This window comes from Phocoena sinus, chromosome 1 (assembly GCF_008692025.1).
Source record: "Phocoena sinus isolate mPhoSin1 chromosome 1, mPhoSin1.pri, whole genome shotgun sequence".
In the NCBI taxonomy this organism is placed as follows: Eukaryota; Metazoa; Chordata; class Mammalia; order Artiodactyla; family Phocoenidae; genus Phocoena; species Phocoena sinus.
The window spans coordinates 150,301,025-150,445,203 of NC_045763.1; the positions used below are offsets into that span (position 1 = coordinate 150,301,025).

General features: G+C 37.3%; 3 protein-coding genes across 6 annotated transcripts; 1 reads left to right on the forward strand and 2 right to left on the reverse strand.

Annotated features, from left to right (window-relative positions):
- Positions 1–1,042: 1,042 nt before the first annotated feature.
- Positions 1,043–68,859, reverse strand: LOC116760667 (complement receptor type 1-like). The gene is made up of 16 exons (XM_032645876.1): positions 68,686–68,859; positions 49,442–49,621; positions 48,728–48,827; positions 37,262–37,347; positions 19,549–19,947; positions 16,690–16,866; positions 16,497–16,599; positions 15,204–15,289; positions 13,174–13,392; positions 10,972–11,151; positions 10,280–10,379; positions 7,006–7,091; positions 4,480–4,878; positions 2,826–3,002; positions 2,637–2,739; positions 1,043–1,295 (listed from the first exon to the last, which is right to left on the reverse strand). The coding sequence occupies exons 1-16, from the start codon at positions 68,801–68,803 to the stop codon at positions 1,202–1,204; spliced, it is 2,607 nt and encodes an 868-aa protein (XP_032501767.1). The 5' UTR covers positions 68,804–68,859; the 3' UTR covers positions 1,043–1,201.
- LOC116760211 (uncharacterized protein C9orf40-like) lies at positions 49,662–50,357 on the forward strand (the record flags this gene model as incomplete). The annotated part of the gene is given in 2 exon segments (XM_032644727.1): positions 49,662–50,059; positions 50,061–50,357. Coding segments are annotated over 2 exon segments (624 nt in total), but the record flags the coding sequence as incomplete, so codon positions are not given.
- Positions 68,860–75,669: 6,810 nt separating the features above from the next.
- On the reverse strand, positions 75,670–109,830 carry CR2 (complement C3d receptor 2). Of its 4 annotated transcripts, XM_032645845.1 has the most exons (27): positions 109,689–109,830; positions 103,487–103,666; positions 102,040–102,139; positions 101,524–101,609; positions 100,556–100,954; positions 98,469–98,645; positions 98,284–98,386; positions 97,561–97,646; positions 96,004–96,393; positions 94,413–94,601; positions 94,228–94,327; positions 93,918–94,000; positions 92,990–93,397; positions 92,212–92,388; positions 92,042–92,132; positions 91,673–91,749; positions 90,366–90,770; positions 89,806–89,982; positions 89,644–89,731; positions 89,206–89,288; positions 87,951–88,343; positions 86,731–86,916; positions 85,440–85,628; positions 84,099–84,122; positions 83,325–83,400; positions 79,177–79,282; positions 75,670–76,371 (listed from the first exon to the last, which is right to left on the reverse strand). In XM_032645845.1, the coding sequence occupies exons 1-26, from the start codon at positions 109,744–109,746 to the stop codon at positions 79,192–79,194; spliced, it is 4,416 nt and encodes a 1,471-aa protein (XP_032501736.1). In that variant the 5' UTR covers positions 109,747–109,830; the 3' UTR covers positions 75,670–76,371; positions 79,177–79,191. The 4 variants fall into 4 exon arrangements, with proteins under 4 accessions (XP_032501736.1, XP_032501743.1, XP_032501749.1 ...); XM_032645852.1 differs by lacking the exon at positions 89,806–89,982; XM_032645858.1 differs by lacking the exons at positions 97,561–97,646; positions 98,284–98,386; positions 98,469–98,645; ... (2 more) ...; positions 102,040–102,139; positions 103,487–103,666.
- Between the last annotated feature and the right edge of the window lie 34,349 nt (positions 109,831–144,179).

Genomic DNA, 144,179 nt, shown 5'->3' on the forward strand with positions numbered 1-144,179 from the left:
GGTGGCGCAGTGGTTGAGGGTCCGTCTGCCGATGCAGGGGACATGGGTTCGTGCCCCGGTCCGGGAAGATCCCACATGCCGCGGAGCAGCTGGGCCCGTGAGCCATGGCCGCTGAGTCTGTGCGTCTGGAGCCTGTGCTCTGCAACGGGAGAGGCCACAACAGTGAGAGGCCCGTGTACCACAAAAAAAAAAAAAAGTTAGATCATGTTACTTTTCTACTCATAATACTCCAATGGCTTTTCATCTTGCTTAGAGTGAAAACCTAAATTCTTACAGAGTATAGAGTTATTCTCTTTTATTGCTCCTGTATACTTCTGTATTTGCTCACTGAACATCAGCCATGTTGACTTCTGAGAAATGTCAGGAGCAGGCTTTTCAAAGAAAATGCCAGGAACACTTCTGCCTTGGACCTTTGTAGTTTCTGCTCCATCTGCATGGAAAGTTCTTCCTCTATCTTTGCACATTGGTAATCAATCAATTTTCATCAATGCTCAAATGTTATTTTCTCTTTTTCTTCCTTAATCATTTTATTTTAAATGGAAGCAATTTTTTTCTGGAATTCCTTTTTCCCATTTACACAACTATTTTTTGCATTACCCTGTTCTTTTCTTAATAACACTTAGTATTATTTGAAATTGTCTATTTATGTGTTTGCTTGTTTACTTCTTATATATATATATATTTTTTTTTTTTTTTTTGCCTTTCTCCCTGCACAAGAATATAAACAACATTGGAGCAGGGACCTAGTCTGTCTTGTTTACAGGCATATTCCTAGTATCTAGAAGACTGGTTGGCACATAGTAGTTACTCAAAAAAAAATCTGTTGAAAGAATGTGTATATGATGGATTGATGATTGAAGAAAGGATAAAAAAAAGCTGAAGTGTGACTATCATTTTTGAGAAGGAAAAAGGGAACATTTGACAAAGCTTCAGGCCATAAATTTCTCCCCATCTGTGAAGCATTTCTTCCCATTTATAGCACATAGTACGTTTATAAATATTTATAGAATGACACACAAAGCCCATGATGTTCAGGTTTATTGCCCCAAAAAAACATTCTTTGTAACTATTTCAACAATAAATATTTGTATCAAAAACAAAATAAACAGAGGGACAGACATTAGATAATTTCATGTGGTAAAATGCAATAAGAAAATGAAAAAAACAAGGAGAAAGATGCAGACCTGAACAGATATTCTTTCTACTTACGTTCACACACAGGAACACTGTTATTCCAAAGGCTTTTCGTTCCAACCAAGATACAGTAACTGGCCGAGCTTCCCTTTAACTGGAACCTAAGGAACAAAAAGCAGTAGTGACTGGATGAGCACACCATTTCTCTCTTCCATCCATTGACAGATCTCAGCTACTTCTCTTCTGCTAAAACACAATTTAATGCCTAGGTTAAATCCCAAATGAAAGAAAAAGCTCAGTCCATTTTGTGTCTCAGCTGATAGAGGCTCAGAAACCAAAACATTTTAAAAAATTGATGCTTCCAATGAGGACAAAGCAATGACACCTGTCAAAGCTCAGTAATCAGACTCGCCTGAACTGAAGAAGGTACAAAAAACATAGGCATTTCCTTAGTATGGTCCTGGACCTTCAGGAGACCATCTTACCCTGACTGCTCTCTGACAAGCCCCCTTTTGTCATTAGGAGAAACTTTGTCCTCTAATGCAAAGCGTGGCATTTTCCTCTTTTAGTAGACCAGGAGGAAAACAACTCCTGATTTAAGCAAATCAGAGAACATGAGGAAAGATATCAGAGACTGTTCCTTTTGCCAATACATTTGGAATGTTCCTGAATGAGACTTCTGACATATCTGGATTACTGAAGAGTAAAGCCAAATTATCTAGGAAAAATAAGAAACGGTGAGGAGACAGGATTCCTTGGAGTACAATCATCCTGAAACATCTGGTTTATTGTCAGACCAGTGGCTCCTGAATTGCCTCTGGGTCTTTATTGGGTGACTGGTAATTGATGCTTGTCAAGAGTCCTTGGAATATACTAAGAACAACTGCTCTATTGTCCATGCTTTTTATCTGCCAATGGTGTTGGAACATAATATCAAGATCATTTAGATTCACACGAAGAGTTAATGATGTTACTTGAAATATGAACAGCAGTCTTCATGCTCTTTCAACACAGCCTAATACTAATTAGATGATATGTAATTATTACAGATTAAAAATACTTCTGCTTACTCTTTTGTTCCTATTCCAAATGCCACTAATGATTGGTTTAAAAATTTCCTGACACAATCCTTGCATGTCATCTGTCTTATAAATAACTTTCATTCGTATATATCGAACTTAACCTCTGGAATATTTCTCTCTTCATGCCTACAAATTACTATTTATCCATTTTATCCAAACACTTAATGTTCCACCTAAATATTCAAGTTCTGTTGTTATGTTTCTGCTGTTCAGTATATTTACCACTTTTCCTTTTTAAGCATCTGTTCATGGTCCATCTGGTTCTTACCATACTTCCCAATCACTGTTTGAGATATTAGTCTCTTTTAGTACTTTTTCTCCATTAGTCAGCCTCCTTTTTGGATAAAACCCATTGCCCAGGACATCAGCATATCAGCATCTGGCAGTGTGGCCCTGGTCTCTTTTCCAGTTCACACTCACCCCTCATCACAAATGAAGGACACTTTTGCCCCAAGGTGGAAATTAAGTGGAAAGAGCACATGTCCATTAGGAAGTTGGTCCAGGAAGGCAGCACATGATTTCACTAGGGAAAAAAAAACAAAACAAGAGTAAGACTGCCATGTAAGGGACAAAGAGATTGATCTGCAAACCAGAAGAGAGTATAGGCACCTGCACATCTGGGAGCTTCTGGGCTCCAGTCTCCCTGGGGCGTACAGTGCAGAGAAGCAGCCCCTCTGAGATCATAGCCGGGCTCACAGCTGTAGAACACTTCCTGCCCAGAGGAAAAGTTGTTCCTGTGGCTTGGAGTGTGTTTACCATGCAGGACTTCTGGAGGTGGCTGACATACTGGGTAAAGAACAGTAAAGTACCTGTCAGTTACAGTTAGAGAATCATAATTAAGGGAGTACAGGTATAACAAAGGAAGTCAAATGATACTCCAATCCCCTTGTTTTACTAATGTGGAAGTTAAGGATAGGGAAGAGATGTAGCCCAAAACCTCACAGCTAGTACGAGGTAGAGAATTAGAACCCAGTCCTTCCCAGCACAAGTTCTAAAATACATTCATTAGTCCACCAGGCATGCTGTCTCTTCTTCCACTGCTGGCTCTCTAGAATAGAGTCACTAGTACTGGTGGGCTACCCAACTCACATATTTGCTAGAAAGGCAATACAATTTACAGCCTCATCTTTCAGGTAATGAGAAGGTCACCTGAGCCTAAACCTGTAACAGATTTCCCCTTATCTCTTTTTTTCACACTTCTATGATCAAAGTGTAGTAATTACCCATACTGTATCTGTTTGTCCTCCCAGCTGCCCTCTCATTGGTTGTACAAGGCTGATATGGGTTGGCGGAAAAACTGTAAGCTCCCTCTCTGTCCCTAGTATCAACCACAATATTTACCAATCCACTTCTACAGTCCTTCTTATGCCAGCTATTGGCATAAGACAAGACCATCCATTGAGAACAAAATCCCCTAAATAAGCCAGTCCTTGTAATGACAGGACACATTTCTTAGAGAATATTCAACTCAAGGTGTGGCTGCCTCTATTCACAGTCCTTTTGGTATGTGCTAGGGGCATTAGAACTCATTTGAACTTTAACTTAACCTGTATCTAATTAAAGATGAATGAAAAATCTGTTTGGCTTTGAGCAAGTTACTTGCACTTTCAATTTCAGATTTCTAATGATAAAATGTAGGAGGTGGACGAAAACAAACCCTAAAGTCTTTGTCACTATTCTGAGGCTATGATATCTTTCTTCATAAGCCAGTTTCTTTCTGTGATAGATGCTGATAAAAGTAGAATTCTGTAAAGCAAAGTTCTGTCAAGAACCAGAGCATTCAACTTTAGGGGCTGACACACTGCATTCTATTCCTAGATATGCCACTTAAGTAGCACATAATTTCGACAACTTATTTAACCTCTGAAAGACCAAGCTAACTTCACTGTCCTATGGATATAAGGATAGCACTATTTCAAAGGAGTGTTGCAAAGAGTAAACAAGATTATTATACAGCTGGCCAGAAAGTCCACATCATTCTTGAATACAACTGAGAGATATTGGAGCTGGTACTTTGCCTTCAGAATTCCTCAATACGAGAGTCCCAAATGTCTCCTTCCTTGAATAATTAAACTCTTGCTTCTCAAAATGAAGGCACTTACACACAAGAGCAAACACACATTTTCCTAATTTTGTGCTTCCTTGCCCCAAATTTACTCACACTGCTCACCACACATCCTCCCCCGAGAACTGACACTAACCTCCTGATCCTCCTAAAACTCACATCATTTGTAGACCCCTTCAAAGCCTCAGTCAGACTCACCCCTGGAGCAGCTGGGCAACTCTGGCCCCCACTTGTTTTGGGCCTGGCATTCAACAGTGGAGGGTCCTTTCATGGCAAAGCCGGGCTGACACCTAAACCTCACGCTTTCACGTAAAGAAAATAAGCTTTTGTTCTCAGACATCCTTATTCCATTTTCAATGACTGGAGGCGTGCATTTATTAGGTGCAATGCACTGAGGGGGAGGGCCACTCCAGATGCCAACTCGATTGTCTTCACTGGTGCAATATATTGACGGCTCACCCACGAGGTCAAACAGCTTCTGCCTTCTCTCTCCAAGACTGCAGCGATAGGTCACCACTGTTCCGTATTGAAAGTATTCTCTGTTGGTGCTAATGAAATCTCCATTGGCGATGGCTGGGGGTGGCCCACAACGAATGCCTGGGAAAAGGGACAGCAAGATAAAACCTCAGTTTCTTAAAGTTGTATTCAATTATGAATTTTGGTAACCAAATTAAAAAATGATCAAAATGTCACTATTCAGAACACTTCTGCTCTTGTCTAATATTTGTTAATGTACAGACATGTTTTTACACAATCGCAGATTAGATAGCCACAATATTATGACCTCTGCTCTTCTCAATTAATGCTATTTCAATAAATGTATCCATGTATTATTATAGTCCACATACTTCTCCTTTTAAGTGAGAATTTATATGTTATTTAACTATTTTTAATTCAATTCTTTCTCTGTAGAGGGCATTTGGATTAATTCTATTGGTTATTAATGTGGTATAGCATACAATATAGTCTATCAAATAAATAAAAACCAAAAGCTCTGGTACAACTAATAAAAAATAAACAAACACACAATATTACACATGACAAACAACAATCACAGATTCAGAAGTAATAAAAATAACTGAATATCTATCTACTCTATGCTAATAATCTTGAAAATGAGTATGTTAGAAATAAAAATATATTTTGCCAATATTGACTCAAGAAAAGGTAGCATATAGAAGAAGTGGAAAAAAATATCAAAAACACTACTGCTATAAAGGTATAAAGCACAGATAATTTTATTGACAAATTTAATCTAATATTCAAGTAACACATAATTTCTAGGCAGTTTAAATCATTCCAGAGCATATAAAATATCAAAGTAGATATCAAAGTAGATACTTTTATTTATTCATTTATTTTTAAATAAATCAAAGAAGATACTTTGATATCTAAGTAGATACTTTTATTTATTTATTTATTTTTGCTTAAGAAAATATTTAAGAAGTGGCATCTTTATTGTAGAAAATTTATAAAATATAAATAAAAATCACCTTTAAGCCCATTACCCAGAAGGAATCACTATTAACTATTTAATGTACAATCTTTAATATATACACACACACATATTTTTCTTCTAAAATATCTTTGTTGCCTAAGTAATATTTCAGAGTACAAACATACTAACTGATTCCATTTGAAAGTGTTCTCTCTCTTGTCAAATGCATTCCAGCATATTTTAAACTTTTTTTATTAGAACACATTCCGTGTACCTTTATAAGATTATTATTTTGTAGATTATTTCCAGAACATTGTTTGGAAATATGCACAATATTTAGATTCTTTTGACTTTTTCACTATCATAAAATAATAATATAGGTAACATCTGTACATCAATCCTCGCAAAAACCCACGGTGATTTTTTAAAGTCATGAACTGTAGAATTTCTGGATTAAAGGCTTGTGTACAGTTAAGGTTTTTGATACATACTGTGTACTGGCCTGTTAGAAAATTCATTACCACTTATCCTACTATCAGCTGAGTTGGAGAGTGTTGATTTCTTTTTTTTTTTAACATCTTTTTTGGAGTATAATTGCTTTACATTGTTGTGTTAGTTGCTGCTGTATAACAAAGTGAATCAGCTATACGTATACACATATCCCCATATCCCCTCCCTATTGCGTCTCCCTCCAACCCTCCCTGTCCCACCCCTCTAGCTGGTCACAAAGCACCGAGCTCATTTTTTTACATTATCACCAAACCCAGGGTTATATCTTTATGTTCTTTGTTCATTTGCAACTGCTCCTTTCTCTATGTGCCCTGAAGTGTAGAAAGTTCATATTCCAAACAACTCATGGGAAAGATGGCATATCACTGTCCAGACAAAGAATAAGAGAGCAGGGAGGGCCCACGGCTTGAACAGATGACCTGGGATTAAGACTTGACAGACAGGAAGGAAGGCACTTTCACTAACCTTGTATTCATTTACTTCACTAAAGAGAACAATCTTCAACCTGGAAGGTGTTCAACCGACAAAAGAAGAATTTGGGTGCTCTTCTAAATGAGTTCCAAACTATTGTTTAAAATAAATTATACCCTAGGATAAGGAAAAATCAGGAGGAACTAGAAGCTTGGAACATTGTGAGCACCTTTAAGGGTAGGAGTGTTTTCTTCAAATATCAGAAGGATACTATTGCCAAAAGGGATGAAATTTATCCTTTGTAATTCTAGGGGCCAACTGTAGGATTGAGCATGGAATAAATGGGGCTAGAGATTTCAACTCACGTTCACAAATTGGTGGCTCTGAATCCCAAAAGACAGTACTGCCTGAGATGATACATTCAGCAGTTGAGTGACCAATGAGTTGATACCTGAAACCAAAAATGAAAAATAGGCATGCTGTATACACATCCCATCAATTTCCTCAGCATGCATACATGCATGGCAAATCTGAAAGGCTACAATCTGAAAGAAGTTCAAGGACTAGCCTAAACTCCACCTATTTTATCTGACTTTTCTTATTTCTCTTTTTCTATCCTCTCACTGTTGAAAGGAATATTTCCTCTCTAACTCCTCATGGCTCGCTCTGCTTCTTCATTTCTTGGTTTCATTTTGGATTGTACCCAGTACCTAAATAAAACAATACTTTTGTAGACCTGCCTGATAATTTTCTTCTTAAAATCTGTTTTTTCTTATATTATTATTGTTACTTAATTTTCTTTTTGCATTTTCCTGATATACATAAATATACATATTGTATATTAACACTGCTACGTCATTTTAGTTTAGGCATGTTTCTTGTACATACAACAAGATTTGTGATGCTTTTGATCCTATTTGGAAACTTTTGTTTTTCAACAGGGATATTAAACCATTCAAATTTACTGAACTACATGGTATGGTTGATCTTGATTTTGTCATCAGTTCATAATGTTCCTTCATAATGTTCAGTGGTAAGCACATAGCAGTGAATACAGCCGATCTGCCCCTAATATAAGGGGGCTTATTTCTGGTGAATGAGATGGATATAGTCCATGCTATTCCTTTTTCTTCCCTCTCATTTGCTACATGAAACAGATAGGTGAACCTCTTTTAGTTGCTCTAATAATTTGGAAGCTAAATAACTGATTTTTGTTCCTTCGAAATTTCATTTCATGCGTTATGTATTGGGTTGGCCAAAGAGTTCGTTCAGGTTTTTCCGCTACATCCTCTGGAAAAACCTAAGCGAACTTTTTGGCCAACCCAATACATACATAACACAGGTATTCAACCCTATTTTCTCAATTTTGGTGTCAAAATATATAAAGTCTACCCATCTCCTATGTACTAAATGTCTAGACTATGTTTTTCTTTTTGCTTTCTTCTCTTTTCTAGTTTTACGGATATATTTTATGACTTCAGAAATTGTTATTAGATTATGATTACATTCTCAAGTTTCACTTTTTAACAATTAGTTCTGTCATTGTATTAAGTTTTATAAGTTTGTTGAAAATATTTGAACTTTTTAAAAAATTTGTTTTTCTTTTGTTTGATTTTTGGCAATTTTCTACCTCACCAGTATTTATCATTATCCTTTAAGAAAATACTTATGGATTGCCTGAGTTTATCTTTTTCCTTCTCCCGGGAAGTATACTTCCTGTAAAGTACACAGGTGTGATTTTTAGGTCCTTGCTTATCCTTTACTGTACATCTGTAGCCTCTAGATGTGAATACTAGCTTAGCTCATTAGAAACTCCATCTTCTGCAATTTAGTGATGTGAAGGATCAATGTGATATCAATACAAATTAATTTCCTGCACAGCTATTATAGTTTATTAATTTCCTTTCTGCATTCTTGAGGTTTTTTTCATGATCCCTGAAATACAGATGATTCCCTAGTGATGGCTAAATATGGGCTTATTGTTTTCCCTTCTGGAATTTTTGTTACATGTAATTTGAATCCCAGTACTCTTTTAGACATATTTTCTCTTCTTCTTCATCCTTTTCCACTTAATTCTGGGAGAATTTAATTTATCTTCTTACCCTCTGCTTTAATTTTCTACAATATTCAGTGTGTTTATCACAGAATTTTTCTTTAGTTTGACAATTGTGTTTTTCATTCATATGCAAACATTCTCTATTTCCTAACTAGGTTCACAGAAACAGCGTGCAACTGGATCTTGTTAAAAACGTAAACAGCGTGCAACTGGATCTTGTTAAAAACGTAAAAACGTTTTAGATTTCTCTAAAAGTTTCTCTTATTTCTTGGAAGTAACTCTATTTTGTAAGAGGACATTTCTTCCAATTTTTCAGATTGCTCTTTTTACATTAATTTCCTGTAACATATCATAAGCTCAACGGTTTTCTATTTTATGCCATTGAGAGGTTCACTCTTATTCCGTAATATAATATAAAGAGGGTATAGACAGAGAATTTATAGATTGTACTTAAAAATGCTCGGAGAAAGACAGAGTGTTTAGATTTACTCTAATTTCACTTTGTCAGATTATAAGGCCTTGCTTAGCAAATATGCTGTAAGGCCTTGCTTAGCAAATATGCTGAAGGCTACAAGTTCCTTTTCAGTGTTTATCATGGCAGTGCAAATTTAGCCCATATTCTCTAACTGGTTCAGCTGCTCCCACTGGGAGTGAGGTTGAGACTGAGCAAGGGTAAGCACCCTTGTGGGTGGGACTGCCGCCCAGTAAACACTTTATGTCTGACATTTTCACAGGGGACTCTGTTATGGGTTGAACAGTGTACCCCAAAAAGTATGTCGAAGCCCTAGCCCCCAATCCCCATGAATGCGACCTTATTTGGAAATAGGGCCTTTGCAGATATAATCATGTTAAGATGAGGTCATTAGGGTGGGCCCTAATCCAATATGACTGGAGTCCTCAAAAAAGAGAGAACTTTGGACATAGACCCACACAGACAGGACAGTGCCATGTGAAGACACAGACACAGAATGAAGATGGCTATGGAAAGACAGAGGCAGAAACGGGAGTGATGCGCCACACGCCAAGGAAGCCCTGAGGTTACCATAATCTGGAAGAGGCAAGGAGGGATCGTCCCTCAGAGGTTTTGGAGGGAACATGTCCTGCTGGCACCTTGATTTTGGACCTGTAACCTCCAGAACCTTGAGAGAATCAATTTTTGTTGCTGTTCTGAGATACCCACTTTGTCCTACTTCTTATGGCAGCCCTAGCAAATGAATAGTGCAGTTACCTTATAAGATCTGCTTTCTACACAGTGGCTCCGTGGCCTTCCCCTTCTTTCAGCAATGTCTGCTCTGGGCAAGCGCTGTTTGTACGGTTTGACTATGCCCTCCCCCCATTTTCTTCCTTTCTACCTGGTGAATACCTCACTTTTCTTGTACGTACTGCCCTGGCTTCCAGCAAGGAGACAGATTTCCCCTCAAATCTTAGCATACCTTTGTCCATTTCAATTAGCAGTTAAACACCTACGTTCAAGCTTCTTGAGAACAGATGGTAATAGCCTAGTCCTCTTTTCCAAGATATGACCAGAAGGTAGTATCGCTGGCCTGGAACTCTTGAACCAAGAGATGTTCCTGCCCACTCACCCTCTATTACAAGAAAAATTGATTCTGGATCCGAACTGGGTGTCTGTATCTATGTGCACCACACCATTCACAGGATCTGGAGGAGTATTACATGATTTACCTTGGGAAAGAAAGAGAATTTTGGAGCCAGGAAGAGTAATTTAAACTTTTGTTAGTGTATAACAAGTCAGTCCCCACCTGACTGTAGCTTTCTGAAGAGCATATGCAATTCTGATGGGTCTACAGATTTTGCCACCTTGAGGAACCTCACCAGACTGCCTCAGGATCAGCCACCCACTAAGCACCACTTTCAAAGAGACCTCCCCTCTAAATCTCACCTGTCTTTGCCTCAAATCTCTTATCTAAATAGAAAGGTCATTTGTGGCCTTATATCCCACCAGTATAAAAGTTTGTATTACCTGGTTATTCAAACAGTTTATGTCTCCTTACACATTTTTTTCCTGATCTGGAGTAATTCATTATTCACTACCCCATTAAAAAAATGGAGTTCTCCTGCAAATATTCCTTGAAACATTCTCAGGAGACAAGCATTTCAACCAATAATTAGGGGTGACCTACAAGACCAACTATTACCTCCACCTATGTGAACATGTTTGACAAAGTTTTCTTATCTTTAAAATTTGGAGAAATTAAATAAGATCCTATAGATACTTTGACAAACATAGGAACGCTCCAATGCAGGGCTTACTCACGTTTACAGACATCTTTGGCACTTGACCACGTGAGGTTTTGTAGACACGTGATAGAGAATGACTTCCTGTGGTACTCAGGGCGGCATTCATACTTTAAAGATGTCCCAATGGGAAACTCAGATTCATTGGTCTGGATTTTCAACTTGGCAAATTGAAAATGATCTGGGGTGTTACAGTGACCTAGAGACCAAAAAATCAAGAACATCAGAGTTAACAAAAAGATATCCAATGCCATTCTTCCTTTTCTCTTTCTTGTTAGATTTGATATCAGAACAAAAGAAACTTTTCGTTGTGGAAAGATAATTTCCTTGTAATCTTTGAAGGGAAATTTCCATTAGCATGTGCCCATTAGAAAATATACTATCGGAAGGCTATTTTGCTATCTGGGCATTTTACTCATATCATTTACTGTAAAAGACAGCTCCAATTCATTTTTCACATTTTTAGGGAGACAGAGGAGTGTTTCTGCCCAGGTCACACCTGGTCTGGTTTCTTTGTACTTCAGTGTATCAAAACCCACGCTTACAAGCAAGAATGGAGAACTCAAGGTGTTTTTTGAAACTAGGAAGCAGCCACCAAATTTCTAGGTCTGATTCCTAAGCTGGCCAATTCAACACAACAAGGAAATAAACAGCATCTCTTCAAAATAAAAACAACAACAACAAAACAAAAACAGAAACATTGTGTAAAGTATATGTTGAGTCCAATTCTAGCTTTAGCTCCAAGCCCCTACACCTAAAGCTCTAGGTTTGAGAAGTGAAAACTCACTTTGGATTCAAGTAGTATGAAATTAAAAAAGTGTATATGTTTGGAAAAATAGAAATCGTTTCCACTTGGTTTTGACAATAACTTCTCTTTTAGTTTCTATTCCAGCTGTCCTCCACCTCCCTTTCAATTATTTTTTCAGATAGTAAAAGCTATGCTAGAGCCAATTCTGCACCCAGATAATTCTCTGTATGAAGACTTGCAAACCAATTTCTCATTTCTTTAACATATAATTAAGTGATTTTTCTCAATATGAAAATTTGGCTGATTTTCAAGGTGGCTTCACAGGAAGTACAACCATCTATATTGCCTGTTTCTTTTTATTTTAGAGCTTGAATATTAGCTATACTAGCTTCTAGTTCAAGGAGTCCCCCTTATGACTAAAGTCTACTACCTAAGGCCAAATCACACATGAAGATGGTCTGGCAGGTCTCCAGTCTAAAAAATCTAGCTGATAAAACTAGGACTGCCATCTCAGCATAGGGTACTGTTGAAAAAAGTCATAGAACTTAGGGGAAGATTGCCTTTCACTGCCGATTCACTGAATCTGAACTAGGTGTCTGTGTTTGTAAACAGGCTCATAGGGACACCCCAAGCTGAAGCCATGGTGTTACAGAAGGAGAGTGAGGGCAAAAATGACTTCTGAATATCCGTTCTTGGTCCCTTTCCTTTCAGAACTGCTCTTTTATTTCACAGTTCCTCAGCAGTCCGTATGTTATGCCGGGACTAGGGTCGCTTCGACAATTTACTTTCCCCTTCCGTCTTCAACTTCCTGAGTGTGGGTGTCATAGTGGTATTGGTTACCTTAGGATACCTCCTCCAGACCTTAGAAATAAACACTCTATTTTGCATTTTTCCCTTGAGTTCACATTGCTTTGCTTTTTCTTTCCACCAAAGAGGGAAAACTGCAACAGCTGAAATTAGTGCGGGGCTGAGGAGCAAGGAAGCCTTATCTTAACTTAGAACTTAGCCCATACTGGCTAAAAGAATCTTTGTGTTTTGTTTACAATGCAGCCCAGTTTTCAGAGAGAACACACAGTGGTCTCTGGACAAATAGGTAATTAAAAGCGATTTTGTCAGGCTTTGTTCTCTGCTGGTCTGTGCTTCTCTCCAAAACCTGTGAAGATGGTACAACTTATGCTAGTTAAGGTTCATAGGTATTTGCTTTCAGTTCCTATGCTTTGAAAACATTTTCCTTCTAATTCTAATTAGAACTAGAACCGCCACCCACTTCCTCCATCTCTTTTCACCAGCCCTCTAGAAGCAAAGATCATCAGAATCTTACATGTTGATGTATCTTAAAACCATTTATTATTGATTTGGCATTTAATTGTATCGAGTGCACAAATAAACACCACATTGTAATTACGGAAACTTGGAGAGTCTGGTTTAGATATTCTGAATCCATTTGAAATGTAGGGTAGCGTGCGCACTAACCCGGAAGTCCACAGCGAGGGGCAGGGCTGCTCCAAATTCCGTTCCCTTGACTGTCACTGGTACAGCGGATGGTGCTCTCCCCAGTGAGGCTGAAGTTCATCCCTCTCTCTGGGTGCGGGTCACATGTGTAAGTGACTTCTTTTCCAAAAGGAAAGACTTCCAGAGGTTTTCCTGTGTGTCTCCCATTAAGGATATCAGGAGGATTTGGACACAAGATTTCTGGAAAGAAGGCAAAAGCTCTAAGTTTCATTCATGAGTTTTCACCAGAGGTAATCTATAGTCATTGGGTGTTATGGTTGGTACTACCTAAAAACACCGAATGGACTAAGTGAAGTGAGATTTCAATCCCATTTTTTTAAATTGAAAAAGTACAAAAGAATTTGCCTATCCTGAATCTTCCAGACTTTTAAGTTTTCTGGATGATAGAAACTTTACACCTTTAATTACGTACCAAAACTTTTAAAGAAGGAAAAGTATCTATTGGAGAGTAACTCATTCATTTAATCAACACATTGGGCACTTATTCTGTGTCAGCCACTCTTCAGGGCCAGCTGGATGAAATGGTGAAGAGCACAGATAAAGTCTCTGTTCTCCAAGGAACTTACATTCTCAGGAAATATTTCTACAATGTATTCCATATGTACTAATCACCTAATCATATGAAACCTTTCCTTAATAACTTACCCATAGTGACCATCAATCGATTATGATAGTAGTGCTGTCACAATGAATTGAAACATACGTGGTTCATTGTAAAAATTCTAAATGATCCATACTGTTTTGTTATTGTTTTTTTTTGATGCATGGGATTGTTTATTATTATTTTTATTTCTCTACTTTCCGTCAGGCTTCAAATTGTTACTTCTTTCTGGTATCTGCTTGTCTGTTTAAACAGTCCTTTCCTTACTTCTATTTAGTGTTTCTTATTAGTCTTGGGATTTGGAAGAAGCTACTTAAATTAGAAAGAGTCATGAAAAATAAGAGAAATAGTACAATCGATAACTGAGCTCTAACCCAGGCCAGTGGACAGCCATTTGTCACGTTGCTTCAATGAAAGTTGGGTTTCTTGGATGACAGGATCTATACAGAAGTTTTTTTTTTTTATAAAGTTTTACCATAAAATGCATCACAGGATAACTGAGCAGGTTTCTTGCAACATAAACATTTTAGTAAAATTGGATTATTTTATAATTTATATATTTTCCAATCTTTAGGATCAAGTGATGAGGCAAAGTCCTATCTTCTATTGGGGAAAATACCAATGGGTAGACTAGGAGAAATCAGTGGTGACATTGCGTATAGGAGACTCATTTCTTAATCAGCCTATTATTTCTGAATCTTTCAGCATAATTTATTTAGATATAAGTTTTGAGAGTTTAAGGAGTCTTAAACTGCTCACCCTGTGTAATGCTGTTCCCCACTTTCCCCTCATTTCTGCATTGCTCTGACCTATCATCTCCATAAGATTTAATTAATTTTCTTTCTTGTACATCTCCCCACTTGAGTATAAATAACATGCAACAGGGAATTTGCTCATCTTGTTCACTGCTGTAACACCGGTGCCTGGAAGAACATCAAGCACATAGTATGTGCTCAATAAATAATTGGATGTATGAATGAGTGAATGTTTCATATTTCTATATTAGCAAATAGACAGGAATATTGTAGAGTGACTTCACCTTGATGGCATAAAAAAGAAAAAGAAAGAAGGGAGGAAGGAAAGAAGAAATTTGTGAAAGCTTCACATTAGCTAATCTCTCCTGATTCAGAGACAAATTACAGCAGGATTTATCACGTAATACAAAGAATTCTAAATGACAGAGACTGATCAGATGGTTCTCGAGACACATGATGCAAAAGAAAGTGCATCACAACAAACTGATCCACAATAAAATACTATTAAAATAAGCAACTATTTATCAATAATTTAGATTAGAAAATAGTAGAACCACGGCTGGGGAGGCCATGGGTCAAATTACCAAATAGATTAAAGGGAGAGATTGGCCTGAAGTGTTATCCCTTCTACTCACGTTCACACACAGGAACGCTGCTGTTCCAAAGGATTTCCATTCCAACCAAGACACAGTAACTAGCAGAACGGCCTTTTAAGTGGAATCTAAGGAAGAAAATAGTGCTGAATATGTGAGCTGCTTAAGCCAAAATGCCATTCCATTTGCAAAAATCTCAGCATTTTGAGGATCTGAAACCAGCAGGTGGCAGAGTTTCAGAGGCCACATCAATCTGGAAAAGTCACAGCTTCCAGTGAGGGAGAACAGCAAAGCACAGTCACTTGGTCACATAATATAGTCCCAGCCTAAGTTGAAGAAGGCAGGTGTAGCATAGCTGCCATCTCCGTGATCCTGGACCTAGGCTCAGAGAAATCTGTCTCTCACTGAGCATCCCACGGTAAAGCTGATAAATCTACTCATAGTCATTATTGGAATAAAACATCCTCCAAGTGATGACACTGCACTGGAACAGCTAGTAAAACAGCTCCCAGTTTGCACTGGACAAGCAGAGAATAACTGGAAAGGGAACAAAGATTGTTCTTTTGTCTCTATATTTGTGATGGTTATGCAGAAGGCTCACAACAGCACGCTGGGCTACGGAAGAGTAAGCGTGAATATTCTGGGGGGAAAAACCAAAGGCGATTGGAAATGACTCTTGTACAAAATTCTCCTAAATATTATATGGTGCCTGTCAAGGATTCTTTGGAACATTTTGAGGTCAGGTACTTTGTTGCCCATGCTTGATACGTCCCATGTAGAGATGTGCATGCTGTGTAAGGTCCAGTGAATGACCTTACTTGAAACTTTAATATCAGCCACCATAATACCATTTCAGAGCCCTTGGCCTGTTATCAACAAGGTGATATATGATTGGATTAAAAATGCTTATTCTTATACTTTCTCTCTTATTACAAAATTCACTTTTGATGGTTAAAATTTTTTCTGAAACAATTCTTAAATGATCTTATTTTTTAATAAGATTTTTGTCACATATCAAACTTTTTCTGGAGCTCTCCAAATAACTCTTTTTCTTCTTTGCTTGGAAAATATGATTTTTTCACTTAATGTGTCACCTATGTATACTCTTAAACAGTAGTTGTATTTGTGTTTAAGCATGCCATTTAATATCCGTTTCAGTTTTTCCTTCATATCTTATGTTATTAGTTCCACCTGTTCCTTACTCTTAACTTCCCATATACACTCCTCAAATTTAACATCCCTGAGTATTTCCTATTTTAAAAATCACACTAAACCTTCCCTTTTTGAATTAACCTCAGTTTCAGTGTTCAGTGGGCCAGGCAAACTCACACTCACCCCTCATCACAAACGAAGGATACTTTTGCTCCAAGCTGGAAATTAAGTGGAAAGAGGACATGTCCATTAGGTAACTGGTCCAGGAAGTCAGCACATGATTTCACTAGGAAAAAAAAACACACACACACAGGAGTGAGATGTTCCTGTGAGGGACAAAGAGACTGATCCACATACAAGATGACAGCATAGGCACCTGCACATTTGGGGGCTGACGGGCTCCAGTCTCCCTGGGGCGTACAATGCAGAGAAGCAGCCCCTCTGAGATCATAGCCAGGCTCACAGCTGTAGAACACTTCCTGTCCAGAAGAAAAGTTGTTCTTGTGGCTTGGGGTGTGTTTACCATGCGGGACTTTTGGAGGTGGCTGACATACTAGGGAAAGAGAACCAAAGTGCTGTTAATTGTGTGAAAATAACTTTTCCTCAGTGGTAAACTGGCTAAGACAATCAACAGCATAAATCTATTTGTTTTTAAAAATCTGGTAGACTAACACCCTCTCCTTTTATTGATGGCAAAATTGAACAGAAACAGAGACCGAGAGAGAGAGAGAGAGAGAGAGAGAGAGAGAGAGAGAGAGTCTTGTGAAAAGTCATAGAACTGATACACTGCAAGACAGTGACTAGAACTGAGACATCTTCAGTTCATGGTTTTCCATCTGAAGTACACACCTAAGATGACACAACAAACAGTTCCCCTCCACAATTCTTCCTTTTATTGTTCACTTAGTACACAGTTGTTAGATTGATGGATTTTTTTTTTTTTTTTTTTGGCGGTACACGGGCCTCTCACTGTTATGGCCTCTCCCGTTGCGAAGCACAGGCTCCAGATGCGCAGGCTCAGCGGCCATGGCTCACGGGCCCAGCCGCTCCACGGCATGTGTGATCTTACCACACTGGGCATGAACCCGCATCCCCTGCATCGGCAGGCGGACTCTCAACCACTGCGCCAGCAGGGAAGTCCCTATTGATGGATTTTTAATTTTATATTTTTATTTTAATTTTTATTGGCACCACCAATTTATATCCACCTTTTTGGCAATAAGGAAAGCTTGAGCCCAAATCTCATCCAACAGATTTCCCAATCACCTATCACACTCTGCTGTGACAAACAAGATTCATATATCTCTTCTCATCTCTTTCCAGCTCCTCTCCAGTGGTCACGCCACCTGACGTGGGTTGGTGGAGAAGATAAGTCTCCTTTCTGCACTCTACAGGGCCAGGTCCTGCTTAACCATTCACTTCATTCCAATGAGAAGATGGGCAACCATTGAATGAAATCTTCTAAAAAACCTACAGCCCTCACAATGAGAGTGCATATTCCATACCATATGTTGTAACTGAGCCTCTGTCTCTTTACAGTTGGTTTGAATTTAGAATCAGAATGCACTTGAATCTCCTAAATTATATAAAACTGTAGTAACATGAAAGGTCATTTCATTTTGGCTTAGATCAGGTCAGTTTCTCTCTCTGGACTTCAGCTTTCTCAAGTATAGAATGGGACATTTGACTAGAATAAATGACCTCCTTAAGGACTTTGTAAATACTCTGATGCTGTGACACCCAATTTTAGAGCTCATCACCCCCCTCTTTGCCTTGATTAATAAGTGCAGTGTGATGTGATCATTTAAGCGCTGTGCTGGTTAAATCTCTGTTGACTCCCAGCCTTACACTTCTGCATTCTCCTTTGACTGCTGGGGCCAGAAGCCTGAAAGTACAACTGCTAATCTTCCTTGCCAGCTGGGTCCTGGTTAAGCTCTGACAATTGGAGGCATATATACTAAATTAAAAGGTAGGAAGATGATAGAAGTCATTCTTCTTGTAAAGGAGGCTCAGGAAGTGGCAACTGATGGCTCTTCCTTAGCAGCAGCAACATTAATTCTATCAATGCCAATGACTGCAGGCTCCAGCAACCTCAGCTACGTTCTGGCAGCAGCAGCAGCTTCTGCAGCATGAGCAGCTGGAGGAAATACATGCTCAGTGAGTGCAGGTGCCTTTGCTCTAGTCCAGGAGGAATGGCAGCCCCCTGAGCTCTGGTAACACTGCCTGCCTCCTTTTGCTCTTCCCGCCCTTTTAACACCTTTATAATCTCGTACCTGCACTAAATCCCTCACTCCTTGAAATAGCTAGAGTAGCTTTCGATTTCCCTGGCTCTGGAGTCAGGTAGGCTTGGGTTCTTGTCTTCACAGAGTTAGTATCTATTTAATCTTGGACAGTTATCTAACCTCTCTAAGACTCACTTTCTCTGTAAAACATGGAAAGAATAGTAACTACTTCATGTCTTTAAGAATTAAGTGGGGCTTCCCTGGTGGCACAGTGGTTAAGAATCTGCCTGCCAATGCAGGGGACACAGGTTCAAGCCCTGGTTCATGAAGATCCCAAATGCCGCGGAGCAACTAAGCCCATGCGCCTCAACTACTGAGCCTGCGATCTATAGCCTGCGAGCCACTACTACTGAACCCGCGTGCCACAACTAGTGAAGTCCACATGCCTAGAGCCTGTGCTCCACAACAAGAGAAACCACCGCAATGAGAAGCTTGCCACGCACCGCAACAAAGAGTAGCCTCTGCTCACTGCAACTAGAGAAAGCCTGCGTGCAGCAATGAAGACCCAATGCAGCCAAAAAATAAACAAATAAATAAATAAATTTAATTTAATAAAAATTAAATGAATCCATAGACTATATAGCGGTGCCTAACAAGAAGAATCAGTCATTATGTCATAGCAGTTACAGTACTCAAGAGTAATTAATAAATTTTTTAAAAAAATATTATTTTAACTGAAAAAAAGAAAGAACTGAAAGATGATGATGTCAGTAGTGACATCCCAAGGAAATTTTACATTCTTTGCCCAGATTTATCTTTGCTTCTGAGTTTGAGCACATACACATGCACACACACATACATACACACCTGCTTTATTTAGTGTTTCCTCCCAAGAAAATTTACCCATCCACACTGCTCACCTCACATCCTCCCCGCAGAACCGACACTAACCTCCTGATCCTCCTACAACTCACGTCATTTGTAAGCTCCTTCAAAGCCTCAGTCAGACTCACCCCTGGAGCAGCTGGGCAACTTCGGCCCCCACTTGTTTTGGGCCTGGCATTCAACAGTGGAGGGTCCTTTCATGGCAAAGCCAGGCTGACACCTAAACCTCACGCTTTCACGTAAAGAAAATAAGCTTTTGTTCTCAGACATCCTTATTCCATTTTCAATGACTGGAGGCGTGCATTTATTAGGTGCAATGCACTGAGGGGGAGGGCCACTCCAGATGCCAACTCGATTGTCTTCACTGGTGCAATATATTGACGGCTCCCCCACGAGGTCAAACAGCTTCTGCCTTCTCTCCCCAAGATTGCAGCGATAGGTCACCACTGTTCCGTATTGAAAGTATTCTCTGTTGGTGTTAATGAAATCTCCATTGGCGATGGCTGGGGGTGGCCCACAAGGAATGCCTGGGAAAAGGGAAAGCAGTGAATTAAAATAACTAGTGAGAGAAATCAAATGAGTCACTAAATTGTAACTATTTTTACCTTCATTATTTGCTTTTAATCTTTGCTAATGTAGACAAGTTTTTATGAAGTTGTAATTTAGGTGGACATACCTAAGTAGAATTTGAGTATATCTGGGTAAACATGAGAATATTTATGAAACTGTAGACTACTGGATGTTAAACATTTTGGAAATCTAAATGATAAATGGATATATAAATTACTAATATTCATTAAAGCAGATATAGAAAGCTAGAATAGACCAAGAAACTTGTAAAAATAGAAGAAAAAATTTCACATATAATTCTATCACAGTTTCAAGTAATATATACTTCTAAATGTAATTTCAGGTGTTTCACAAGAGGTAAAGGAGAGAACCTAGCAACCCATTTTATCAAGGCTAAGTTTGATATCATAATATTATACCCATGTAAAAGTGATCATATAGTAGTCCACCAAAAAAAAAGCTAAATACATTTAAAAATTAGAAGTAAGACTAGTACATAGTAGGACATAGTTAGAAAAAATTGTATTGTTCTAACACTATATAACTGGAACTAAGTAACATCAACCAAAATTCCAAAACACTTAAAATTAAAAATGAAAATTCTTTAGGAAGCTTCTGCTTCTGGTAATGGTAATCTCAGTAGTTCAAATCAAACATCACTCCACCCATCTCACCCACAGAGAAAAAATGCTGGGTAAAATATAAAACATACAGAATGCATCAGGGTGCTAACAAACTGGTTTCATAGAAGGTTCAAATTCAGGTGAGAGCCAAGCATTTGGGCTACTTTTCCCCCCTGGGAAGGTTAGTTGAACCAGGAGGGGGCATTTGATACTGAAATTAAGAATTTGGATAAGATTAGTTGCAGTTTAGACACAGTTGAAGAAAAATCAATGAACTGGAAACTAGGACAGAAAAAAATATCCAGGACATAACACAGATTGACAAAAGGATCGTAAATAGACAAAAGAGTAACAGAGGAACCATACGTAGAAAGATGTTTAAAGCATTTATTGCCAGAAGACCTGTAATACAAAAATGCTTAGAAAGAATTCTTTAGGCTGAAGGAAAATAGTGTCACATAGAACTGATAGAACTGCAATAGAGAGGAAGTGTAACAGAAAGAGTTAATGTGTAGATAAATATAAATAAATACCACTTTTATAAAAGCAGCAACTATACTGTCTTGTGAGATATATAATATATGTAAAAAAAACAGTAGAAAATGGCAGGAGAGCATCAATGGAGTTAAACTGCTATGGTTCTTGCATTGTTTGGGAGGTGGTAAAAAGCATTATTTATAATAAATTAGATTATATAATAGTATGTTATAATTAATTAGATTATAATAAATCAAGGATCTATATTGGAGTCTCTAGGATAGCATTAATAAGAAAATAAAGTACAACTAAAATGTTCTTGAGGAGAAAAAAATAGAATAATAAAAATACTTGATTAATTTTAAAATGTGAGAAAACTATAACTAACTAACCTATAACTGTAGTTAGTTTAAACCTAACTATATCAGTAACTATATTAATCTGAAATGTCCTAAACATTCTAACTAAAAGCAAAGATTTTCAGACTGAATGAAACAACAAAATCTGAGTATATGATGTTTACAAGAGATCAATTTTATTTTATTTTACTTTATTTTTATTTATTTTTTGGATGTGCTGGGCAGCTTGTGGAATTTTAGTTCTCTGACCAGGGAACCCAGTCTCTCAGCAGTGAAAGCACAGAGTCCTAACCACTGAACTGCCAGGGAATTCCCAGGTAAATTTTAAATATAGAACAAAGAATGGATGAAAGTAAAAGATCTGAAACATATGTAATACAAAAACAGGAAACAAAAAAAGAAGGCTGTTGTATCTATATTGATATCATACAAAATAGATTTTAAGGCAAGAAATATTATGAAAGGTAAAGAGGGACATTTCATTATGATAAAAGTGTCAATTAAGCAGGAAAATATAATAATTCAAAATTTTCATGTATGTAATAACATAGCTTTTAAATTACATAAAGAAAAATCCCTATAGCTGATAGGAGAGACAGACAAATCCAGTCATATTTGGTGATTGTAGTGGTTTAAATGGTGATTCCCTAAAAAGATATTCCATGTCCTAACGCATGGTACCTGTGAATGTGAACGTATTTGGAAAAAGAGTCTTTGAAGATATAATTAAGTTAAGGATCTTGAGATGAGATCATCTTGGATTAACAGAGTAGATCTTCAATCTAAAGACCAGAGTGTTTGTAAGAGACAGAAGGGAAGGGGACACACACACAGAGGAGAAGGCAATGTGCAATAGTGGCAGATATTTGAGTGATGCATCTATAAGCCAAGGAATGCCAAGGATTGCAGCAGCCACCAGGGGTAGAAGAGAGGCATAGGACAGATTTTTTCTCCCAGGAAAAGGAAACAGGCTTGCTGACACCTTGATTTTGGGACTGCTGACCTCTGAACTATGAGAGAATAAATTTCTATCGTTTAAAGCTACTAAATTTGTGGTAATTTGTTATGGCAGCCCTAGGAAAGTAACACAGGTATTTTACACATTCCCATCAATAACTGAGAGAACAAGTGGAGGAAAAAAAACACAGTAAATCATACTTTCCTAAGAGACATTTATAGAAAATGACATAAAACAACTACACCTTCTTTTCAAAGGCATATATAACATTTTACCAAAACTGTCCATATTCTGGGCTATAAAACATGTTTCAAAAAGTTTCAAAGGATTAAAACAAAAGAATGATAACTAAAAAATCTCCAAGTGTTTGAAAATTAAGTAACACACTTTAAAATAAACTATGGATAGAAGAAGATATCAAAAGGAAAATTAGACAATTTTTCTGTATAATGGTAATGAAAATATGAAGATTGTGGGAAGCAAGTACAGCAATTTTGGAGAAAAATTTACAGGTTTAAATATATCTGTTAGAAAAAATAAAAGCCAAAACAAAATTATCTAAGCTTCCATATCAAGAATTAATGAACAGAGAACACCAAATTAAGCTCGAAGAAAGTATCAGAAAGGAAATAATAAATCAGAAATCAATAAAATAGAAACTAGTTATACACTACAGAAGATTAAGTTAAAAGTTGTTTTTCAAAAAAATCTTAGAAAAAATTTTAAATGCCTAGTAAAAGTAATCAAGAGAAAGAAATTTTAAAATGTTACCATTATCAAGAATTAAAATAGAGATATCAGTACAGACCCCATACACGTTAAAATATAATAAGAGGATATAATGAACAACATTATACCAATAACTTAGCAAATGTAAATGAAATACATTCCTTAAAAAGCACAACATACTAAAACTTATTAAATAAGATATTAAAAATCTTTAAAAAATTTAGAGTTATTGAAGAAATTAAATCAGTAATTAAAAACCTAACAACAAAAACTCACATCCAGATTGCTTTACTGCTGAATTATTGCAAAGATATAAAGAAAAATAATATTAATGTTACATAAATAATTCCAGAGAATAGAAAAGAATGAATACTTTCCAAAACATTTTATAAGACTAGCATAATCTTGATGCCCAAACCTGACAAGGGCATTAAAAGAAAAAAATAAATTAGAGTTCAACATCTCTTGAGAACATAAATGCAAATTTTCTAAACAAAATATTAAGAAACTGAACACAGCAGTACTTACAGAGGATGGTATAATGGTCAAAATAGGAATTTCATTGACTAATTTAAAAATATTAAACCAGTCGTACAATACTTGAATAAAAAAATATTAGCAATCACACACACACAAACACATACACCACACACAAGATAATCATATATAACACATCATGACCAAGATGGATTTATTCTAGTAATTCAAAGCTGGTTAGCTTTCCAAAGATCAATCAATGTAATACAAAACATCAACAAAGTAAAGGAAAAATAGATATGACTATCTTAATAGATGCAGAGTGATAAATTAGAACACACATTCATGATAAATCTTTCAGCAAATTAGATAGCAAAAGGAATTTCCTTAATCTGATAAAGGATATCTGCCATAAATTTACAGGAAATATCATGCTTTATAATGAGTATGTAAAACCAATATTATCTCTTCCATTCGACATTGTACTGGAGTTTCTAGCCAATGCAATAAAATAAAAGAAATAAATAAAAGATACAGGAAAGGAAAGAATTTAAAAATATGATAATTATTCACAAATGACATGATTGTTTATGCAGCATATCAAAAAGAATAGGCAGATAAACTATTGAATTTAAAAGAAAATTTAGCAAAATTGCTGGATTCAAGGTCAAATGATTGCATGTTTAAGAAATAAACAATTAGAAAATAAAATTTTGAAAAAGATATCTAGGAATAAATCTAATAAATGATGTTCAAGACTTCTATAATGTAAACTGGAATATATTAAGAGAAATTAAAGAAGACTTCAAAAATGGAGGGATATATCATGTTCATGAATTTAAAACTCAAAAACGTAAATATGTTAATGGTCCACAAATTGATCTACTGAGTCAACAGAAGCTCAATACAAATTCAAGCAGGATTTTTTGTGTGTGTGTGTGTAAACTGACAAGCTGATTCTAAATTTTATATGGAAATGCAAAGGGCCAAGAGTTACCATGTAAATCTTGAAAGTAAACGGTTAGAGGATATGAGCCACCAGATATGTCTTAATATAATTCTATAGAAATGAAAACAGTGTAGTAAATAAACCAAAGGAAGAGAACCTCTCTGGAATGAGATTCACAAATCACATCACCTGACTCATGGGCATTGTGGTATATAAGGAATGGTCCTTTTAAATAAATTTTATTAGATTAATTGTCTATCCAACAGGGAAAAAAAACCACAAAAAATGAATACTTTGACCATACTCCACACCATACAAAAAATAAATTTGAGATGAATCACAGACTTAAACATGAAAAATAAAATGATAGGCAAAGATTTTTTTTTAAGTAGAACAGAGAAAGCAGTAACTAGAAAGGAAAAGACTCATGAATTAGACATTATTAAAATGTATTTCTATTACCAAGGACATCATTAAGAAAGCAGCAAGACAAGTTATAGCCTGGAAGAAAATTTTTGTGTTACATTTATTGGAAAATCTGAGAATATGTAAAGAACTTCTACAGAACAATAAAGAGATACACAAACAGGTAAACATTGGGGAAAAGTTTTAAACAGGCATTAATAAGTGTATGAAAAGGTACTCAGCATCAGTCATTAGGAAACTGCAAATTAAAAACCACAGTGAGCCACCAGAATAGCTAATATTTAAACAATTGATAAATAACAAGTTTCAAAGGATGTGGAGCAGCTGGACCTTTCATATGCTTCTGGTGGAAGTGTAAATTTGTACAACCATTTTATAAAATCTTTTGGCAGTATCTACTAAAACTGAATATATTTATACCCAGAAATTCCACTTATAGAAATATAAAGAATTTATATAGGTTTGCATGCATATAAATATGTATAGATTTGCATATATATAAAGATTCACAAACTTATATAGATTTGCATATGTACCTGTAAGAAATACTGCTGATATTTAAACAGCTGAATTTACAAATTAATTAAATACAATATAGCAATAGAAAAGATCCAATTAATCCTACATGCAACAACATAGATGAGTCTCCTAAGTATAACACTGAGCAGAAGCTGGACACAGGAATACACATCTTTTTGTTCCATTAATATAAAATTTAAGAAGAGGCAGAGTTAATCTTTGGTGATAGAGGGCAGAATAATAGTTACTTTGGGAAGATAATAACTGAGAAAGGGCAAGATGGGGAGTTTGAGGTGCTGATAATGTTCTATGTCTTATCTGAGTGCTATTTACATGGGTGCGTTCACTTTGTAAAAATTCAATGAACTGAATTAATAAGATTGTGCACTTTAATATATGTTAAACTTCAATAAAAAGTATACACAGTGTGAAAAAATTGTTGGGAGAAAAAGACCATCTAACAAAGTAAATTCCAGGCCACAAGGCTTTATTGATGAATTATTTCAAATATCTAAAAAAGAATTAATGCCAATCTCACCTAAACCCTTACAGGAAAACAGATATATGGAACACTACCAGCTGGCTTTATGAGACTATCATAAATTTGACACTAAAATCAGATAAAAACATTACAAGAAAGAAAATTACAGTCTAATCTCTAAAAAATATTAAGAATGGAGTAATAAAAGTATTCTAAAATTAGTGGTGCTGGTTACACAAGTATGAATATACCAAAAATCATTGAACTGTATACTTTAAAAGGGTAATTTTATGGTATGTGAATTGTGTCTCCAACAAAAGCATATTAAACAGCTAATAAAAATTATAAAATATTATGACCAAGCTGATTTATTTCAAGAATGTAAAATTGGAATTTGAATCAGTTTGTCTTTCAAAATTTCTTAGCAATGAAGAGCATAAGGGAACTTCCTTAATCTGAAAATGGGTAGCTACAAAAAAACCTACAACACATACCAGATTAATAGTGAAATATTTGATTGAATCTTTCCCTTTGAGATGGGGAACAAAACAAGGATGCCTTCTAGCCCCCAGTGTGAAATGTTACACTGGTGGTCTACCTAGTGAAAGAAAGAAAGGAAGAAAGAAAGAGGGGAAGGAAGGAAGGAAGGAAGGGAGGGAGGGAGGAAGGGAGGGAAGGAGGGAGGAAGGAATGAAGAGAGAGTTCCCTGGTGGTCCAGTGGTTAGGACTCAGTGCTTTCACTGCCATGGGCCCAGGTTCAATCCCTGGTTGGGGAATTAAGATCCCAGAAATCATGTAGCATGGAAAAAACAAACAAAAAAAAAAAACAGAAAGAAAGATAGAACAAGGAAGGAAGGGATAGAGAAAGAAAAGAAAGAAGCAGGAGGAAGAGGAGGAAGAGGGAGGGAGACAGAAAGTTTGTAGTTATCTACTGTTTTTGTACAATGTCATCAAGGCTAAATTGGAGCTAGTTTTCCCAGACTTACTTTGTTTGTATGGTTCTAGGTTGGGGTTAGAGTTTGAGAAATTGGCATGAAATGCAAGGTAGAAATGAAGCAACAGCTGTTCCACTCTGAAGGTCATCCTTGGTCAGAGGTGGCAAGGGGACAAATGCACCAAACAAATGGACAGGTTCCCATTTGTTCTTGCTCTCCTTATTTCTGCATCCAGCTCTCCTTAACTGCTGGTCCTGCTTACCTACAGTGATTCCAACCCAGTCTCATATGCTTCACTGTGAGGTACAGAAGCAGTAGTCATGAAGAGCAAAAAACTTTTATAGATTTCTAACACCAGCCCTCTTCCCAGTTCTACCCCAGCAGTCAGATGTGCTTAGCTTCCTGAAAGCCCCAACTCCAAGACAGCTGGTTAGTGATTTTTCTGATCTTTTTAGAGCAGCTTCTCATGCAACTGGATAAAGTTTAATTCCATAATAAATCTCTTATTTCATAATACCAATAGTAGTTCTGCCTCCATATTTGGACCAAAATTTATCCCAGAGTAACAGAAGAGTCTGGGATTGGTTCTTTGATATGATTGGATTTAAAGGAATTAACATTGCCCATGTAAAAGGGCACACAAGTAGTTTATGGAGTGTAGAGAAAGAAGATCACCTCAGCTAACACCCACAGACATCTACAATCAATCGAAGCAAGGTTTTGGGTGACCAAGTGGTTGCTGTCCTAGAACACTTTAAGGAAGGCAAATAATGGAGTTGGTTGTGTACTCCTAAGTGCACCAGAGAACTTAAGAGAAAGAAAATTGTAAGTACAAAGCTTTAAATTCCTGCTCAAGGTCTGGATTTGGAAGCTTCTACATCTGCCCTAAAAGAAACACTTGTATCCTGTAGCCGGCCAAGATTCCTGAAAAACAAACACACCACCTAATCCTGTGGCTGAACTGCAACGCAAATTGAATTCACAGTTTCAGAATCTCTTACGCTAAAGTTTGGGCATTGATTAGAAAAAGAAAGACTCTGAAAATTGAGATGGAGATATATGGAAAAATTCTAATGAAACAGAATACCTTGAACCTGGAAATTCTGCCTAGAGAGGACCTTCAAGATGGCAGAGAAGTAAGACATGGAGAACACCTTCCTCTGCACAAATACATAAAAAATACATCTACATGTGGAACCACTCCTATAGAACACCTACTGAATGCTGGCAGAAGACCTTAGACTTCCCAAAAGGCAAGAAAATCCCCACGCACCTGGGTAGGGCAAAAGAAAAAAGAAAAAACAGAGACAAAACAATAGGGACGAGACCTGTACTTCTGGGAGGGAGCTGTGAAGAAGGAAAAGTTTCCACACACTAGGAAGCCCCTTCACTGGTGGAGATGGGAGGTGGGCATGGGGAAAGCTTCAGAACCATGGAAGACAGTGCAGAAACAGGGGTGTAGAGGGCAAAGTGGAGAGATTCCCGCACAGAGGATCAGTGCTGACCAGCACTCACCAGCCTGAGAGGCTTGTCTGCTCACCTGCCAGGGTGGGTGGGGTCTGGGAGCTGAGGCTCGGGCTTCGGAGGTCAGATCCCAGGGAGAGGACTGGGGTTGGCTGCGTGAACACAGCCTGAAGTGGGCCAGTGTGCCACAGCTAGCCAGGAGGGAGTGCGGAAAAAAGTCTAGACCTGCCTAAGGGGCAAGAGACCACACAAGGAGAGGGGATTCCTTCCCTGTCTGCCCACAGAAGGCAGAGCACCGTCTAAACAAGCTCCAGAGACAGGCGTGAGCCATGGCTATCAGCTCAGACCCCAGAGATGGGCATGAAATGCTAACACTGTGGCTGCAGCCACCAAGAATCCTGTATGCAAGCACAGGTCACTATCCACACCCCACTGGGAGCCTGTGCAACACACCACTGCCAGGGTCCTGTGATCCAGAGACAACTTCCCCAGGAGAACACACAGTGCGCCTCAGGCTGTTGCAACACTACGCTGGCCTCTGCCTCCACAGGCTCACTACGCATTCCAATTATAACTACCGTACCCCTCCCTCCTGCCTCCAGCCTCAGTGAGCCACTGCCCCCTAATCGGTTTCTGCTTAAACCCTGTCTGGTCTGGGTGGGAACAGATGCCTGAGGGCAAGCTACACGTAGAGGTAGGGCCGAAACCAAAGCTGAACCTCAGGAGCTGTGCGAACAAAGAAGAGAAAGGGAAATTGCTTTGTGCAGCCTCAGGAGCAGTGGATTAAATCCCCACAATCAACTTGAGGTACCCTGCATCTGTGGAATACCTGAATGGACAATGAATCATCCCAAAATTGAGGCGGTAGACTTTGGGAGCAACTGTAGACTTGGGGTTTGCTGTCTGTGACTGATTTGTTTCTGATTTTTATGTTTATCTTAGTATAGTTTTTAGCACTTGTTATAATTGGTGGATTTGTTTATTGGATTCATTGCTCTCTTCTTTCTATTATTATTATTTTTTTAATTGCAATAATTTTTTTTCTTAAATTGTTTTTTCTTTCTTTTTTTCTCCCTTTTCTTCTGAGCCGTGTGGCTGACAGGGTCTTGGTGCTCGGGCCTGGCATCAGGCCTGAGCCTCTGAGGTCGAAGAGCCAAGTTCAGGACATTGGAAAACCAGAGATGTCCCACCCCACATAATATCAATCAGCGAGAGCTCTCACACAGATCTCCAACTCAACAATAAGACACAACACTACCAAACAGCCAGCAAGCTCCAGTGCTAGATGCCCCATGCCAATCAACTAGCAAGACAGGAATACAACCCCACCCATTAGCAGAGAGGCTGCCTAAAATCATACTAAGTTCACAGACACCCCAAAACGCACCACAGGACGTGGTACTGCCCATGAGAAAGACAAGATGCAGCCCCCTCACCAGAACACAGGCACCAGTCCCCTCCACCAAAAAGCCTACACAAGCAACTGAACCAACCTCACCCACTGGGGGCAGACACCAAAAACAATGGGGACTACAAACCTGCAGCCTGCAAAAAGGAGACCCCAAACACAGTAACTTAAACAAAATGAGAAGACAGAGAAATATGCAGCAGATGAAGGCACAAGGTAAAAACTCACCAGACTAAACAAATGAAGAGGAAATAGGCAGTCTGCCTGAAAAAGAATTCAGAGTAACGATAGTAAAGATGATCCAAAACCTTGGAAACAGAATGGAGAAAATAGAAGAAACATCTAACAAGGACCGAGAAGAACTAAAGAGCAAACAAAAAAATGATGAACAACACAGTAAATGAAATTAAAAATTCTCAAGAAGGAATCAGTAGCAGAATAACTGAGGCAGAAGAATGGATAATTGACCTGGAAGATAAAATAGTAGAAATAACTACCACAGAGCAGAATAAAGAAAACAAAATGAAAAGAATAGAGGACAGTCTCAGAGACCTCTGGGACAACATTAAACACACCAACATTCGAATTAGGGGTCCCAGAAGAAAAGAAAAAGAAACAGACTGAGAATATACTTGAAGATATTAGAGTTGAAAACTTCCCTAACATGGGAAAGGTAATAGTCAATCAAGTCTAGGAAGCACAGAAAGCCCCATACAGGATATATCCAACGTGAAACACGCCAAGACACATATTAATCAAACTATAAAAAATTAAATGCAAAGAAAAAAATATTAAAATCAGCAAAGGAAAAGCAACATAAAACATAGAAGGAAATCTCCATAAGGTAAACAGCTAATCTTTCAGCAGAAACTCTGCAAGCCAGAAGGGAGTGGCAGGACATATTTAAAGTGATGAAAGGGAAAAACCTACAACCAACATTACTCTACCTAGCAAGGATCTCATTCAGATTCGAGGAGAAATTGAAACCTTTACAGACAAGCAAAAGCTAACAGAATTCAGCACAACCAAACCAGCTTTACAAAAAATGCTAACAGAATTTCTCTAGGCAGGAAACACAAGAGAAGGAAAAGACCTACAATAACAAACCCAAAACAATTAAGAAAATGGTAATAGGAACATACATATCGATAATCACCTTAAAGTAAATGGATTAAATGCTCCAACCAAAAGACATACACTGGCTGATGGATACAAAAACAAGAGCCATATGTATGCTGCTACAAGAGACCCACTTCAGACCTAGGGACACACACAGATTGAAAGTGAGGGGATGGAAAAAGATATTCTATGCAAATGGAAATCAAAAGAAAGCTGGAGTAGCAATTCTCATATCAGACAAAATACACTTTAAATTAAGACACTTACAAGAGACAAAGAAGGACACTACATAATGATCCAGGGATCAATCCAAGAGGAAGATATAACAATTGTAAATATTTATGCACCCAACAGAGGAGCACCTCAATACATAAGGCAAATGCTAACAGCCATAAAAGTGGAAATCGACAGTAACACAATCATAGTAGGGACTTTAACACCCCACTTTCACTAATGGGCAGGTCATCCAAAATGAAAATAAATAAGGAAACACAAGCTTTAAGTGATACATTAAACAAGATGGACTTAATTGACATTTATAGGACATTCCATCCAAAAACAACAGAATACACTTTCTTCTCAAGTGCTCATGGAACATTCTCCAGCATAGATTATATCTCGGGTCACAAATCAAGCCTTGGTAAATTTAAGAATATTGAAATCATATCAAGTATCTTTTCTAAGCACAACACTATGAGACTAGATATCAACTACAGGAACAAAATATGTAAAAAATACAAACACATGGAGGCTGACTAAACAATACACTACTTAATAACCAAGAGATCACTGAAGAAATCAAAGAGGAAATCAAAATACCTAGAAACAATGACCCAAAAGCTATGTGATACAGCAAAAGCAATTCTAAGAGGGAAGTTTTTAGTAATACAACCTTACCTCAAGAAACAAGAAACACCTCAAATAAACAACCTAACCTTACACCTAAAGCAATTAGAGAAACAAGAACAAAAAACCCCCACAATTAGCAGAAGGAAAGAAATCATAAAGATCAGCTCAGAAATAAATGAAAAAGAAATAAAGGAAACAACAGCAACGATCAATAAAACTAAAAGCTGGTTGCTTGAGAAGATAAACAAAATAAACCATTAGCCAGACTCATCAAGAACAAAAGGGAGAAGACTCAAATCAATAGAATTAGAAATGAAAAAGGAGAAGTAACAACTGACACTGCAGAAATGCAAAGGATCATTAGAGATTACTTCAAGCAACTCTATGCCAATAAAATGGAAAACCTGGAAGAAATTGACAAATTCTTAGAAAAGCACAACTTTCTGAGACTGAACCAGGAAGAAATAGAAGACATAAGCAGGCCAATCACAAGTACTGAAATTGAGACTGTGATTAAAAATCTTCCAACAAACAAAAGCCCAGGACCAGATGCCTTCACAGGCAAATTCATCAAACATTTAGAGAAGAGTTAACACCTATCCTTCTCAAACTCTTCCAAAACAGAGCAGAGGGAGGAACAATCCCAAACTCATTCTACGAGGCCACCATCACCCTGATACCAAAACCAGACAAAGTTGTCACAAAGAAAGAAATCTACAGGCCAATATCACTGATGAGCATAGATGCAAAAATCCTCAACAACATACAGGCAAACAGAATCCAACAGCACATTAAAAGGATCCTACACCATGATCAACTGGGGTTTATCCCAGGAATGCAAGGATTCTTCAATATACACAAATCAATCAATGTGATACATCATATTAACAAACTGAAGGATAAAAACCATATGATCATCTCAATAGATGCAGAAAAAGCATTCAACAAAATTCAACACCCATTTATCATAAAAACCCTCCAGAAAGTAGGCATAGAGGGAAGTTACCTCAACATAATAAAGGCCATATATGACAAACCAATAGCCAGCATCATTCTCAACTGTGAAAAACTTAAACCATTTCCTCTAAGATCAGGAACAAGACAATGTTGCCCACTCTCACCACTATTATTCAACATACTTTTGGAAGTTTTAGCCACAGCAGTCAGAGAAGAAAAATAAATAAAAGGAATCCAAATCGGAAAAGAAGTAAAATGGTCACTGTTTGCAGATGACATGATACTATACATACAGAATCCTAAAGATGCTACCAGAAAACTACTAGAGCTAATCAATGAATTTGGTAAAGTAGCAGGATGCAAAATTAATGCACAGAAATCTCTGGCATTCCTATACACTAATGATGAAAAATCTGAAAGAGAAATTAAGGAAACACTCCCATTTACCACTGCAACAAAAGGAATAAAATACCTAGGAATAAACCTACCTAAGGAAACAAAAGACCTGCATGCAGAAAACTATAAGACACTGATGAAAGTAATTAAAGCTGATACAAACAGATGGAGAGATATACCATGTTCTTGGACTGGAAGAATCAACATTGTGAAAATGACTCTACTATCCAAAGGAATCTACAGATTCAAGGCAATCCCTATCAAACTACCAATGGCATTTTCACAGAAGTAGAACAAAAGATTACACAATTTGTATGGAAACACAAAAGACTGCAAATAGCCAAAGCAATCTTGAGAAAAAAAAAAAAACGGAGGTGGAGGAATCAGACTCCCTGATTTCAGACTATACTACAAAGCTCCAGTAATCAAGACAGTATGGTACTGGCACAAAAACAGAAACATAGATCAATGGAACAGGACAGAAAGCCCCGACATAAACCCACACACATATGGTCACCTTATTTTTTATAAAGGAGGCAAGAATATACAATGGAGAAAGGACAGCATCTTCAATAAATGGTGCTGGGAAAACTGGACAGCTACATGTAAAAGAATGAAATTAGAACACTCCCTAACACCATACACAAAAATAAACTCAAAATGGATTAAATACCTAAATGTAAGGCCAGACAGTATAAAACTCCTAGCTGAAAACATAGGCAGAACACTCTATGACATAAATCACAGCAATATCCTTTTTGACTCACCTGCTAGAGAAATGGAAATAAAAAGAAAAGTAAACAAATGGGACCTAATGAAACTTAAAAGCTTTTTCACAGCAAAGGAAACCATAAGCAAGACAAAAAGACAACCTCAGAATGGGAGAAAATATTTTCAAATGAAGCAACTGACAAAGGATTCATCTCCAAAATTTACAAGCAGCTCATGCAGCTCAGTATCAGAAAAACAAACAACCCAATCGAAAAATGGGCAGAAGACCTAAATAGACAGTTCTCCAAAGAAGCTATACAGTTTGCCAACAAACACATGAAAGGATGCTCAACATCACTAATCATTAGAGAAATGCAAATCAAATCTACAATGAGGTATCACCTCACACCGGTCAGAATGGCCATCATCAAGAAATCTACAAACAATAAATGTTGGAGAGGGTGTGGAGAAAAGGGAACCCTCTTGCACTGTTGGTGGGATGTAAATTGACACAGCCACTCTGGAGAACAGTATGGAAGTTCCTTAAAAAACTAAAAATAGAACTACCATACCACCCAGCAATCCCACTGCTGGGCATATACCCTGAGAACACCATAATTCAAAAAGAGTCATGTACCACAATGTTCATTTCAGCTCTATTTACAATAGCTGGGACATGGAAACAACCTAAGTGTCCATTGACAGATGAATGAATAAAGGAGATGTGGCACATATATACAATGGAATATTACTCAGCCATAAAAAGAAACAAAATTGAGTTATTTGTAGTGAGGTAGATGGACCTAGAGTCTGTCATACAGAGTGATGTGAGTCAGAAAGAGAAAAACAAATACTGTATGCCAACACATATATATGGAATCTAAAAAGAAAAGGTTCTGATGAACCTAGGGGCAGGACAGGAATAAAGACAGAGACATAGAGAATGCACTTGAGTACACGGTAAGTGGGAAGGGTAAGCTGGGATGAAGTGAGAGAGTAGCATTGACATATATACACTACCAAATATAAAATAGATAGCTAGTGGGAAACAGCTGCATAGCACAGGGAGGTCAGCTCGGTGCTTTGTGACCACCTAGAGGGGTGGCATAGGGAGGGTGGGAGGGAGATGCAAGAGGGAGGCGATGTGGGGATATATGTATGCATACAGCTGTTTCGCTTTTTTATACAGCAGAAACTAACACAACATTATAAAGCAATTATACTCCAATAAAGATGTTAAAAATATTGTAACCACACAGAAAAGTAAATAATTGTAAATACAAAAAAAAATTTAAAAAGATGATACACAGATGGCAAAAAAGAAAACAAGAAATTCTGCCAAGCCTCCTTCGCCAGAAGGAGAGCCTTCCTCCCTGATCTGAGGAGAAAAGCCTCCTCTTGCCTGAAGAAACTAACAGCCTCTCCTGAGGTAGCTGTCCTGATAGGACTGCCGTGGAAAATACAGAATGCTCTATTAAATTTGAATTTCAGAAAAACAAGAAAATTTCTAAGTATATCCCAAATATTGCATGGCACATATTTATACTACAGAAATATTTGTTGCTTCTCTGAATTCAAATTTAATTGGGCATCTTGCATTTTTATTTATTAAGTCTGGCAACCCAAATTGCAAGGACTGATGATTTTCCTCAGGACCTATCCCTACCACCTTGCATTGTTTCTAGTCCTCTAACCAGATTCAAGCCCTGACAGGACCAGGGAGATTTGGGGAAATAAAACTTATGACCTGTGAGAAAGTATAAAATACAGCAAAAGAATTGAGATTCTGAATTCAGTGTGTTAGTTTGAGTGTGGCCTAACAGAATGAAGTTGAAAAGCAGAACATTATTAGTGTACTGCAGAGGAAAACATCCTGTGGCCTAGGGACTTAGGAATGCTAGAGTGGATTTATTATGTAAGACCTGTTCATCTACTCCCTAATTATCTCCATGGTGCACATAGGTTGAAAGTGAGACCTTTTACCCAAGGCTTTGAGAAATACATTTATACAAAAGTTTCAGCATCCTTGAAGAACTCTGTGATGGCTATTCTCCATAGGCCAGGAATGACAGTGGGAATGGTAGCTATTAAATGGGGTTACCTGAATCCAATGGGGATGAAAGGACCTCAGGGTTGCAGAGGCCAAGTGGTAACACTTAACCGTCAGAGACAACTGAAGCAGAAATCAGAATGATTTTCCTGCAAAGATCTTTATCATTGGCTCATTGATCATGGAATCTCTAAAACTGAAGTAGATGGATGCTGGTCTAAAGTTTTAGTTGATTTGTATTAGCAGAGAAGATCTAGGTCTAGTGAACAGAAGCCTGACTTGAATCACTACAAAACAGAGTGGTGGTTATTTATCAACCAATTCTAAGACTTAAGAACCAGTTTAGAGACCCAGAGCAGCTTCAATAAAACAGGAGACTGGCTCTTCTTGAGGAAGAGGAAGCAACTGCTGCACAGCCAAAATGTATACTGTAAGTTTCCTCCCTACCCTTCACCAAGGAGGCTTAAAGCCACTTGTCAGGGTTGGATATAGAAAAGGTTACAGAATTATAGATAGAGACAAAAAAATGGAAATATGTCAAGGTGTATTATTTTTAATATAATGAGATCTTCTATAGTCTTGTATAAATTGTGTATAAAACATACTATTTTGTCATCTGATTTTCTTCACAGAAATATATATAATAATCATCTTTACAAATATTAAGTGCTTTTCCATAATATCTTTTTATGGCTGAATAAATTTTCAATGTATGGATGTATTTCTTCTAATTCTGCATGGCTATTTTATGCTTCTTAGGGAATTCTCTGTAGTCACTTTTGACATGTCTTTTTACTTCCAATAGGTTATTTCCAAACCATATTAGGGACCATGCAGTGCATTTAGGTTAGTTTAACATGTTTGCCATTATGAAGTATGCTGCAATAAAAAGTTTACAATCTGTTTATTTCCTAAGTATAAATTCTAAGAAGCGGATCAAAATATAAGCCCATTTTTGAGGCTTATATTACATTATGACTTTCAAGAGAGTGTGTTGAACCATTGGCACATGAAAGTGTGAATTCCTCCACAGCTTCATCAAACCTCAAAGAGTATCACTTTAAAAATCTTTACTAATTTTCTAAGCAGGATGGTTATTATACTGGGGATGGCAGAACCAACATAATTCCAAATTAATTGAAGTAAAAATAAAGTTTGAAGACTTTTATGCATTTAAGTCCCGAGGTTCAGAAAAGGCACAACCCAGGATAAAGATGAACTTAAGAAAGCAGTTGCCAGGACCCCACATGTATTTTTGAGACCATTACAGCTGTCTGCAGCCATCTGAATGACAGAATGCAAAAATCAATTAAGATTTTTATAACTCCAGGGGGAAAGGGAGAATTTATTGGTAAAGGTGATAGAAAAGAATATTTCAACTCACTCTCACAAATAGGTGGGTCATTATCCCAGGTGACAGAGTTGCCAGAGATGATGCATTCAGCAGAGGATTTACCAATGAGTCGGTATCTAGAGGCAAAGAATAATGAATGTTATATTCTAAATAAACACTTAATCCTGTTTAAATTGCTGCTTACAAGAGATTACAATCTTGGAGAATTTAGAAGGACAATTTCCATTTGTCAAAGTACTATTGCTTTCCCAACTTTTGTGTCTTTATTTGAACATTAAAATTATCTTCTTCATGCCTTCTAAATTAGATGACATCTCTCTTCTTTATTAGGTTAAGGCACAATTTTATATACATCTAAGATAAATATGATTCATCAAACTATAACCAAAGGAAATCCAAGCAAGACAAAAATAGTTGAACACTTATTTCATATTATAAACGTTAAAGGCAGAAATTCTCAATTAGTACACCACAAGCTGTTCAAAGTTTGCCATACAATTTGGAAAAACTGATGACATTTATTTTTACTTCAACTGAAATTTTCTATAGTCATGGTGTGTTGGGCTGAACCATTCATGAAAATTGGTGGAGAGTAAGGCTGTACTTGATACAGGTTAAGACAAATAGTGTCAAATAACAGTCAAGTGTTATTTGGTATAGCTGAGAACACTGCCTTATGAATATGTAAGAAACTATGGCAGCACAAACTTTATTCAAACATCAAAATGGGTCAAATGGAGATCAAATGAAAAGAGCTGTGGATGTTCTTGAAGAAACCTGAAGAACTGTTACATTGAAGCAGTGGTTATGTTGTATTTATTAATGCCTTCAGTATTGTTTTCAGGTTTTTAATGCCTTCCAGTACATCATCAAAAATGAAGATATTCTAAATTGCACTGCAAACACACATACACACAAGTAGATAACAAATGGAGTAAAGGAAAGCTGCAGTCTTTCCACTACGTGTGCACCTCTTCCTTCCTGTTTGCCATAGGAGCGGAGAATCATGGAGACCCCTCTGGTTTTCGACTTCATAAAGGTTATTTCTTAAAGTGCTCTTTTTGATTTTCTAATCAAGAGGATTGGGATAAAAATGGTGAAGCAAGTTCTAACTTGAGTAGGCAATTCTTCTAAAACGTTTTGTTTTATTTTTTTGCATGTTGCCACATGATAGAAGAATGATTTATTAGAACAAATTCCATAACAAATCATATAAAATAACCATTTTCTGAAAGACATCCATAAGACCACTTGAGGACAAATGCACAGAGGTGCCTCCAAGAAGCCAGACAAATAAGTTACCAATCCCATGTCTGATGTGAGTGGAGGAGCCCACGTGCTGCTATCTTGAAGTCTAGGTCTCACCAACCAGGCTCTGCTGATGCTGCCATTGCAGGCAGAATAAGGCTCACATGCGGGGGCAAGAGAGATGTCAGCGCACCCAGGTTCCGCTATTGACACAGCTGCTGGTGGACTGGGACCTGCTGCTTCCCATGTGTGTGTGACATGGGAAGGATAGACTTCCCCCATCCCCAATTTCTCCTTATGCTGCTAATTTAGGCAGATTGGGCCACCAGTATCACGAAGTATGTGTCTACTTACTACATCCCTGCTGAGCTTTCCCTTCCCCAGTCCTTTAACAGGGGAGTAGGCTTCTCTCTCTCTCTGCTTGTTGACTGTTCTGGCTTACAGTCTTCTATATAGCACCCATCCTGAGAGATAAAAAGAAAATGCAGGGAACCCACTGCAGGGTCATTCTTTAAGTTCTGGGGTCCCTAGCCAGTCCACTTTCTTTCTACCTTTTGTGGTCCTTTTATGGTTGTATGTTGAACAATTTCTAGGGTATTTAGTTATGTGTAGAGAGAGAAGCAGAGAAAAGTGAATCTGGAACTGGAAGTTCAGTAACAGCTCTTTAAAAGCCAATTACAAAAGTTAATACTCAGTCATTGTAGAAAAAATGTGAAAGATACAGAAAATTCCAGTAATGGAAAAAAATTACCTAAACTGTATCTTACAACATAATTAATGGTTTAGAGAAGTGCTTCTCCAAAGTTTTATTTGCATAGAAATCACCAGGGGATCTTGTGAAAATATGATTCTGATTCAGTGGGTATGAAAATTCTGCATTTCTAACAAGCTCCCAGGAGATGCTGACCTTGCTGGTCTGTGCACCATACTCTGGGTCAAGAACTTACAGAAAATTCTTTCGGTTTCTTACATGAAGAGATATACATGTAAGATGGATGTCAGCTGTCAAGTAGGTGTAGGTTAAACTGGGCCAGGACCTGTATTTCACAGCTGTGTGAGAGTCCTCTTCCACACACATGATTACTGTGTGTCTTAGGGCTAATTTCCCCATACTCCTCTCTGCTTCCACTTTCCTGTGTCCCTCCCTACTGGCTTTGGGTTCTGCACTACATTTCATCTAGCAGCCATGCCCAGGATTTTTGTGGGTTTCTCCCACAAATCCACTTGCTCAAAGCATTTGTTGTTGCATTTGGGGGAAGTTTTAGGGAGTGTTACACTGGGAAGGGAATGCCATTAGGCATTTTATTCCAATCCTCACTTGTCTTTCTCCTCCTTCTTCTCTGGGAAAACAAGCAATTTCCTCTCCTTTCCTTGCACAGAACAGTCCCTTTGGGGTCTTACCTTCTTTAAATATAACATCTATCCTAAAACTGTTTTCATTATATACAATATTGTTGGGTAGGACACCTACATTTGCTTTTCAGATTTCCTCCTGGGGCCTTATTGAGATCGACAGTACTGGGTTCTCTGTTTACCCCTACCTACCCATCATGAGTTCTCAGACTGGTGAGTTTGGGAGAAGTATAGGGCAATTCACCTCAAACTTCTGCATCATGTGCCTCATTCCCACTCTTCATGCCTGCAGAGAGGATGTATATTCTCTGCCATGTGCTAAGGGGCCTCTCCTACCCCCTGTGGTTAGTGGTGGTGGGGATAGGATGGATGTGGGAAGCTTACAGTTGTCCAGCTGTGTCTGAGAACAGGTAATTACATTTAATTATGGGATTTAAAAAATTAGGTCATTTAGCCCTGACCTAAAGTTATATTCTCTACTAATCTCTTTCAGCAATAAAGATATAATTTGATCTTCATCTGTCTGATTCCTCAGCTGGTCCAGAAATTTCGTGGTGAAGATATATGTATTGTTTATTGGAATCCCTCAAACCCCAGCAAATATAATCAATCCCCAATATTTTTATTGGCAGAATAATATTCCATCACATGAATGGACCATAATTTACTCAAATAATCCCCTGTTGTTGAACATTAAGATGTTTTCCATTCCAACCTTTCCAAGCTTTTAGAGTCTAAAAGACTTCAAAAAGGAAGACTGTTAAGTTTGACTTCTTGGCAAAAGTGTATTGCCTAAATTGTGTTAAATGGTATAAATTTGTATCAATTTATAGTGCTACTAGGAGTTTATGTCAATGCCCATTACCCTGAACTTCAAAACTAACAGCTACACAGAGGGATTTTTGTGTATTTTGTTTATTGCTATATCTCCAGCTTCCAGAATAGTACCTGTTCTTAGTATTTGTGAGCTCTGAATAAATACTTTTGGATTGAATAAGTGGTTAAAGTAGCATATTATTGTTATTTTCATTTGTATTAATTTTATTAATAGCAAGGCCAGACTCTTCCACATGTATTTACAATTTGTACCTTTTTCTTTTGTTAATTGCCACATTGTATCTTTTAATCATTTCTCTATTTAGGTGTTCATATTTTGTTTCTAAGGGCTTTTTATATATTTTTGTGGTTTTTCATTTGTATTTTGTTTTTAGTATTTGTATATGTGTCAATTCTATTAACCTCTCTGTGGATTCTGCCTTTGCTTGAAATGAACCCACTGACTTGAAATGTTCCTAAATCTGATACATATTTATTATTTTTTTATTTCATTTTATTTAGGTGTCACATATAACATGTAATTCTTTGATCAATATGAAATTTTTTGTGGTGCATAAAATGTGCTAATTATTTAACATAAATAAAAAATACTAGTTTGCTTACTGCTTTGCAATGCTGCATGATACCTTCATATAATTCCCTCTTTTACAAATTTGAGTCTATTTCTGGACTTCCCATTCTACTCTTGAGCTCTGTATTTTATAATATACCATTATAATATACTTAAAATTACTTTAACTTAATAATATGCTTTGAAGTAAAGATGTTGAAGATTTGAATAATATAAACCAAAGCCCTTTTAGTAGATTGGTTTTCAACTTTGTACTCTACGGTGAGAGAATGTACTTTTAAATTCTATAGGTTATTCAAGAAAGGTAATAGATATACTAGGTAGAAAATCTTCATGTAGAAAAACAACAAATTTGCTTTACATCCTGATTACAATGAACATGATCTCATTTTTATAAAACAAATTTCTAAAAGGAAAAAACAAAAATACCCTAATTGTGCCCCCAACTTATATGAAGAAAGTGTAACATTTTCTTCCCTCTATTTTGCTACATGGATTAATTTGTTTACTTTTGTTCAGTTGGAAATTATTTTTTACCCTACCAGGGTAACATCCATTAAAAATACACATGAATTTGTTTTCTCCATTTTTTGAGGTCAAGAATGAGACACTGACTATAAGTCTAGCACTTTAAAATTTTCTTAATTTCAAGATTTCTTGTTATACTCTGTGATTTTAGATATAACTATGTTCTTAAATCCCTCTCTAAAAATAATCTTCCTTTACATCAATGAAACACACATGTTAAAAATAAATCATCTGATAACTTGTATCCTGAAATCTTGATGAACTATTTATTAGCTATAACATGTTTGTGTGTGTGTGTGCATTCCTTAGCATTTTCTATACCAGATATGTCATTTGCAAACAGAGGTTTTCTTTTTTCTTTTCTTTTTTCTTTTCTTTTTCTTTTCTTTTTTTGATTGAACTAGAGTTGGCATACAATATTGTTTGTTGGCATACAATACAATATTTTTTCTTTTCTTTTTCTTTTCTTTTTTTGATTGAACTAGAGTTGGAATACAATATTGTATTAATTTCAGATGTACAACATGGTGATTTGACATATTATATATATACATATACATGTGTATATATGTATATATTGAATTGATCACCACAATAAGCCTAGTAACCATCTGTCATGATGCAAAGTTATTACAATATTACTGCCTATATTCTCTATGCTGTACATTACATCCTGTGATTTATTTATTTTATAACTGGAAGTTTATACCTCTTGATCTCCTTTACCTGTTTCACCCAACCCCCTATCCCCCTTCCCTTTGATGACCACCAGTTTGTTCTCTGTATCTGTGAGTCCATTTCTGCTTTGCTTTGTTTTGTTTGTTCATTTGTTTTGTTTTTTGGATTCCACATATAAGTGAAATCATATTTGTCTTTCTTTGTCTAACTTATTTCACTTAACATAATGCCCTCTAGGTCCATTCATGTTGTTACAAATGACAAGATTTCATTCTTTTTTATGGCTGAGTGATATTATTTTGTATATATACTCCATCTTCTTTATCCATTTACCTATCAATGACACTTAGGTTGCTTCCATATCTTGACTATTGTCATAGATATGTTTATGTTATGTCCTCTTCTTGGGTTTACCCCTTTATCATTATGTAATGTCCTTCTGTGTCTTCTGTTACAGTCTTTGTTTTAAAGTGTATTTTGTCTAATATAAGTCTTGCTGTTCCAGCTTTCTTTTTGTTTATATTTGTGTGGGATATCTTTTTCTATCCTTTCACTTTCAGTCTGTGTGTGCCTTTAGATTTGAAGTGAGTCTCTTGTAGACAGCATATATATGGGTCTTGTTTTCTTAATCCATTCAGCCACCCTGTATCTTTTTTTTTTTAATTGGGGTATAGTTGCTTTACAATGTTGCATTGGTTTCTGCTGCACAACAAGGTGAATCAGCTATATGTATATACATATCCCCTCCGTCTCTGACCTCCCTCCCAACCCCCTCTATCCCACCCACCTAGGTCACCACAGAGCACCGAGCTGAGCTCCCTGTGCTATACTGCAGTTTCCCACTAGCTAGCTATTTTACACATGGTAGTGTATATATGTCAGGCCCAATCTCCCAATTCATCCCAACTCCCTTTCCCCCCACATGTCAACACATCCGTTCTCTATGTCTACGTCTCTATTCCTGTTCTGCAAATATGTACCTGTACCATTTTTCTAGATTCCACATATATGCCTTAATATACAATATTTGTTTTTCTCTTTCTGACTTACTTCATTCTGTATGAGAGACTCTAGGTCTATGCACATCTCTACAAATGACCCAATTTCATTCCTTTTTATGGCTGAGTAATATTCCATTGTATATATGTGCCACATCTTCTTTATCCATTCATCTGTTGATGGACATTTATATTGTTTCCATGCCCTGGTATTGTAGATAGTGTTGCAATGAATATTGGGGTGCATGTGTTGTTTTGAATTATGGTTTTCTCAGGGTATATGCCCCTTAGTGGTATTGCTGGATCATATGGTAGTTCTATTTTTAGTTTTTTTAAGTAACCATACTGTTCTCCATAGTGGCTGTATCAATTTACACTCCACCAACAGTGCAAGAGGTTCTATTTTCTCCACACCCTCTCCAGCATTTATTGTTTGTAGATTTTTTGATGATGGCCATTCTGACTGGTGTGAGGTGATACCTCATTGTAGTTTTGATTTGCATTTCTCTAATAATTAGTGATGTTGAGCAGCTTTTCATGTGCCTCTTGGCCATCTGTGTGTCTTCTTTGGAGAAATGTCTGTTTAGGTCTCCTGCCTATTTTTGGATTGGGTTGTTTGTTTTTTGGATATTGAGCTGCATGAGCGGCTTGTACATTTTGGAGATTAATCCTTTGTCAGTTGCTTCATTTGCAAATATTTTCTCCTATTCTGAGGGTTGTCTTTTCATCTTGTTTATGGTTTCCTTTGCTGTGCAAAAGCTTTGAAGTTTCATTAGGTCCCATTTGTTTATTTTTGTATTTATCTTCATTTCTCTAGGAGGTGGGTCAAAAAAGATCCTGCTGTGATTTATGTCAAAGAGTGTTCTGCCTGTTTTCCTCTAAGAGTTTTATAGTTTCTGGCCTTATATTTGGTCTTTAATCCATTTTGAGATTATTTTTGCATATGGTGTTAGGGAGTGTTCTAATTTCATTCTTTTCCCAGTACCACTTATTGAAGAGACTGTCTTTTCTCCATTGTATATTCTTGCCTCCTTTGTCATAGATTAGGTGAACATAGCTGTGTGAGTTTACCTCTGGGCTTTCTATCCTGTACCATTGATCTATATTTCTGTTTTGGTGCCAGTACCATACTGTCTTGATTACTATAGCTTTGTAGTATAGTCTGAAATCAGGAAGCCTGATTCCTCCAGCTCTGTTTTTCTTTCTCAAGATTGCTTTGGCTATTTGGGGTCTATTGTGTTTCCATACAAATTGTTAATTTTTTTGTTCTACTTCTGTGAAAAATGCCATTGGTAATTTGATAGGGATTGCATTGAATCTGTAGATTGCTTTGGGTAGTATAGTAATTTTCACAATATTGATTCTTCCAATCCAAGAACATTGTATCTTTTGATTAGAGTATTTCATTCATTTAAATTTAAAGTAATTACTGATAGATAAGTACTTTTTGCCATATTGTTAATTGTTTTATGGTTGTTTTTGTAGTTCTTCTCTGTTCCTTTCTTCTTCTCTTGTTCTCTTCCCATGTGATTGGATGATTCTCTCTAGCTTTATGTCTGTATTCTTTTCTCTTTATATTTTGTGTTATAGGTTTTTGGTTTGTAGTTACCATGAGATTTACATATAGCAACCTATGTATACAGCAGCCTATTTTAATTTGATGGTTGCTTAAGTTGGAGCACATTCTAAAAGCACTGTATTTTTACTCCTTCCCCCATTTTATGTTTTTGACATCATATTTTACATCCTTTCATTCTGTGTATTGCTTAACTATTTATTTTAGATTTAGATGGATTTTACTAACTTTGTCTTTTAAACTTCATACTAGCATTATAAGTGGTAGATCCACTACCTTAACTCTGTGTTTGCCTTTACTAGTGAGATATTTTTCCCTTCATAATTTTTTTTTGTTTCTAGTTATGGCCTTTTCTTTTCCATTCAAAGAAGTTCCTTTAACATTTCTTGTAAAGCTTTTACAAGTTTAGTTTAGTGGTGATGAACTTTTAGCTTTTGCTTGTCTGGGAGGCTCCATCTCTCCTTCAATTCTGAATGATAAATTTGTTGGGTAAATATTCTTATAAGTCTTTTCCTTTCAGCACATTGAAAATATTGTGCCAGTCCCTTCTGGCCTGTAAAGTTTCTGCCTAAAAATCAGTTGATAGTCTTATGGGGGTTTCCTTGTACATAACTTGTTTATTTCTTGTTCCTTTTAAGATTCTCTCTTTAACTTTTGACGTTTTAATTGCAGTGTATCTTCGTGTGGGTCTCTTTGGCTTCATCTTGTTTGGGACTCTGTGCTTCCTGGATTTTAACGTATGTTTCCTTTGCCAGGTTAGGGAAGTTTCCAGCCATTATTTTTTCAAATAGGCTTTCTGTCCCTTTCTTTCTCTTTTCTCCTTCTGGGCCCCCTCTAATGAAAACGTTAGTATGCTTGATGTAGTCTCAGAGGTTCCTAAGGCTATCTTCATTTTTTAATTCCTTTTTTTCTTTTCGCTGTTCCAATTGGGTGATTTCCACTACTCTGTCTTCCAGACCACTGATCTGTTCTTCTGCATCCTCTATTCTGTAATTGATTCCCTCTAATGTATTTTTCATTTCAGTTATTGTATTCTTCAGTTCTGATTGGCTCTTGTTTGTATTTTCTATCTCTTTGTTGAAGTTCTCACTTTGTTCATCCATTCTTCTCCTGAGTTTGATGAGCATCTTTATGACTATTACTTTGAACTCTTTATCTTGTAAATTGCTTATCTCCATCTTGTATATTTCTTTTTCTGGGGTTTTATCTTGTTCTTTCACTTGGAAGGTATTCCTTTGTCTCCTATTTTGCCTAACTCTAGGTGTTTGCTTTTATCCATTAGGTACATCAGCTACATCTCCCAACCTTAAAAGAGTGGCCTTATGTAGACAGTGTTATGTAGAGCCCAGTGGCATAATCCCCCCTGGTCACCCGAGCCAGGTGCTCAAGGCTATCCCCTGCATGGGCTGCCTGCATCCTCCTGTTGTATTTAGGCCATGACTTCTACAGACACACTGGTAGGCAGGGCTGATCCCCAGCCCAGCTGCCTGTGAGGCCTGGTTGCAACTTCTGTGGGCTCGCTAGTGAGAAGGGCTAGGTCCCCAGAATGTGAGCCACTTTGGAGGAGCACTGGTCCTGGGCAGACCCATGTACCAGGTAGGATGGGGTAGGAGCTTCTTTAGAGGGACTGGTTGAGGCAGGTGGGTTGGGCTGGGCAGGTACTTAGGGGAACGTTGGGGTGGGGCACACAGTGTTACCTATGTTAATGGAGAGTAATAGAAAGACACCTACCAGCACTGGGCCGCTAGGTGTAAGGAGAGAAAAAAAATGGCACCTACCAGCACTTCCATCCCCTGGTACCTGCCCCAGAATTAATCAATAAATCTCCTCCTCATAAAGCCAAGGCATTTTTTAAGTTGCTGCTCTGTCTGTGCTGGGACCCAGAGCAAGTGAGCCCTTCAAGAGCAGTCTCCCGCTGCCCTCTGGCTCCCCTGAAACATAAGCCTGCTGGTTTTCAAAGCCAGACACTATGGTGGTTTGTCTTCCCGGTGCAGGTGCCCCAGGTTGGGGACCCCAGTGTGGGTCTTGGACCCCTCACTCCTCAGGGGGGATCCCCATGGTTGTGATTTTCTTCTGGCTTGTGGGTCACTGCATTGGAGGGGGGTGTGTTCTGACTAGACCACATCTCTTCCCCTCCTCTTCATCTCAATGTGGCCTTTTCTTTATATCCGTAGTTGTAGAAAATCTGTTCTGCTAGTCTTCAGGTCACTTTCAGAGATAGATATTCTATATGTAGTTGTAGTTTTCATATGTCTGTGGTAGAAGGCGAGGATTTTTCTACTCCACCATCTTGATCTGGCCTCCAAATAGAGACTGTTTTAATTCCAAACAGAGGTTGTTTTAATTCTCCTTTCCAATCTGGATGCCTTTTATTTCTTTTTCTTGACTAATTTCCTGGCTAGAACTTCCAGTATAATGTTAGATATTTGTGTGACAATTTTAATTTATATAAATGTGTATGTGATGTGGTATACATGTGTATCTGTTTATGTGTGTGTATGTGCTGTAGAAATATATTTCTTAGCTGTTGATTATGGTAAAATAAGTTTGAAAACCACGGTCCTAGAGAAACTTTTGCCCATGTGTACTAGGAGACATGTATGAGTATCTTTATATCAGGGATGCTTATAATAGCCAAAACAAAACAAAGCAAAACTAACTAGAAATAATCTAAATATCTAACAACAACAAAAAAAGAAATAAATTCTTCTGTATCCAGACAAGAGAACACTATCCTAAATGAAAATGAATTAACCACAACAACATGAATGAATGTCAGAAACAAACTATTAAATCAAAATCAGTTTGCAAAGATGTTCATTAAAATCATGTCATTTATATAATGTTCAAAATATGTATAACTAAAAATATAATGATTAGTACTATGTATGGGAAAAAATGGAAAAGAAATGCAAGGGATAAACAAAATTCAGGATGGTGGTTACTTCTAGAGAAGTTTTGGAGGTGAAGGAATGGAAATTGGGAAAAGCACATAGTCAGCATCAAAGGTACTAGTGATGGTTTTTAAGGTGGGTGGCATATGCATTGAAATTCATTTTATTGTTATTACTATTTTTATGTTTCACTTATGTTATTTTGCATGTATTTTAAGTAATAATAAGTAATAAAAACAGAAGAAAATTTAAGATATAAGGTGTCCCTATTTCTTTCCTAAATTGGTTGTCTCTCCTACAGATAAGCCAAGAGTATGTCCACAGCAAGATTCCTGTATTGTGTACACTTCAGGAAAGGTGCTATAACATTTAAGATTTGCCCATCCACCACATCTACTCCATCATCCCAAATAAACAACTCTTTCCTACTTTTTCCTGAGTCCAACATTTCTAGCTCTTATTGCTTTGAGTTAAGAATATATGTGTGTTTGTTCCACTTACTTCTTTAGAATGCTGGTCCTTCTCATCTAGTAAATGCTTCACTTGGCTTTAGGTGCATTAATTTGGTGTGCAAACACTACCCTTACCCCTCCAATTTCTAGCATGGTTACAGGTTTTTTCCTATTTTTTCAAATATATGTTTAGTCATTGCAAGGGTAGTTAAATGCCTGGATTCAAGGCACAACTTCTACTTAGAAATCTTACTGCTATGCTTTAAATGGATAGTTTGAATTTCCTTTCTGAGACTACTGTTAAGAGACTAGTGTTACAATTCTAGAGCTGTCATCCCAAACAAGGCTACTGCCAACTCACCCTTCATTACAAAAATAATTAACAGTTGATCCAAACTGGGTGTCTTTGTTGATGTCCATTTTGCCATTTATGAGATCTGGAAGAGATCCACATGATTTACCTACGGGAAAGAAGCAGAATGTGGGTATTGGGTGTATAATACTCTGAACGTCTGTTAATACATAAGGTCCCAAACTGACCATAGCTCTTGTAGTTCCATAGATTTGCCACCTTGAGGAAACTGACAAGACTGCCTCAGGATCAGCCACCTACTAAGCACCACTTTCAAAAAGACCTCCCTTCCAGATCTCATCCCCATATTTTTTGCCTCTTAGAAAGATGTAAACTCTGCTTATTACTAAAATGCTTACTCTGTAATTCAACCAGTGTACATCAAAAGTCTTGAAGTTTGGGATTCTCTTCCCACCTACACTTTTCTTTCCTTTCCTGAGTCATTCATTACTTAGTTTCAGTTGTAAAAATGGGACACCCCTAGTGAATGGATATTTTCCCTCAGTCATGCCTCGTGATGGTCATTTCTCATGAAATGAACTTGTAATGAAGGTGCTAGGAACTCAAAGCAGTAGGAAGATATGACCTACAAGAATAACTCTCACATCTTTTTATACCTTAGGCAAAGTTACCAAGACACGTGTCTTTGTTTCAAACTTTGAACGACTGATCAGATCTTAAGGATTATTGACACAGAGGAGTCCTCAGTCTAGAGTTACTTACGCCTACAGTTGTTTTCAGGGCTTGACCAGACAGAGTTTTGCAGGCAGGTGATAGAGAACACTCTTCTGTAGTAACCAAGGCGGCATTTATACTTCAAAGATGTCCCAACAGGAAACTCATCTTTGTCAATCAGTTCTGTAGGCATGGCGAATGTAAGGTGCACCGGGGATTGGCATTGACCTGGATAGCAAGACCACAGGGACTTCAAAGTTAGTGGAGAGGCCCTCCGCTCCCACAGCTACGGGAGTCCCGCACCCGGCGGGCTCCGCCCGATCCTTCGGGGCCCACGGGCAAGCCGCGTGCTGCCGAGCCCGTGACGTTCCACGTGCCCTGGAAGGGGCTCCTGCTCCGCGACTTTCCTGAGGAGCCGGCGCGGCCACGGCTTTGGACCCCGCCGCCGGGGGTCTCGCATCCCGGGCAGCCCCTCGGCGTCCCAGAGCTGCCCCGAAAGCGTAAAATCGACGCGGGGGCTATGACTGAGCCTTCGGTTTCGCCCAGCAAGCGCCGCGACGGCGGGGACACTGGTGCCCCGGACGGCGCGGAGCGTGAGGGCCGCGGCCGGGGGACCAGCGAGCCGCCTCTGCTGCAGCCGCCCATGAGGCCCCGCGGGACGGGGGAGGGGCGGTGGCGACGGCGGGGCGGGGCGCGCAGACTCCCTGCGGGGAGACTGGTGGGCCAAGCCGCGCCAGCTCAATGAAGAATTTTGTCAGTATAACAACTTCCAGTGCTGGAGGAATCGTTTACCACCTATTGATATGTCAGACATTGAAGGTGCAAGTGAAGACAACCCGACAAAAACACTTCCGGGCAAGAATGAAGTGGTTGAGATTAATATGGAGTCCTGACAGAAGGAGATGAAGAAATGGGTTTTTCTGAATTTGAGGAGACACCTCTAAGTGAATTTATGTCTTCTTAAGGAAAAAAGTTATTTTCCATACTTGATGTGGTATCATTCCCAAACCTGAAAAATGAGGAAAAGTTGTTTTAAAGATAAATGCCTGCAGTCACTACTGTACCTCCCAATAGGAATTTGTCAAAGATATAGTGCATTTACAGGAGAAGTATTCTATGTATGCATTCTTAAGAAAAATTTATGTTTAGGTTCTAAATTTGAAGATATCAATCTTATACAAAGGAATTCTGACAGTTTTAGAAATAGATGGGAAACATTCAGATATTCCTCTTCTTGCACCAAAAAGTTAATTGTGCTACATGAAATGAATATTGTTTTATAATAACTTATTAATAAAATGCTTTCTAATATATTTCATCTACTCTTCTTCGTTGAACAAATAGCTGACTTAAACATCTATGCAAACTTAAAATGTGGAGGATTCTTTCTGAAACCTGGTATTGTTTTTGTTTTGTTTTATTTATTTATTTTGGCTGCACGCAGGTTTTCTCTAGTTGCGGTGAGCGGGGGCTACTCTTCTTTGCGGTGCACAGGCTTCTCACTGTGGTGGCTTCTCTTGTTGCGGAGCACAGGCTCTAGGCGCAAGGGCTTCAGTAGGGCTGACACGCGGGCTCAGTAGTTGTGGCTCACGGGCTCTAAAGCGCAGGCTCAGTAATTGTGGCTCACGGGCTCAGTTGCTCTGCGACATGTGGGATCTTCCCAGGCCATAGGTCGAGCCCATGTCCCCTGCATTGGCAGAGGGATTCTTAACCTGCGGCACCAGGGAACTCCCCCCAGTATTGTTTTTTTTTCTCCCCTTAGTTTATTTACTTATTTATTTTTTAAATTGTTATTGGTATAGTTGATTTACAATGTTGTGTTAGTTTCTGCTGTACAGCAAAGTGAATCAGTTATACATATACATATATCCACTCTTTTCTAGATTCTTTGCCCATATAGGTCATTACAGAGTATTAAGTAGAGTTCCCTGTGCTATACAGTAGGTCCTTATCCATGATCCATTTTATTTTATTTTGTTAATTTAGTGTAATTTTTTTATTTTTTAAATTTTTATTTTATTTATATTTTTTAATATCTTTATTGGAGTATAATTGCTTTAAGATGGTGTGTTAGTTTCTGCTTTATAAGAAAGTAAATCAGCTATACATATACATATTTCCAAGTATCTCTTCCCTCTTATGTCTGCCTGACTCCTACCCTCTCTATCCCACCCCTCTAGGTGGTCACAAAGCACCGAGCTAATCTCCCTGTGCTATGCGGCTGCTTCCTACTAGCTATCTATTTTACATTTGGTAGTGTATATATGTCCATGCCACTCTCTCACTTTGTCCCAGCTTACCCTTCCCCCTCCCCGAATCCTCAAGTCCATTCTCTAGTAGGTCTGTATCTTTATTCCCATCTTACCCCTAGGTTCTTCATGACCTTTTTTTTTTTTTCTAGATTCCATATATATGTGTTAACATACGGTATTTGTTTTTCTCTTTCTGACTTACTTCACTCTGTATGACAGACTCTAGGTCCATCCACCTCACTACAAATAACTCAATTTCGTTTCTTTTTATGGCTGAGTAATATTCCATTGTATATATGTGCCACATCTTCTTTATCCATTCATCCAATGATGGACACTTAGGTTGCTTCCATCTCCTGGCTATTGTAAATAGAGCTGCAATGAACATTTTGGTGCATGACTCTTTTTGAATTATGGTTTTCTCAGGGTATATGCCCAGTAGTGGGATTGCTGGGTCGTATGGTAGTTCTATTTGTAGTTTTTTAAGGAACCTCCATACTGTTCTCCATAGTGGCTGTATCAATTTATATTCCCACCAGCAGTGCAAGAGTATTCCCTTTTCTCCACACCCTCTCCAGCATTTATTGTTTGTAGATTTCTTTTTTTTTTTTTTTTTGGATTGCCCTAAAGTAGTAAATGTAGATTTCTTGATGATGGCAATTCTGACTGGGGTGAGATGATATCTCATTGTAGTTTTGATTTGCATTTCTCTAATGATTAATGACGTTGACCATTCTTTCATGTCTTTGTTTGCAATCTGTATATCTTCTTTGGAGAAATGTCTGTTTAGGTCTTCTGCCCACTTTTGGATTGGGTTGTTTGTTTTTTTGATATTGAGTTGCATGAGCTGCTTATAAATTTTGGAGATTAACCCTTTGTCAGTTGCTTCATTTGCAAATATTTTCTCCCATTCTGAGGGTTGTCTTTTCGTCTTGTTCATGGTTTCCTTTGCTGTGCAAAAGCTTTTAGGTTTCATTGGGTCCCACTTGTTTATTTTTCTTTTTATTTCCATTTCTCTAGGAGGTGGATCAGAAAGGATCTTGCTGTGATTTATGTCATAGAGTGTTCTGCCTATGTTTTCCTCTAAGAGTTTTATAGTGTCTGGTTTTACATTTAGGTCTTTAATCCATTTTGAGTTTATTTTGGTATATGGTGTTAGGGAGTGTTCTAATTTCATTCTTTTACATGTAGCATGCCAGTTTTCCCAGCACCACTTATAGAAAAGGCTGTCTTTTCTCCATTGTATATTCTTGCCTCCTTTATCAAAGATAAGGTGACCATATGTGTGTGGCCTTATCTCTGGGCTTTCTATCCTTGTCCATTGATCTACACTTCAGTTTTTGTGCCAGTACCATACTGTCTTGATTACTGTAGCTTTGTAGTATAGTCTGAAGTCAGGGAGCCTGATTCCTCCACCTCCATTTTTCTTTCTCAAGATTGCTTTGGCTATTCGGGGTCTTTTGTGTTTCCATACAAACTGTGAAATTTCTTGTTCTAGTTCTGTGAAAAATGCCTGTGGTAGTTTGATAGGGATTGCATTGAATCTGTAGATTGCTTTGGATAGTAGAGTCATTTTCACAATGTTGATTCTTCCAGTCCAAGAACATGGTATATCTCTCCATCTGTTTGTATCAGCTTTAATTATTTTCATCAGTGTCTTATAGTTTTCCACATGCAGGTCTTTTGCTTCCTTAGGTAGGTTTATTCCTAAATATTTTATTCTTTTTGTTGCAATGGTAAATGGGAGTGTTTCCTTAATTTCTCTTTCAGATTTTTCATCATTAGTGTATAGGAATGCCAGAGATTTCTGTGCATTAATTTTATATCCTGCTACTTTACCAAATTCATTGATTAGCTCTAGTAGTTTTCTGGTAGCATCTTTAGGATTCTGTATGTATAGTATCATGTCATCTGCAAACAGTGACCATTTTACTTCTTTTCCGATTTGGATTCCTTTTATTTATTTTTCTTCTCTGACTGCTGTGGCTAAAACTTCCAAAAGTATGTTGAATAATAGTGGTGAGAGTGGGCAACATTGTCTTGTTCCTGATCTTAGAGGAAATGGTTTAAGTTTTTCACAATTGAGAACGATGCTGGCTATTGGTTTGTCATATATGGCCTTTATTATGTTGAGGTAACTTCCCTCTATGCCTACTTTCTGGAGGGTTTTTATGATAAATGGGTGTTGAATTTTGTTGAATGCTTTTTCTGCATCTATTGAGATGATCATATGGTTTTTATCCTTCAGTTTGTTAATATGATGTATCACATTGATTGATTTGTGTATATTGAAGAATCCTTGCATTCCTGGGATAAACCCCAGTTGATCGTGGTGTAGGATCCTCTTAATGTGCTGTTGGATTCTGTTTGCCTGTATGTTGTTGAGGATTTTTGCATCTATGCTCATCAGTGATATTGGCCTGTAGATTTCTTTCTTTGTGACAACTTTGTCTGGTTTTGGTATCAGGGTGATGGTGGCCTCGTAGAATGAGTTTGGGATTATTCCTCCCTCTGCTCTGTTTTGGAAGAGTTTGAGAAGGATAGGTGTTAACTCTTCTCTAAATGTTTGATGAATTTGCCTGTGAAGGCATCTGGTCCTGGGCTTTTGTTTGTTGGAAGATTTTTAATCACAGTCTCAATTTCAGTACTTGTGATTAGCCTGCTTATGTCTTCTATTTCTTCCTGGTTCAGTCTCAGAAAGTTGTGCTTTTCTAAGAATTTGTCCATTTCTTCCAGGTTTTCCATTTTATTGGCATATAGTTGCTTGTAGTAGTCTCTCATGATCCTTTGTATTTCTGCTGTGTCAGTTGTTACTTCTCCTTTTTCATTTCTAATTCTATTGATTTGAGTTTTCTCCCTTTTGTTCTTGATGAGTCTGGCTAATGGTTTATCAATTTTGTTTATCTTCTCAAAGAACCAGCTTTTAGTTTTATTGATCTTTGCTATTGTTTCCTTCATTGCTTTTTCATGTATTTCTGATCTGATCTTTATCATTTCTTTCCTTCTGCTAACTTTGTGGTTTTCTTGTTCTTCTTTCTCTAATTGCTTTAGGTGTAAGGTTAGGTTGTTTATTTGAGAAGTTTCTTGTTTCTTAAGGTAGGATTGTATTGCTATAAACTTCCCTCTTAGAACTGCTTTTGCTGAATCCCGTAGGTTTTGCGTCTTTGTGTTTTCATTGTCATTTGCTTCTAGGTATTTTTTGAATTCCTCTTTGATTTCTTCAGTGATCTCTTGGTTATTAAGTAGTGTATTGTTTAGCCTCCATGTCTTAGTGTTTTTTAACAGATTTTTTCCTGTAATTGATATCTAGTCTCATAGTGTTGTGGTCGGGAAATATACTTGATACAATTTCAATTTTCTTAAATTTATGAAGGTTTGATTTGCGACCCATGATATGATCTATCCTGGAGAATGTTCCATGAGCACTTGAGAAGACAGTGTATTCTGTTGTTTTTGGATGGAATATCCTATAAATATCAATTAAGTCCATCTTGTTTAATGCATCATTTAAAGCTTGTGTTTCCTTATTTATTTTCATTTTTGATGATCTGCCCATTGGTGAAAGTGGGGTGTTAAAATCCCCTACTATGATTGTGTTACCGTCAATTTCCCCTTTTATGGCTGTTAGTATTTGCCTTATGTATTGAGGTGCTCCTATGTTGGGTGCATAAATATTTACAATTGTTATATCGTCTTCTTGGATTGATCCTTTGATCATTATACAGTGTCCTTCTTTGTTTCTTGTAATAATCTTTGTTTTAAAGTCTATTTTGTCAGATATGAGAATTGCTACTCCAGCTTTCTTTTGATTTCCGTTTGCATGGAATATCTTTTCCATTCCCTCACTTTCAGTCTGTATGTGTTCCTAGGTCTGAAGTAGGTCTCTTGTAGACAGCATATATATGGGTCTTGTTTTGTATCCATTCAGCCAGTCTATGTCTTTTGTTTGGAGCATTTAATCCATTTACCTTTAAGGTAATTATTGATATGTATATTCCTATTACCATTTTCTTAATTGTTTTTGGTTTGTTATTGTAGGTCTTTTCCTTCTCTTGTGTTTGCTGCCTAGAGAAGTTCCTTTAGCATTTGTTGTAAAGATGGTTTGGTGGTGCTTAGCTTTTGTTTCTCTGTAAATATTTTAATTTCTCTTCTCATTTAATTTGAATGAGATCCTTGCTGGGTATAGTAATGTTGGTTGTCGGTTTTTCCCTTTCATCACTTTAAATATGTCCTGCCACTCTCTTCTGGCTTTCAGAGTTTCTGCTGAAAGATCAGCTCTTAACTTTATAGGGATTCCCTTGTATGTTATTTGTTGTTTTTCCCTTGCTGCTTTTAATATTTTTTCTTTGTATTTAATATTTGATAGTTTGATTAATACGTGTCTTGGCATGTTTCTCCTTGGATTTATCCTGTATGGGACTCTCTGTGCTTCCTGGACTTGGTTAACAATTTTCTTTCCCATATTAGGGAAGTTTTCAACTCTAATCTCTTCACATATTTTCTCAGTCCCTTTCTTTTTCTCTTCTTCTTATGGGACCCCTATTATTCGAATGTTCATGTGTTTAATATTGTCCCAGATGTCTCTGAGACTGTCCTCATTTCTTTTCATTCTTTTTTTTTTATTCTGCTCTGCAGTAGTTATTTCCACTCTTTTATCTTCCAGGTCACCTATCAATTCTTCTGCCTCAGTTATTCTGCTACTGATTCCTTCTAGAGAATTTTTAATTTCATTTATTGTGCTGTTCATTATTGTTTGTTTGCTCGTTAGTTCTTCCATGTCCTTGTTAAATGTTTCTTGTATTTTCTCCATTCTATTTCCAAGATTTTGGATCATCTTTACTATCATTATTCTGAATTCTTTTTCAGATAGACTGCCTATTTTTTCTATTTGTTAGGTCTGGTGGGTTTTTACCTTGCTCCTTCATCTGCTGTGTGTTTCTCTGTCTTCTTATTTTGCTTAACTTACTGTGTTTGGGGTCTCCTTTTTGCAGGCTGCAGGTTCGTAATTCCTGTTGTTTTTGGTGTCTGTCCCCAGTGGCTAAGGTTGGTTCAGTGGGTTGTGTAGGCTTTCTGGTGGAGGGGACTAGTGCCTGTGTTCTGGTAGATGAGGGTGGATCTTGTCTTTCTGGTGGGCAGGTCCACATCTGCTGTGTGTTTTGGGGTGTCTGTGAACTTAGTATGATTTTAGGCAGCTTCTCTGCTAATGGGTGGGGTCGTGTTCCTGTTTTGCTAGTTGTTTGGCATAGGGTGCCCAGCACCGTAGCTTGCTGGTCGTTTAGTGGAGTTGGTGTTGAGATGGAGATCTCTGGGAGTTTTTCATCGTTTGATATTATGTGGAGCTGGGAGGTCTGGTGGACCAATGTCCTGAACTTGGCTCTCCCACTTCAGAGGCACTTCCCTGACACCCGGTCAGAGCACTGAGACCCTTTTGGGATGTCTGAGGTCTTCTGCCAGTGTTCAGTAGGTGTTCTGTAGGAGTTGTTCCACATGTAGATATACTTCTGATGTATTTGTGGGGGGGAAGGTCTCTCCACGTCTTACTCTTCTGCCATCTTGAAGCTCCTTCCCCCTTGTATTGTTTTAAAAGAGCTTTCTAAATGTAAAGTAGTGAAAATTTTAATTGGGTAGGATATTTGCATAAGTTCCAATATTTAACATTTGTTAAACTTGACTTTGGGCAATCAAAAATGGATAAAAAACAAGGAGAAATGAGTAGGTGCTTCCTTCCCCCTTTTCCCAGGATAAGAGGAAAGAAATTTATCACATTTCTTTTTCTTTTCTTTTTTTTAAAAATCCCTTGGTTTTGGATTGTTTTGAGGGTATGGTGTTTAATGCTTATTACGTTAGACTTGTAGTTGTAAACACTGACAACACTTCAAAAAGTTTTGAATGGGCCCCACTCCTGAGAGATTCTCATGTAATTGTTCTGAGGTGGGCTTTGGATGTAGCTATTTCTTTTAAGAACCAGTTCTCCTTCCTCCCATTCCTAAAATGAGCAGACCTGTTTGAGAACCACTAGACTAATGATAGTTTTTCCTGTTTAAAGGAGATGAGTAACTTGAGCTGAAGCTCTGCCTCCTTAATTAGCTTTGTTTTTATTTTGCTCTGTTGAGTGCTTTGTTACAACTAAATTATTGTGTCATTATTACTGTTTTATTGTTAAAGAAATAAAGTAAACAATTTGTGTTTGAGTTAAAAAAATAGTTATTGTAGAAATTTCTATGCTTTCTCTTTTTTTCTCCAATATGTTTCATGATGTAGCAGTAACCTATGTTGGAAGTCTGTTGCCAAGTCAGCACAAAGAAATTTCAGCACATGATTTGTAGACAAAGCTCAACAACTATGAAAGCATATTTTTAAATGCATATTTTAAATATTAGACTCAGCTACTACCCCTTAAGACCTCATAGGTTTAAGTTAAAGTAATAAAAATACCATTTAGAGTCAATCAATATGTAATCAAGAAGAAATATATGCTGGAAAAATACCATTTTACTTTAGTTTTTAAAATCTCTTTTTTCTTTTTTAATCTCTTGTTCCTCCCCACACTCCCTACTAATTAATTCAAATAATGGAGGATAGATTGAAACCAATCAATTAACTGGTCAATTTTTTCAGTCTTCAAAGAACCAACTTTTGGCTTTGTTGATTTATGTTTATCTTCTTTTTATTTTTACTAAATTTTTCTTGAGTTTATTTGGTGTTCTTTTTTAAAAAATGAATTTCTTGAGATAATTACTTAGAATTTTTTATTTTCAGCTTTTCATAGTCTTAAAAAAAGCTTCAGACTATTATTTTTATTCTAAGCATTGATTTAGATGTATTCCGCAAGTTTTAATGTGTCATATTTTCTTTTTTTTCAGTTTAAAATATTTGATAATGACCATTGTAGTTTCTTCAATGACCCATGGTTTACTTAGAAATGTTTTGCAGAATTTACAACCATTTGAGGAATGTTTTTAGCTGTATATTTATTATCAAGTTTTGAGATTGACTGAGTTTGTTTTATGGCTCAGCATATGATCAACTGAGATAACTGTAGGTGTATGTAAAAAATATGTGTCTGTGGTAGAGGGTGCAGTGCCCTGGGTATATCAGTGAGGCACAATCGGTTAATATTTGTTTAAATCTTCTACACAGTTACTGATTTGTTGGGAGTCTGCTTATTCTACCAGATAATGTTCCATCTATTGTACATGTGTCTTATTTCTTTTTCTAACTCTGTCCATTTTTTTATTTTTATATATTAATATATACATAGTTTTAACATTTTTATTTAGGTACAGTAATGTACCTTTATATATTTTAAAATTATATTTTCTAGTAGATAGACTCTTTTATTATTAGAACATATCTCTCTTTAGTAATGAATCTTGACACAAATTCTATTTTGTCTACTTTAGTTATAAGGCAATTAAGAAACAAATAACAAGTTTGTAGATTTAATCCTCAATATATCTATAACTATTTTAAATATAAACACACAATGATAATTTAAAGACAAAGATCGTCATAATGCCACATTTGTCAAATCAGCTTTCTTTTGGTTCATTTTTGCATAATGTGTTTTCCATCTTTTTATATTCATTCATTCTGTCTCTGAACATGTATATTACTTGCTTTGTATGGAACACATAGTTTTTATTTTTACTTTTATTTATTCTTTTATTTATATATTTATTTATTTAGGCTGCACAGCACAGCTTGCAGGATCTTAGTTCCCTGACCAGGGATTGAACCTGGGCCCTGGCAGTGAAAGCACGGAGTGCTAACCACTGGACCACCAGGGAATTCCCTGTAGTTTTTATTTTTAATTAATTATGATAGATGTTCCCAAACTTAGTTCACAGCACTCTTGGGGTCTTAGTAATTTGTTCACGTCATTCCTAGCCAAAAAAGAAATACTTAACAGTTTTATTTATTAAATAACTGTACCCAAACCACTTAATAAGTCTTTTGCCCACCATAATTCTTAGTAATAGAATGTTAGACACTGCTCAACTTCTCATACCTTGGAATCAGATTATAAACTGCCACCTAATTTCCTATACCATTAATTTTCATTTGGTACTTTTTCTTTAACACAGCCACTGCTGAAAACCCAGCTTTGCAAAGATTTGATGTCACCAAGCAGAACTTTCTGCAACCTAATGTAACTGGGAGCTACTCTGAGCTAGCAGTTTGCAAAATACGTGAGAGATATGAAATATTGTTTTGTTTCCACTGAAAATTTAAAATATTCCTTAGGTCTCCTGTGAATTTATGAAGGCCGCCAGGGCACCTCAGCCCACAGTTTGGGAAATGTAGTAGTATGACAGTCTTTGTATTTAAAGTGGAATTGTCTGTTTATATTTAATATAATTATTGATGTCTTTGGGACTCAATCAATCATCTTACTATTTGTTTTTTATTTATCCTATATTTTCTATGTGCTTTATCCTCTTCTATTTCGCCTTCTTATTGATTATCAATTATACTTATTATTTTACTTATTTCTTTTTATTAGATTATTATCAACATAATAATAATCTACTTTTATTGTTCCTTTAAAGATAATGTGCATCCCTCCAACATAGGAGCACCTCAATCCATAAGGCAAATACTAACAGCCATAAAAGGGGAAATCGACAGTAACACATTCATAATAAGGGACTTTAACACCCCACTTTCACCAATGGACAGATCATCCAAAATGAAAATAAATAAGGAAACACAAGCTTTAAATGATACATTAAACAAGATGGACTTAATTGATATTTACAGGACATTCCATCCAAAAACAACAGAATACAAATCTAGAAACAATAAATGCTGGAGAGGGTGTGGAGAAAAGGGAATACTCTTGCACTGCTGGTGGGAATGTAAATTGATACAGCCACTATGGAGAACAGTATGGAGGTTCCTTAAAAAACTACAAATAGAACTACCATACGACCCAGCAATCCTACTACTGGGCATATACCCTGAGAAAACCATAATTCAAAAAGAGTCATGTACCAAAATATTCATTGCAGCTCTATTTACAATAGCCAGGAGATGGAAGCAACCTAAGTGTCCATCAACAGATGAATGGATAAAGAAGATGTGGCACATATATACAATGGAATATTACTCAGCCATAAAAAGAAACGAAATTGAGTTATTTGTAGTGAGGTGGATGGACCTAGAGTCTGTCATACAGAGTGAAGTAAGTCAGAAAGAGAAAAGCAAATACCGTATGCTAACACATATATATGGGATCTAAGGAAAAAAAAAAAGGTCATGAAGAACCTAGGGGTAAGATGGGAATAAAGACACAGACCTACTAGAGAATGGACTTGAGGATATGGGGAGGGGGAAGGGTAAGCTGTGACAAAGTGAGAGAGTGGCATGGACATATATACACTACCAAACGTAAAATAGATAGCTAGTGGGAGGCAGCCGCATAGCACAGGGAGATCAGCTTGGTGCTTTGTGACCACCTAGAGGGGTGGGATAGGTGGGATGGGAGGGAGGGAGACACAAGAGGGAAAAGGTATGGGAACATATGTATAAGTATAACTGATTCACTTTGTTATAAAGCAGAAACTAACACACCATTGTAAAGCAATTATACTCCAATAAAGATGTTAAAAAAAAAAGATAATGTGCATCCTTAACATAGTAGCAGGTAATTAACAATTATAACTTCCCCAACAATGCAAGAACCATAGAAATGCTAACTCTGTTTACTTCCCTCCTGTCTTTTGTTCTATCATTATCATGTACTTAAATTCTACATACATTTTAAACTAACACTAGTCATAATCAATGTACACACTGCAGGCTGTTTGCTGGGCTGTAACCATTTGCTGCTAACCTGGACCCTAATGGCAATGGATTCCCTCAGCAGGCTCAGCTAAAGTTTTGAAAATCTGTGTGGAAATATGTGGTAGGCTAGATAATGAGCTCCCAAAACATCCATGCCCTAATCCTTGGAAACTGTGAATGTTACATAAGATGGCAACAGCGCTTTGCAGATGTGATTCATTTAAAACCCTTGAAATGGGAAGATCATCCTGGATTATTTGGATGGACCCTAAAGTTAATCACAAAGGTCCTTATAGGAAAGAAGCAAAGGATCAAAGGAGACCGAAGAAGATTTGAAAATAGTGCACTGCTGACTTTGAAAGTAGAGAAAGGGGGCCATGAGCCAAAGGCTGTACGCTGCCTCTGGAAGGTAGAAAGAGCAAGGAAACCTATACTCCACTTGAGCATCCAGAAAGAACACAACTCTATGGACCCACTGTAGATTTTGACCTCCAGTACTTTAAGAGAATAAATTTCTGTTGTTTTAAGCTACTGAGTTTGTGACAATTTGTTATAGCAGCAATCAGAAACTAACACAAAAGATAATGGCACATGGTGTTAAAAAGTTTGAATTTGTAGAGACCTGGCTTTGAATCCAATGTCTTCTACTTACTAGCTGTGGGGCTTAGATGAGCTGCTTAAATTTCTCTGAGCCTCAGTTTCACCTTCCTAAAAGTGATAATAATATTTACCTAGTACTTTCGCTGAGAGGGTCAAAGATGCAAAGTATTTAGTAGCATCTTATACATAGAAAGCACTTAATAAATTGTCATTATAGTAGTTATGAGCCATAGAGAAAGGTAGATGCTAACAGGTAGATTCGAATATTCTGCAGAAGTGGGCATGCTCACTTTGCTTCCAAGAGCTTATTTTCTACCTAGGTGTTCAGAGCTAGTTTAGAATAAACTTGTCTAGTTGGAAAAGCCCTGAAGGACCTCAGTGACCAGTGATCTCAGAAGTTCTCCTGAATGAGTGTGCCCCAGATTCAGGCTGGGATTTAATCTCTGCAACCCATGAGTTCTATCATGGTTCCCACCGGACCACTGACAGACAGGAGAATTCCTGAAGAAACTGGATCCAGCTAGCCATTAGGTCTACAGAGTTGCTAAGTTCCTTTTTCCTGTTTAAGGGCTTTAATCAGAATGAGGGGACTTAATCTGTGTACCCTACTTAAGCAAAAGATGGTGATCCAAGGAAGTTCATATTACTTAATTATTTTTTCCTAATATTAGACAGTCTTATATCTATCACTACACATTCTCTTTATTAAACCAGCAACTGTTAAGCACGAGTGCCCTTGCCTATGTTTCTTTCCTCATCTTGTACCACTGTCTCCTCTGACTGGGCTGTAGTCCTTCCCCGCCACAACCCATTCTCCCCCTTCTTTAAGATGTATATTCTTTCTTCTTTCTGTGATATTCGCTCCATATGATTACTTTTATCTTCATTCTGACTTTCACTCTTCTTCCAGGTCTCTGCTAAAATGCTGCTTCCAAATGAAATTGAGCTATTTGTAATGAGATGGATAGACCTAGAGTCTGTCATACAGAGTGAAGTAAGTCAGAAAGAAAAAGACAAATACCGTATGCTAACACATATATATGGAATTTAAGGGAAAAAAATGTCATGAAGAACCTAGGGGTAAGATAGGAATAAAGACGCAGACCTACTGGAGAACGGACTTGAGGGTATGGGGAGGGGGAGGGGTGAGTTTTGACAGGGCGCGAGAGAGTCATGGACATATACACACTAACAAACGTAGTAAGGTAGATAGCTGGGGGGAAGCAGCCGCAAGGCACAGGGATATTAGCTCGGTGCTTTGTGACAGCCTGGAAGGGTGGGATGGGGAGAGTGGGAGGGAGGGAGACGCAAGAGGGAAGACATATGGGAACATATGTATATGTATAGCTGATTCACTTTGTTATAAAGCAGAAACTAACACACCATTGTAAAGCAATTATACCCCAATAAAGATGTTTAAAAAAAATAAATAAATAAAATAAAATAAAATAAAATGCTGCTTCCTTTTTGAAGCCTTCCCTGACCCTCCCAGGGATTTTAAATCTGGACTACTTCCCTCTGCCCACCCCCATAATAATTTCTAATTGGACGCTTTACTTTTCCTTTTATATCACTTACTATAAGTTGTGTTTTTTATATTTGTGTGCTTCTAAAAATAGCTATTTCTTTCAATGAGTATTAGACGTGCATATTAGACATGCATAATATGAAGGCAAGAAGCCCCATGATTTTTGCTCCTCTAAACTGATACCTAGTCCAGGTGCCTAGCACTCAATTATAAGCAGTCTGTGCATATTTGTTGCAATGAATAGATGAATGATGAATTACCTACAAAACTTAAAAAAATCAAGAGTCCGGGCTATATCCCTAAAAAGCTCTAATTCAGTGGTTGTGGGTTACAGCCCACAAAATTATCTTTTTAAAAAGCTTCACAGGTGATTTTGATAGATAACAGCACTTTGAGAACCACCATGACAAACAGGAAAAAGCTACCAAGTATAAAACAACTCCTGTGATTTCAAATGTTATGCCTTCACCTTTTCTTTAGTTGATATGTGGGATGAGATATTCATCTCGTCCATTGATGCTGGACAAGGGAAGAGATTCCAAATGGACCTTCTGGTGTCAAAAGTTTTACTAGGAGAGGCTGAATGTCACAGCAAACCTCACAAGGAGAAGACAGAGATCTAAAACAAAAAAGCAAATGGAATGGATAGTTCTTGGAATGACATTACTTTCCTTTAATTACCTAAAATTCTTACCTGAGTTCTGGGTATAGTATATGGAATAATTAAAAATTCAAATTTGGATAATATCCCAAATGAAAAAGAGTATATGAAACTTCACCTGAGAAAGCTTGATCTAGTTTCTTTTTCCTCCTTCATTGCCAATCCCTCAAATTATGGCTGGTTCCTATGATAACTATATTAATATGAACTCTGTAAACTCAAGATCTACAAGAGTTTACAAAAAAACTTTTTGTATAGCTTTATTAAGATATATTAAATACAGTAATTGTACAATTTGATGACTCTTGACATATGTATGCACCATGAAATGATCACCATAATCAAGACAACAAACATTTCCATCACACTCCCTACAGTTTCCTAATGTTGCTTTGTAATCCATCCATCTCTCTATCTCCTTCTCTAGGCAACCTCCAACCTGCTTCCTCTTACACAGATTGATCTGACTTCTAGAATTTTATATAAACTGAATCACTCAGTTTGTACTTTTTATTTTTGTCTAGCTTTCACATAGCATAATTATTTTGAGAATAATCCAGGTGTTGCATATAAAAATTTGCGTGGTTTTGTTTTGTTTGCTGAATAACGTTCAGTTGCAAAAATACACCTTAATTTAGTTTACCCTTTCAGCTGTTGAAGGACTTTTGAATTGTTTCCAGTTGTTGGCTGTTACAAATAAAACCGCTATAAAAATTTATGAACAAGTCTTTATGAGGACATATGCTTTCATTTCTCTTGAGTAAATACCTAGGAGTGAAATGCTTAGATACATGTGTGTTTAACTTTCTAAGAAACTGCCAAAACTCTGTTTCCAAAGGGGTTGTATCATTTTACCAATAAGCAATGTATGATAATTCTAGTTACTTCACCTTATAGCCAATTCTTGGCATGGTAAGCTTTTAAAATTTTAGCCATTCTGGTGGGTGTATAGTGTCATCTCATTGTGATTTTTGTCTTGGATGACACAGTCCACTTTGAAATACACCTGACTCAAAACTTCTACTCAAGGCAGGTTGATTTATTCTATACTATAAGTACAAACTACCCTTTATTTCTTCCATGTCTGTTCAAACATGAGCTGACAACCTGGAGTATGCTCTGCTCCCCATACTGCATACTCTCCTTTATTGAAGGGACCTGAAAATGTTTTGCTTAAGTAACTCTTTAAGTTAAAGAAAAAAAGAGCATTCACTTTAAAATTTTTTATATATTTTATATTTAAATATTTAAATATATTTTATGATATATATTAAATGTTATATAATTGGTGTATTATATAATATATAGTATGTACTACATACTTTGTTATAATGTATAATATACATTAGATTTTCTATATGGCATAATATAATATATACTTTGGTATTAAATAATATATGATATTTAATATGCACGTTATGTATTATATAGATTAATATTATATATAATCTATACAAACTATAAGAAGTTAATATTAGATATTACATTATAATATATATTATATAACTAATAAAGCTGTTATATATAATTATATGTTTGCAATATACAATGTAATCATACATGCTATATAACAGCATAAATATAGCATAATATGATTTATAATATAAATATAACAATTTATATATATAAAACAGTGTGTTATATTACAGAATATAACATAATTATATTAATTTATATGTAATATGTTATATTATGTATATTTAAATGTTAAATATATTTAAACATGTATGTTTACCAAGTGAGGGCGCCAGAGTCTGCTCCAGGTCCAAAGTGGTCCTAGCAAAGCTTCACTAGTGTGCTAATTTTTATGTAAAATAAATATCCCTGTGAAACATGCTTTACAATCTTTTTTTTGGATTTACTCCTCTAGTGCTGTTAAAGCCATGCTCCTTCCACCCAGGTTAAGATCACTGGATCTCCCTTTTCAATCACCCCATGGCCTTCAAGCTCTTGTGTGACTTCCTAGTAATGATTTTGTAGATCCCCATGGGGATTTTTCAGGTTATAAAACCCTGTCACACACACTACCTCATCTGATTTTTACAATAACCCTCTCAGATAGCAGAATGCCAATTATGTTTATTTTATATGTGTGGACTCTCAAGATCAGGAATGTTAATTGACTTGCTGGGTTCAAGGCTCCCAGTTAGTAAGTAGCAGAGGCTGGACAAACCAGAACACTGGCCGCCTAATTAAGGAGATTTCATAAAACCCCACCACCCTACCACCCTGTATGCATACACCTTGGAGGCATAACTCTCTCTTACATTTCTTTCAAACTCCAAAGGGCTGTGCACACTGTCAGCATTCCATCAGCATTTTCTTTAGCTAAATTACTTGGGCAAGTAAATTACTAGATAGTTTAGTTTAGGCTGTTTCACATTTTGAAGTTATTATGATGACCTTAGGAAATTTTGTTTTGTAATTAATAGTGTCTGGCAGGGAGGGGGAAGGGTAAGCTGGGACAAAGTGAGAGAGTAGCACTGACATATATACACTACCAAATGTAAAATAGATAGCTAGTGGGAAGAAGCTGCATAGCACAGGGAGATCAGCTCGGTGCTTTGTGGCCACCTAGAAGGGTGGGATAGGGAGGGTGGGAGGGAGACACAAGAGGAAGGGGATTTGAGGTTATAAGTATACATATAGCTGATTCACTTTGTTATGCAGCAGAAACTAACACAACATTGTAAAGCAATTATACTCCAATAAAGATGTTAAAAAAATTAGTTCTATAAATTGAACAAATGTTACATTAAAAATAAAGAGATAAATTGACATTGAAAAAAATAGTGTCTGTGATTGTACTATAATAGTAATTTAATAAACACGGACAGGCTACAACAACATTTCAGTAAGAAGGGAGACAGATAGCCACAAAGTCCACAAAAATTATAAGCACAGGGCTTCCCTGGTGGCGCAGTGGTTGAGAGTCCGCCTGCCAATGCAGAGGACACGGGTTCGTGCCCCGGTCCAGGAAGATCCCACATGCTGGGCCCGTGAGCCATGGCCGCTGAGCCTGCGCGTCCGGAGCCTGTGCTCCGCAACAGGAGAGGCCACAACAGTGAGAGGCCCGCATACCGAAAAAAAAAAAAATTATAAGCACAGATTGCTTAACTTACTTGGCATGCTTCTCTTCTGAAAATAAAGCTTTAGGTTTTATCCCATTTCTTCAGTGAACAGGTTCTTTTATGACGTCTAAGGAGATAAGATATTAATAGCAATTTCTTTGGAAACTTGGTTTTCCTTCTCCTCTTAGAAGAGAAGGCACAATCAAATAATGAATGGGGCTTCCCTGGTGGCGCAGTGGTTGACATTCCGCCTGCCGATGCAGGGGACACGGTTCGTGCCCCGGTCCGGGAGGATCCCGCGTGCCGCGGAGAGGCTGGGCCCGTGAGCCATGGCCGCTGAGCCTGCGCGTCCGGAGCCTGGAGCCTGTGCTCCGCAGCGGGAGAGGCCGCAGCGGTGAGAGGCCCGCGTACCGCAAAATAAATAAATAAATAATAATGAATGCAAAACGTCTAGTGACGGCGAAGAGCAAACGGAGTTGTCAAGAAGAGGCTGGACAAAAAAAGACTGTCTCTTCAACCAAGATGTTGACATGAGTCTAAGCAACTAAGAAGACTTCTAGGAAAGCCAAAAATAAGAAGAGAAGGGTTCTAATCTCGGTTTACCTGTTTGAAGCTAACGGAAGGAAGGGAGGATGCCACATCAAAATTTTCATGATAGTTTTGTTCTAAACAATTGACTAAAATGGGACAATATGTAAACATCTCTACACTCTCCTTCTACTGGTAACCGTTACACTGAGGGTTCTGCAGCTTAGCTAGCTCTTCTAATCCCAAGCACCTGGGATCTGTAATGATGGCAGTGGTTGTTTGGGGTGTGGGTGGGGTGAATATAGCCGGATGCAGGGCACTTTTCAGGTGATAATTGCACCCCCTGGACTGCTTGTCCAAACACTCTCGTGAACAAAGAGCTGAAGTAATGACGATAAAAATCAAGTGGCAGGCCCTGTGTTAGACCTTTGACAGGCTTTATGCCATTTAGGTACCAACCCCATGAGGTACAGAGATCAGTATTCGCATTGACAGATGACGAAACACATGTAGCAACTTTCCTCACAATTAATATGTTTCTAGGATTAGAACCCAAGTTTGTCGAATTTCCAACCCCCCTTTCTTTCCCTGTGATCAGCGCCGCACTGCTATAAGCCAGTCTCTGTATTAACACAAAGGCAAGCAATTCCGTGCAGCACCTGTTCATCGTCTGCGCTGAGCACAACATAAGCCCCCCGAAGAGAGGAATTCGACCAGTGCCAGCAGTGTCCCGGGACACAGAGGGGAATCCCGGAGCCGACTTGCCTTCTCGCGCGCCTAGCGCATGGAAAGAGACACTTTGGGCGCGAGGTCCAGCGAGGTAGTGCCCGCCGCGCCCGCTCCCACGCCCGCCCGCATCTCACCCCAGGCCGGCGGCAGCGCGAGCAGCACCAGAACCGCCAGGAGGGCTCCTCCGGGGCAGAAGGTAGGGAACGCTGGCGGCAGGAGAGGCTCCCGGCTCCTCGGAGAAGTGGCTCCCATCGTCCCCAAGGGCCTCTAGTAACCAGATGCGATCTCGGAGAAAATCGAAGTCAGTCAGGGGAAAGTGCAGCCGAGAGAAGTACCACACACCCGGTTCCGCTCCCAGTGTCTGAGAAGCGTGGCGGAGGTTCCGGGACAAAAAGCTTTTGACCACAACTTCCCCTTGGTGAGCAAGGTCTTGTTTACTCCCAGTTTGCATTGTTTCTAACAAGTATCACTCCCAAAGACCACCTTAGAGATCCAGGTACAGGAGGAAAATCTGGCAGCGCTTTCAGCTCCTTGATGTATTCCGCGTGTGAGGATGGGCAGTTCCAGACAAAGGCGGTGGATTCTCACAACTTCGCTTTTTACACCCCTGCGCGACTTTTCCCCTTCTCAAGAATCCACGTGGGTAGGTCACCTAAAGAAATGCCTGCTTTCTCTGTTGAAGCAACTGTTGCAGGCAGCATGCTCAGTGTACAAGGAATATGAAGAACCAATTTCTTTATGTTGAATTGAGATACACCAAGCCACCGAAAGATTTTTTTAAACGAGAGTGACTTAATCAAATTTGCATTTTTAAAAGTATTATTCTGTCTATAGTATAGAGACTGGATAGGAATAGGGCAATAGCGGAGACCAGCAAGGAGGCTTTTGCCATCATCTGGGTGGGGTTTGGTGGTGACTGTGACTGGGGATAAAGTAGACAATTAAGAAAGATATTGCAGATGAACAAAATTTGCTCAAGCATTGGATTTTGGTTAATTTCTTTCTTAAAGTTAGTGGTGAGAAAAAGAAGGAAATCTATAGTTAGCCCGAGGATTCAAAGTGAATGGTAGTGCTATTTATTGAAATAAGAAGTATGGGGGAGGGAAAGGTAAGAATTCAAAGATGAGAGAAATGGGAGTGTGTGGTAGGCAGAATAATGGTCCCCAAGATGTCCCCGTCCTATTCCCCACAACGTGTGATATGTCACCTTATGTGGCAAGAGGGATTTTGCAGGTGTGATTAAATTAAGGAGTTTGAAATGGGGAGATTATCCTGTATTATCTGGGTGGGCAACATAATCAAAGGGGTTCTTATAAGAGGAACGCAGCAGAACAAAGTGGGAAAAGGCAATGTCTGAAGCAGAGATTGGAGTGATGCTGCCACAAGCCAAGGAATGCCAGCTACCTCTAGAAGCTGGAAGAGGCAAGGAACAGATTCTTTTCTGGAGTTTTCAGAAAGAGTCAGTCCCACCAACACCTTGGTCCAGCCCTGTAATACTCATTTTAGACTTCTGACCTCCAGAATTGTTAAAACAAAAATCTGTGTTGTTTTAAGATTCAAGGTAATTTGTTATAGCAGTAACAGGAAATTAATATGGAGGAGGGAGGGTAACCTGATCAAGGGAGAATGTCAAAAGCTCTTTGGATTTTTAACTGAGAAAGTTATGGTCATTGGGCAAATGGAGTTTCGTGACAGCCAGGAGGTGTGGGAATGTTCTAGGAAAAGTTTGGGAATATAGGTAGTTTGTTGATTATGAAGCTGGACTTCTAGTAAGGCCCATAATGAGGACTTCTGAAAAGGAAATGGATGGAAGAGGGTTAAAAATCTCAGGAATTGTTGGGTCTGTTAAGGGAGAACATGTACAATAAACAATAGAAAGATCAGGATTCATCTAGAGGTTTTTAAAAAATTTTGTTGAAGTATAATTGATGTACAATATTAGTTTCAGGTGTACAACATAGTGATTCAAAATTTTTATTGCTTATATTCCATTTAAAGTTATTATTGGCTATATTCCCTGTGCTGTATGATATACCCTTGTACCTTATTTATTAATACATAGTAGTTTGTACCTCTTAGTTCCCTACCCCTATCTTGTCCCTCTCCCCCTCCCTCTCCCTACTGGTAACCACTAGTTTGTTCCTTATATCTGTGAGTCTGTTTCTGTTCTGTTATATTCATTCTTTTTTTTTTAATTAATTAATTTATTTGTTTTTATTTTTGGCTGTGTTGGGTCTTCATTGCTGCACGTGGGCTTCCTCTAGTTGCAGCAAGTGGGGGCTACTCTCCATTGTGGTACGTGGGCTTCTCATTGCGGTGGTTTCTCTTGTTGCAGAGCATGGGCTCTAGGCACGCAGGCTTCAGTAGTTGTGGCTCAAAGGCTCTAGAGTGCAGGCTCAGTAATTGTGGCACATGGGCTTAGTTGCTCTGAGGCATGTGGGATCTTCTGGGACCAGGGCTCAAACACGTGTCCCCTGCATTGGCAGGTGAGTTCTTAACCACTGCGCCACCAGGGAAGCCCTATATTCATCCTTTTGTTTTATTTTTTAGATTCCACATACAAATGATAACATACAGCATTTGTCTTTTTCTGTATGACTTATCAACCAGAGGTTTTTAACATTTTTGTGTATCATGGACCACTTTGCCTGTTTAATCAAGCAGGACCCCTTCTCAGAATTATTTTTTAAATGCAAAAAATAAAGTACATGGGATTACAAAGAACACTGGTTAAACAGAAATACAGTTCTAGCCACGAATTTTTGGAGGTCTGTGGTTCCTAAGACAAGAACTCCAGATTTAAAAATTAGTAGAAACAAGAGCCACTCATTTCTGAAGCAAGAGTCGAAACAAGTCGTATGGAGAGTGGAGTAATTCCAAATATCAAATGCTGTAGAGAGGAGAGGGGGATGAGGGTTGAAAAGATATTGTAGCAGATATTTCAGTAAATATGCTAGCTCTTTTCTCCTCCATGCATAGATATGATTCATGGTGGAGTAAAGACACTCAAGGTTGAAAACTATTCTCTACTCAGTGTACTTTCACCGTTGGAGACCCATGTACACACAGTCCAGCAAACCTATATCATTCAGCATGTACAGCCTTAGCTCACAAAAACAATCCAGAATACTGTCTTACTTCATTTATCCCTTTTATTCAAGTCTCACTTTCTACCCTCACTAGTTGAGAAAGGGCAGTGTCCCAAAGGCCAGATATATTCTTAATTTTCCATTGCTTTCCATTAGACTCTCTCCCAAGACTTTACTGCAAGAAACGTCTACTTTGATCACATCATTTACCACACTTCCTTTTTAATACTTTAATACCACTCTATCAAGGATTTGATATTATCCTTTCAAGATATTCTCTACAGAGCAACGGAAAAAGAAGCCAGATCATGGTAGACCATGGAAAAGGGAATAGAAGATTCAATTCCCCAGGCTTACCTCATATGCTATCAGAATATGCCACTCATTACCACTTCTTTTTACACTAATCTTCTAGCATCTGCTTCCTTCCCTCATATCTTGAAGGTTTTAGCTCCTAGCTCATGGCAAACTCCTCTACTGTTACTCCTGTCATAGTCCTCAGTGAATTGATATTCACAGTGATGGTATTTTCCAAATACCTGGCCTTTCGGCACCTTGACCTCTTCTCTGCCAATGATCTTGTTCTTCCTTCTACTCTGCCACTTATGCCCATGGCCATACCTTAGACCCTGTCGTCATTAATTACTATAATCCCTTCATAATTTTGGCCATCCCACTGTCCAACCACCAGTCCTATCCTTCTATTTCACCTCTAGTACCCTGATCCCAACAATCTTTGTATCTCTCAGTTCCTACAGTCCATTGATCTTACTGCCATCTTTCAATCTCAAACCCCCTTAGTGTCCTCACTTTCATCCTTACCAGGTTAAATTCCATGATCGATCATTATAATCACTATCTTGCATACAACCTCGGCTTCTTTGCCCTTCTCCCACTTTATCATATTTATTAAACGAACAATCTTGGATAGATTCATTTCTCCATAATTTTGCCCCTGTACCCATGAAATTGAACATGGTTGGAGAAAAACACATATCCATGGGAGCTAGTCTGTTTAATGACAACTCATTTCAAATGGACCTTTGTAATGCTGCCTGGTGTTCTTACTATACTTACCTAGTCCATTTACTCTCTCATTCTTCCAAGAGACTATTTCAAATTTTTTATTTTGACATTGAACTCTGACTTCTCCTCCATCATTATTAGTCTCTGTTTATAGCTTTGCTTCTTTTATTTTCTAGAAAAAAAATCAAAGAAAACTTCCACAAACTTCTTTCATTACTTAACACCAATACCTCTATCTGGTTTATATAGTTTCCTTATCTCCTCTTAGTATGGTTATACTGTTCACACCCTTATCGAAGGCTAACTTCTCCACTAGTGCACTAGATTCAATTTGTTCTTACTTGCTCAAAGACATCACTCCAGGAATTCCCCTCTTTCTCCAGAATCATTATTTTCCCCCTTTCTACTGGATTTTACCATAAGCATGCAAAAACATTTCTCCAAATGCAGCAGACATAGTCCCTCTTTGATTTTTTTTGGTTTGTTTTTGTTTGTTCTATTGTGTTTTGTTTTGGTTTTTTTTCACCTAATGTTTCTTTTGCTTGGAACACTTTCTGACCAGATATCTATCTGCATGGCTACCTCCGTCATCTCCTTGAGTTTTTTTGCTCAAATGTGATGTTCTCAGTGAAACCTTCTCTGGCCACTATTTACAATTGCACATCCATTCAGAACTTCCTTTCCTCTTTCTCTGCTTCATATAATTTTTAAAATTTTACTTATTTTTTCATTTTACTTCCATCTGACAATCTTCTTGTTGTCTGCCTCTCTTCACTAGAATAAAAGCTACATGAGAGAACATGTCCATTTATCACTGCTATATCCCACAACCTAAAACACTACGTAGCACACAAGAATGATTTCTACAATTGTTTGTTAAGTGAATAAATGAAATTAGTAAATCAGCTAAGGTCAACCCCTTTTTCAGAAAATTTGGTGGTAAAGAGAAGGGAGATAGTTTAAGAGAGAAAGCATGGATGGTTTGGGGAGGATTTGTTTTCAGGCTTGGGGGTGGATATTTGTTGCTTTAACTGGGCCCCTTCTTCTGGAATTGGGCCCCTGATTTTTCCTCTTTTCCACAGTTCCATGTGGTTCAGGTGGACCAAGGTTTCTCAAATACAACACTATTGACACGTTGAGCAGGCAATTCTTTGTTTTGGGGGCTGTCCTGTGCACTGTAAGATGTTTAGCAGCATCTCTGACTTCTACCCACTAGATGCCAGTAGCACTCCCCTCCTCCAGCTGTAACAATCACAAATGTCTATAGACATTGCCAAATGTCCTCTGCAGAGAGGAGGTGTGAATGCCCCACTTGAGAACAACTGAGGTAGATCAATCCTATCCCTAGCTCTAAGCCTGGACAAGCAGCCTAGGCCTTGTCATCTGCTTATTTCACTGCTCTCATCCTAGTAAATGGTTGAAATGGGGACATGTGATCCTAGTTGGACATATCAGAGGTAATGAAGGCACTTTTGCAGGAGTTATTGGACAAGAGAAGTTCATTGTGCTGGAATGCTAAGCTGACGAGATGTGCACTTGGCATCATGAACAAACATTTTGCCAGTTTTTAGGGAGTGTCTATCAGAGTATGAGTCCAGCAAGAAAAAAACAGAACCAGGGAATGGAACAGAGTCCTGAGGATATGATTTGAATAGTTAATTCACATTTTGACTTAAGCCAGCTGCATGCTTGACCTTTTCTGTCATGTGGCATAATAAAATTCCTTTTTGGTTTAAGCCAGTGTGAGATGGATTTCTGTCATGCAAGTGGGTACTGGCTTGAAAATATTTGTAGGTGGAAAAAAGAAGCCAGTGATGAGAGATGGTATTACTGAGGGAGCAGTATCCTGGAAGAAACAGAAAGGGATGAGAAGAGAACTGTATAGTCTGTAAAAAGTGGTGGGTGGAAATGAGAATAAGATGAGTGGGTATAGATAAGCTTGGAGGTGAAGGGAGAGGAAATAGAGTTATCCTGTGATGTTTTCATCCTCTGCTATGATAAAGAAGGAGAATAGAGTAGAGACGAAGGTATAATAGAGCAGATGGCTTGAGGTGCAAGAACAGATGAGTTGTAGAAAGGAAAATGGTACTGACTGTGAATGAATAAGATACCAAACAGCATACTACTTCTGGGTATATATCCAAAAGAACTGAAAGCAATGTCTTGAAGAGATATCTACACACCCATGTTCATAGCAGCATTACAAGCTAAATGTCCACTGATGGGTGAATGGAATAAAAAATATTGTATATACATACAGTGAAATATTGTTCAGTCTGAAAAAAAATTCTGACACATGCTACAACATAGATGGACCTTGAGGACACTATACTAAGTGAAATAAACCTGTCACAAAAAGACAAACACTGTATGGTTGCATTTATATGAGGTATCTAAAGTAGTCAAATTCATAGAAATGGAAAGTAGAATGGTGGTTGGCAGGGGCTGAAGGATGAAGGGAATGTGGAGTTACTGTTTAATGGATATAGAGCTTCAGTTTTGTAAGATGAAAAAGTTCTGGAGATCTGTTGCATAGCAATGTGAATATACTGAACGCTTCTATACTTCTGAACCGTACACTAAAAATGGTTAAGATCGTAAATTTTATGTTACATGTTTTTTTAACCACAATGTTTTAAAAAAAGATGTCAAACAGCATACACAGTCTAAGAGAAAATGGGGAGAGTAAATCTGTGGTAGCCAATGAGCAAGATCTTATTTTCTCAATAATTGAAATGTTGGAACAGAGCAAACTGACAGCTGGATTTAGAGTGTGGAAGGAGAGAATGAGTGCCCTGGGGGAAAGTATTGGCTTGCTAAGCCTTGAGGATGAGGGAACTGAGTTTGGGGGTTGAGAGTTTGGCTAACATGACGAAGTGGTGGGATCCAGAATGCATCAACGTTAAATCAGGAACTCTAAAAACCCTAAGACTATGCCGTTATTCAAGAGTTCATTGACTCCAGAAAAAAAAAAAAATCACATAAGGCAAGTGTTTTTCTTTAAAGACAACATTTATTTGACTGATGAATGTACACATTATCAAATGACATTTTACAAGCAACTACAGTTACTTCAGAATTAAACTTCAGAATTAAAACTTGACTCCCATAATTTACAAAAATTGTGCAAATTGGAATTACTGAGCGATTATGCAAAGGCAAAGTATATACGATGAGAAAAACTCAAACCAAGAGGAAATAAAAGTGAAATGTTTAACTATATCAGAGAAAGATACTCCTATTAAAATAAAATCAGACTTCCCCCAAAATGTATGCCCATCATAACCGCAGGATATGCTTCATACTTTGCTTAAATAATTTAAACCACACTACAACCAAAAGTATATGGTAACAGTGAGTATGCTGATTATAAAAAGAAGAGTCTAGACACAAGGACAGCTCTTTTTAGTGCCTTCCTGGAAAAGGTGACAATTTTCAGAGCTATTTAACTGTTTATATCCATAGCCTGGCTCCAAATATGTCACAGGTGAGGCTTCAAGAAGTCCTTGAAGAGCACGTAGCAGTAAAACTGGGCTTCCATCTTTATCATCAAGCAAATTTTCTTTGTTCTGCTTGAGGCTAAGTGCATATAGGAGCTAAAACTTATGAAATAATCTCACTGATGTTGAGACCATGCCAACAGACTTGCTGATATTAGGTTTCTCTCCAACCAATGTTCAGTTGGGTTCCAAGCAACAAGGCATACTGAAATAGATGAATTTCTATTTAGGAGACAGCATGAAAGGCAGTGGTATAACTCAAAGTTTAAATATGAGCTTTAACATTCTCTCTATATATACCAATTAAAAGTGCTATAAATAATGGAGCATCAAGCCTATGAGAAGGTATCATTCAATTAAGTGGTCCTTCTTCATATAACATGAAGTAAAGCAAATAATAATTAAATTTTATACTGATAAATATGAATAAAAATAAATGAGGGAGAAATTGAAGCAATGGCTTCATTCTCACTCATTCAAATATTCATTCAACAAACATTTAGGTAATAACTTTACTTTGGGTTCCCACGGCTTTGGATTTAGAGATCACTCTGGTAGTCTCTCCTGTTCTCTTCTTCTCTTTGGCTACGACTCACTAGCAACAAGGAAGCTTTTCTTCCTCAACTGCCACAGCAGTTTTTCTGTATCTTGTTTTTAGCACTTAATCTTACACTATGATATGTATATGTCTTATTTTTGTTACTAAAATAAGTTCCAAGAGGGCAGAGGTGGTATCTTTATTTTATATCTTATAGATTATGTAGGAGAAAGCAGTTTGAAGTCAGATTGGAGCTTGAATTCTACCTTTGCTAATTACTGACCCCCAAGTCTTTGGCCAAGAGAGCCTTTTCGCCTTGGTTTTCTCGGCTGGGATATTATATGCTCACCTAGGTATTATCTTGGAATAATACACACCTTTTAAAGCTATAGTGAGGGCTAAATGAGATAAGGCATGAAAAAGCCTCAGCGTACGGCCTGGGCTTAGCAAACTGTCAAATGTTCACACCCTTTTTCTCCTGGGAACCTCAGGGGGACTCTTCATGTTGCCTGTCAACCTTTCTATACTCCCTATCATTCAGGTTTCAACTCTCATGGTGACTATTTAATACCTTCTCATTTCTCCTTAAATCTCTAACATCTCCTTTCCTAATCTCCCTCTCAGCTGATCATTTTTCTTTTTATTCACCGAGAAAACAGAAGCAACAGAAGAGAACTTCCACATGTGCTTTCATCATCACATCTCCCCACCTACCTTCATCTGCACCCATATATTCTACCTACCCTCCTGTTACTAAGGCCATGCTCCTATCTAAGGTCTACTCCTCTGCTTAAGTCCTAGATCCCACTCCTTCTAGCTTACCCAGATGTTGCTCCAGCAATTCGTCCTTTTATTTCCTGCCATCATTTTCCCCCTTCCTGCTAAATATTCTCTTCAGCTTACAGGAATAACAGCTATTCCTCCACTCTTAAAAATACTTCCCTTTACTTCTTATTCTTGCCATTACTCTACTTATCTGCTCTTCTTTATAGAAAAACTCCTTGAAAGAGTTAATATCTCCTATTTCTCTCCTTTCATTCTCTCTTAAGGTCACTTCAATCAGCTCTAATTTGCCTCTTTCCTCTACACCAAAACTGTACTTGTCAAGTTCACCAGCAAATCTTGTGCTGCTAAACACAATGGTCAGTTTTCACGACTAATCTTTCCCGATCTCTCAGCAGCATTTGACAGGGTCTATCAGTCCCTCCTCATTAAAGTTCTCTCTTTGCATGACTCTAGAGCACCACACTCTGGGGTTCTGTCCTGTATCAGAGCTGCTTCTTCACCCCTGTTTTGGCTCCTCCCCACTCCATGACTCCTAATGTTGGAGGATCCAGGGCTTAGCACTTGGACCTTTCCTCTTTGCTAACCTCTTTCACCCCCTTGCTGATCTTACTCAGTTTCATTATTCTGTACATCCATATACTGACAAGGCCCAAATTTGTATGCCAAGCCTGGTCCTATTCCCGAAGTGCTGACCTGTACATCCAGCTACCTTTTTGGCACTTGTACGTGGATGTCTATTAGATATGTCACACTTAACATCTCCAAAGTGTAACTTTTGCTTTTCATTCTCAGTTGCTTTTCATTCTCAGTTGTCATAATTAATGGAAATTCTGTCCTTCCAGTTACTCAGGCCAAAGAACCCAGGCATCATAGACTCCTCCCTTTCTCTTATATCCTGATACAAACTGTCAGCAAACTCTACTGTCACTATCTCAGGAATGCATGCAGAATCTGAACTCTTCTTACCAGCTTGTTGGTAGCCACTCACAATTTATTGGAGTTCTGTGATAGGGTCCACAGGGATTCCCCATCTTCCACCCGTGGCTACCTACACTCTCTTCTTAACACAGCAGTTAAAGTGATCATTTGCTTCTCTGCTTAAAACCCTCCAGTGGTTCCCATCTCAGAATAAACACTAAGCTCATTACAATGACCTAGCATACTCTGTAGGGTCGACCATCCTCACCCTCCTCCTGTACCTCTCTGGTTTCGTCTCTGCCGCTCTCTCCCTTGGTCAGTCCACGCAAGGCCACACTGCAGCAGGAACACACCACCTTATTATGATCTTTGCACTTACTGTTCTTTCTTCCTGGAATGCTCTTTCCTTTACAAGGCTAGTTCCTTACTTCACATTAGTCTTTGCTCAAATGTCATTTTCTTAGTGAGGACTTCTCTTCCAACTACCCTGCCCTATCTATCCCCTTTCCTGCTTTCTTTTTCTCCACAATACTTATCATGTTCTTATTTATCTTATTCTTAATTATTTTTCTATTTATTTAAATATTTGTTGAATAGATTAATAAATTTTAACAAAAACAGGGACACAGTTGGCAATGTGAAATAGATAAGTTAACAATTTTTGTGCATGATTAGTAAAGACGTGCAACAGAACCATATATATTTAGTACTATGCTTAGTGATACATTTAAATTGAAGGAAAATTTGACATATGAATTAATAAGATACCAGTTTGTCTTTTGATTAGTTTGCTAGGTTGTATGGATCAACAGAATATACTTCCAGTGTTTCTAAATGAACGTCTTCTTTACGGCTTGCATTTGTATAGTAATTGCTAAGTGGAAGAAAAAAGAAAAAAGAAATTATTTACTCATTGGCTATGATTACTATAAAGGTGTAAAAGTTGTTTCCTTTCCATAATTCCCAACACCAGGTAAGTACTTTTCACGGATGATTTCATTTTATTGTCTTAAATATCCTGTGAGGTAACCCCCATTTTTTGGAAAGACCCATGAAAATAACTTGCTAAGCTGCTAAGTATCCAAGACAGAAGTTGATATTAGGCAGGACTCTTAATGACTAATAACTATGACTCCCAGACTGAAAAAAAGTCATAAGCTTTCATTTTATAATATGATCATAAATTTACCTTTGGGGAACCAATCTTCCAATGTAACTTAAAAATAAATTTTTTAGATTTGATGTTTAATTCAAAATCCTTACATAGTCATGCAGCACTAAAAGCTTTAAATTATTTTGAAGACAGTTTTACTTTTATTCTTTGAAAGCACATGTACTTTGCTGTGCTTCTAAAACTCTTTGCCAAAATTAGCAAAGGACAATAAAATGTGATTGTACCATCATGTAGAACTCTGAGATAAAGTAATACAAAATTATTGGGTAAGAAAGATTACTGTTGAGGGTACTTACAGCCTGTCACTCACTATCATATTTAAGAGGTCAACTTACATATTTAAGGGGAATATACATTAAAATTATTACAAAATGGTAACTTTTAGGTTAATGTGAGATTTAGGTTTTATTAAAATATCTTAGAAGACAAGAAAAATAATAACATAGTCTCTTCTTCACGTGTTAGGATGACTTTTAAAAATATTTAATTTTGTTACTAGACATCAATTTTCAAATGATTCATTACTCATCTTACTTACAAAAAGTATTGAAGGCAACTCAAATGTCTACATCAAGTATCAGAAACTAAATTGAAGTCAGTTAGAAAATGGAAATAAAACAAGTGAGTGATGCTTAAGAATTTAGTTTAACATATATGTTTGGTTCATATCAACTGAGGCACTTACATATAGTATTTGATAAAAACATGTTAATAACCTTAATAATCAAACTGGAACATTATGAATTATTTGAGCTTGTAGGCATTCCTGAACTTTGCAATGCTCTGATAGCAAACTTAGTAGCAGGAAGGAAGGAGATAGAGACCACATTTTCTACTTAAATTTCTATTTAAATTACCCTTGGCTAAAATTATCTTCTAACTTCCTGTGAGGAAAGCCATGCAAATGACATGCCTAGTTTTGTTTTCTTGAGACCTTTTTCTATCTTGAATTCTGTGAAACTATTTTCCCCTTTCATCTTACTTCTGACTGTTCCTTCCCCTCCTGTCTCTTAAGCATTATTGTCCTGAGATCTGTTCTCATCCCTATTTTAATCATCTATGTTCTGTTCAGTACCAAGGCTTCAATTGTGATTTAAATGTCATCTACCTGAGTCCAGTCCTCTCTCTTGAGTCCTACGTCATGGGTGCCTGGAAGTAGTAGGTCAGAACTGAACTCATCATCTTTCCCCACAAACATGTCCCTCTCTTCTTTTGATGAACCATTGGGTCCACCCAGTGACATCTGCTTGACTCATTCTTTGTGTCCCCTTGTCCCCACATTCTTCAATTCACTAAATCCTGGAAAGCCTATCTTCTTCATAGTGAAAGTATTTCTTACATCTATTCCATCCTCTTGAGCCCCACACTGCTGCTTTGGTTGACAGCCCAGTACCGCCCCTTCCTTTGAAAATGCAAATCTGAACGTATTATTTCTTTGCTTAAGATTCTACAGGATAAACACCAATTCCTTGTCATCACATGCAAGGCTTTTGATGATCTAGCTCTTGACCATCTTTCCAGATTTCCCCAAGACTGTTAAATTAAACATTAGTTCAATGGGATGTTAAAAGCATTCATTATATGAGAAAAAAAAAAAGTTCTGCAGTCCAACTAGTTTGAGAGATTAGTTTTTAAAAAATTAAACAAGCGTCTTTATTGTAGGACTTTAAATATTCTCCTGGTCATTGTGAATCACCATGAGAAAAATGTAGTATGAAGTATTTCCCAATCTTTTTTGATCAGAGAGCACTGTTTCTCCTGAAATCATTCACAAAACCAGGGTTATGTGATACATACTCTGATAAACACTACTGCCAAAAGTACATCTCAAATGTAAACCCTTGCAAGACCAACAGTACTCAGACCCTCCCAGGCTTAGAGCAAACTATTCAGGTTCAAAGATGCCACTATTACATAGTTTCAATGTAACCCCTTCATGTCTGATGCCTGCCCTAGGCATTATAGAACTGTGAACAGTGTAATCAGATCATTTAGATAGATCCTAGTGACTTGGCATGTTAAAGTAATTTTGCTGGAGTTTGTGGGTGACATGTTTAGGGTGACATGACTTGGTCATCCCCCACTGGAAGTTACCTGAGATTTGGTAAGACTTTACATAATTATCCGCCCTAACACTAGCATGTATGGAGACTTAAGAACCTGAGCACATGGAACATTTCCAGGCTGATACCTGATGATATCATTTGCTAAAGATGTATCCTTTGCACCTATCAGAATATTCTGTAATTTCCACAAGGTTTATGTGGTCAGAGGGGTCTTTTATGCCACTCCTCCACATAAACCTATGCCACCTTCACCTTCAATCACCATCACACATACTATTTTCCTAGTCATGTCAACTGCTTATGTAGTTCTCATAATATATGATGGAATGACAAGCCTCTGGGTCTTTGCTCAAACTGCTCCTTCTACCTGGAATACCTTTCTCCCCTTGTTTACACTCTCTTGAGATGCATCTGAAATATCTCCTCCACTATGGAAACTTTTCTGATTAAAATTCCCAAGCACTGTCCATTTGATTGTGTCCTCACCAAATATCACATGACCCACTATGGCAACATTACTTTATGGATACAAATGTTTTCTAAAAAGAATAAGTTAAAATGTAAAAGTATGTCTAATTTCTGGTTAATAAAACATAGCAAAATATAGAAACCTAGTAGTATATTTAAGGAGTCATGAAAACAACCAAGTGAGAGAAAAGATTACTTGAACAAATAGAAAGGCCTAGTAAATTTCTGAATGGGAAAGCATTACAGAAAATGTGCCAGTTTTCAACGATTACTCTATAAACTTAAATGAAATCACAACATATCTGTTTTTAGAAAATGACAAATCATCTAATACTCCTGTAAAAACAAACAGAAGAGACAGGAAAAGCTTAAAAAATTATAGTGACGGGGTTCTTGCTTTATCAGATATTATAACAGTAGAAAGCTGTACTATTTAAACACAAAGTAGTTTGTGATAGAATAGACAGGTCAATACAACAACAACAACAAAAGAATCCAGAAACACAATACATCCAGATATGTTAATTATTTGACATATGATCAAGTTAGAACTAACCTTCTAGAAAGGCATTTGGCTATATTTACTAAGCATCTAAATGTTCATACACTTATCCCTAGCAATTCTAGGAATCTAGGCTAAGGAAATAAGGAGATGTGGAAAAAGTTTCTTTAAAGGTGTTTCTCATATCTTATTTATTATCAGAATAAATGTGGAAGCAACCTAAAATTTCCACAATATAGATACATATAATAGAAAAATATGCAATTAAGTAGGTAAGAAGAAAACATGATTTAATTTAAAAAAAATCTGTACCTGAGGCTAAATGAAAAAAAAATTAAGGAAGGAGACTCTAAGGCCAAAATTTCAGTTTTAAAAGGAAAAAGAGGAATAATATAAGAAAAATGATCATACCTGTATAGGAACGTACCAAATACCTGCAGGTGTTATGACTGGGATTTTTTTCTGTTTTCCAGATTTTTTATTATGTATAAATAAACATAATCTGATCTGAATAAACATCATTCAAATAAAATTAGTTTGTTATCTTTTAAGTTCTTACAGAAAGGGCCTTCTATTTAACACAAGATACCTTATTGCAGTTATCCCATTGCAGTATTTATTTCATTTAACTTGTCCTTCTGTGTTTAGTTTCAGGCAAGAAGTCAAAATCTTTTGTGCGTTTTGATCAAGCATGCGTTGAACTTACCGTTCTCTGTGTTTTAATATCATGCGTAAGGTGATAGCACCCAAGCAGAAAAGAGTGACTACCCCTGCCGAAAAACCTAGAAAACAAATCAGAGTATCAAATGCTAGAAAAATGTGACCTACCTTGTTTTGAAGTGACTGTAGGGCCTATTCCTAGTGGTGGGGAAAATGTTACGTGACTTTTCTACTTGTTCTTCTTCAGCCATATAAATACTGAATTCCTAGATCATCATATGTGGGCCTAAAGTTTTGGATTCAATCCAGTCCATATTAAATCTAAAGGACCAAGCATTTGACCACAGGGCTCCAGTCAAGTTCCTGTTGAGCTTTTCTGTTCTTTTCAGTTTTATCAGTAATATTCTTGTCACTGGGGTGAAATTAGGAGCTCAGGACACCAAGATCCCATGACTTTGCATAGCAACATTTAACTCTCAGTTGTGAAATACATTTTGTTACTGCAGAATAAGCCAGCCTATGTTGGTAGTAACAAAATCATGCAAAAGACCAAGAGTTAAACTAAATTTTTGGTAAGCTTTAACTTTCAATTTAAAAACTGGGAATAGCTGTTCAAGTCATTTATTCCATGCTATCGAAAAGTGACAGTTTGTGATGTGAAGTGCACATTAAAAGATCCTTAAAACACTAAAAAAAAAGATAACTTCTTATGAGTTAAAGTGAAAAAAAAATTAGCAGTCAGGATATAGGGCCTCACATTTTACATACATTTTTATAAATCACCATTAGAAGTTTTCTTCAAGTATTTAAGAAAACTTACCACAAATAAGAGGAACAAGTGAGCCTAAGGAGAATACAAAATCATGAAAATATTAGTCTAGTTGCATGGTTCCACATATCTCAAAGTCCCATGGTAATGTCCCAGAAATTAATCTCAGCCCCCTCCTCTCTAAGTCTACTTAAAAAGAGGTATTGGAACCCTGAATTATACCCACTCTTTCTTCTTTTTTTTTTTTTTAATAAATTTATTTATTTATTTATTTATGGCTGCATTGGGTCTTCGTTGCTGCGTGCAGGTTTTCGCTAGCTGCGGCAAGAGGGGACTACTCTTTGTTGTGGTGTGCGGGCTTCTCATTGCAGTGGCTTCTCTTGTTGCAGAGCATGGGCTCTAGGTGCATGGGCTTCAGTAGCTGTGGCACACGCGGGCTTCAGTAGTTGTGGCTCGCGGGCTCCATAACACAGCCTCAGTAGTTGTGGCACACGGGCATAGTTGCTCCGTGGTGTGTGGGATCTTCCCGGACCAGGGCTCGAACCTGTGTTCCCTGCATTGGCAGGCGGATTCTTAACCACTGTGCCACCAGCAAGTCCCTACCCACTTTTTCTTCATTTCTTATGTAACAACTCCCTTGGCCTTTACATTTTTTTTTCCACCTTAATTAAGTTGGGGTAGTTCATCCATGAAAAAAACCAATAAAATCAGCTTTATAATCAGGGATTTCTCAGGTCAGAATGTGAACATTAACTGTTACACCAGGTTGGTTAACATATTTTTGGAGGCCCCTGTCATATTGCTAAGCACTTATAAATCAAGATTCAGCAATAACAGAAGTCTCAGCAGCAACTCCTTTCAAAATACAGTCTATATCTGTGGATTCAACCAACCACAGGTCAAAAATATTCAAAAAAGCAAAACATTTCAGAAAATTCCAAACAGCAAAACTCACCCTGTGAGCCCAGCAACCATTTACATTGTTTTAGGTATAATAAGTAATCTAGAAATGATTTAAAGTATATGGGAGGATATGCACAGGTTATATGCAAGTACTATGCCATTTTATAAAAGGGACTTGAGCATCTGCAGATTTTGGTATCCAAGGGGGTCCTGGAACCAATCCCCCTGAGTATACCAAATGACAACTCTATAAGGTTGTTAGTTTTGCACCTTTTAAGTTAGTGCTCTTTTCTCTTTATTTTCTTTCTTTACTTGAAAGTCTCACTTTTACTACAATAGACCACCGACTTCAAATTCGTCTGTTACTATACCACTGGTCACAGACCTATGTCAATTTAAAACCCAGGAGTCCCTAACATTGAGGGAAACTGCTCACTCTCTTCTTCCATTGAAACAAGTAGGAGCTGCAGTGAAGCCCTTTGCACTTACTTGGGGATTTGCAAACAGCCAGGGGAGGGTTCCATCGGTGATCTTCCTGACACTGGCTCTGGGGACTGCCTTCTAGGGTATATCCATCTTCACATTCTAAAGTGATGACAGCTCCATACTGATACATTTTTCCAGGCTCCAGCCTACTCTGGATTCCATTTATATGATCTGGGAAGCTACAGTTCACCTCTGAAATTAAAGAAATCTAGTTGAAGCTGAGTCATATTTTGACATTTTACCAAGAACGTAGATACTGCCCTTAATGGAAAGGTTTATGGAACCAATTTAGTTTATTCTCAGTTAGTAAAACTTCACTAACATAACACAAAATGATGTCCTAGGCATAGCCTTTTAGTGTCAGCCATCTACCTCAGGAACGTCCAGGTAATCATACTAGATTACTTTCCTTCTTTGTGCTTTAGTTTCTAAACCAATAATGTTGAGTAAATTTTATGGATTCTTAGAGAAATGATGAGGGCTGAATGGGTAACATTAAGACTTCTGAATTTTTGTTTCATCAACTTTGAATCTTATTCTCCAATTCTTCTTACATGTAAATGCTTCCTCATTTCTTCTTTCATCTTTTCAGTGTAGGGGCCAATAGTGTGAGATTTTGGATTTGAACCTGACTCTAGGGTTTTCTAGCTGTGGGACTTTGTGTAAGTTACAAACCTCTCCATTCTACTGGGACCTCATCTATAATACAGAGGTAATGGCACCAATCATTGATATGGTTCTCAGGAGGATTAAATGAGATAATGCATGCAAAGTGCTGTGCACAGTATCTGGCATATGGTAAGAAGTCTCAACTAATATTCAGTATTAAGTCATTACTCATATTTCATATGCACTGCTTATGATAATGAAAATGACATTCTGAAACTTTTATAAAAATATACCCATAATCCTATCACCACTTAGAGGAAACATACTCAAAAGATAACTTTACTTTTTATGAGTATTTTGCCAAATGCACACTTATCATAACTGTAACCACAGTGTAAATTCAATCTGTACTTTAGTTGTTTGATTTACATAAAGACTTCAACTTTCCATATTTAAATGACTACATAAGTGATAGCTCAGATAGAGCCTCAGCCATTTTTCTTATTTTGCAGTATTTAGATGACTTCATCTATTAATCCAATTAAATTAATCCAATTAAATGCATTTAATTAAATGATCCAATTAATGCATTTATTTGGCTATTTTAAGTTGAAAGTACCTAACTGAATATATCTATTTGGGACAAATTTTATTTAAAAAATAAGAAAACAAATAAACAACACACCTTTGCAATAAGGGACAGGTCCGTTCCAGGTTCCCTCATGTGTGCAAAGAAGGACTGCCTCTCCTACAAGCAGGTAGCCTTGGTTGCAGCTATACAGGATTGACATTCCGGGAGAAAATCGAGCTATGTCTCCACCGGTATGATTTCCGTGGGGGATCTTAAACGGATGTTGACATCCTAAGAAAGCTTAGACACCAATTTAAAAAGATCTTTAATTTAGTACAGAGGAACGCATAGCCAGCAAATGGGTGATAGCGATACAGAAAGAAGGCAGGCAACAAGCCAACTAGTCAGTATCCAAAAATATTCATTTAGCCCAAACCAAACAGTACAGGACAGAGATTTGCATTTCCTACCTATATCATATATGATCTGAAGACAAATGCCAAATGTAAGATAATGAAACATCAGTGGTTACAGCCCACAATTGTAATCTATCAGAGAATAGTAATCTTTTCTTTTCTCTTTAAATGGTAAAAAGGTCAAGTGTCACACCCTCAAATATCTACAGGAGCCAGGAAGTGAAGTCACCAGATATGGTAAGTCACAGAGCACCTGTCCTTCTAAAAATGGCAGCCACTGCCCAATTCAAGATAATGGTACCTTGCAGGAAAGCAGAGGGGGCCCTCACTGTATCACAGGTTCACTGTTTGCCTTGGGTGGTGGAGATAGGTTTCATTTAAAATAATACTGTGCTAGCCAAAGAAAACAGTTTTGAACTCAGTTCTTGGTCGCCAGTTGGCAGCCTCTGTTGTAGATAGCCACTGATAGGAATAAAACTACCGATAATAACTAAAATTACAAGACAATTCAGTGAGTTTTAAGGCCAGCTCCATTCTCCAGAATACTCAAAGATCCCTTTCTGGCTGGTATCACAGCCTTAAATATCAAATTATCAAGCAATATTACTGCCAAACATTTGCCCAAAATGGTATGTGCATTTTCCCCATTCTAAAGTAATAAAAATAATAAACTTGGGAGACTCCATCAGTTTCAAAGTTAACCATTATCCTTTCATGTACCTTTTTCCAACAAGCTTAGAAAGAAAAGGGAAAAAAAGAATAGGCTGAGAAGATAAGGCAAGGCAGGTATTTTGTAAAATAATATGACTGCCTTGGCTTTTACTTGCTTTTCTTTAGGCGGCATGGCAAGTGCAGGTTCAAAACCCTTTTTCTTTATTCTGTGCAACATCCCATATTTTAGTCCTGAAAAAATCTTACCCTTTTTGATACAAGTTGGTACAGCTGGCACCCATTTGTTGTCAGTATGACACCTAATCAAGTGACTCCCATTCATGATGAAGCCGGGATCACAGGCGACATGTACTATGTCATTGTGGGAATATGAAGAACGAGTTTTATTCAGCTTATATCCATGTGTGACTTCTGGATTAGGGCAGTGAGTCACAGGAGGAGATTTTATGCACTGTGGGGGAGGTCCACGCCAAGATCCACGTCCTTTAGAATCACTTATGCACCGTATACTTTTCTCTCCCAGAAGATAGAATCCTTGGTCACATTCATAAGAGACTTCATTTCCATACAGAAAGTGTTCTGTCATTACACCCCTGTGCCTCCCATTGTTAATCACTGGTGGAGGTTGACAGTGGATAACTGCAGAAGAGATTAGGAAATTCTACTTCAGCTAGTACACCATGGTGGACAGTCTTCAATCAGATACTATAAAACTAAATAATAAAACTATGCAACTGCATGTAGTGCACGTAGATATTAAGTTATTTAAATTTTAGATGCTAGATTATGTTTTCTTTTAAAAAGCTTTATTAAATTTTTGACTACATGAATAACACATACTCATTCCAAAAAAAGTTCAGAAAATACAGTAAAGTATTAAGAAAGGAATAAATACAGCTATGTTCTCATGAAATAGAGAAATAGTCTATATTTGTTATTTTAAAAATTTTGAGCAATTAGCAGGTATATGGCAAATACAGTCATTCCTCGGTATCCACAGGGGATTGGTTCCAGAATCCCCCATCAATACCAAATTCTGAGATGCTCAAGCCCCTTATATAAAATAGCATAGTGTTTGCATATAACCTACGCACAACCTCCCATATACTTTAAATCATCTCTAGATGACTTATAATACCTAATACAATGTAAACGCTGTGTAAATAGTTGTAAATAAAATGTAAGTGCTAGGTAAATAGTAGCCAGCACATAGCAAATTCAAGTTTAGCTTTTGGAAGCTTTCAGGGTTTTTAAAAAAATATTTTTGATCTGCAGTCTACTGACTCCATGGATAAGAAACCTGCAGATACAGAGGGTCACCTGTACTCATTTCCTACTTGACAATTTTGTTTCCCAATGCTAGTACCATCCAAACACTAAAACATGTTTCTTATGTACACTGAGCTAGAACACATCGACTGTTAAGGTATAGATTAGTTCTGTAGTGACCTGTTCTCTTTAACCCCCTACAACCCACTGACAACTTTTTTTTTTAACTTACCTTTACAAAGTAGAATCTTTTGGAACCAAACCCTATTCTTATCATCTTGACATTTCCGATAAGCATGTCCAGTCAACTTGTACCTAGAGAGAGATTATAATACGTTTTTTCTTCCTAAAAATCACATCTCTGAAACCTAGCCTCCTCAAACCACTAATACAGAAGCACTTCTAAATAAGAAATTTGGCAGAAAGGAGTCAAAACTCCTGGCCCTTCAAGTAAGCAAACTACTTTAGACTTAGAGTTACTCCCAGCAAAGCCATTTCCGTGTCAAGAAAGGACTGAAAAGTCAGAGATGCTACTTAGACCTTTGGAACCTCACAATCTCTGTTAGTGTGACAACGAGGAACCTCTAGAGGGAGTCACCAAGACAAACTGAGGCTAGAATTAATGCACAAAGCAAGGTGGACACCCTTTCTGAGAATGACTCATACTTACCCATGTTGGCAGGACATATTAACTGGTACCACAGGTGAACCAACTGGAACATCTTGAAGACCTTCTTTCAAAGGTTGGCATGGTGCTTCTAGAGGAGTAAAGTTGGAATTACTTATACATGCCTGATATAAAAGAGAAAGACAACTCAGGAACTGAAAGTACCTTCACACCGAGGGGCAGAAGGACTCCAATTTCCTGAAGGCATACAGTGAACGGATCTGTTTCCCACAAGCAAGTAGCCAGGATCACAGGTGTAGTCTACAGTCATCCCAGAGACAAAGAGGACCCTATTTCCACCTGTATGCCGACCATGGTGGAGCCCAGAAGGTGGCTGACAGCCTAAAGAAAAAACTTCCCACATAAATACCAACAAAAGCTCAAGAACACTAAGTATACAATGTTTGACAGTAGACAGTCTGAAACTTTTAAGCCAAAGATCATCAAGCTCTTATTCATTACTGAATGCTTTCTACTCTTTTGAAGGAACCTGGAACCTTAAAAAAGATCCTCTCAATTATCTACCCTGACTGTATCCCAGATCAAAGGGAGCATTTGCACAAAGAATATATACAACACACATAGACTGTTTTGTTACAGCATGGAAGAAATGGGACAGTAATCTATGCCCTCTTGCTTTTTCCCATAACTCTAGCTTTGGGTGGGAGATAACAAACAAGAATAAACAAGTAAATACCTCATTTTCCTCTCCACTGAGTTTTTACCTTTTTCACAAACTGGTATGTCAGGATCCCAGGTGTTATTGGCTTTGCAACGAACCTGACTGCTGCCCTTCAAAGTAAATCCATTATTACACTTGAATATCACACTGTCATTGTAGAAATATGGGGCTTCCTTGCTAGATATCTTGTATCCATTTGCAACGTGGACATGTGAGCACTGAACAGCAGGGAGGGAAAGTTTACAGAGAGGAGCGGGGCCACTCCAGATGCCCGTCTCTTGATCGTTGCTTGTACAACGGATGGTGCTCTCCCCAATGAGGTTGAACTTCACTCCTCTCTCTGGCCCGGGGTTACATGTGTAAGTGACTGTGGTACCATATAGGACATCTGAGGAACTCCCTGTGTGTACTCCATTGTAGATAACAGGGGGTGGTGGGCAGGTGATATCTGGAGAGATGAAAAGTTACTGTACAATTCGGTTCCAGTATTAAACACCAAAGAAGAGAAATGAGGTTGGTATGAATCTTTTGTTATCTGGTTTCTTGAAGGATATGGGTGAGATGTGATGATATGCATTCTATCAAAGCTCAAATTCAGTTTAAAAGATTTCATAGGAAAGATTTTTGTAATGTGTTAAAAGTGAAGATGTAGATCAATATCATATTGTGAGACAGTAAAGTCTGATAGCAAATTATTAATTAAGAAAAGAATTCTTTTTTTAATAACCAGCAGGTCAATAAAAGGCACAGGGGGATAGAATTAAACTTTTTTGAGATGGTACATTTTTTTGCTGCGGTGATATGATAGACTAGCCAAGAATATTTATTGTTGATTGAACATCTACTTTTTGACAGGCAATTGTCTCATCTGCAAAGGAGGTATAGTACCATTTAATTATAATAACTTTGAGGTCTGCAGTCTGATGCTAATGTTACAGATAAGAGGCTAGAGTTCAGAGAAGTTACATAAATTGCCCCCGGTCAATAAGCAGCAGAAATAGAACCTGACTTCAGCTCCCACACCAGTTCCCTTTCTCTCCACTAAACTACAGTGTACCCAAAATTAAGGGTGGTGGTTCATATACTCATTGACCTCACTACTCTTATTCTCCCATATCACAAAAGAGAATCAGTAACTAAATGCATTTAAATTAAGTGATTGCTAGGCTTTGAAGTAAAAGAAAACAAAACTGTGCAACTATAACTGTTGACACAGTGAATAGAATGGGATCTAATATTCTTAATTCCATAACATGCCTAAAACAGAAATCTGACAGGATTCTAGACCCTCTGTTATTCATATTTGTAGATCTTACATTATTCAAGATCCTTTGTTATTTTTCTACTCACCTTTACAGAGACGAATCTCCATAAACCAAGGAATTCTGCCTTGGCACTGCTGATAAACACTCTCGCTTAGCCGGTACCTAGGGACAAAGAGTCATGACATTTTGCCATCTGGTGACCACTAACCTAAGCAAGAGCTATTGGCTCAATAGCAGACACATTACTTTCAGCACAGGAATCAATAGGAACAAAAACGTAGCCAGCAGCAGCATGACCCACCCATTGCACAGCATGGTTTCCATTAATGGAAACATAGTGATCAACACTTCCATGAACACGTGACAGGGGGGTCTTTGAGATAAACTCCTACACAGAGCTTGCAGTGTAACTGATAAGCCAGACTTAGTTCAGACTGAGACAGTCCTCACTCACCCTTCATCACAAGAAGAGTTGACATCTAGTCTAATAAGTTGGTTCTTGGGTTTTTTAAAGACTTGCTTTCCTATAGGTTCACATTCTGTCACTAAGAAAAGAGAGGAGGATGAGAAATCAACTCAAGGCAATCTCAAAACCAAAAGACATCGACATTCAAATCCTGGAACCTTTGCATGTGGGGGCAGTGGGTATCCACACTCCCTCAGAGGTACAATGTATGGATTCTTCTCCCACCAGCACATAGCCAGGGTCGCAGCTATATTTTATGGATGTTCCAGGGTCAAAGCGAATCATGTGTCTATCTTCCTTTTGCCCATGGAGGATTTTAGGAGGAGCTTGACAATCTAAAAGAAAGACAGAGAATTTTTCTTATGTAAACAATGATAGAAAGAAACTGAGCCAAAGAAAGTGACATTTATGCTACAATTCCACTCTGGTGGCAGTTGTACAGTACAGAAGTAATCTTGCAGCCCAATTTTGGGTAATTTTAGACCAGTGGTTGTCAATTTTTTTTCTGCATTTAGGCAGCTGCAGATTTTTTTTTTTCCGTTCCCACTGGGTGCTCCAATTCCTCTGTTGTACAAGGAATCATCTTGTACATTTCTAATGGGAGATTCTGACCTATCTGTAGGGTTATTTTGCTGAAGTCAAAATCACTTTTCTTTTAAGAAATCACTGTTAAGACAAACATTTTTTCCCAGTTGTTTCCCCTTTAAAGAAATAGGCAACTTAGTGGTCCCTAATGATTTTTCCCCCCAAGGATAATCCTACAAAATGAATGGGAGACAGTGTTTAAAAAGCCTTCTTTATAATTTATCTTCACAATATTTTGTAAAATTGAGGGGACTGGAAGTTGGAAAAGGCCCTGCTGGAGTCCATAAACCCTTCTCTAATGCTTCAGAAGGATGAATCAGTGGCACCTGTTCCGAGCATTGGAATACCCACCCTTTTCACAGACTGGTACCGATGGTTCCCATGTGCCTTGGGCATTACATCGGATTCCCTTGCTGCCCTTCATGGTGAAGCCAAATACGCAGGCAAATACCACAGTGTCATTATAGGAATATTGATCTTTCTGCCCGGATGATATTTGGCCTCTTAGGATCTGGGGAGGTGGACACCGAACCTCAGAAACAGAAAGTTCACAGCGTGGGGCAGGGCCGCTCCAGGTCCCAGTCTTCTGACTATCAGTGGTACAACGGATAGTTCTCTCCCCAGTGAGAATGAAGTTCACTCCTTGCTCTGGGCCCTGGTCACAGGTGTAAGTGACTGTGCTTCCATACCGAACATTCACTGAAGAGCTGCCCGTATGTGTTCCATTGAGAATAGGAGGAGGTGGTGGGCAAAGAATTTCTAGGAAATTACAGAGAGAGATGACAAGATTCCAACTGTACTACAAACAAAGAATGTCTCGGGTGTTGCTACATGCCACTCTCACATCCTGGGTTTACGGACAGTAATATTGGAATCTGTAATGAATCTGTCAAAGCGGCTATAGCAATATAATTCAGAAAGTATGATTTAAAACTTTATTCCTGAATATATCTACTTTGCTGATCCTTTGATTTCTTTTACCAAGTATATAATCTCCTTTATGTGCATAGCCTGGCTGGCAATTGTACATAGTTTTCAGAGAAAGAAAAGCTTAGAAACCCTGTTTTACTTGAGTAAGCAAAGGACAAAGAGGTAATTCAAGGATGTTTCAGTGAAGAACATATCCCTTAAAGATCTAAAGATCTCTGGGGGAGATCTTTGCTCTATAAGATCCTATATAGTAAGAAATGGATGAAAACTTTCAGTTAAGCTGAGAATGTGGTGTCCTGTTGAACCTCTGGCCAAGGAACTAGTTGCAAACCACAGTCACTTAACCTACCTTCACATACTGGAAATTTGGTCCAAAAAGTACGCTGTCCAACAATTACACACTGGCTAGAAGGTTGGCCTTGTAATCGATACCTGGAGACAAAGGGAGGTCATTCAGAACTATTAGGCAGAACAGAACCCTCTATTTAAAATCCAAATTCACTTAATTTGTGGGCACCAACTCCTTTTATTGGCATTATCTCTCACAACCTTAAGCTGCCCATCGACCGTCACAGAGAAACCTTCTGCAGGTTTCACAGTACACACCATGCACACATAAGTCAAATGAATTAAATCTCATAGGCCCTCTAGACACTCACCCTTCACTACAGAAAAAGTTCACAGTTGCACCAACCCGAAGACTTGCGGGCCTCTTTAACTGCCCATTGAGCAATGGTCCTGGAAGCTCACACTCTGCCTCTAAGAAAACAAGCCAAAGATGAGCAAAGTGTGGCAAGTAACATAGTAGCCCAAATTCTTAACATTGATTGTAAATTTAGGGTACCTTTACATGTGGGAGCGACAGCACTCCAGTCTCCCGAAGACAAACAGCGAATGGTCTTTTCTCCAAGAAGCAAGTAACCAGGTTCACAGCTGTAGGTCACAGACAATCCTGGGGCAAAGGAATCAACGCTCTCCCCTGTGTGATACCCGTTGGCGATTGTGGGAAGTGATGGACACTCCAGGGAGATATCTTTACACACACGCATTAGGAAAAAGGTCATCAGATAGCACCTTCACAGTCTGTATTTTGACTTAGTACATACATCCAAATAAATGATACATGGTCTATGCTAAGCAGTCGTCATTAATTTTCGACTCAGTCTTTTAAAGATCAAACAGGTATGGTTTAATTATATCCATTTTATACCACAAATAGTACATTATTTTTTATTTTTAGTTACACATTATGAATCACATTTGCAGCGTGAAAAACTTCAATTACCAAAAAAAAAGTCCATTTTCACTCATACTCTCATTCTACCCTTAAGCCTATTTTCTGCTCCAAAAGTAGCATGTTGTTATTTATGGGGTTATCCTGCCAGATACTAGTAATATAGTGTTTCTGGATCCTATATGTGATATATCTATACACATATTTTGGGTGTGTATGTATACTCAATACATATTATTCTAGGCCCTGCTTTATTTGCTTAATAATCTATATCTTTCCACGTCAATATATATAGGCCTATCTAAATCTTTATAATCTTTAATCCTATCTACAATCTTTAATTGTTTTGCATGGTCACCCCATTTGAGACTATCTTCAGATCTTCCCTCCCTCCGAGATTATATATCTGTTTACAGACAGATAGAACCATATTTTTCTAATAATAATTTTTCAACTCTTTAATCAATTTAGAATTTATCAATATTGTTCTTTATTAAGAAAATAAATACCTTATTTTGATGGTATAATTTTTGTCAAATATTGCCGGTTCCCATCATTACATAACTGAAATTCAGATTTAGAGTTCAGCAGCAACATAAACCACACCAAATAATAAGGAAAGGAAGAGCTTACAGTAGTTCTTATTTTCAAAGTTACTTGATTTGAAATGTTATGGCTTAGGACATGAGTTTGAAAAATAGTGGATCACTCAGAAAGCATTTATAGAGGCCAAAGAGAACAGCACATCATTTCTGCCAGACTATACTAACAGTTTTTATAGATCAATTTTAAATCCACTCATTGTGTTTTTGCTATTAGAGCCCACATTTCTTCTCGCTTTAACAATAACCCAGATATGCAGTTGAAAACTGTAAAACCCAATTCCCGCAGTCCAGACAAACTCTGGCCCCCATCCTTGTGGGACTTATTCCATTCAATTATTAGGTGTGTTTATTTAGATTTTGCCATTACAGTTTAAAATTCTTTGCTCTACTGATGTTTGTTGAATGAACATTTACATCCCTCTACAACCAAGAAAAAGCCAGGAAACTGTAATTTTCACCCTTTCCGTTGTTTCCTCTCTCCACCCTTACCATTCACACATCCACACTGTTCTTCCTTCAGAATGATACCAAACTTAATCTGCACAGAAATGCGAGGCTCCAAGCTCCTGAATCAGTTTTATTTTCATTCTACTCACCACTCTCACAGGTTGGTAGTGGTGTTGGTCCCCATGTTTTATTTGCTTGGCACCAAACAGTTTTGTTTCCTTTCATGGTGAAGTTGGTCTTACAGGTAAATGTCACAGAATCACCATGTCTGTATGGTGGTCTAGACATTTTATTTCTGTATCCACCTGGTACTATGGGCTCAGAGCAAATAGAATTTTTATTGTAATATTCACAGATAGGAGCAGCTTTATCCCAGATTCCATTTACATTGTCTTTAGTTATACAAAAAAGAATACTTTCTCCAATGAGGCGGAAGGCACTCAAGCAACTGTACCTCACCACAGAGTTAACAGCTATGGGACTAGAATGATAACTATTCCGCCCATTTTTGATAGGAGGAGGAGGGTCACAAAAAATCCCTGCAAAGTAGAAAAGAAAATATGTGGTCATACTGATCATGACAATAAGATTCAAATTTAGATAAAAGTCCAAATATAGGTCATGTCACTTTTTCAGCAATAGACCTAGAAATTTGTATAACTTATTTCTTACTCATAGTCCCTTCCTGTCCCCAAGTTCCTAAATTCTTACCTTTCTCTTGATCCTCAGCAAACAAAGCAATATAGGACTATAAGCCATCTTGACCAAACAATAACAATGAAACAGAACGTATTGAATAGTTCTGTGTCCAATCAACTTTAATAATGAAACAAAAGGCAAACAGTACATGAAAATAATATGTTAATGACATACTAATCACACGTGGAGAGGCACATGGACTAATGAAATCTGTGCTCATTAGACCTGGTTTCAAATCCCCACAGTCATTCAATAGCTGTGTGACCTTAGGCAAGTCTCACCCTCTTTAAGCCTCAGTTTCCTAGTCTAGTATAATTCAATGTTGTAATGAGAACAGTGACATAAAACTACCTGAAAGGGGCAAGTACAGTACCTGGAACATACTAATTGTGCAGTGCCTGTTTCAAACACACAGCTGGTGCTATAAGTAGTGAGACCACATTCTGTCCCATTACAAAAGATACTGCAGCCTCACTGCAAGTCATTTGTCATCCTTTGATGCTGGTCCCAGTTGAAAGACCCACAGGAAGTGATCAGAGGTTTGGAATAGTGACCTCATACCTTTTATTTATTTGTCCTAATAGGCATGAAGAATATTAATTGTTTATAGTTGTGTTGGTATATGCACACCTTTCCTGAGTGAGTCTTAGAATAAAGGAAAAATTGCCAACCTCCAAAACTTCTGGTTGATTTCCATTTAGCTCCAAGAATTGCTCATCAGATGAGGAAATGGCATAAGAAGACACAGCCAAACCATTTCAGCCCATCAGTGCTATTCATTTTCAGTAGGGGTAACTTTCGAGAGCCTTTATCCTTATACACATAGAATACTCAATACCATATGTAGTCAACTGAATAAATTTAGTTTTGTTCTGCATTCTAGAACATACAGAAAAGTGGCATATATATGTTCATATTGATAAGATTTTATAATTGATAAATGCACGAGAATACACCAAAAATCAAGAGGCACGATCCATACTCGATTATTTTTGCTTTCTACTCACGTTCACAGACAGGAAACTTATTATTCCAGAGTACTCTCATTCCTTCTGAGACACACTGACTAGAAGATTGGCCATTTAACCGGTACCTTAAACAATAAGGGGCAGCAAATCATCACCAGAACAAAACAATTCTCGGTTGCATGGAATTCATCGCTTCTCTCAAGTATATGGTATTAAATGGCCTCTATTTTTATAAGCATTTCTGGCTTAAGGAAAATGTCTAAGATTGTGAATCAGCCAAGCTACGTGAGGACTTCAGACCAGCTAAAAACACAGAGAAAACAGTCCTAATGATCTGTTCTTTTCTTGAATTCTCTCTTTCCTCTTTGACATCCAAATATCAAGATTTTCTTGACCATTAGAAGAGCATAACCTCAGTTCCTAGTAAAGAAAACATCGAAGACTTTGTTCCCTAATCTCACTTCAAAGAGCTCCTCTTACTGAACCCCCAACGTCTATTCAGACTCCATAATAGAAGCCTTAACTTCGCAGCCCAAACTTTGCTTTTGCAAATGATGAAAGGATAATTCTCAGCTTTGGCTGGCCATGCACAATATACACATTTGGAGAAAATCAATGGAATTTGCTTAATAACAGAATTCTTAATCATAAAGGGTAAAGAAAAGGAGAGAAAAGAATTTTAACTACCTTTAAAGATCACACTTTGCAATGCTTAGCTATGGATCATAGGCCCCAAGTCAGGCCCCATCACCTTGCACTCACCCCTTATCACAAACAAATGCAACCTCTGCCCCAAGCTGGAGATTAGGAGGAGCTACCACATGACCGTTGAGAAGTTGGTCTGGAATGGCACCACATGATTTTGCTAGGAAAAAAGAGACAAGGCTGGCACATGAAGAGTCAGGAAACAGCTAAGTTTCCTTGAGATGGAATAGACCTTTAGGCACCTTCACAGTTGGGGGCTGGATGCCTCCAGGTTCCCAAGGAGGTACACTGCATAGGGTTAGTTCCAATGAGAGTATAGCCAGGCTCACAGCTGTAGAACACTTCCTGTCCAACTGCAAAGAATTCCTCATCCAATTTGTTATAATTACCGTGGTAGATATGTGGAGGTGGTAGACACCCTGAGAAAAGAACAGGACCAGAGTCCTTTTATTTCTGAAATAAGAACTTTCTTCTCTACAACCTAAGCCAACTTGAGGTTGGCAGGAGTCGAATGAAGGTGGTCATGTCAATTCTCCAAAGTATAAGGCAGACACTATTTTGGGTGAGGTGCAGTGGGGCTAACATGTGTTACATATTTTAGACACGATCAACCTTGCATCTATCTTCCTTCTGTACCTTGATCTATGCCAGGAAACATTATTCCCATTCATCATTTTCCCATTTCATATAAATGGATATACTCTCATTAATGTTGTAGCCAAGGGAATCAAACTATTATAATGCATTTTTACCACCAAAAATCTCCTCTTTCTTCCTGCTTCCCAAACCACTGATGAAGTTTCTGAGCCTTATGGGAGGGGCTCCCAATGTTGCCAGGTTTTTAGTAAGTCAGGCACTTCTCAATAAGAGTAGGGGAGAAAGGGGGAATGGGGGAAGTGACTTGATCTTAACTCTAGCCTTATTCCATAAAGGCTACAATTTTCAATAGGAGAATGTATAATACCTATAGTAATTTGAATCAAATTCTGATCAGCCCATTTCCCCCATGGGCCTGGCCAATAGGATTGAGAGTTTATTTTATCCTCATTTAAATAAAATCTAATCACATATGATTTTTTTAACATCTTTATTGGAGTATAATTGCTTTACAATGGTGTGTTAGTTTCTGCTTTATAACAAAGTGAATCAGTTATACATATACATATATCCCCATATCTCTTCCCTCTTGCATCTCCCTCCCTCCCACCCTCCCTATCCCACCCCTCTAGGTGGTCACAAAGCACTGAGCTGATCTCCCTGTGCTATGTGGCTGCCTTCCACTACCTATCTATTTTACATTTGGTAGTGTATATATGTCCATGCCACTCTCTCACTTTGTCCCAGCTTATCCTTCCCCCTCCCTGTATCCTCAAGTCCATTCTCTAGTAGGTTTACATCTTTATTCCCGTCTTGCCCCTAGGTTCTTCATGAACTTTTTTTTTTTTTAGATTCCATATATGTGTGTTAGCATATGGTATTTGTTTTTCTCTTTCTGACTTACTTCATTCTGTATGATGGACTCTAGGTCCATCCACCTCACTACAAATAACTCAATTTCATTTCTTTTTATGGCTGAGTAATATTCCATTGTATATATGTGCCACATCTTCTTTATCCATTCGTCTGTTGTTGGACACTTAGGTTGCTTCAATCTCCTGGCTATTGTAGATAGAGCTGCAATGAACATTTTGGTACATGACTCTTTTTGAATTATGGTTTTCTCAGGGTATGTGCCCAGTAGTGGGATTGCTGGGTCATATGGTAGTTCTATTTTTAGTTTTTTCAGGAACCTCCATACTGTTCTCCATGGTGGCTGCATCAATTTACATTCCCACCAACAGTGCAAGAGTATTCCCTTTTCTCCACACCCTCTCCAGCATTTATTGTTTGTAGATTTCTTGATGATGGTCATTCTGATGGGTGTGAGATGATATTTCATTGTAGTTTTGATTTGCATTTCTCTAGTGATTAATGATGTTGAGCATCCTTTCATGTGTTTGTTGGCAATCTCATGTGTTTGTTGGCAATCACATATGATTTTAATCATATTAAAATCTCTGATCATTAGCTCTGGTACTACCTGCATTTTTTAAAAGTGTCTTCTAATTTCCCCTACATTAATGCATATCTAGCACTGTCCCAGAATATAGTAAATTTCCCAACTCTTCAACATTTAGATACTACTTTCAAAGTTTACTTTTAAATTCTTTAACCAGGATACCCAACTACATACACTGTCTTTATCCTCCTCTTCTCATAGGTACCATGTATCTATTCCTCCCAAAGTCTCAATTTATTTCTAGATCCCCAGAGTTTCAGCCCAACTCACCCTTGAAGCACCTTGGCAGTGGAGGGTTCCATTTGCTGTTTGGTTGGCACCATACTGTGTTGCTGCCTTTCATGGTAAAGCCGGGCTTACACTTAAACATCACAGAATCATTTAAGGAAAATGAGCGTCTAAATCCAGATTCCATAATTCCATTTTCAACTTCCGGAATTGGGCATTTGACTACAGGAATACACCGAGGGGGAGGGCTGCTCCAGATGCCAATTCGATTGTCTTTGCTGGTGCAGTATATTGACTTTTCACCCACGAGGTCAAACAGCTTTTTCCCATTCTGTCCAACATGGCACTTATAAGTAACCACCATTCCATAGTAAAAGTCCTCGCTACTGCTGCTGTAAAAGTCTCCATTGGAGATGGCTGGGGGTGACTCACAAGGAATAGCTTGGGGAGGATGGGGTACATAGGAAAAGAGAGAAGGCATTTAAATGTTATACCTTCTGGAAATTTTGTCTTAACTCTTGTAAACCAAACTTCCACTTAGCCTACAATTAACTCCTATTATTGAAATTCTGTATCCTCATCTCAAAGATGGTTCTAAATGAGAAGTAGCAAGGTAGGAAGATACACGGAACTGGCCTGATAAAAACCCACAAAAATATTATCTGGTCACCAGTCCTGACCCCCAGAGTACAGATAAACTGTTTAAAAAAGGCACCTAGGGTGGGGAACATTTTGCATGGATTAAAGTTGGCAGTGTGTAATCTTGTGGCATATTTTAGATTTGAGCACTTATTCACTATGAGATAATGTATCATCAAAAGACAATAAGCAAAGGAATGTGTAATGGGATTGGGGGCATGGAAGAAGATAAACCACAGATCTGTGTTCAGAACTACTCAAGCCAAGTGTAACCCACCTGGGTACTTATTTTGATGTGTAGATGCCCACTTTCTCTTTGGAGGGGGACAAGAGGAATTACCTAGGTGCAATAAAGGGAAAATTCTACTCACATTCACAAAAAGGCATTTCCTTATCCCAGGTTACAATATTGTCTGAGATAATACATGTGGCAGAGGAGTCACCAATGAGTCGATATCTAAAGACAAAGAGATGAGTGATCATCTCCCAGCTGGACATTTTAGGAAAGGTTAGTTCTTTTCCCACTGAAAGAATGGCAAAGAATAGAATATCATATATGACAAATAATGGTGACAGATTAAGGACTCATACAAAAGATTCAACAATCTAAAGACAAATGAAACTTGACCTCCTGGTCAGTAACACTGAAGATTTAAAATTGGAAGAAGAATAGCCCAAACCTTTTTCTCTTCTAGGGATCCTCTCTCTACTAGGTAATCCTGAAGAGTTGCCTCTGGAGCAGATCAGAGAGGTGATTCTCTTTTTACTTATCTATGGTTAAGGGGGGCATGGCAATTACTCAGCTCTCTTTTGGAAGATGGGTGATTTCTGGTTGAAACTAGTGTTCTAATATCCATGTACTCTGGAGATGTCTCCTGGCGACTCACCCTTTATCACAAGAATATGTAATTGTTGACCCAAACACGATACCCCTGGGTGCAAGGACAGAGCCATGGAGGAGTTCTCTAGGACTCACACATGATTTACCTATAAGGGAGAACAAGACAAAACAGGATTTGGGACTGGGATTTGGGGGATGTTTTGTGTTTTACATTAAATTCCAACCTGACTGGACTTGCTGAGTAGTCTACTTATGTTTATTCAAAGAAATTTGGGGCATTTACAAAACTTCTGTCTTCCAAAGGATCAGTCAACACCATAACACTATTTGTTTAATGCATGTAGTCTATGTTTCTGAGCATGGATGCAAACATTATTTGTAGTCAGCCATAATTTATAATCTCTATTTCCCCTTTTTATATTCTGTCAGTTGATGGCAACATCTACCAAGTCTTATGGCTTAAAACAAAAACAAAAACAAAAAAAACTCACAGTCATCATTTCCTATCTGTAACTCATTTTCTCTACCCTCTGTCCTTAATTCAATAGATCACCAAATTTTCATGACTGGATTCCAGAAATCTCTCTCCAAGACAACTATTTTGCCACCACTATAATCTCTCATTGGATCATCGAGTAATAAAATTTACCTTTCTAATGCTGGTCGCCATTGGTCCAGCACATCTTCTATGCTGCTGCACACATTATCTTTCAGCAGTACAAATATGGTCACGCCACTCCCCACTTTCAAAAACTTACAATGACTTACCATCGTTTATTGGAAAAGAATGCATGGCCCACCACACTTAAACTCCAATCCACTTAATCAACTACTATTCCTCATCATGCACCTTATATTCTAACCACTCTGAATTTTTCTATTTTCCAGAGACATCATATCCTTCCATACCTTTATGTGTTGGCATATGCTGTTTCCTCTGTCTGAAATGCCTAGATTTCTCTATCCTCCTAGATAGCACTTACTTCTCTATGATATCATAAAATTTTATCTCTATAAATAAAAGAAATTACACCATAGTACAGTATTTGTTTAAAAACCAGTCGTTACAAATAACATAGGACTTCCTCAATGACAGAGACTAGCAGATTAAATTTTATATCTCTTCCAAGCCCCACCATCTAGCCTAATGCTTCATACCCAGTGGTTACTCAAAAATATTTCTTGAATTGAGTTGGGTGAAAACTAATATGAGGTGAAACTAATATTCCTTGTATACTAACTTCTAAGATCACTGTAACACAGTACCGAGACCATAGAACAAGGTCATGAAGATTATAGGATAAACAGGGTTGGCCAGCTGTGCGACTTAACCCCAATACTTACTACCCTTAGGAGTAAAAGAAAACATGGAGAACCTAGGAGCCATTTTCATTTGAGATTACTTACTTTCTCATCTTTTATCTTGAAAATAATAGATTAGCCCATAGAGACATACTATAGACCCAAAGATTCTTCTATTACTGATTACTCACGTTTACAGACTGGCTGAGCATCTGACCACTTGGAGGTTTCTAGGCAGGTGATAAAGAATGACCTCTTGACATACCCAGGAAGACATTCATATTGCCAAGTTGTCCCAACAGCAAACTCAGACTGATCACTCTGAATTTTAGGCTTAGCAAAAGGATACCTTGGCAGGAACTTACACTGACCTAGAGACAAAGACCACAGGAATATCAAAACTAAGAGAGACTAAAATCTCTATTCGGCTTGTTTTGTCACCAGTTACAATGACAACTTTGCTCTTTAGACAGTAAACCCAAGATGTCAATATTTTCTGGGTCAAAGAAGATATATCTTGCAGTATGAATGCATATTGAATGCAAGAGAAATAAGCTCGGGAGTTCAAAGGCTTTTTAGGATAGACTTCAGAAGAAGAGCTGGAGAAAATCATTTTTTAATAAAATTCCATAAAGGCCCTGGAGTTGTTCTATCTTCTTACAACCTCATAAATAAAAACTAAAACCTTATAAGTAAAAACTTTTCTGGAATAGCACAGGAAACAAGTATATCAGACCTTGAAAGCTCATCACATGTATGATCCTCTAAAATTACTTAAATGAATTAACATTACTATCTTTGTCATTAAACCTTTAGGTCCTAGCAAGAAGAAAATAGGGTTGTTTTTTATTCTTTATTATTTTATTCCATTAACCTAGAATTAACCTAGTAGAGTAATATACCCCCAAAAGAGTTAATACTTCCTGATGGGTACCAGATAAAGGGAGCCAGTTTTTTCAAGACACTTCTCTGTGACTTAAAATAATTATGATAATGATGATGAAGATGAAACAAATCTTATTCTAAGAGATGGGTAAGAAACTGTAACATCCAGATACTTGAGGATGTACCTGAAAAAGAGTTTTTCTAGGTATGAAAGAGAGTTCAAGTTTCAACTCCAGAATGGTGGTATATTTGAATATCAAATTTATAAATCTCCTTTTTCAAACAAATCTGAAACTGTTACAGGTGCAAGTCAAAGAACAAACATGGACTAACTGACACAAAGGTAAACACAGAACTCCCAAAGTTGTGGCCAGACCCAACCTTTTTGTGGCCCAACACTTCTGTTGGAGAAGTCATATGGACAGGATCTAAGAATAGCCATTACTGTTGGGACCCAGATCCCACTGTAGGTCTCCTATTTCTTTCCTCAACTCCTTTGGTTTCCTCCATTAACACCTACAAATGTTTCCAAATGCATACTTTCTCAAAACAGCAAGACTCTATAGGGAAAGTCAGGGTTTGACCTCAGTGAAGACCAACTTCACGACCCTGCCATTATTTGTACTAATTCACCCTAATCAAATGATTTAACCTGTAATTATCCAATGTGAATAAGAACAATCCTAAATAATTTTCCACAATCTGAAAACCAATTTGGGTTTACAAGATTTAATCAATAGTGATGACATGGACTGAGAAGTAACCAAGATCTTGAAGCAAAGAAAGTAGAAGGTGAAAGGAGATAAGAATCATACTTTCTGGATGAGAAACAATGGGAAATTTTTATCTTCAATGAGACTTAGGGACACCTCTCTCTCGGGGGATACCAGCTCTTATTAGTAATGATATTGCCAAAATTCCAGGTCACAGGACAGAATTTCCAGCAATCGTGTTCTCTTCCATATCAGAAAAGGGAAAGTTAGCCTATGAACCATTAAGTAACATTAATTTTCTTAAGAGTCATTGGACCCTCTTCACATCTTTTTAAAATCAGAAGTAAACATCAGGGTAGATCATGACTGGATCTAAAATAGAATATAGTGACAAAACATTGACATACACATCTCTTGAACCATGTTAAAAGTAACTAGGCAAAGGACTTTCTAGAGAACAGAAATACATTTAACTCTTTATTTGTGTCTAAGGGGATTTACCTGGACTGGCTTAGAAATCCATTTGAAATGAATGAAGAACAAATATACAAGATGATCAAAATAACCCTGAAATTTAGGTCAGATAGCAGGTAGGAGGAAATATTATTATTGATAATGAGAATTATTATGATCAGATAACATAACACTGGGTTTCCTGTCTATCTGATCATTTTTGAATGATGGGTGTGCATATGAACCAAGATACTGTCTTAAGCACAGAATATGCATCAGTGACCATTAGACACAAGGCTCTCATATTCATGGAATTTATATTCCAATAGAGGGAGAGAGACCATAAATAAATACCAATAAATAAATAGATGCTAGGTAAAGGAAATAAACAGGGCGATGTAACAAAATGTAATGCATTGGAAAAAGGGGGGACAGGATGGCATATGACTTCAGTTATGATGGTTAAAGAAGGCTTATGAAGAGGAGACGTTTGAGTTATGACTGAAGGATAAGAAGGTGCCAGACAGGTAAAGTGCTGGGTAAAAGCATTTTAGGCAGAAGCCTAACAGCAGGGATGGATTTACTATGCTTTAGGGATAAATGGAAAGCAAGTGTGGCTGGAACTTAGTGATCAGAGTGAAATGCAATCGAGTTATAAAGCCCAGAAGGCAGGATTGCACAGGGCTTCTTAGTCCACAGGAGGATGTTCCCATGTTATTCTGGGTAGGAGTCACTGGAGAGTTCAAGCAAGAGAGTCACATGGCCTGATTTAACTTTTTAAAAAAACAGTCTGGCAATTGGATGGAGAATGGACTGGACTTTTACTTTCAGAAGTAGGGAGTGCAGTCTGGAAGCTATTATAGTAGCTTAGACCAAAATAATGAAGCTTGAGCACAAGGAGACAGTGAGAAATAGGTGACTCTGTTGTACTTAAATGTGGGGCTAAGGGAATGGGAGGATTCAGTAATGACTTTTAGGCTTTTGACTTGAGCGACTTGGTTGATGGTAATACCATGTACTGAGATTCATCAGGCAATAAAGACAGATAAAGACCTTGATATCATAGAACTTGTATACCAGTGAGGGAACAAACAAGTAAATGAATAAGAAGGTTTTATATGATGATAGGTGCTCTGTGGAAAATAAAACATGTTTATGTGATAGAGAGTGACCTGGGGAATAGACTACTTCAGGTAAGAGTCAGAGCATCACAGAAAAGTGTCAGTGGAGCTGAGATCTGAATGTTGAGGAGACAGGTAAGGGATGACCCATAGAAGAGCATTTTAAGAGAGGAACACCTAATGCATAGCTAAACAAACATGACTCCATTTAAGGAATAGAAAGAAGGCCAGTGTGGCTGGAGAAGAATCAGTGAGGGAGGAGTACAGAGAACTTCAGAGAAGCAGAGGCCTGGAGTTGAGGTTAAGGAGCATGGATTTTGTCCTAATGTGATGGGTAGCCCTTGGCAGGTTTTAACCAGAGGAGAGAAAAAGATCTGATCTCAGATGGAGGTAGATGATTGGAAAATAAGGGAATTCCTACTTGATGATTTTATTTTCTTAGTGTTGGTTAAGGTGAGGCAGTCAGTCAAGGCAGGAGTGAAATTTAAGAGCACAGGAAATTTGAATTGGCTTATGCAAATAGATAAAAGGAGAAAAATGAAAACACTCTGAGAAGGAAAATTGCTCTTTAAGACACTTGCTTCAGAATTTTCCAGAGTGCTTGTTAAATCTCAGCTTCCTGGGCCACCCCCACCCCAAGCATATGAATCTCTGGAAGGTGAGATGGAACCCAGAAACCTGTATTTTTAAAAGGCTCCACGATTCCTCAAAAAATTAACAACAGAACTACCATATGATCCAGCAATTCCACTTCTGGGGATATATACAAAGGAAATGAAAACACTAACTTGAAAAGATAACTACACCCCCATGTTCACAGTGGCATTATTTACAAATGGAAACATAGCCAACTCATGGAAACAGCCTAGGTGTCCATCAATAGATGAATGGATAAAGAAGTTGTGGATGAATATATACAATGGAATATCATTCAGCCATTAAGAAAACAAGGGAATCCTACCACTTGCAACCACATGGATGGACCTTGAAGACATTATACTAAGTGAAATAGTGAAATAAGTCACACAGAGACATACATATAATGTATGATCTCACTTTTATGTGGAATCTAAAAACAAAAAGACAAAGTTTGGAAAATAGATCAGATTTGTGGTTATTGGAGGCAGGGAGTGGGAGGAGAGAGAATTGGAGGAAGGTGGTCAAAAGGTTCAAACTTCCAGTTGTAAGAAAAATAAATACTAGTGATGCAATGTCCAACACGATAACTATAGTTAACATGGTTTTATGATACATAGGAAAATTGTTAATAGAGTAGATCCTAAGAGTTCTCATCACAAGGAGAAAATTTTTCTTTTCTTTTTATTGTATCTATATGAGATGATGGATGTTAACTAAACTTACTATGGTAATCATTCCACAATATATGTAAATCAAACCATCATGCAAAAGTCAGGAGGGGGCATGGGTATAGCATGAGCAAAGGACTTTGGGGTCTCAGTCAGGCAAGAAGATGAGCAGTGCATTTGTGATAGGAAGCAGTGGGGAATCAGGAGGGGCATACTTAGGTGAGAGTCAATTACCAAAGGATTGAAAGGCTGAAGACAGATTTTTTTTTTAAATTCCAAAGGTAGTAGGAAGCCCTTTTAGATTTTTGAGCAAGGGAGTGGAATAATGAAAAAAATGTTTTTCAATTTTAGTTTTCACCATTGGAAAAGTTAAAGACTGGTATCAGAATTACCTGTAAGAGAGGAGGTTGTTACAAAGGTAATCATAACGAATATGATTAGAATATTGGTGTAAGAATAAGACAAACAACAGAAGCACATTAGCTGTGACAGTCGACAGAAAGGTAGACCTGATCTTTCGTGCATCTGGAGTTAAATGACCGAAAGGGTGGTCCTGCTCTGGTACTGGAAGGGGATGCTCTGGCATCCTTGTAGGGTACAATGAATTGACAGGACTGGAAAAGAAGTTGATTTTCAATTGATAGTATCCTCTCTGAAATTTAGAAGAAGAAATGCAATTCTGGTAAGAAGTCAGGTCAGGAACTGTGACACATGGAGGTGTTAGAGAATGCTGTGAAAGTGTTTGTTCAAAGAGTTAACATGTAGGAGAAAGAGAGATGAAGATAATGGTTTGGGGAAATGTTCAGTTAAGGGTCAGGATAAAGTTGAATGTCAGGAAGCAGACAAAGTGAACTGTAATAGAACAAACGTATGCACTGTCCCTTAACAAGCTGGGTGTGGTCAAGCTTAAATGCTGACTCCATCAAAACAGGTCCAGACAGTCGTCTTATTACTGGCATCTAGTAGTAACATCCAACATCTAACTTTCATTTGCCTAATTTCATCTGATATTCAGGGCAGCTGAGTAAGGGTAGGGCTGCTTATCTCTAGTTTCATTTTACCGGTGAAGAAACTGAGGCGAGGGAGCGAAATGACTTGCCAAAAGTCACACAGTATTGAGGTCTGTATACAGTAAACTTCTTAATAAACTGGGAATCCAATGTACTCTGAAAATTATTTTAAAGTTATACCTATCATCACTTAGAGACTCCAATCTTAAAAAATTACAATACTTCTTTAAAATTAAGCCAATCTGAAGGAAGAAAATTATAATAAACGTTTAATGACACCTTCTGGAGCTCTTACCATTACAGAAGGTAAATAACACAAAGAACTTCAGTTTTTATTCACGTATCAACTTTTCTAAATAACTCCAGATGTTTGTCGTTTAGAACCACGCCTGGGGATCAGACATTATTCTTATTCTGGAAAGGCAGCAGGAGGCTGTGCTGCTTTTACCAGGCAGGAGGGAGTTCAGTGTGCACAGAAACTCCCGCGCCTAGCGGAGCATGCAACCGAGTCGCATGCACTCAGCACGAGTAGGCTTCGGATACCCGTCTGGGCGTTAGAGCTCAAAGACCTCCAGACCCAGAGCGCTGAGCACCTGCTGAGTCCCGGGGGCGGGGAGCCCGGAGGGCACAGAGCGGGCACGCCACGCCACAAGCCACACTGGGCAGATCACATAGTGCAGATCGCATAGTGCGTCTCTGATACAGCCTGCAATTCTGGTGGTCCCAGCCCAGGAGGAGCGAGCGGGGACGTTCAGGACCAAGAGATCTCGGGGTCTCCCAAAGCGAGCGAGGCATGCAAGACTTCCCCGCCTTCTAACTTTTGACTGTCTCCTTTGCATCGCGGCACAGAGTCCGTCCCAGCCCCAGACGCGTCCCTACCTCCGTGCTCCCATTCCCAGCTCACCGAGGACCCCTGGCACGGCGAAAGCCAAGAAAACCCAGAGCGGACCCGAGGCGCCCATGCCAAGGCTGCAGCCCCAGCGGCTGGATGCGTCTGAGACCCGCGAGCCTCCGGCAGCTCCGGGATGACAGGGCTGGAGAAGACGGCAGCTGCAAGCAGGGGAAGGTGGGCCCTTAAGTAGTGTCTGGCACCACGTGCTAGCTTGAGCGCACACCTGCTGGCTGCTGGGGGCGGGACCACGCGGTGAGGGCTGCAGAGGGGGCGAGGGGTTGGCCGGGGGCGGGCGGGCAGAAGAACTCTGATTCAGTCTTTGGCTCAGACTCTAGTCGTCAGTGCAGTGGCTTTCCAACGTTTTTGACCACGCCACCCAGTGCATCCACTTTTGTCTCTCTGGAGAACTGAAACAAAATAGTACTGGCTTTACTAATGTACAACTCTCGCTTCCATTCTATTCTATTCTGTTCTATTCTATTATCAACGCCTTACCTTTCCACTCCTCCCCTTTCCTCCCATTCCCTCCCTTCCCCTTCACTCCCCTCCCCTCTCTCTCTTGAAAATTCTGGTTTGGATTCGCTAAATTCATTTCAAAAGTTATTAATGTTTCCAACCCTCCGTTTGAAAACCGTTTATTTACAAAGGAAACTTAGGAACAGCAACCAGCTCTGCTGTTCTTTTCTTTTTCTTTTGAAGGAATTACTACAGAAAAGTTGCAAAAATAATACAAAGAATCCCTATACACCCATCACTCGATTCTCCAAATGTTAACATTTTACTGTATTTTCTTTATCATTCTCCATCTCTATTTCTAGATAAATAGCTATAGTATAGTTATATAGAGAGAGATCTAGATATATACAAACATAATTTATATGTGTACGTAAGTATAATTACATAATTTTTTACTTTGGAACTCTTTGAGATGAGTTACAAGCACGATACCCCTCCTCTAAATACTTTAGTATGTATTTCCTAAAAACAAGAGCATAGTCTTACACAATTTCAGTACAATGATCAAAAAGAGGAAATTAACATATTACATAAGGGACAGATTGTACAGATTTCTCCAATCATCTAATATTCCTTATTATAGCAAACACGTGCGGGCGGGAGGGTGCCCGCACGTGCACACACACGAACACACACCTCCCCTCTTTTTCTGGTCCAGGATCATTCTAGGATCATGCATTGCACTTGATTGTCTTTTTTCTCATTTAATCTGGTAAAAATCCTAAGTCTTTTCTGTTTTTCTGACCTTGACATTTTTGAAGAGTACACAGCAATTATTTTTGTAGAATGACTTTTAAATCAGTTATCTATTGCATAGGAACAAATTACCCTAAACTTATTAATTTAAAGCAAGAATAAACATGTATTATCTCACACAGTTTCTGGGTGTCAGGAATTTAAAAGAAGCTAAGCAAGGTGGTTCTGGCTTGGGATCTTTCAGGAGGTTGCAGTGCAGACATTGGCCAGAATTGCAGTCATCTGAAAGTTTGACTGACACTGGAGGATCCAAGTCTGAGATGACTCACTGTCATGGTTGTGGACTGGAGGCCGGATATCCTCACCAGGAGGACCTTGCCCTAGAACTATTTGAGTGTCTTGTGACATGGCAGCTGGCTTCCTGTAGAACAAGAGAGAAAAGCAGAAACCTCAGTGTCACTTAAAACCTATTCTCAGAATTCACACTGTATTACTTCCACAATATCCTGTTGGATACTATGATGGTTAATTTTATGTCAACTTGACTGGGCTATGAGTGCCCAGATATACAGTCAAAAATTATTCTGAGAATTTCTGTAAGGGTGTTTTTGAATGAGATTAATTTTGGGGGGCAACTGATATATTTATTTTAATTCTTTCCAGTTTTATTGAGATATAGTTGATATATAACATTGTATTAGTTTAAGGTATACAACGTAATGATTTGATATATGTACATATTGCAAATGACTAGCGCAGTAAGTTGAGTTAACATCCATCTCCTCACATAGTTACAAATTTTTTTCTGATAATAACTTTTAAGATCTATTCTCTCAGCAACTTTCAAATATACAATACAGTATTGTTAACTATAGTCATCCTGCTGTACATTGTATAACCAGAACTTACTTATCTTATAACTGGAATTTTGTGCCTTTTAATCACCTTCACCCATTTTCCCTGATTCCCACCCCCCACCTCTGGCAACCACCAGTCTGTTCTCCTTTTATGAGTTCAGTTTTTTTAGATTCCACATATAAATGAGATCATACAGTATTTGTGTCTCCCTGCTTGTCTTGTTTCACTTAGTATAATGCCTTCAAAGTTCATCCATGGTATCAAAAATGGCAAGATTCATTCTTTTTTATGGCTGAATATATATATATATATATATATATATATATATATATATATATATATATATATATGGCATATTTTCCTTATTCATCCATCTCTTCAAGATAGTAATTCTTTTCCTTCTGATATATACCCAGAAGTGGAATTGTTGGATTATATAGCAGTTCTATTTTTCATTTTTTGAGGAACTACTCTTTTTCCATAGTAGGTGCACCAGTTTATAATTTATATGAGTTCCTTTTTATCCACATCCTCTCCAATATTTGTTTTCCCTTACCTTTTTGATAGTAGCCATTCTAACAGGTGTGAAGTGATATCTCATTTTGGTTTTGGTTTGCATTTCTTTGACAATTAATGATATTGAGCATTTTTTCATGTTTGCTGTGCAGAAGTTTTTAGTTTGATGTGGTCATAGTTGTTTATTTTTTGCTTATGTTGCCTTTGCTTTTCATGTCAAATAAAAAAAAAATTACCAAGACCAATGTCAAGGAGCTTAGGCCCTATGCTTTCTTCCAGGAATTTAATGATTTCAGGTCTTATGTTCATGTCTTTAATCCATTTTGAGTTGATTTTTGTGTATGGTGTAAGATAGGGGTTCAGTTGCTTTCTTTTGCATGTGGCTGTTCAGTTTTACCAACACCCTTTATTGAAGAGACTGTCCTCTCCCCATTGTATATTCTTGGCCCCTTTGTTGTAAATTAATTAAGCATATATGTGTGGGTATATTTCTGAGTGCTCTATTCTATTCCATTAATCTTTGTGTTTGTTTTTATGCAAATACTATACTGTTTTGATTTTTATAGCTTTGTAATATAGTTCATAGGAGATACTATAAAATATATATGTTGGTCTCTGCCCCCTGTTCCTGGCACAGACCTCCTAAAACCCTTGAAATTGTATAACTGTTAAGAGTACTAGGAGGATCTCTTGTTCTGATATTTGTCTTTGACCCCATCCCTGACACAGGAATCATAAAACCCTTGTAAATTCCCATGATAAGAGCACGAGGAACATCTTTTATTCCCTTGACGTGACTCTGGATGGGATCCGGATTGAGGCTGGTCATGAGAAAGACCAAGCCATGATTAGAAGCTTGGAAGTTTTGCCTCCCCTCCACATCCTCCAGAGAGGATGGACATGGAGTTAATAATTGACCATAGCTACATGAGGAAGCCTTCATAAAATCCCAATAGCATGGCCTTAGAGAGCTTCCAGGCTGGTGAACACATCCACACCAGGAGGGTGACACAATCCAACTCCATGTGGACAGAAGCTCCTGCACTTGGGACCCTCCCAGACCTTGCCCTATGTATCTCTTCATCTGGCTGTTTATCTGTATCTTCTATTATATCCTTTAATAAACTGGTAAATGTAAGGAAGTGTTTCCCTGAGTTTTGTGAGCTGCTCTAGCAAATTTATCAGACTCAAGGAGGGGGTCTTTGTAACCTCCAATCTATAGTCAGTTGGTCACGGCCACAGGAAATTAACTGGGCTTCTGACTGACATCTGAATTGGGGTGAGGGGGCAGTTTTGTGGGACTGAGCCCCTAACCTGTGAGATCTAATGCACTCTCTGTGTAGGTAGTGTCAGAATTGTAGTGTAGGACCTCAGCAGGTGTTGCAGAGAATTGCTTGATGTGAGGAAAATCCTCCACACATTTGGTCACCAGAAGTGTCAGAAGGAGTGTTCTATTAAAAGAAAAGGAGACACACAAGAAAGAAAAACATAGTGGGGAAGAACTGGGTTTTTCCCTACACCGGAAAGTAAAAAGCTGAATTCTTCTCTTTATAGTTTGAAATTAGGAAGTGTGATGCCTCCAGCTTTGTTTTACTTTCTCAAGATTGCTTTGGCACTTAGGGGTATTTTGTGGCTTCATACGAATTTTAGGATCATTTTTTCCATTTATGTTGAAACTACTATTGGAATTTTAATTAGGATTGCATTGAATCTGTGGATCACTTTTCGTAGTATGGATAGTGTCGCAATATTAAGTCTTCTAATTCATAAGCACAGAATATCTTTGCATTTATGTGTGTCTTGTATAGTTATTTTTCATTTTACTTTATTCTATTTTATTTTTATTGAAGAACAGTTGATTTACAATATTATATTAGTTTCAGGTGTATGGCATAGTGGTTCAATGTTTTTATAGATTATATTCCATTTAAAGTTATTACAAAATAATGGCTACATTTTCCTGTGCTATACAATATATCCTCATAGGTTATTTATTTTGTACATGATAGTTTGTGTCTCTTAATCCCATACCCTTATCTCACCCCTCTCCCCACCCTCTCCCCACTGGTAACCACTAGTTTGTTCTGTATATGTATGAGTCTGTTTCTGTTTTGTTATATACATTAGTTTCATTTTTTAGATTCCACATACAAGTGATAACATAGAGTAATTGTCTTTCTCTGTGTGACTTATTTCACAAAGTATAATACCCTCTAGGTCCAGCCACATTGCTGCAAATGACTGAATTTCATTCTTCTTTATGGTTGAGTAATATTCCATTGCATATTACTCAGCTTCTTTATCCATTCATCTGTTTTATTTTCTTAGAAAATCAGTTTATTGCAAATCCATATGCTTTCTGCAAGAAATGCATTATAAAGACAAAGATAGGTAAAATAATTGAAACGTTATAACATGCAAACAGTAACAACAAGAAAACTGGCATGTCTACATTAATATCAGACAAAGTAGACTTCAAGGCAAAGAATTTTACAAGAGCATAAGAGAGAATATACATAATATTAAAAGAAACAATCATCAGGAAAACAAACATTCTAAATGTGCATACATTTAATGAAAAGCACAAAAGTGAAAACAAAGAACACAACACCAAATGACTGCTAAATAACCCAACTGCAATGAATCTATTAGTTTTTTCAGCACACATGTATCACTTGCCAATATAAACCACATGTTGATCCATAAAGTAGGTCTCAAAAAAGTCAAATAATTGATACCTTAGAAAATATATTCTCTGATCACAATGAAATTAAACTGGAAATCAATAAATATTAGGTACCCAGAAAAATCACCAAATGTTTAGATACCTATAAAAAATACTTATAAATAAGCCATGTGTCAAAGAAAAAAAATCTCAAGAGAAATTTAAAATTTTCAAACTGAATGATAATAAAAGCATAATATACAAAATTTGTAGGATGGAACTAGAGCAGCATGTAGAGAGAAATTTATGGCATTAAATGTTTGAAATGACATCCATTAATCTGTTGATGGGCACTTCCATATCTTAGCTATTGTAAATAATGCTGCTATGAACATTGGGGCACATGTATCTTTTTGAATTAGTGTGTTCATTTTCCTCACATTGATACCCAACAGTGGAATTGCTAGATCATATGGCAATTCTATTTTTAGTTTTTTGAGTAATCTCCATACTGTTTTCCACAGTGGCTGCACCAATTTACAATATCAACAGTTTACTAGGGTTCCCTTTTCTCCACATAATTGCCAACGTTTTTTACTTGTAGACTTTTTGATGACATGAGGTGATTTCTCATTGTGGTTTTGATGTGCATTTCTCTGATGATTAGTGATGTTGAGCATCTTATCATGTGCCTGTTGGCCATCTGTACATCTTCTTTGGCAAAATGTCTATTCAGGTCTTCTGCCCATTTTTTGATTTTTTTTTTAAATATCGTGTTGTATAAGTTGTTTCTATATTTTGGATATTAACTTCTTATTGGTCATATCATCTGCAAATATTTTATTCCATTCAGTAGGCTGTCCTTTCATTTTTTTGCTGTGAAAAAGGTTTAATTAAGTCTCATTTGTTTATTTATGCTTTTATTTCTTTTGTCTTAGGAGACAGATCCAAAAAAAATATCGCTCCAATTTATGTCAAAGAGTGTTCTGCCTATGTTTTCTTCTAGTTTTATGGTTTTAGGTCTTACATTTAGCTCTTTAACCCACTTTGAGTTTATTTCATATATGGGGTCAGGAAATGTTCTATTCTCATTGTTTTATAGGTAGCTGTCCAATTTTCCCAACACACTTATTGAAAAGACTGTCTTTTCCCCATTGCATATTCTTGCTTCCTTTGTTGTAGATTAATTGACCATATGCATGTGGGTTTATTTCTGGATGCTGTATTCTGTTCCACTGACCAATGTGTCTGTTTTAGTGCCAGTACCATGGAGTTTTGATTACTGTAGCTTTTTAGTATAGTCTGAAGTCAGGGAGCATGAGACCTCCAGCTTTGTTCTTTTTTCTCAAGATTTGGCATATAATTTGTTATAAGATTTTTTTTCTAGTTCTGTGAAAAATATCATGGGTATTTTGATAGGGATTACATTCAATCTGTAGATTACTCTGGGTAGCATGGACATTTTAACAATATTAATTCTTTTAATCCAAGAACATGGGACATCTTTCCATTTCCTTGTATCATTTTCAAATTTCTTCATGAATATTTTATAGTTCTTAGAGTATGGGTCTTCCTCCTCCTTGGTTAAGATTATTCCTGGCTATTTTATTCTTTTTCTTAAAATTGTAAATGGGATTGTTTCCTTATTTTTTCTGATAGGTCATTATTAGTATATAGAAAAGCAACAAATTTCTATATATAAATCTTGTATTCTGAAACTCTACCAAATTCATTTATTAGCACTAATAGTTTTTGGTGGAGATATTAGAGTTTTCTATATAAAGTATCATGTCATCTGCAAATAGTGACAGTTTTACTTTTTCCCTTCCAATTTGGATGCCTTTTATTTCTTTTTCTTGTCTGATTGCTGTAGCTGTTGCTAAATAAATACTATGTTTAAATAGAAGTGGCAAGAGTGAGCATCCTTGTCTTGTTCCTGATTTTAGAGGAAAAACTTTCAATTTCACAATTGAGTATGAAGTTAGCTGTGGGTTTGCCATAAATGGCCTTTATTATGTTGAAATATGCACCAACATATATGAGATATATACTTCTATACCAACTTTAATGAGAGTTTTTGTCATGAATGGAAGTTAAATTTTGTCAGATGCTTTTTTTGCATCTATTGTGGTGATAATGTGGTTATTCTTCCTTGTGTTAATGTGGTGTATCAAATTGACTGATTTATAAATATTGAAGCATCCTTGCAGCCCTGAAATAAATCCCACTTGATAATGGTGTATGATCCTTTTTATATATTGTTGAATTTGGTTTGCTAATATTTTGCTGAGATTTTTGCATCTATATTCATCAAATATATTGCCTGTAATTTTCTTTTTTGTGGTGTCTTTGTCTGGTTTTGGTATCAGGGTCATGGTGACCTCATAGAATGAACTTGGGAGTGCCCTGTAGTCTGCAATTTTTTGGAATAGTTTGAGGAGGGTAGGTATTTATCTATTTGGTATCATTCCCCTGTGAAGCTGTCTGCTGGAAGTTATTTTAAATTACAAATTCAATTTCACCACTAGTGATTGGCATGTTCAGATTGTCTGTTTCTTCCTGATTCAATTTTGGAAGGTTGTATGTTTCTAAAAATTTGTCAACTTCTAGGTTGTCCAATTTATTGGCATATAACTCTTTGTAGTATTCTCTTATGATATTTGTATCTCTGTGGTATTAGTTGTTATTTCTCTGCTTTCATTTCTTATTTTATTTATTTGGGTCCTCTCTCTATTTTCCTTATGAGCCTGGCTAAAGGCTTATCAATTTTTTTATCTTTTCAAAAAACAGTTATTGATTTCAATGATCTTTTCTCTTTTTTTTTTTTTTTTGGTCTCTCTTTTATTTATTTCCTCTCTGATATTTATTATTGCCTTCCTTCTGCTGACTCTGGGCTGTGTTTGTTCTTTTTCTAATTTGTTGAGGTGTAGGTTAGATTGTTTACTTGAGATCTTTCTTCTTGATATAGGCATTTATCACTATGAACTTCCCTCTCAGAACTGCATTTACTGCGTCCTATATTTTATTTCCATTTTCATTTGTCTCAAGATATTTTTTAATTTCCATTTTGATTTTTTCTTTGACCCACTGGTTGTTCAGTAGTATGTTTAATTTCCACATACCTATGGAATTTTCAGTTTTTCTTCTTGTAATTGATTTCTGGTTTCATGTCTTTGTGGTCAGAAAAGATGTTTGATATCAATTCAATCTTCTTAAATTTATTAACTTGTTCTTGGCCTACATATGATCTATGCTGGGAGATGTTCTATATTGAGAAGAAAGTGTATTCTGCTGCTGTTACATAGAACGTAATATAAATTTCCATTGAGACCATCAGGTCTAACGTCATTTAAGTATAATGTTTCTTTGCTGATTTTCTGTCTGGATGATTTATACACTGCTGAAAGTGTGGTTTTGAAGTCCCCTAACATTGCTGTATTATTTGTTTCTCCCTTCAGCTCTGTTAATCTTTGCTTTATATATTCTGGTGCTCCTATGTTAGGGACATAAATATTTACAAATATTATGTTCTCTTGTTGGATTGACCTCTTTATCATTATATATTGACCATCTGTCTCTTTTTACAGTCTCTGACTAAAAATATATTTTGTCTAATATATATAAGTATACCTACTCCTGCTTTCTTTTAGCTTCCATTTGCATGGAATATATTTTTTTCATTCATTTCCTTCACTGTGTATGTGCCCTTAAAGCTGATATGAGTCTCTTGTAGGCAGCATAGAATTGGCTCTTTTTTTTTCTTTTTCCCATTCAGACACTCTATGTCTTTTGATTGAAGAATTTAGTCAATTTACATTTAAAGTAATTATTGTTAAGTATGGACTTACTATTGTCATTTTAATTATTTTCTGACTGTTTTGTAATTCCTTTGTGCCTTTCTTCTCTGTATCTCTTCCTTTGTGATTTGATGGCTTTCTGTAGTGTTATGCTTTGATTTCATTCTCTTTACTTTTTGTACATCTGTTATAGGTATTTGTGCTGTGGTTACCACAAGGCTTGTATAAAACATCTTGTACTTATAATAGTCTATTTTAAACTCATAACAGTTTAAGATTGAGCACGTACTGAGGCTCTATATTTTCACACTCTTCCACCCATATGTTGTTTTTGATATCACAATTCACACCTTTATTATATCCATTAACAAATTATTGTAGTTATAGTTATTTATACTACTTTTATCTTTTAAACTTCATACTAGATTTATAAGTGATTTATCCACCACCATTACAACATTAGAGTATTCTGAATTTAATTATATATTTATCTTTTCCAGTGAGATTGATATTTTTATATGTTTTTCTGTTACTAATTTGCACCCTTTTATTTCAGGTTGAGAAAGTCCCTTTAACATTTCTTATAAGGCTGTTCTTGTGGTGATGAATTTCTTCCACTTTTACTTATCTGGAAAACTTCTCATTTCTCCTTAAATTCTCAAGGACAATTTTGTTGGATACAATATTCTTGATCAACCATTGAATATATCATGCCTCTCTATTTTGGCCTGCATAGTTTCTGCTGAAAAATCTGCTGCTAGTCTTATGAGGGTTCCCTTATACATAATACATTGCTTTTCTCTTTCTGCTTTTAAGTGTTTCTCCTTGTCTTTAACTTTTGACCATTCAGTTATGATGTATTTTGGTATAAGTCTCTTTGGATTAATCTAACTGGAACTCTCTGGGATTCCTGGATCTGGATTTCTGTTTTCTTCCCCAGGTTAGGGAAGTTTTCAGCTATCATTTCTTTGAATAAGCTTTCTGTCCCTTTCTCGACTTTTTCCTTTCTGGGACCCCTATAATGTGAATATTGGTCCACTTGATGGTGTTCCACAAATCCCTTAATTTTCTTCATTCTTTCCCATTCTTTTTTCTCTTTACTCATTGCATGAATTGCTTTTAGTTCACTGATCCTTTCTTCTGCTTGATCTAGCCTGATGTTGAACCACTCAGTTGAATTTTTCATATCAGTTATTGTATTCTTCAGCTCTGTGATTTTTGTTTTCTTCTTTCATATATTTTCTATTTCTTTGTTGAGATTCTCACTTTGTTCATGCATTGTTCTCCTGATCTCAGCGAGCATCTTTATGATCATTATTTTTAACTCTTTTCCAGGTAAATCACTTATCTCCCTTTCATTAAGGTCTGTTTCTGGACCTTTATCTTATTCTTTTGTTTATAACATATTCCTGTTCCTTCATCTTCTTTATTCTCTCTGTTGATTTCTGTGCATTAGAGAAAACAGGTACCTCTTCCAGTCTTGACAGAGTGGTTTTATGTAGAAAATGAATCATGTTGTTCATGCCAGTCCTAGCTCTTGGTTGTTTCTCAAACTTTTTTGCCCAAGCCACCTCTTTGTTCTCAGAGGCTCCCAATAAATATGGGTGTGTCAAGATCTGTCAGTGTCCCAAAGGGAAGGATCTCAGTCAGCACCTAGAAGCATGCTGATTGGAAGCTGGAACCTCAGGAAGCAGCTGTTAAAGTGTGTATGTAGACCTCTTTCAAGGAAAGACTGGGAGCTGGGCATTTCTGTCTGCTCCCCCTGCACTGAGCCCTGGGGAGATAGCTGGTTAAAAACTGTTTCTTTGTTTGTTACAGTCTGTGGTAACATGAACACAAGCCCTGCTTTCCACCAGAAGCAGGTGATAAAAGGTCCCTGGGTGGCAGCCACAAAAGCCAGGATGACAAACATGTGTTCAAACTCATTCCAGGTAGATACTGGTGACCTGGAGCAAGCCAGAGGGAGAACATGGAGATGACACTTGCTAACATCCCTGGTCTCCAGGGAGGATCACAGTCTGCTAGGTGTCTGCTAAATTAGAAACCTGACACTTGGGCAGCACCCTTTAAAGCAGGCAAATAGACCTCTTTTAGGGAAAGACTAGGAGATGGCCATTTCTGTCTGCTCCCTGTGGACTAAGCCTGGAGGGTTGGGGTAGGGATAGCTGATTAAGAAGTGCTTCTTTGTTCATTACAGTCCGGTGGAACTGGACCTCAAGCAGTGCTGGCCACCAGAACCAGGCTATCCAAGGGGTACATCCCCTGGATGGCAGTTGCAAAAGCCAGGATGCCAGATGTGTACATAAGCTCTTTCCAGGGCGACACCAGCAACCTGGTGCTGGCCACGGGGAGAACATGAAGATAGTGCCTGCAAGTGTCCCCGGTCTCTGGAGAGGATTGCAATCCACCTCGAGATATGTGTTAAAATAGAAGCTTGACCTTCAGGTTATATCTTCTAAGATATGGAAATAGGCTTATTTCAGAGAAAAACAGGGAATGGGTGTTTTGGCATGTCCATAGGAGGAGGTAAGTTCAGGAGCCTCCCAGGTCACCATATTGGACTGGAATCCTTGAAATTAACATGTAATATCAGTAGACTATGTAAAGCACATTGTCCTGCCTAATGTGCCTTATCTAATCAGTTAAAGGTTTGAATAGAAGAAAAGGCTGACCATTCCTTGAGTAAGAGAGAATTCCTCCTGTGTGACTACCCTCAGACTGGGACATCGGCTTTTATATTGCCTTCAGACTCGAACTGAAGATCAGCTCTTCCAGAGGTTCAAGCCTGCTGGCCTTTGGACTAGAGCTACACTGTTGGCTCTTGTGGGTCTCTAGCTTGCCAACTCACCTTGCAGATCTTGGGGTTTATGAGCCTCCATAATTGTGTGAGCCAGTTATTTATTATAAATCTCTGTTTCTGTCTCTGTCTCTCTTTCTTTGTCACTTTTTCTGTCTCTCTCTTTCTCTGTCTCTTTGTATGAGTCTCTGTGTCTCTGTCTCTATATCTCTTTCTCTGTAGAGAACCTTGACTAATACAGACACACAGATCAGCCCCTTTCAGTGTGAGAAGGCATTATACATGGATGAGAATAACAGGAAGCAGGGATCACTCAGAGCCATCCTGGAGGCTGGCCAGCACTTGCCTCAATTTGGTTTTGTCTGATGTTTCTTCATCAGATTAGATTCTGATTATGCATTTTTTTCAGGAACATCACAGAAGGGATATTATATCCTTTTCAGTACATTATGTCAGGAGGCATATATTATCTATTTGTCTTGTTACGGATGGTGTTAATTTTGATCACTTAGTTAAAGTGGTGTCTGCTCAGTTGTTCTAGTGTAAAGTTAATATTTTCCTTTTGTAATTAATAAGCATTTTATGAAGAGATTCTTTAAAACTATGTAGATATCTCATTTTTCATCAAATTTTTACCCACTAATTTTAGTTTTAATATTTTTATGATTCTTGCCTAAATCGATTATTACCATGATGGTTGCCAAACTGTATTTTTTTCTCATTCAGTCATTAATTCTATATTTATTATTGACATTCCACTATAAAGAAAAGATTTCCCTTCTCTCCCATTTGTTTATTCATTTATTTATATCAACACAGACTCTATATCAATATAGACTTCATTTATTTAATGAGTCATAATCTATTACTATCATTATTTATTTTGATTGCCCTTGATATGTCTGGTGGGAGCCCTCAAAGTAGCTCCTGTGTCATTTTGACTGGTTGTCCTCATTCTTTGAACATTTCTTTTCTTGCAAAACAAGATGCCCCAGGCTCACCTTGTGTTTTTCCAGACCCAGCACTAGAATTTGTCATTTCTCCAAAGGATTCTGGTTCCTTTAGTAGAGAAAGGTATTTGAAAACCAAGATCTGGATACTAAGTGTGTTCATTACCATTGGAGTAACATTGCTTCTAGACTCTCTCAGAGAACAGAGGTGGGAAACATATGTTTGTATAGATATCCCTATACCTATTTAAATCTATTTCTATTCATATTCATGTATAAGTCATGAATTTATATCAGTTCTTCAAACTCAAGGCCAATACCATGGATGTTATTTTAACCTTCCCTCTTTCCTTATTTGTAACTCCCTTTCCAGCAGTGAGATACCTATTTCCCATTATCCACAATCTATTAACTTATTTACTCAGTCCTAGAATACACAGAAAGAAGTTTTGGAATTGCTAATCCTATACCATGGTGGAAATCAAACCTATTAGTTTAAAATTATTTTGTTTTGCCTTTAGCCTGAGAGCATAAAAATAACATTGCTTTGTCCAAAATTTGCTTAGATTAATTACCTCCTCCCTGCAGTGTGGGTATGTTATACAGATAGATGTATTTGTTTTTCTTTGTATTCCATTTTAGTTTTTTTCCACATCCTTTTTTATTTTTTAATTTTTGTATCAGTAAACATTAATATAGTTTCAAATGTCAGAACTATATAAAAGGATATGATCAGCGACATGTTCCTTTTGCCCACCACTTCTACCCTGTCCTCTTCTTTTCCACCCACTTTTTATGGGTACCCAATTTCAATAGTTTCTGGCTTATATATCTTTTAAATTTTGCCCAAATGGGCAGACCACGTATGTCTTCTTATCTCTCTTTATTACATAAAAAAAGCATAGTTTAGGCACTTTTCCCCCACTTAAGAGATATGCTGGAATTCATAAGTTCAGAGGTATTCCTCATTCTTTTATAGCTTATAGGACCTCATGTAGATAACCATAGTTTATTCAAGCATTTTCCTATATATGGGCATTTAGGTTGTAGTTAATGTTTTGCAATGCTCTATAATGCTATAAAAGATAACTTTGTATGTATTTATTTTTCTACTATTGGAAGTTTATCTTCAGTGCAAATTCCTCAAAGTGGGATTCTTGGTTTAAAAAGTAAACAAATATTTTGTTTTGTTAGATATTGCCAAATTCTCTCAATAAGAGTTGTATCAATTTACATTTCTACCTGGGTTGCATAAGAGCACTCTATTTCTCCAGTCTCATTAAACAAATATGTTGTCATCATTGTTTTTAATTTTAGCCAAATAGGTGAGAAATTGTATCTCAGTGTACTCTGAATTTGCATTTCTGTTATTATGAGTGAGTATGAACATATTTTGATAGGTTCAATAGCAATTTTAATTTTTTGTTCTTTTGCGAATTCTCTGTTCATGCTTTTGTCCACTTTTCTATCAGTTTTTGCAGATATTTTCTCCCAGTTAGTCAGTTATATTTTGACTTTATTTATTTTTTTAAAGTTGAATGGGGTGAAACTTCAGGCTAACATGGATTCACTCTTCAGCCCTTGTAGGATAAGATGGATTTTCATCCTTGAGAAAACCAGTAGCCATACTCCTCAGCCTACAAGTCTCCATCCTATCTCTGGAAATGGCACAGGGAACTCTGTGAAAACTTCATTGAATTCTAGGCTGGTGAAGCATTTATTCTTGTTCATTCTTTTGAGGGTTTTTATCATGCCTTAATTCAAGGCAGTGTGATCTTAGGCAATTACCTTGTCTTCTTTCTCCATCTCACTTGGGGTGGGATAGGAGAAAGCTCAGGTGTATACATTTGAGTTAGTCATGCTCTTCAGCATCACTGGTCCCTGAAAGACCCCCCTCTGGTTTTATTTAACTGATTATTCCCTGTATTAATCAGAATAGGCTAGCACTATGCTGTATTAACAAACACCCCCAAATCCCAGAATTTTAAAACAGCAAAAGTATATCTTTCACTAAAACTACCTGTCCAATGACTGTTAGTGGGTTAGAAGCTGGAGGAGTGCTCAGCTCCTTGTATTCGCTCAGAGATCCAGGCCGATGGAAGTTTCTTCTCAATGTGTGCTTTCATGATTATTTGCAGTAGGGGACTAGAGCACTGGATGATCTCCCACCAGAAATTAAATGCTCTGGTCTAGAACTGGCACACATGAATTCCACCTACAACTCTTAAGACAGAACTAACCCCATGACATTGCCCAAGTAAAGGGTGGAGGGGGGAAGGGAAGTGCTATCCTCTCATACATTTAGGAGAAAAGGAGAATTACCTATAGGTGAGCCTCAGAAGACTCCGTGACATTTGCTTTTATTTCCCTTCTTCACTCTCATGCTTCTTCTTCCTCTCCATAAATAACCATTCTAATGTGTTTGATGTGTATCCCTTTATTTGCATATGTTCTTGCAAAATATATAGTTTTATGGGTATCTGCTTTTAATTTACATAGATGCTATCATCATATAGGCCTTGTTCTATTTCTTTTCTTCAGTCAACATTATGTTTTTAATATCCATCTATTTTGCTAAATGTACATCTAATCTGTTACTTCTGACTGCTGCATGTACCACATTTAACTTACCTACTCCCTGTGATGTTGGACACCTAGATTGCCTTTAACTCTCTGCTATTGCAATGCTATTAGGAACATCCCTATATATGTACCATATGGAATTATAAAAGAATTTCATTGGGAAATTTACCTCGGGGCAGAGTTACTGGGTTACAGAGTGCCTGTACTATTCGACCATACACACTGCTACTATTGGCCCCCCTGCATCAGTCTGCAGTCCTACCAACAGCTGAATCAGGCTTCTTCGGCCTCCATATCCCTGCCAGTCTTAGACATTATCCAGCTTCCTAAATTTTGCCCTTTTGAGGGGTGTGCAAGTGATGTGTATTTATGTTGATTTTGCCTTGTAAACATTTTCTTTTACTTTTATCAAAAGTTGATCAATCTTTTCTTTTATTGTATCTGGATTATGAACCATAGTGAGAAAGCTTTATGTGCAATACACCCAGGTTATAAAGTAATTCATCCACTTGTTCTTGCAAGTTCTTGCACTTGTATCATTTTCTTGATTTTACAGGTAAATCCATGATACATTTGGTGTTTACTTCTGTGCTCATTCCTAGATTTCCAAAGTATATTCTTTTGCAAATAAACACCTCTCACCAACACCAAAACCCAAGTTCTCAGCAGGTAAGCGTGTTGAGTGTCTAGTGTTTTGCAGTGATTCTATTTAAACCTTTGGCAGAAAAAAAATTACTTCTTCCTGCTCCAAACCCTCCAATAATTTCCTGTCTCATTCAAAGTAAAAACGATATGGCCCTATATGATCTGGTTCCCTTTAACCTCTTTGAGTATACCTTCTGCTAACTTGCCTTTCTTTCCCCCCTCTGATCGCAAAGACTTCTGCTGCTCTAGAATAGACCCTTCATGCTCTAACTAAGCTCATTTGACCACAGAGGGTTTTGTGTGCTCTGCCCAGAAGACTCTTCTCCTGAATATACCAATGGCCAGCTCCCTCATTTCTTTCTAGTCTTACTCTATGACACCTTCTCAGTCTGGTCTTCCCTGGATAGCCTATCTCACTTTTTTACCTACTTTTCCATTCATATTCCCTTTGATTTATTTATTTTTCCTCCTTAGTACTTAACCCTATTGAATGCTTTATATATTTTACAATGATATTGTTTATCTGTGTTTATAATGTAAGACTCATGAAGGCAGAATTTTTTTTTGTCTCTTTGTTTATCCATGACCAAACTCCCTAGTTCCAAGAATATTGTCTGGTACATAGTGGACACTCAATAGAAATTTGTTGAATTTAAAAAATATATGAATCCAATGAAGGAATGAGGATGCTGCACAGGGTTTTCTTCCTGTACTGCACTTAAGACACTAGGTATGCATTGGGAGGATTTTCTAATTATTATTAATAAACAAAATCCAGAATACATATGTTTTTGCCTGTGGGGCCAATTTAAAAAATCTAAATGGAACTGAAACTGTAACAGTAAATTATATGTATTCACAAAAGGCAGTTCCCTGAGAGCAAATGTCAAGTTTTACTGCAATCAAGGGACTAAGGTTTGCATGTAGGGATTTGCAAAAGGTAGATAATTTGATCTAATATTCTTTTTTTTTTAATGTTTATTTATTTATTTGGCTGCAATGGGTCTTAGTTGTGGCATGAAGGATTTTCACTGTGGCATGCCAGATCTTTTGTTGTGGCGTGCTTTCCTCTCTAGTTGTGGCACACAGGCTCCAGAGAGCGTGAGCTCAGTAGTTGCAGTGCACAAGCTTACTTGCCCTGCAGCATGTGGGATCTTATTTCCCCGACCAGGGATCCAACCCATGTCCCCTGCATTGGAAGGTCAATTCTTAACCACTGGACTACCAGGGAAGTCCCCATCTAAAATTCTTGAATTAAGCTGAGTAACCTAAAAGGGGGTTATTGTGATTCTCCAGCTTCTGACTGAAGGAAACACATTCCTTCAGAGGAAGCATACTTGATGGAGGCTATCAGATTTTTCAGAGATTAAGATCAACCAAATATAAACTCACAATCAAAGTATTTAATAAAATTTAAGTCATATATTTTTTTAAAAACCCTCTCAAATAAATCAGAATTTAGGGGAACTCTCTTAGCCTGATAAAGGTATTTGCAAAAAAACCTACAGTTAATACCATTTTTTATGGTGAACTATTAGAAGCATCCCGTTTTAAATCCAAAGAAGACAAGATGCTTACTATGTTTAGCAAAATATGTGAAGAATCTTTATGAAGAAAATTATAGAATATTATTCAGAGAAGTTGAATATGCCCTAAATAAGTGGATAAGTAAGCTCACCCATGGGTAGGAAAACTTGACAAAGAAAATATATCAGCTCTCTACAAACTGATCTATAGATTAAATGCAATTATAGTCAAAATTTAACAACAGCTTTCAAGGAATTTGTAATGTAATTCTAAAATATATAAGAAAAGCAAAATGACAGAAAGTTAATGTGGCACTTGGTGAAACTTGTTCTATTAGGTATCAAGACATAAATTCTTAATATTTAAGACAGTGTGGTATTTATAAATACACAGACAAATTAATGAGAAAAAAAGAAAAAGACGTCATATATAGAAGAGAGCTATATGACACAGGCACTGTATATCACTGGTGAAAGATGGGACTGTTCAATAAACACTGTTAGGACAGTCAGTTACACATAATGAAATAATGAAATTGGATCCCAACCTCACAGACTAAATCTATTCCAAATGGATAAAGGCTTAAATGTGAAAGACATTAAAATATTTAAAAGAAAATATATGGCAGGATTTTTATGACCTTGGGGTAAAGAAGTATTTCTTATAATAGACATACAAATGAAAACCCTAAAGGAAAAGATTGATGAATTCAACTATATTAAAATTAAGAATTTTGTTCATTAAAAGACAGTATTAAGAGTAAAATAATATAAACTACATAAGACATTTACAACACATATAACTAAAATTAAGATTATTATGCAGAATATGTAAAGAACTCCTACAATCAATCATAAAAAAGTCCCAATAAAAAATGGACAAAAGAACAAATTTCTACTTTCAGTTATATTATGTCCTAGGTAAATTAGACAAATCATTCTACTGAAAACAATTCTAAGTGCTAGTATGTGTGTGTGTGTGTGTGTGTGTGTGTGTGTGTATGGATATGGATCTATTTATCTATTTAGATATCCATATAAGTATATGTAATCAGAATATGTAAGTGAAATTATCAGGGCAAAATAAAAGAGAAAGAGGGAAGCCAGTTAGGTATTTTGGGGGGTGTGGGAGAATTTGAGCTTTGATTCTAAAAGTTTCTTGAGCCACGGAGAACAGAAATCAAGGCTCACAAGGATGACTAAAATAACAAAATCAGATAACAAAAGTGCTTTAAAAATATGGAGAAATCAGAACTCTCTTACACTGCTGGTGGGAATATAAAATTGTGCAGGTTATTTGGAAAACAGTTTGGGAATTTCTCAAATGATTAAGCCCAGCAATTCCACTCCTTGGTAAATACCCTAGAGAATGAAAACGTGTTCATAATAAAACTTGTAAATGAATGTTTATAGTAGCATTGTTCTTAATAGCCAAAAGGTGGGAATAATCCAAATGTCAATCAACTGATGAAAGGATAAGCAACCATACAATGGAATATTATTCTTCAATAAAAAGAATGAAGTACTGATACATGTTACAAGTTGGATGAACCTTGAAAACATGCTAAGCAAAAGAAGCCAGTCACAAAATTTCACACATTATATGATCCATTCATATGAAAATCCACAATAGGGAAATCTATAGGGTCATTACTGCAGATGGATCAAGAAGTCATGCTAGGGCTTCCCTGGTGGCACAGTGGTTGAGAGTCCGCCTGCCGATGCAGGGGACACGGGTTTGTGCCCCGGTCTGGGAAGATTCCACATGCCGCAGAGCGGCTGGGCCCGTGAGCCATGGCCGCTGAGCCTGTGCGTCCGGAGCCTGTGCTCAGCAACGGGAGAGGCCACAACAGTGAGAGGCCCGCGTACCACAAAAAAAAAAAAAAAAAAAGTCATGCTAAGTTTGTTGAATGAATCAACCCAGAACTCCCTCGCAAAATGCCTCCCAGTCTATGATTTACTCAAAGATATTTATCTATGACTATGAGCAGTTTTGGAACTTCCAAACTTCTGGTGAATTATAAAGGAGATTGATTTCAAGTCATCATAAATAATCTCCAGTCCCCCTTTCCTACGACAAAATTATATTTACGCTTAGGTTACCATAGGTTGTGGGTGGGCACATGGCTCCAGCATGGAGCAATTGCCATTATAAGAGTGGGGCTACCACATCTGCATATTGTGATGTTCAGTGGTGACAGGATCTGGGATGCAAACCTCCTGGGGTATTGCCAAGAACACATATGTATAGGGGGTGTATAGACATGGTAGAGAGCACCCAGATAGCTACAAGAGAGGAAAATCATTCTCCATGAAATTTAATTTTTCGCAACTTAAAATAAATAGTGTTAAAAAAAATCTATCATGACACTAATCCTATCATGACATTGATATGGAGTTTTAAAAGAACTGCAATATTTTTACCATCTAATTAATTAACATTAACGTTGCTTGGAATGTGGTCTCTTGAATACAACAAAAGTAATGTGTGTGAAAGAAAGAAAGATTCCCTAGGGATTTCTTGGGGGGAAAAAGATATGGTCAATTCATTTAAAAAGCAGAAGAAGAACTGCTCCTTTGGGGAGTTTCCACACTGGCTTGGGGGTGTGGAATGCTGGACCTCAATAGTTAAATAAGTTCATTTAGGAGTCACCTAAGGAAGAATGTCCTTTCTCTTTTGGAAAGCAGATTTAATGTAGTTTCAGACTGAGTAGAATCAGTGTCTAGATTCTGGCTAGGACAATTCCTTCCCCCTCCCAAACTGCTTGATTATTTCAGTGAGTGGCCAGTTTAAAACAAGTGCCTCCTATACTAAGTTGCCTCAGAATACTTCTATCACATAATGTTAATCAATGAATGAAATGTCCACAAAAGTGGTCAAACATCAATTTCTAATTCGGAGCCTTGAGGCCAGGTGGTGGTGCTAGTGGTGATAATGGTGTGGGGTGGTCAGGAGACTAGGGGACAGGGACATTTACAGGGGCTTTGCAGGCTGCCTAACTCTTTATAGACATTCATTTCATCATCATTTCTGTTTTCATTCCTTTAAAGTCAAGGCAGAAGAGATTTTGCTACCATTTGGATCTACCTACCTGCAAAACTCATGAATTTACATATCATATTTTTCTATATTTAACTTATATCCTGTGATCCTGTGTTTATAGGTTACTGAAGCAAAGGCTTGACCAATTACAGTTTTCAGAAGTGCAGAACCCCTGAATGTTCCTCATGAAGGCCCTGGGAAAGGAGACTGACTGCTGTCCTTTTTGTCATCCTATCTTGCCTCCTGAGGAGGCCTGATTAAGAAGAGCAGTGAGGGGACAGTACGTAGTGGAGGAAAGTGTCCTTTCACACTCCTTCCAGACGTCTCCAACCTTCTTAATGGTTCCTTTGTTTCTCTTACTTGGGGTTTATCCAAATTTTCATTTAAACAAAGATCTTTGGTGTCAAGAAGACACAGGACTCTCACCGCTCATTGTCTCCCATTTCTGCCTGACATGTGAAGAAATCCTCATTTGATGTTCCTTGCAGAGAGTTCACTTTAAAAATAACTTTAACAGACTAATTTACTGATAACACTAATTTAAATTCCAAACACTTAAGACATAATTTTATTTTTCAAAAAATCACTTTCCCTAATTCACTCAGCAATCAAGTATATTTTTTAAACTTTTCGCTGAAGATTTGAAGATTGAGGAAAGACAGTGCCAAATTATACAGTTTATCAGTAGTTAGTTGAAATATATATACAAGCTTACAAAGAACAAAGTATGAGTTTATAAAGGCATCTTTATAAGCCCAAGAGTATTTGGTATTCTAACAGGAAGCAAATTTTTGTAAGATGGAGTTCAGTTTGTGTATTAAGAGGAATTAGAAAGAATTATTCTCAACATCGGAAATAAGACAAAGAGTAATCAAGTGAAGTAGTTTTGAATTTCTGTCAAAATCTATAATCTGTAAAATTAGTAATTAATATGACAAATAGTATAACTAACCCAGTGAAAATTTTAATTTGTTCATGACAAGAATACTTATATACATAAAAAGTTGATAAGCTTATTACAGCAATTTTAACACCTCTGTAAAAGCTCTAAATCAGTATGTTCACTTGAGTTCATAGGATCTGAAAATTAATACAAGAGCAATGCCTCTAAACTCAAAAACAATAAAAAGCAATAGCAGCAATAAACATGATAAAACGTTAATTTTGTAAACAGTTTGAAAGATCTCCTTTTTAATTTAATTTTTATTTTATATTGGAGTAAATTTGATTTACAATGTTGTGTTAGTTTCAGGTATATAGCAAAGTGATTCAGTTATACATATACATATATCCATTCTTTTTCAGATTCACTTCCCATATAGGTTATTACAGATTATTGAGTAGAGTTCCCTGTGTTATACAGTAGGTCCTTGTTGATTATCTATTTTATATGTAGTACTGTGTATGTGTTAATCCAAAACTCCTAATTTATCCCTCCTCCCACCTTTCCCCTTTGGTAACCATAAGTTTGTTTTTGAAGTCTGTGAGTCTGTTTCTGTTTTGTAAACAAGTTCATTTGTATCATTTCTTTAGGTTTCACGTATAAGTGATATCATGTGATATTTGTCTTCCTCTGTCTGACTTACTTCACTTAGCATGATAATCTCTAGGTCCATCCATGTTGCTGTAAATGGCAAAGCTACAGTAATCAAAACAGTATGGTTCTGGTACAAAAACAGAAATATAGATCAATGGAACAGAATAGAAAGCCCAAAAATAAACCTTTGCACCTATGGTCAATTAATCTACAACAAAGGAGGCAAGAATATACAATGGAGAAAAGACAGTCCCTTCAATAAGTGGCGCTGGGAAAACTACAGCTACATGTAAAAGGATGAAACTAAAACCTCCTCTAACACCACACACAAAAATAAACTCAATATAGATTAAAGACCTAAATGTAAGACTGGATACTATAAAACTCTTAGAGGAAAACATAGGCAGAATACTCTTTGACATAAATTGCAGAAATATATTTTTGGATCCACCATCTAGAGTAATGAAAAGAAAAAGAAAAATAAAGAAATGGGACCAAATTAAACTTAAAAGCTTTTGTATAGAAAAGGAAGCCATAAACAAAATGGAAAGATAACCCACAGAATGGGAGAAAATATGTGCAAATGAAGCAACTGACAAGAGATTAATCTCCAAAATATACAAACAGCTCATACAGCTCAGTATCAAAAAACAAACAACCCAATTAGAAAATTGGCAGAAGACCTAAATAGACATTTTTCCAAGGAAGACATACAGATGGCCAAAAAGCACATGAAAATATGCTCAACATTGCTAATTATTAGAGAAATGCAAATCAAAACTACAATGAGGTATTACCACACACCAGTCAGAATGGTCATCATCAAAAAGTCTACAAACAATAAATGTTGAAGAGGGTGTGGAGAAAAGGGAACTTTCTTGCACTGTTGGTGAATGTAATTTGATACAGCCACTATGGAGAACAGTATGGAGGTTCCTTAAAAAACTAAAAACAGAACTACCATATGATCCAGAAATCCCACTACTAGGCATATATCCAGAAAAAAACATATTTCAAAAAGATACATGCATCCCAATGTTCACTTAAGCACTATTTATAATAACCAAGACATGGAAGCAACATAAATGTCCATCAACAGAGGAATGGATAATGAAAATGTGGTATGTATATCAATGGAATATTACTCAGCCATAAAAAAGAATGAAATAATGTGATTGGCATGGACCTAGAGATTATGAAAAATCCCTTTTTAAAGTTCTTAGATCATTGGGTAATACAAAACAATTTGGGATTATGGTATTTTTATACATATTTGGTAGAAATAGATAGCTAACACCTGCACATATAGCAAGTAGATGAAAAAGTCAAAGTTCATAAAGGGTCTACAACTTGTAATCACAAGACAATAGAGTCAATATACTAAAGCACACAACGTATACAATCTCACTTTTGATTCTGGTTTTTATTGAGCAAAGATCCATAAAATTAGCAGTGACAGCAAATAGGAAACTTAGACAATCTGTCATCCCCCAAACTGTAAATCTCCCAGAAAGTCTATAAATTCTTGCCAGTTAACATATAATTTTAACTGGTAATTAGTAGTCATTTCAAGTTCCATTGTATATAGAACAAATAAAAAAAAAGATCATTAAGTTTTTCTATGCTGGATAAAAATGTTTGACTCTTGTTTCCTAGCAAAGGAAAACTGTATAGCCAATACATATGAAAAGATGCTCAATCTCACTAGTAATAAAGGAATTGCAAATTAAAACCCATATTATTTTACACTCATTAGATTGGCAAAATTTTAAAGTTCGTATTGGCAACAATGTCTAGCATTGATAAGGCTGTGACGCAAATGGAACTTTCATACCCTGCTGGTGGGTGACTAAATTAGAACTTCTTTGGAGAATAATTTAGTTACATCAAGGAAAGTTAAATATGCATATATATATATATATTGACCCAGTAATTCCACTTCTAGATATATACCCAAGAGAAACTCTAGCATGGAAGCTACATTTATATAAATTCATATAGTTTATACATCAGTGAAAATGGTTGAAATGAAGTTAAATGTATTAAAATAAATAATTCTCCAAAACATACTCTTGATCAATATTGAAAATTGCAGGCTACATGAAGGATGATGTCATTTATATAAAAATTACAAGTACACAAAACAGTTCTATTTTTCTGCATCCGTTTAAAAAGGCATCCATTTTTGGTAAAAGGATATGCTTAGGAATAATGAATACCACTCTAACGATCATGGTTACCTCTAAGCAGAGAAGGAGGAAAATTGGATTGGACAAGGGTGTATAGGGGACTAAAATTCGTATCTGTAATTTTACAAAATATCTGAAACAAATGTACAAAATTGTTAGATTTGACAACGTTTGGTTTTGGATTCACAGTCATTCATTATTCTATTTTCTATTCTAGTCTATGTTTGAAATAGTTTAAAGTGAAAAAGAAAGTATATGTCAATGGAATAGAGGTGGTTTGCAACAGAAACTAGGGTCTTGTCTCTGGGGTCAGAGACAAGAAGTTGGCAATATGTATCCTGTCTTGTCCAGTGAGCAAACACTGAATTTGGAAGGGTGTGAACATCTACTCAGTAGAGGAGTTGTCTCATCAAGTTATACCAGGGCCTAGGTCAATGGCTGTACATTAGAATCATGTGAGAGGTTTACAAAAGGAAATTGGGGCTCACTCCTGGAGATTCTGATTTAACTGGGCTAAAAGAGACATCAATAATTTTTTTAAAAACCTCCCTGAATTATTCTAATGAACAGTCAGGGTTGAGAGCTGCAGGCTGGGGTAAAATATCCCTCAATATACTTGACTTGTCTCTTTTCTCTGATTCTAACTTAAGAAGTAAATTTCTGGGTCCAGACTTGGATACAGAGAAGGGAGGTGAGATTCCGTGTAGGAGACATGAATATACTGGTCACTGGAAAATTTATATAACTGATAGAAAAAGTTCCTTGGAAGTTCTGTTAGTGTGAGACTATCCACCAAGGAACAATCCATTGTTCTTATGTTGATGAAAGCCAATTTCTGAAACTCTGAAGTCAAAGATTAGACCTTGGAATGTGGGGATGCAAATAGTAACCATGAGAAACCTTGTCTGGGTGGCCATCCAGTCAGATTTTCTCAACACCTCACTCTTTCTTTCTAACTGATCACATGGCTCCATATAAAATCTTTGACTCATCATTATCCTCAAGTAAAGTCCAAATATTTTAACAAGACCTTTAAGACTTATGAGTAGGGTCCTTTGGGCTTTTTGCTCTTGTCTTCACTTCCACACTACTGAATCACTTGCCTTACCACCTAAAGTTGCCAAATCTCTGAGCTTTCATCCTTGAACAAGGTATTCCCTTGCCTAGGATATTTTTTCCAACTCCTTTTCCACAACTATTACCACGTTCCCTCTTTTGGACAACTACTCATCTCTCAGGTTTCAAACTTAACTATTCTCAATGTTATTGGAGCTAGAAGGAAGTGCACAATGCACAGGAAGGAAATGCACTTTTAAAAGTTTGCAATCACATTTCTATCTATTGGAATGAATAGTTTTCTTTTATCATCAGTATTATTCATCTCAGATGGAGATTCATCCCTTTTCTATCCATACAATGTTACTACCATTTGCCCAAACGTAAGGTGACTTCTCTCAAAACACTGAGTCCCCTATACATTTTTATCGCTGCCTGAAGTGTTTTTTCCTTATTCACACATTTGGCAAACATTAATTGGGAATTTGCTCTAGGCCCTGAGCTGAGTCTTGGGAAAACAGCCTTGACAAGGATCATTAACTTCTACTCATCCTTTGGTCTCAATTCATGCCTTACTTCTTCCAAGGAACATTCCTGACTCCTCACACCCAGGCTTATGCCTCTCCAGCATCTCCCACAGTACTCTGGACTGTTCCGTATCCCAGGGCATTTCACACACTAAAATCACCTGTTTGTTTGACTATATACCTCTCTTCATCTTCAGGCTTTAAAATCTGTGAAGGCAAATTTTGTTTATTTATTGGCATATCCCCACTACCTAAGCAATGCCTGGCACCATAGCTAGGGCTCAGAAAATATTAGTGGATATTTGTTGATGGTGACATCCAAATGGATTTATGCTATCAACAGCCAGGGATGTGGAACCAGGGTTTGAGGGAAAGACAGAATGTGAAATACAGATTACAAATTTGCAACAAAGAAAAGGTATAAAGTGATAAGTAACAACTAGGTCTCTGAGTAAATTCATATATATATAGAAGAGCAGAAGCACAGAGACTCTTCTTGAGGGATATCTTTTGTCCTATATGAAAAGGTCTGTAGCAGATGACGCTATAGCTAGAGGTCCCCTTGTTGTTTTACCTCTACATACCTAAGGCTGTTTACTGTAAACACTGGGATCCTCTGTCCATGGACTTTTTTCTTACTATGAAGGAATATTGGGCCCAAAGAGGGCAAGTCAGAACTGTTTGAAAGCCATGTTCCCCTAAGCAATTCTCAACTAGTGACAAATTGGGAGTTGGCGGAGAAGCATCCCACCTTCTCTTCCCCTCGGTTGGGATAAATTTGAGGTGGGTTCTTCACTGTTGGAGTTCCCCAGTGGACTGGAGTATGATAATGCCCACTTTTGGTCTCTTTCCCTTCCATGCCTCATCTTCTCATACTCCTATTAGTATTTCCTGGAGTCGCCTCCGTTTCAGACTACTTGTACTCAGGTTTGCTTCTGGGGCAACACAAGTCAAGATGAGGGCTAATGAAAGAAGCAGGTAATTTTAAAAACTTGAAACATCAAGATGTCTGTGACTTAGAGAAGCATTTTTAAAAAGAGAATGTCCTTAGTCATCTCCAAGCTGCATAGGGTTTTCATGGTAGAATTAAGACAATCCAGATACTTCCGTTTGAGTGCTAACTGTGGTAGGATTCAGGTGAGATGAGGACAGAAGACTTCTCTTAGCTAAATCAAGAATGCACACAAACTTCTTTCCTTGTGGTTCTGACACCACCTGTTTGGGAAGTTGCCATTTATCCCACACAAAATTCTGGATCTTGTCATTTATTTTGCAGATTTTCCAAACCAGTTTGGAGTTTGGGGGTCAACTTTGTTGTCCCAGTCATTAGCTCTCTGGTCCATTTTCTAATTCTATACTGTGAAAAAGTTTCACTAAAAAATTCTACAATTCCTTCACTTTCAATAAGATCATTATAAGTGCAGTACATGTTTTCTTTGAGTGTTTCCTCCTAAAGATTTTATGGTTTGATAAAACTGAATTTTATCCATTAAGTTCCATCTATGAAGCATCTGAAGTTTACATTATATGTGAGTTCTCACTTTTGGTAAAGAATTTAATTTAACTGTTTAAAACAAATGCTTATTATTTGAACAGTTTCATGAAAAATTAGGACCACTCTCCTTAAAACAACAGCTATATATATTCTATGGTCTTCTAAAATCTTTATCCAAATGTAAAAATATTTTTCCTGTAGTTATAATAATGATATTTTATATTTAATGCCATTGTATTGTTTAAAATTACTATCATCAATTATTTATTTTAATCCTCACAATAAACCTGTGATATGTTTCACTTATGCTAGGCCTTACATTTAAAAAATTTATTTCTAAAATTTTCGTATGTGTCACTTTAATAGTCCCATAATATTCACCAAACATATTCCAAAATTTACTTAACCATTTACCCAATTTAACTATGACTCCACACTCCTATCCAAAAAGATTGAATGACAGCTGGTTAAGTTTTAGGTTTGTAGCATTTCTACAAAGTCTCATTTTATAATACCTGACTGTTTTCCAATTTGATAGGTGAATCAAAATCCTAACTTCCTTCTAGAATATTCTTTCCTAATATTCCCTCCTAGACACTAATTTATTTGAAGATCCTTCTAACGTTTACCTCATTTTTAATTTTAAAATTGCTCTAGAACTGTATTTTAGCGTGAATGGTGTGATACTACTGTGGTGCTACAGGGAACTCCAATGCTTTCTCTCTAGATGTTATCTCTCCCACTCCAGCCCCAAAGAATCCGCAGTGTGTCTAATTCTCTTTCTTTGCAGGATTGCACTCTTTGTACTCTTAAGTTTCTGGTTCTTTTTCTATTTCTCATGTTCTATTTATGACATAAATGACATTTTATAAAGGCTAATCCAGAGATCCCAGATTAAATTTTCATCCCAATAACCTGAATTTAGCCTGCAGTTCTTTTCTTTGGCTGGCTCTTAAATTACCACAATTATTGATTCCACCTCATTGTCATCCTATCTACCTGCCTTCTACATGCAGAACAAATCACTATCCAGTTCTGGTTGTCAGCACAGAGCATATCAAGTGTTAATTACATCTCCCATCACGACTTCTCCATTTATATGGGGCTCCTTTTCCTCAAAGTGGTATCTTGGATTTTCTTTTTCAACAGGCCTGAGACTGGAGATTCAGATTCCAGTCCCAGTTCTATTACTATCTAAGGGAAAGACTTAGGTCAAGTCACAGTCCTTCTCTGGATCTGTTTTCTTGTTGGTAAAGCGGGTTGCACTCTATACTGTTTAACGGCTGTTTCAACTCTTGTGTGTTATGATTTTTAAGTCTCTTAGCACTTTCAGGACTGACCTATTGAAAATAGGTCTACGGCCTCACCCATAAAACTCTGCTTTTATCCCAGCCTTTTCAGTTCAGGTATCCTTGTTCTGAGGAAACAAATTACTGTCCAAGGTCCTGGTTGCCACATGTTTGAGTACACACAGTGGGACAAGAATCCAGGAGTAGAAAACAGATATTGCAGAAACAATTTCTAAGTGTTACTGGCTTATGTTCATGCTGACTAAAGAACATTTGTGCTTTGTAAAACTTTTAATCAAAACAGTTTTCTTTCTAATATGTTTTTTAAATGAGCAGCAATAGTAGACAATACAGTTGGCTATTTGGACAAAAGATCCCTTGCTCCCTTTTGGAAAACCCCTATATCAAACTAAGAAAGACCGGTGCTTTCTGCAGGATTGCAAAGGAGTATTATATTTGACCCCAGGGCTTCCATGACATCTAACAAACATCTATGTTCTTAAATGATCTAGTGGAATGACTAGATAGCAAAAAAAACCTAGTATTTGGTTTTGCTTCTTAATTCTTCCAAATTCTCTTTCAGGTCCTGTTTTTTTTAGGACATTCATATATGTTAACCAATGACAAATTAATAAATACACATTAAATCTTAACCTCACTGAATATCTCATTAGATCATTTGGCCAATAATATGATCTTTTTTCAGTATTTGGAATTATAGAATTTAAGAGCTGAAATAGACTTTTGGAAAAAATATGATTCAGTGGTTTCCAAACATGGCTGTTCATCACAATCACCCAAGAGCATGTTAAAGATCTGGATTCCTGTGCCACAACCCAATTAAGTCCAAATAACTTAGAAGCCCCAGGTGAAGAATCTAGAACTTTTTTTTAATGATCTCCCAGGTGATTGTTTGCATGTAGTCAGTTTAGCACCAATATTTGAACAATTATTGAAGGCCGCTAAACATTTTATTCTTATACCTTATGCAAGAGTTTCTGTGTTAGTATTATCCCCAAGAAGCTTTACTAGTTCCCTCTTGGCTTGAAATTTGTTAAACCATTCTCTTCTTACTTATTTTGGCACACAGACAAAATTTGCTTACTTGCTATTTTCACCCATTGGCCTTTCTGAGTCCTGCCACTTAGAACTACACAGAATGAATCTAAGGCTACTTCACATATGTGATACCAGCTATGTCTTTCTCTTATATAGGGCAAGTATTTTGCTTCTTTAATTAATTACATTATGGATTCAAGTTCTAGTATGATTGTCTTCACTCGCAGTTGGATACAACCCAGTTTGCTTATGTTGTTTCTAAAATATGGTGGGCAAAGCTGACCTCAACACTGCACAGTATAAACAGTGAACAGAAGAATGAGATTATCATTTCTCTTTTCCTGAACACTATACTTGTGTCAGCGTGTTCCAGGATAACAGAAGCAGTTTAGACTATTTCATCACATTATTGGCTAATATTGAATTCATTAAATCCTGAAGTTCATATGTGCTGCTCTTAAGCCATGTTAGCTCCCATACTGAATTTACACATTTGAACACTTGGAGATGCTTTAAAAATTAAGTACCAGTGTTTATAGTTATATTTACAATATTCTTCATGCTGCATTGGGCCTAAACTTTTCCTAGGTCAATATTATTTTAGATCCTCATCCTTTCAACTAGCTCTGGCTGTTCCTTCTTAATTCATATCAATCACACATTTTATACACAAGTCATAAGTAATTCTTCCAAGTCACCCAGACAGCCAAAGTCATGCTTCTATTTAGAATGAACTATCAATTGCAAGGAATAATTATTTTGTAAGGATTAAGGTAAAAATAAAATGAGTTTAACTTAAGCACAACCTCATAGATCATGCATATGCTTCCCTGCGGTGTTGAACTCTATTTCCTTACATGTGGACTTTAAAAGGGTTTAATTTCCTCCACCTGGAGTTGGTGAGTCTTGTTACTGTTTTATTCTATCTGTTCTCTGGTGATCTGACTTACATACTTAAGTTCATTTCCTCCTTTTCCCCACGGGTTTTAGCTTAAACTCTCATAAGACTTCCCATATGAAATAGGAACCAAGGTACATTGCACTTGTTTCTCAATTCTTCTTTTTCTGGTCCTTCTTAAGTTGGAAGAGTTAAGAGTGTTTGTGACAATTTTGAAATTTGGTTTTAAGTCTCTGTTTTTGGTTAAAACAATAAACTAATATTAGGAATAATCGTATAATTTGAAATAAGACAAAGGTACAGTCTTTAAGCCAAAATAAAGACGCTTTCTACTTTGTGGCACTTAAAGATATAACTCATACAAAGTTAGTTTTAGAACTCCAGTAGAAATCTGAATGTACTATCCCTAATCCCAAATTGTCTCTATCCTATCTCATAAATCACTTTCAACCTTTTGTCTTCTTTGAATTCATTTTGCTACTTTTGTAGATTCCATCACCATTATCTCTAATGTAGTCTTCTACAACAGCTTCCCAAGTCCTCTCTCTTTTTTCAGTCTCCAAAAATCAGATATAGAGGGGAATCTTTTAATAAAGAAAACTTCGAAATCGATATCACAAATAATTATACCATTTTACAGTAAAGTCTATCACACTGTTATTATACAGTAATGCTACAATAAAATTATCTGGGTATTACTCTTAGAGAAATTGTGAAATATTCCCTTCTCCTTACTTAGGTCAAGTCACAGTCCTTGACCTTAAAGACAACCAGAAGGCAAAGTAACAGAATGTCTTAATATTTTAAATTATTCAAAATACATAAATTAGCTCAATGAAACGTAAATGTTGGCTTCATTATTTTAAAGTATGTGGAATTCCACCTGGTTCCCTTGACATGTCTAGCTCCAGAAGTTTGTATTGAGGAGTTGATAAGTCAGAGGCGGAATACTTCCCCCATCCCACAGGGCAATGGTTGCCATCCCTGGCGAATTGTCAGAATGACTTGGGTAGCTTTTGTTTAATATACAGATTCCCACGCACCACCTGAGAACTACTGAATCTGGTTAACCTTGGGCAGGCTGGGAAATTATGAATTTAAAAATCTCCACAGGTGATACTGATGATCAGCCAAGGTTGTGAAACCACAGACTTAGGAAACTCTGGTAAATGGGTAAGAGAAATTTGAATGCCATGGAGAGGAAGTATGCCCTCTAAATATAAAATTTTACAGTTGCTAGCAGGTGAAGACATGTAAATGAAGTCTATGAGAATGGATTCAGAGATTAACCATGCAGAGCTATCCCTAGTGGATTTATTTTTTTTTTATAATATAAACCCCAAATGTCAGGGTTAAAAATGATAATTGTCATTGTATTGACTTTGAAGAGTGAGGTTAAAATTTAGCAAGGTTTCAAGTAGATTCTTCCACCAAATTACTTCCTTGGTAACACCCTAGACCTTGTTACATCATAATACTGCATCTCAATATTGCACACATAATTCGAACATCCTGTTCTCTGTCCATAATCTCCTCTATATTCAGCTTACTTGTTTCACTCTTGACCTTTGTTTGACCACATCAGGACTTTCTGTTGCCCTTCCCTGTCCTCCTAATCTGCTTGCCCACTCTTTCTCCAGTTCCTTAATCAGTCAAGAGATTACAAAGCTCAAATTCAATAGCACTCCCGCCAATAACAAATGTTCCTTTGCCTCTTTGCTTTCTTATTATAAGTGTTCAGAAAGCCCCAGACCTGGATCAGCCCTATTTTCCTCTTTCTCTGAATGCTCTTCTTCAACTGCAGGTTGCAATGGCAGATAAATTTAGGGTAACCAATTTCAAATCGGTTTTCCACCTTGCATAGCAACCTTACAACTATTTTTTTCTTCTTAATTCACTTTCTCAGTGATTACTTTGTAACTTCTTTATACCCCTCACCCTTCCAAACATACTGCCTCCTTCCTGCTTTCTCACTTGGAAGCCATCAGAAATACATTTTCCCAATTTCCTGCTACCAGTTCTATGAACCTCCACCTGCACTCATCTTTTCCTTCTCTCTTGTCTCTACTCCTATTTAAGGTCAATCTTTTCACCTGAGTCTTGGATTCTACTCCTTCCTGATCTTTCATAAACATTACACAACCAAATAATTCCTCTCTCTTTTCTGCATGTTAAAGCGATTCCTAACATTGGATCATTCCCAATGACATTTAAACATGCATAAAAATGTTTTAGAGCTTCGCTGGTGGCACAGTGGTTGGGGGTCCGCCTGCCGATGCAGGGGACAGGGGTTCATGTCCCGGTCCAGGAGGATCCCACATGCCACGGAACGGCTGGGCCCGTGAGCCATGGCTGCTGAGCCTGCGCGTCCGGAGCCTGTGCTCCGCAACAGGAGAGGCCACAGCGGTGGGAGGCCCGCGTACCGGAAAAAAAAAAAAAAAAGTTTTAAAGTTTATTTTTTACCTCTATACTCAGACCCCATTCTGGCTAACACCTCACTTTCCACCTTTCTCGTCACTTTCAGAGCCAAATGTTTTAACCTTTTAAAAGAGTTATAGATTCTCTGTTCTTTTCAACGCTTTGACTGATGTTCAATCTTCTTTAATTTGGCCTCTGAGGTTAACAATCACCTCCATACTGCCAAACCCAATGGACATTTTTCAGTTCTTGGCAGATTTTGACATTATTAACCTCACTTTTCGTCTTGAAACAATCCCGCTGGTTTCCATGGATAGTGTTATCTACGGGTTTTCTACCTGGCTCTCTGGCCATTCTAACTTTCTATAATTAAAAAAAATTTTTTTCTGCAGATTCATCCTCCTCTACTTGTTAATTAAATGTTGGACTTTCTCAAGACTCAAGCCTGGTCTCTCTTCACATTCTATTACATATCTACAGGCAAATACATTTATTACCAAGTATATGTACATAACTTTAAAAATTCTAAAATGTAGCTCACATCTCTCTTCTAAGCCTGAGTCTACTAAGCCTAATAAACCTATTATATATCTTATTTCACATCTCCATATGAATGCTTCAGTCTCAATATGTCAAACACCAAACTCCCTCCAAAGTTTATTTTTCTCTGCAATGTTTCTAATGTCATTGAACAGTTACACAATGCATACAGATGCATAACTTAAAAATCTCAGATTCATCCATGATATTGGACTCTTTTCACACTCCAAAAGTTAATCCTTCTTTGAGATTCATCTATTCTTTATTCTTTTCTATCAATTCACATTTTCCATATCTTCTGTCACCATATTCTAAGCCACCACCATCTCTAACCTGAATTAACATACTAGTCATTTAATTAATTTCCCCTCAGTTCCTGTACTTCACCATTCTAATCCATTTTTGACAAGATACTGAGTGGTCTCTTCAAAATGCAATTCTCATGTTCTTCTCAGCTAGAATAAGTTTCTTATTGTTATTGAATAACAGTTTTAAAAGAATGTTGCCATCTTTTATCAATCCCTCAAGCTTTAAAATCTTTAAAGACTTTCCATTGTGTTTAATCTAAAGACCAAAATCCTTAACATTCTTGAAATCCTCTAAAAGAAGCTGAATTGTCTGGCCCATGCCCATCTTCTGAGCCTTGCCTTCTACCACTATCCTCCTAGCTTTCTCTTTGTTCCTAAGTTATGCCACAGGGCTGTAATATTCTTTGGAATGGAGAGATGATCAAGATCCCTACAGACTAGATTAAGACAGAAGATTGAGGGTTGATGTAATAATAAGTAGAACAGAAAAGGTGTATTGATGGCATTTCCAGGTGAAAGCAAACTACTTCTGGTGGTTTTTACTAACAGGTAAAAAGAAAACTATTTTCTGGATCAACAACTACATAGCAGATAG

What these genes read in the sequence shown, in the direction of transcription:
- LOC116760667 (XM_032645876.1), bottom strand. Translation starts at nt 68,803, where the DNA reads ATGGGAGCCACTTCTCCGAGGAGCCGGGAGCCTCTCCTGCCGCCAGCG. An exon ending in TCCTTCGTTTGTGATGAGGG is followed by an intron (nt 15,290 to 16,496) that starts GTGAGTGTGAGT and finishes TTTCTTCCTTAG; the next exon opens with ATTCCACTTAAAAGGCCGTT. An exon ending in CCCTCGCTGTGGACTTCCGG is followed by an intron (nt 11,152 to 13,173) that starts GTTAGTGCGCAC and finishes TTTGGTCTCTAG; the next exon opens with GTCACTGTAACACCCCAGAT.
- CR2 (XM_032645845.1), bottom strand. Translation starts at nt 109,746, where the DNA reads ATGGGCGCCTCGGGTCCGCTCTGGGTTTTCTTGGCTTTCGCCGTGCCA. An exon ending in GCATTTGTTTGTGATAAGGG is followed by an intron (nt 97,647 to 98,283) that starts GTGAGTGCAAGG and finishes TTATTGTTTAAG; the next exon opens with GTACCGGTTAAATGGCCAAT. An exon ending in AACTCTTCTTGTGATGAAGG is followed by an intron (nt 91,750 to 92,041) that starts GTGAGTGAGGAC and finishes CTTTGTCCCTAG; the next exon opens with GTACCGGCTAAGCGAGAGTG.